Here is a 144,179-nt window from a genome sequence, read left to right as displayed (position 1 = left end):
GACAGTCCGGCTCCGACAAAGGGGTCGCCATACACCCCGAGCAGTCTGCAGACTCCGTATTCCCGGCACCGCCTGTAAGCCACGTGGAGAGATACTCCTCAGTCCGGTAGCACGCCGGCTGGGAGCACGTACACGCCGGCGTGTATCACACACGCATCCTAGCGCCTGCTGCGTAGTCCCTGTGCTGTAAACAGGGCTACGGATACATTATTTGTCGCACATCTCTTGTGCAGTTAACGGAGGTAGTGCGAATCCCTATTCCCGTTCCGGTGTGCAGTAACACGGAAGGGATTGTTATTTCTGTTGGTTGTTTTACCTTCTTACCCAGAAGGTGTTCGGCCGCAGTCCTCCAGGCTGCATCGCGGACCCCGGGTTCGGTTGCTTTCCATTATTTAATAAAGTTGTTTGCAACCGTCCCCCTAACAGTATCAAAGCGCCAGGGTCTTGCCGAACATGGCTGACAACCAGCAACTGCAATGCTATATACAGCAACTTGAGGCCAGACTTAGGACTCTGGAACAAACGGCCCCGGTGGCTGATATCACTGCAGTAGCTACCCAGGCAGCTTCTCAGGCGGCCAATCTGGTCAACACGGCTGCGGCAGCTGCAGTTGCCCCATTACCCCGTTTTGCTCTCCCGGAAAAAATTTCTGGTGACAGCAAATCCTGCGGAGGTTTTATTAATCTGTGCTCCATTCAGTTGGAGATGATGGAGGCACGGTTCCCCTCCAAAAGGGCCAAAGTGGGTTATGTCATCTCGTTACTCTCCCACAGGACTCTGGAGTGGGCTACTCCTCTGTGGGAGCGGAATGACCCGGTAGTGGCTAATGCGGGCCTCTTTCTTAGTGCCCTAAAGAGTGTTTTCCTAGGTCCTCAGGTCACGCATGATACGGCTCTTAAGCTTCTTGCGTTGGTCCAGGGTTCGGCCACCGCCAGCCACTATGCCATCCAGTTCAGAACCTTAGCGGCTGAACTGGATTGGTCTGAGCGGTCGCTAATCCCGGTGTTTTGGAGGAGGCTGGCTGGGCATATTAAAGATGCTATAGCTACCAGAGAGATTCCAACCTCTCTGGAAGAGTTAATCACTCTCGCTAACCGAATAGATCTGCGTCATGCAGAACGCAAGTTAGAGCTGGAGGTTTCCAGACCTCGGTTTCGGTTGGCACCTTCATTCTCTAGATCTATCTCCAAATCCGCGGCTCCCGACCCGGAGTCTGAGGCTATGGATATATCCCGGACTAAGTCTAAGTCCCCTCGTTTCCGACCTGCACATCCCTTGGAGTACCCCATCAATAAGGATTCCAAGCGGTCAGGAAACGAAGGTGTCTAACCACCGTTGGAGGGGGTGTGTTAGATTCAGGGGCTTCTTCCTCCAAATTATTGAATGAGGTGACGTTGTCCTTTGGAACAACCACGGTTACTGCCAGGGCGTGGGTGGATTCTGGTGCCGATGGCAATTTTTTGTCATCAACATTTGCCCAGAGGCATGTCATTCCTATGGAGTTACTGCCAAAACCACTGAACATTAGGGTGGTCAATGGTTCACTGCTGGACACGCAAATCACTCACCAGTTGGTCCCTCTCACCATGTCATTTCCTCAGGGTCACCGGGAGGTTATATCCTTCCTTATTATCCCCGGGGGATTAGATGAGGTACTATTGGGTCTTCCATGGCTACGTCGTCACACTCCACACATTGACAGGAATACGGGGAGAATTTCTTCCTGGGGTGAGAATTGTGTCTCTCAATGTATGGTTACAGCCGCCCGGAGGGTAGCCTCAGAGCCTTCTACCGACTTGTCCACTCTTCCTGTGCAATATCAGAGTTTTGCGGACGTCTTTTCCAAAAAGGCTGCAGAAACTTTACCTCCCCACCGACCGTATGACTGTCCTATTGATTTGGTCTCCGGCACGGAGCCTCCTCGCGGTAGGGTTTACCCCCTGTCTGTACCTGAGACCCAGGCCATGTCAGATTATATCAAAGAGAACCTGGCCCGGGGGTTTATCAGAAAATCGGTCTCTCCTGCTGGAGCGGGGTTTTTCTTCGTCCAGAAGAAAGAGGGTGATTTATGTCCCTGCATTGATTGCAGAGGACTAAATGCCATCACCATCAAAAATAAATACCCTCTGCCCCTTATTTCTGAACTATTTGACAGGTTGCGAGGGGCTAACATCTTCACTAAATTGGACCTGCGAGGGGCATATAATCTTGTGCGAATCCGTGAAGGTGACGAGTGGAAAACAGCCTTTAACCCTTGTGATGGTCATTACGAGTATCTCGTCATGCCTTTCGGGTTATGCAATGCCCCTGATGTTTTTCAAGATTTTGTCAATGATATCTTTCGGGATTTGCTGCTATCATCCGTGGTAGTCTATCTTGATGATATCCTTATTTTTTCCCCGGACCTCTCCACACACAGAGAGGATGTTCGCAGAGTTTTTGAACGATTGCGTGCAAATTCTCTGTATTGTAAACTGGAGAAATGTCAGTTAGAACGAGAATCCCTACCGTTCCTGGGCTACATCATATCCAGTAAGGGATTGGCCATGGACCCACAAAAGTTGGTGGCTGTACAGAACTGGCAGGAGCCCCATTCCCTTAAAGCGGTACAACGCTTCATGGGCTTTATCAACTACTACCGGCAGTTCATACCACATTTTTCCACACTGGTGGCTACTTTGGCCCAAGAATTGGTCTAAGGAGACATCCGAGGCGTTCCGGGAGATTAAATCCTATTTTTCTAGAACTCCCATTCTCCGTTGCCCGGATGTGGACAAGCCATTCTTCCTGGAGGTCGACACTTCCTCTGTCGGAGCAGGAGCGGTTCTCTCTCAAAAGAATGAACAGGGTCGGACAAGACCATGTTTTTCTTCTCCAAGACCTTCTCTCGAGCAGAGAAGAATTATACGATTGGTGACAAAGAATTACTTGCTATTAAGATGGCTTTTTTGGAATGGAGGTACCTCTTGGAGGGAGCTAAACATCCTTTCGTGGTATATTCTGATCATAAAAATCTTTCGTATCTACAGACAGCGCAGCGTCTTAACCCGAGGCAGGGCAGGTGGTCTCTTTTCTTTTCCTGATTCAATTTTTCCATTCACTTTTTAAAAGGGGAAAAGAACCCTCGGGCGGACGCTTTGTCCCGATCCATGGATACGGCTGAGGACGATGTCGAGCCCAAGCTTATTGTCCCTCCGGAGTTTATGCGGACGGTGGCTCCAGTGTCCCTAAACCAGGTTCCCCCCGGGAGGACGTTCGTTCCTCCTAATTTACAAAATTAGGTGCTCTCCTCGGCACATGCCTCTAAGATTGGAGGTCATTTTGGGGTCAAACGTACCATGGAGTTTCTCCAACGGTCGTATTGGTGGCCTCGGTTACCCCAGGACGTTAAGGAATATGTTCAAGCGTGTGTCTCCTGTGCGATAAATAAGTCGTCCCGTCAGAGGCCGGCTGGTCTTCTTCATCCGTTACCCGTGGCAGATAGACCTTGTGAGCTGATTGGGATGGATTTCATTGTCGAGTTGCCTAAATCCCGGGGAAACATGACAATATGGGTGGTTTCTGACCATTTTTCTAAGATGGTTCACCTGGTTCCTTTGCCTAGGGTACCTTCTTCCCGGGTTCTTGCATCACTGTTCATTCGCACGTTTTCCGTCTCCACGGAATGCCTGATAGGATTGTCTGTGACCGGGGTCCACAGTTTTCCTCCCGGTTCTGTAAATGTGTAATTTGCTTAGCATTGAACTGAATCTTTCTACTGCCTATCACCCGGAGACCAATAGTCTGGTGGAGCGCACTAACCAGACGCTTGTGACATACTTACGCCATTTCGTTTCGGCCAATCATAATGATTGGGCGATATTGCTTCCTTGGGCAGAATTTGCTCTAATCAACGCAGTGGCGGATTCCAAAGGTCAGACTCCGTTTCTTCTAAATAATGGCCAACATCCGCGAGTACCGGTTCCTATGCCTGTTTCCTCAGTGGATTGGGCTCTGGAGGCGCGGGGGGTTTGGGACCATACCCAGGATGCTATATTGGCCTCCAAGAATCGGATGAGAGAGTCGGCTGACACTCATCGCCGTCAATAAAGTTGTTTGCAACCGTCCCCCTAACAGCTACTTTCAATAAATGGCACTAGAGTTTAGGAAGTCTTCTTTCTCTGAAGAGGCAATTTGCATATTTCATTTACCATAGGACCATTGCATGGCCTATTAGTCTCCTTACACTGGCTTGTCAGGCATGCCACTCTCCACAAAGAGAGATGTGATAAGAATTCAGTCAATCAACGGGTGCTGATTGACTGCAGTGGTCACCAGACTCCACCAGCTGGAAAAAGAAGCCAGGAGACCAGCCCTCGACACCATGTAAAGACGGTCCAGTAGGAGAAGGTAGTTTTTCTTTTAAATTTTCCCATTACCCTGGGGACATTTAGATAGTGTTTTAAATTAGTAGGCAACCCCTTTATAATAGCTTTTATTAGTTTGACACCATGAAAATAAGCAAGTTTGCAATTTACTTGCTTTTTCTATCTACTGTCATTTTCCTGCTGTGAGAGCTTTAATCTTTCATAGTGTATAGCTGGTTTCTATGGAGCTCAGACACCAGAGCTTGCACTGACCCTGACCGGGAGTGCACAGTAGCTACATTACAGGAGTTGAGTTAACTCCTAACATACCAGTCAGTTCTTTCCAGCCCAGTGATTTCCATGCAGCCGTTATTTGATCACCTTCTTCTCCCTCTCAGCTCCTGACAAGATGCTGTTATAAACCTTGCAAAATCACCATCTTTCAATTTAGCTTTCCAAATCAGGGCTCTCACTGTGTGCTCCGGGGTGATTGCCCTACTGCTTAGTATACTGGGAGATCAGCTGTAATAACACCCCGGCACTTTGAGTGACAGCTCACTCTGCACACACACGCTGCAGGCAGGTGTCACTCAAAGTGTTGGAGCATGAATACAGCTGCACTCCCATTACACTGAGCAATGACGTAATCACATCCCTGTGGCTCGGAGACAGTCATACATGGAGATTACATCATGATTAAAACTTAATTTTCTCTGTGTAGCCGCACTTCAAGCCAGCCGGCTGCACGGTGCTTAAACGCTATTTACCCGCAGATTTACCCAATATTTGCAGTAAATATGGTTTCTGGTGATGACAGGTCCCTTTAAGTTAAGTGGAGATGAGGCCAGTAGTGGAGTTAGGAAAGGCTCAATGAAGGCAGAGGCTCAATAAATATTCTAAATATTCTGGTCAATGATCCTGTGTACATGACAGCATTTTGCTCTGATCAAGAAAAAAAGTCACCAAATATTTGTTGTTTTTGAACAGAAACAAGTGGTTACATTAGTATCAAGGATGAGCGTGGGCCAGAGCATGAGGAAAACACAGAAATATCTGCTGAGATTAGAAGAACAAGCACAAGATTAATATATAACTAAGATAACAGCGATCTCCTGCCAATATAACAGAACTGGGTGCACTGGTTTCATCGAAAAGAAGATGCCCAGGTTATACCGGCATGCTACAAATCACCATATACAAGTACATGTATAATTATATACATTAGATACCCAGGTTATACCAGCTGTACATATATAATTATATACAGGAGATACCCAGGTTATACCAGCTGTACATATATAATTATATACAGGAGATGCCCAGGTTATACCGGCTGTACATATATAATTATATACAGGAGATGCCCAGGTTATACCGGCTGTACATATATAATTATATACAGGAGATACTCAGGTTATACCGACTGTACATATATAATTATATACAGGAGATGCCCAGGTTATACCAGCTGTACATATATAATTATATACAGGAGATACCCAGGATATACCAGCTGTAAATATATAATTATATACAGGAGATACCCAGGTTATACCAGCTGTACATATATAATTATATACAGGAGATGCCCAGGTTATGCCAGCTGTACATATATAATTATATATAGAAGAAGCCCAGGTTATACCAGCATACCCAATTGCATCTAACAGGAAAATAAAGCAATTTAGAAGAAAACAAAAACTATAGTTTTGTGTATACAGCTCCTGTGCAGACCGATGTGTCCTAATGGTTCGAGTGTGTCATCTGATTCTGCCCTCACCGCTGTACAATCTAATAATGTCTGTATTGTAGAGGAACGTTGAACAGTCCTCCGGACTCCGCAGGGTTTACTTGTTGTCTTATACCCTGGATACCATTATCTGTGAAGAAACCTTGTAACATTGCTTCATTTTATAGAAAAATAATAAAAAACGTTGAAAAATTGAAGTTTGCAAAGTCCACTATTAAAACAATTCCTTACTTAATCTTAAATCAGAACTATGTCGGAAAGTTTCTGCCCAAGCCAGCTCCCTCCCAACTCGATATATAAACACTAGTGTTGAGCGAGCACTAAAATGCTCGGGTGCTCGAAGCTCGGGCCGAGCTCACTGTGATACTCGGGTGCTCGACCCGAGCAACGAGCCCAATGTTAGTCTATGGGAGACCCGAGCATTTTTGCGGCGGCACCCCCGGCGGTCTGTAGAAAGCCTAAAAAGTGCCCAAAACAATAGTGACAGTGCTCAAATGACATGGGGACAGCATGGGATCGCCCCTGGAAGCATTTCTGACCCCCAGGTCACTGCTGTCAACAACGTGGTCAGAGGTATTAAGCCACTTTTACAGGCTCACAATAAAACGTTCAAAAACGAAAGTGAAAGTGCTTTCCTGTGAAATATGTTAACCCCTTAACGACCATGGGTCTTTCTGTTTTTGTGTTTTCCTTTTTTGCTCCCCTTCTTCCCAGAGCCAGAACTTCTTTTAATTTTCGTTCAATATGGGCAAGTGACGGCTTATTTTTTGCGGGACGAGTTGTACTTTTAAACACCATCACTGGTTTTACCATATCGTTTGCTGGAAAATGGGAAAAAAATTCCAAGTGCAGTGAAACTGCAAAAAAAATGCAATTCCACAGTTGTTTTTTGGGTCCTTTTTTTACCACGTTCACAGATTGCTAAAACTGACCTGCCATCATTATTTTCCAGGTCGTTATGAGTTCATAGACACCAAACATGTATAGGTTCTTTTTAATTTAAGTGGTGAAAAAAAAATCCAAAGCTTGCTAAAAAAACAAAAAAAAATGACGCCATTTTCCGAGACCCTTAGCTTCTCCATTTTTCGGGATCTGGGGCCAGGTGAGGGCTTATTTTTTGCGTGCCGGGCTGACGTTTTTATTGATACCATTTTTGGGTAGATCCGATGTTTTAATCGCCCGTTATTGCATTTTATTGCAAAGTTGTAGCAACCAAAAAAACTTAATTTTGGCGTTTAAAATTTTTTTCTCGTTACGCCGTTTACTGATTGTATTAATTCTTCTTTTATATTGATAGATCGGGCGATTCTGAATGCAGCGATACCAAATATGTGTATGTGTTTTTTTTTTTATATATATATATTTTATTTTGAATGGGGCGAAAGGGGGGTGACTTAAACTTTTATATATTTTTTATTTTTTTAAAACTTTTTTTTTTACACTTTCTGCTTGCTTCTATAGTCTCCAGAGGAGACTAGAAGCAGCAGTTGTCTGATTGCTTCTACTGCATACAAGCGATGAGCAGATTGCTTGTATGCAGGAGAAATGCTCACTTGCTATGAGCGCTGACCACTAGGTGGCGCTCATAGCAATTGAGACATGACAACCACAGGCGTCTGCTGCAGACCCTGAGTTGTCATGCCCAGCCATTGGTGACCCACGATCACTGATGGGCAGGGCTTAGGACTCCCGGAAGCGCGAGTTAAATGCCACTGTCAGAGATTTAACATATTAACAGCCGCGGGTGGATTGCGATTCCAATAATCAGCTGACATGTGCTCGCTTCAGTGCGGGCTCACCGCCGGAGCCCCCGCTGAACCGGCCTTCCTGACCTGGTGCGTACTATTACTGACCAGGTCGGAAAGGGGTTAAGGAACATCCTTTCCAGGGTAAAGACTTGTGTATAAGGTAAAATAAATAACCAAAAACAAAAATACTCCTCCAAACCTTGGGCTATGTTCACAAGTAGCATTTTTTATGCTTTTTTGCACGTTTGTATTGCTTTCAACCCTGATAAATGCATTCACCGGGAAATGTAATTTTAACATTTTACAACCTTATGTGGCCATGTGCTGTGTGACACATGCATACAGTGCTAAAAAGACATGGGAACAGCATGGGGAAGACCCCTGGAAGCATCTCTGACCCCCAGGTCACTGCCTAAAAGTGTGCCCATCAGAAGTGATCCTTGCCGCATCAGAAGATGCAGACTTGCAACTATCCCCGTGCAAGTCCTTGTCCCAGGGCAGTGTTCAATTGTACCTCCCCCATAACTTGCAATACAAGCGCAAGTATGCAGCCTGCCACCCACCCACCCCCCAGGCTGCAATACCATACTGCTAGCTTGCTTGCATTTGAAATTGGGCCTTTTAGGCATGTGGAGGTGGAATCTGGCCACCACGTCATGGCTGCGTCGGTAGCCTGGTATTCATACTCAGTCCCCAGCCGCCCGGCGGCCGGGTGTCCACGCTTGGTCCCCAGCCGCCAGGGGGCAGCCGGGAGTCCATACTCAGCCCCCAGCCGCCCCGTGGCCGGGTGCCCACACACAGTCCCCAGCCGCGTGGGGGTGCCCAGGTGTCCATAAACGGTCCCCAGCCGCCCCTATTTGTCCCGATGCGCCTTATACACAAGCGCGCATACCAAAACATTACCTGTGCCCTCCCCAGTGCATTTAGTGGGAAGGACAGCCTAACCACAAACACGTGGACAAGTGAATGTGGCCAGGAATGGTCCATCTCACTGACGCCTTCACACTGGGTTAATATTGTGGAAGCCGGGACACAGTTGGACACTGGGATGCAACACGTCCTCCAGACATAGAGGATTGCGGGTCCTGGGTCAATCAGGCTTCAACACAAAGTTCAGAAGGTAGATAGCAGCAGTGGTCGGCCTCCTACACAACGAGTAAATTATTCATGATCATGAGGCCATCCACCTCCTTAGCTTTCTGTTCCTTGGAATGCAAGCGCATGTATGTAGTAGCAGCTAGGCCTGAGGTGGTCAGCGTTTTGGCACATATTCTACCTCCTTCGAGGATTGCTGGATGTTTTCCTGCTACTATCCCAGTTCTATGACTCCTGTTAAAACAAAGCTTCAGGTGATGAATGATGGATGAGGTGGTGGTAAAGGAGAAAGAGCAGGAGGAACAGGGACCATTCACATCAATATCAGGCCAGCCAACCACACATGTCTTGTAGGATATGTTTCCGTACCAAAAGGAGCGGTTCAGCAGCTACACAGTTATAAGGCATACAGTGAATGCAATGCCTACCAAAAATTTCGAGGCACTCCAATGCCCCTTGGAAGTGACATGGAGGTCAGAGGGCCTTAACTAAACCGTTTTTTCCATTTATAGCAACTGGGTCTCCTGTACACTGTTGGCCTAAGCAGGGAATGGAAGGCTTTCCAAAAATTATTAGGCACTGCAATGCCCCTTGAAACAGACGTGGATTACAGCGTATTAAAAACCTTCTACCCATTATTGGGGAGTGAGTCTCCCTTAGTGTTCGCCTATGCATTGAAAAGCAAAAGCTGACAAAAATTAGGAGGAAATGCAATGCCCGTTGCAAGAGTCGTGGAGGTTAGAGGTAATTAAAAACAACATGTCAATGCCCCTTGGAAGAGCTGTAGAGTTCAGAGTGGTTTAACAAGACGGTTTTAATGCCCCTTAGAAGAGACGTGGAGTTCAGAGTGGTTTAACAAGACAGTTTTAATGCCCCTTGGAAGAGATGTGGAGGTCACAGTAGCTTAACAAGATGGTTTTAATGCCCCTTGGAAGAGACGTGGAGTTCAGAGTGGTTTAACAAGACAGTTTTAATGCCCCTTGGAGGAGTGGTGGAGGTTACAGTGGAATAAAAAGACAATATCAATGCCCCGTGGAAGAGACGTGGAGGTCACAGTAGCTTAACAAGACGGTTTTAATGCCCCTTGGAAGAGTGGTGGAGGTCGCAGTGGAATAAAAAGACAATATCAATGCCCCTTGGAAGAGTGGTGGAGGTTACAGTGGAATAAAAAGACAATATCAACGCCCTGTGGAAGAGACGTGGAGGTCACAGTAGCTTAACAAGACGCTTTTAATGCCCCTTGGAAGAGTGGTGGAGGTTGCAGTGGAATAAAAAGACAATATTAACGACCCTTGGAAGAGACGTGGAGGTCACAGTAGCTTAACAAGACGATTTTAATGCCCCTTACAAGAGCCATGCAGTACAGCATATTAAAAACATTATTCCCATTATTGGGGAGTGGGTCTCCCATAGTCTTTGCCTATGCCTTCCAAGCAAAAGCTGCCAAAAATTAGGACAGAGGAACTTGCAATGCTGGCAACATGGACCACGGTCACCCTGGTGGTATAGTGGTCGTGGAGGCTGAGGATAAGGAGAAGAGCAAAAAACAGCCGAAATGAGGAAGCGTATACCCATGTGTGGGTGTGAAGCGATGCATGGGAATACACCTCCCGAAATAACACAGTGGATTTGAATTTATGTTACTCTGCTGTCATTTGGTGGTGATGAGAAGTCTGGCCCAATCCAGCCCTTGTTCATTTTGATAAGGGTCAGCTTGTCAGCATTGTCAGTTGACAGGCGAGTGCGCTTATCAGTTATAATTCCCCCAGCGGCACTAAAACACGCTCCGATAACACGCTAGCGGCAGGGCAGGGCAGGACCTCCAAGGCATACAGAGTGAGTTCATTCCAAGTGTCCAGCTTGGATACCCAATAATTAAAAGGCACAGAGGAATCACGGAGGACGCTGGTACTCCCTCACCATCTTTTGAAACTTTCCACTCCTTGTGAGAGTACCCTGCGCCTCAGGGCCTGTAAGCTGGGCAGGTCTCAGAAAACTGTCCCAGAACATTGACAGTGTTCCCCTGCCTCTGCTGGATTGGAGTTGCGTCTCTCTCGCCTGTATGCCTTAGTTGGGCAGCGAACTGTGACCTCTGTCGCTACCGTGTTCAGGTGGGAATTTTTTTAATAGTTCTGCAGCAAGGGCCTTCTGGTTCTGCCCCATTTTTGTAGACCTCTCCAACTCAGGAATAAGAGAGTGAAAGTTCTCCTTGTAGAGGGGGTCTAAAAGTGTCATCAACCAGTAATGACTGTCACCCAACATTTTGACAATGCGAGGGTCACGGTTAAGGCAGCGTAACATAAAGTCAGCCATGGGTGCCAGACTGGTAACGGGCAAGACTTCCGTGTCCTCACCAAGATGACGACTGATAGTGTTGAGCGATCACTAAAATGCTCGGGTGCTCGAAGCTCGGGCCGAGCTTACCGTGATACTCGGGTGCTCGACCCGAGCAACGAGCCCAATGTTAGTCTATGAGAGACCCGAGCATTTTTGCGGCAGCACCCCCGGCAGTCTGTAGAAAGACTAAAAAGTGCCCAAAACGATAGTGACAGTGCTCAAAAGACATGGGGGCAGCATGGGGATCGCCCCTGGAAGCATTTCTGACCCCCAGGTCACTGCTGTCAACAACGTGGTCAGAGGTATTAAGCCACTTTTGCGGGCTCACAATAAAATGTTCAAAAACGAAACTGAAACGGTTTTCCTGTGAAATATGTTAAGGAATTTCCTTTCCAGGGTAAAAACTTGTGTATAAGGTAAAATAAATAACCAAAAACAAAAATACTCCTCCACACCTTGGGCTATGTTCACAAGTAGCATTTTTCATGCGTTTTTGCACTTTTGTATTGCTTTCAACCGTGACAAATGCGTTCACCGGGAAATGTCATTTTAACATTTTACAACCTTATCTGGCCATGTGCAGTGTGACACATGCATACAGTGCTGAAAAGACAAGGGAACAGCATGGGGAAGACCCCTGGAAGCATCTCTGACTCCCAGGTCACTGTCTAAAAGTGTGCCCATCAGAAGTGATCCTTGCCGCATCAGAAGATGCAGACTTGCAACTATCCCCGTGCAAGTCCTTGTCCCAGGGCAGTGTTCAATTGTACCTCCCCCATTCCTTGCAATGCAAGCGAAAATATGCAGCCAACCACCCACCCACCCGCAGGCTGCAATACCATACTGCTAGCTTTCACTTGAAATGGGGCCTTTTAGTTTGGAGGAGGCCGAAGCTGGCCACTACCTCATGGCCGCTTCGGCAGCGAGGTATCCATACTCTGTCCCCAGCCGCCCGGCGGCCCGGTGTCCACGCTCGGTCCCCAGCCGCCAGGTGGCGGCTAGGTGTCCATACTCGGTCCCCAGCCGCCCTGATTTCTCCTGTCACCTTCCCCCACACTTTTCTTAGCCTGGCCTGCTTTAGGGCAGCATTGGACGAGCCCACCAGAGAACCGGACTCCTCCGGTGGGCCCTGGCTTCTCCATCAGGGGAGTTGAGAGTGCCTAGGTGAGGAGCATGATGATGATGATAGAAGTTAGCATCTGCTTTGTTTTCTTGGAATGCAAGCGCATGTATGTAGTAGCGGCTAGGCCTGAGGTGGTCCGCGTTTTGGCGCATATCCTACCTCCTCCGAGGATTGCTGGATGTTTTCCTGCTACTATCCCAGTTCTATGACTCCCGTTAAAACAAAGCTTCAGGTGATAAATGATGGATGAGGTGGTGGCAAAGGAGAAAGAGCAGGAGGAACAGGGACCATTCACATCAATATCAGGCCAGTCAACCAGATATGTCTTGTAGGATATGTTTCTGTAACAAAAGGAGCGGTTTGGCTACACAGTTATAGGGCATACAGTGAGTGCAATGCCTACCAAAAATTTCGAGCCACTCCAATGCCCCTTGGAAATGACATGGAGGTCAGAGGGCGTTAACTAAACCTTTTTTTCGATTTATAGCAACTGGGTCTCCCGTGCACTGTTGGCCTAAGCAGTGAATGGAAGGCTTTCCAAAAATTATGAGGAACTGCAATGCCCCTTACAAGAGCCATGTGTGGCACCCCAGGGGTCTGGTCACCACAGTAATAGAGATATTACGTCGGAGAGCAAGTGGGAGGTTTCCTGGTCAGGAACCCTTAAACATGCAACATCCTCCTGCCCCAGTCCTGGGAGGGGAGAATTCTGCCCTTATAAACTGGATCTGGGGCGGGGTTGAGTGAGTCAGAGAACAGTCAGAGTCAGAGTGAGAGCAAGGGAAAGTAACAGCAAGGAGCTCTGTAGGAGCTAGGATCTAAAGACCAGGGGCTGGAAGCTGAGCAGAGCTCGCCCTGGCAGAAGACAATAGGAACCGGACACAGGAGTCCGAAGCTGTGAGGACTTATATATCCAGCAGCAGAAACCAGCCGGCAGGGGATTTCAGGTCCTCTGGCCATAGAAGCCCGGAGGCTCAGTCACAAGCAACGGACCAGCACCGCCGTCGTGGAGCGGAGGCTAACAGAAGGCCCCAAGTCACCAGCCATACGGGTGAGCACTGCACGGTACACTCAGGGACGTGGGCTACTTCTACCCGCTTACAGCAAGGTAGCCAGGAAGAGTGCAGACAGACGGGGAGGCCTACAACTCCACCTGGCCAGGGGAACTCCTGCTTGCTCACAGACTGACCAGGTCCCTTATGCTAGCCAGTACTCCCGGGAGGGTCTGCCTTATAATCATCAGTAAAGACCCTGAACTGCACTGCAAAGACTCTGAGTCATTCCTGCTGCGCTCGTGCACCATCACCCCCATCATCCACACTCACTGCCCTGAGGCTATACTCCTCCCGAGGGGAGTTATCCCATTCTATGCTGCGCACACAACACCAGCCTCAGAGGTCTGCCTCGCAGCGGTGGTACTCCCTAACCGCAATCCACGGGTGGCGCAGTCGGACAATTAACCTCAAAACCTAAGAAAGACTGCCACTGGTTTGACCAGCCTGAGCCACGGGACCGGGTCACCGCCACGGAGACTACAGACCCCAGAGACCCGGCACCGGGTATCCCACACACGTGTACACACGGCCCAGGGGGCGCGTCACATGCAGTACAGCATATTACAAACATAAGTCCCATTATTGGGGAGTGGGTCTCCCATAGTATTTGCTTATGCTTTCCCAGCAAAAGCTGCCAAAAATTAGAACGGAGCAACTTGCAATGCCCCTTACAAGAGCCATGCAGTACAGCATATTACAAACATAAGTCCCATTATTGGGGAGTGGGTCTCCCATAGTATTTGCTTATGCTTTCCCAGCAAAAGTTGCCAAAAATTAGGACGGAGCAACTTGCAATGCCCCTTACAAGAGCCATGCAGTACAGCATATTACAAACATAAGTCCCATTATTGGGGAGTGGGTGTCCCATAGTATTTGCTTATGCTTTTCCAGCAAAAGCTGCCAAAAATTAGGACGGAGGAACTTGCAATGCTGGCACCCTGGTGGTATAGTGGTGGTGGAGGCTGAGGATAAGGAGAAGAAGATTAAACAGCCGAAACGAGGAAGCGTATACCCTTGTGTGGGTGTGAAGCGGTGCATGTGAATACACCTCCCGAAATAACACAGTGGATTTGACTTTATGTTACTCTGCTGTCATTTGGTGGTGATGAGAAGTCTGGCCCAATCCAGCCCTTGTTCATTTTGATAAGGGTCAGCTTGTCAGCATTGTCAGTTGACAGGCGAGTGCGCTTATCAGTTATAATTCCCCCAGCGGCACTAAAAACACGCTCCGATAGCACGCTAGCGGCAGGGCAGGCCAGGACCTGCAAGGCGTACAGAGCGAGTTCATTCCAAGTGTCCAGCTTGGATACCCAATAATTAAAAGGCACAGAGGAATCACGGAGGACGCTGGTACGATCGGCAAGGTACTCCCTCACCATCTTTTGAAACTTTCCACTCCTTGTGGGAGTACCCCGCGCCTCAGGGCCTGTAAGCTGGGCGGGTGTCAGAAAACTGTCCCAGAACGTTGACAGTGTTCCCCTGCCTCTGCTGGATTGGAGTTGCATCTCTCTCGCCTGTACGCCTTGGTTGGGCAACGAACTGTGACCTCTGCCGCTAGCGTGTTCAGATGGGAATTTTTTTAAGAGTTCTGCATCAAGGGCCTTCTGGTATTGCCCCATTTTTGTAGACCTCTCCACCTCAGGAATAAGAGAGTGAAAGTTCTCCTTGTAGCGGGGGTCTACAAGTGTCACCAACCAGTAATGACTGTCACCCAACATTTTGACAACGCGAGGGTCACGGTTAAGGCAGCGTAACATAAAGTCAGCCATGCGTGCCAGACTGGTAACGGGCAAGATTTCCGTGTCCTCACCAAGATGACGACTGACCATGCTCTCCTCCTCCTCCTCTTCCTCCTCCCCCCTGTCCTCAGGCCACCCACGCTGAACCGACGGTATGACACTTGTACAGGTACTACCGTCTACAACGCATGATAGCAGCTCCTGTTCTTCCTCCTCCTCCTTCTCCTCCTCCTCCTCTCCCTCATTGTCCCCCAATGCACGTTGGGATGAGATGAGGCTGGGCTGTGTGTAATCGCCCGCTACGGCTTCTTGATCCATCTCATCATACTCTGGCTGCAATGCCTCCTCTTTAATTCTCTGCAGAGAGCGTTGCAAAAGACAGACAAGTGGGATGCTGACACTAATGATGGTGTCATCGCCACTCACCATCTTGGTGGCCTCCTCAAAGTTTGTCAGGATGGTACATATGTCAGACATCCAGGTCCACTCCTGAGGTCTTATGTGTGGAGTCTGACCTGAATATCGACGGCCTTGTTGCAGCTGGTACTCCACAACTGCTCTCTTCTGCTCACAAATCCTTTGCAACATGTGGAGGGTAGAGTTCCAACGTGTGGGGACATCACACACCAGTCGGTGTGCCGGAAGCTGCAAACGCTGCTGCAACACAGCAAGGGCGGCGAAAGCTGTAGCCGACTTGCGAAAATGAGCTGACAGGCGGCGTACTTTCACGAGCAGATCTGGCAACTCGGGGTACGATTTAAGAAACCGCTGAACCACGAGGTTAAGCACATGAGCCAGGCATGGTACGTGTGTGATCTCACCTCGCCTCAGAGCCGCCACCAGGTTACGGCCATTGTCACACACGACCATGCCGGGATGTAGGTTCAGCGGTCTCAGCCACAGATCTGCCTGCTCTTTCACAGCTGTCCACAACTCACAAGCAGTGTGAGGTTTATCACCTAAGCTTATGAGTTTCAGCACAGCCTGTTGCCGCTTGGTGGAGGCAGTACTGCAATGCTTCCAGCTTGTAACTGATGTGGTGATATCTGAGATGGAGGCTGAACATGAGGAGGAGGAGGAGGAGGAGGATGCGCAGGAGCTGTACACTGTGGGGGCAACTCTGACTGACATAGGGCCCGCAATCCTCGGTGTGGGGAGGATGTGTTCCTTTTCCAAGGTCCGACTGGGTCCCGGCTTCCACTATGTTTACCCAGTGTGCCGTCAGAGAGATGTACCGTCCCAGGCCACAAGCACTTGTCCACGTGTCCGTTGTCAGGTGGACTCTCCCATTAACGGCGTTGTTGAGGGCACGGCAGATGCTTTGGGACACGTGCTTGTGTAGTGCGGGGATGGCACACCGGGCAAAATAGTGTCGGCTGGGGACCGAGTACCGAGGGACGGCCACCGCCATAAGATTGAGGAAGGATTCCGTCTCCACCAGCCTAAAAGGCAGCATTTCCAATGCAAGCAGTCGTGAAATGTGTGAATTTAGGACTGTGGCCTGTGGGGCGTTAGCTGCGAATTTCCGCTTTCGTTCAAAGGTCTGGGATATGGACAATTGAACGCTGCGGTTGGGACGTGGACGTGGACGTTGATGCTGTTTCTTGAGAAACTGCCATAACAAGTGAAGACTGAGAGGAGGGGGCATCTTTACATGCAGTATGGACAGGGGATTGCCTTGCACACACAACAGGGGGTTCTATTGCACGCACAACAGTGGAAGAAGCAGTGGTGACACCCGCTGACACTGGTCGTGGACCCTGGGTTTCGCCCCACAAAGTCGGGTGCTTTGCTGCCATGTGCCTGATCATGCTGGTGGTGGTCAGGCTGGTAGTTTTGTCACCCCTGCTGATGCTGGCATGGCAGGTGGAACATATGGCCTTTTTGGGGTTATCAGCAGAGTCTTTAAAAAAATTCCAGACTCTGGAAGACCTACCGCTTGTACTGGCAACGTCCCTCGTGTTGGTGTTACGGGGAACGGTTGCCTGCCTTCTGTCTGCGGCCACCACACTGCTTCTTCTTGCCTGTTGGGGTACTCTGCCTCCCTCCCCCTGTGTGCTGCTGGCCTCACTCTGCATGTCCTCCTTCCACGTTGGGTCAGTTACTAGATCATCCACCACCTCCTCCTCTTCCACTTGCACACCATGATCCTCCTCCTCACTTACTGGCAATTGTGTCTCGTCATCGTCCACCTCTTGTGACAGATTGCCAACGTCGACTTCCTGTGGCCGTGGTTGTTCAAATATTTGGGCATCGCAACATGGGATCTCCTCTTCCACCACTTCAAGCGTATCAGGCGAGGGGCCCAAATATGGAAATGGACCAGTGAACAGCTCTTCAGAGTGTCCAAGTGTGGGATCACTTGCTGTCTGACGACACTCGGCATGGTGGGAGGAAGGAGCATCAGGGTGAGGAGGAGTATGCGGTCGAGACTCACGGCCACTAAGAGTTGACCGTGTGGAAGACAGACCGGAGGTGGTGGTGCCCAGGTAACTGGAAGTATTGTCTGCTATCCAATTAATAACCTGTTCACACTGATCAGTTCTCAATACTGGTGTTGTTCTGTGCTTCCCTAGTAATTCGGTCAAGAAGTGGGAGCGAGAAGATGTGGCTGTTGGTTGTGGCACATTTTCACCTTGGCCATGGCCCCGTACTCTGCACGAACCATCACCAGAACATCCACTTCCACGTCCCTTGCCACGCGCCTTGCCCATTGTAAATGAAGTAAAATAGCTTACACTTGCACTATCAATGGAAAAAGGGTAATAAAGAGTAGATTAGAACCGTGGAAGAGGAAAACCACAGTTATTGTTTACTGGGGTATACCACACTTTTTTAAATAGAGATATTTGCGGCTGAACAGTGAGCGACACACTCAAACTGCTTTTTTTTTTAGATACCAAAGGCCCAAAACTGGATAGTACAGCGATTTGACCCGTGGAACTGCGAAACCACACTGGGATGTCGGGCCTACACAAGACTATTTTCAACAGATATATTTTTGTGTCACAACAGTCAGGAGACACTACTGTTTTTCTTTACGGAAAAAACTACCAAAACCTGAATAATAGAGATTTTTTACCGTGGAACAGCAAAACCACAGTTATAATTTACTGGTGTATACCAGGCTTTTTAAAATATATATATATTTGCGGCTGAACAGTGAGCGACACACTCAACAGTTTTTTTTAGATACAAATGGCCCAAAAGTGGATAATACAGAGGTTTGTACCGTGGAACTGCAAAACCACACTTGTATTTCTCGGGCCTACACCAGACTATTTTCAACAGATATATTTGTGTCTGAAAAATCAGGGAGACACTATTTTTTTTTTTTTTTTACAGCAAAAAATTCAAAAAGCAGGATAATAGAGATTTTTTTACCGTGGAACAGCAAAAGCACACTTCTGTCTCTCTGGCCTACACCAGACTATTTTCAACAGATATATTTGTGTCTGAAAAATCAGGGAGACACTATTTTTTTTTTTTTTACAGCAAAAAATGCAAAAAGCAGGATAATAGAGATTTTTTACCGTGGAACAGCAAAAGCACACTTCTGTCTCTCTGGCCTACACCAGACTATTTTCAACAGATATATTTGTGTCTGAAAAATCAGGGAGACACTATTATTATTTTTATACAGCAAAAAATGCCAAAAACAGGATAATAGAGATGTTTTACCGTGGAACATCAAAACCACAGTAATAATTTACTGGTGTATACCAGGCTTTTTAAAACATATATATATATTTGCGGCTGAACAGTGAGCGACACACTCAAACTGTTTTTTTTTAGATACAAATGGCCCAAAAGTGGATAATACAGAGGTTTGTACCGTGGAACTGCAAAACCACACTTGTATTTCTCGGGCCTACACCAGACTATTTTCAACAGATATATTTGTGTCTGAAGAATCAGGGAGACACAATTTTTTTTTTTTACAGCAAAAAATGCAAAAAGCAGGATAATAGAGATTTTTTACCGTGGAACAGTAAAAGCTCACTTCTGTCTCTCTGGCCTACACCAGACTATTTTCAACAGATATATTTGTGTCTGAAAAATCAGAGGCGCACTTTTTTTTTTTGGGGGGGGGGGGCACCAAAAGGTTAATAAGATGGGTATTTGTACATTGTGAAGGAGGAAAAAAAAAGAGGATTTAGATAAAAAAAAGGATTTTTCCTGGCCCCCGGGACCTGGAGCTAAGTCCAGCAATTTCAGCAACAGGAGCAGCACACAGGACTGTAATGCAGCGTTTGCTGGTATAACCACTGCGTCTCCTATACAGCCTGCCTGCCTGATATACCTGGGATGGATATTAGTCCTGAGAAGGACTGTTTGTTTGATCTGGTAGCCTTTACAGACCCTACACTAACTATTTTGCAGGATATATCTCTCCCTAAATCAGCAGCGCTGTCCCTACACTGTCTGATCCGGAGCGACTGTGTCCAAGATGGCGGCGCCTGGTTTTAAATACTCGAGGTGACGCTGTGCGGCCAGCCAATCACTGTAATGCCCACAAACAACATGGCTGCGGCATTACAGTGACTGGCTGGCAATCCCTGCATGTTCATTGGCTCTGTAAAGAGCGCCAAACATGCAGGGCGGAGACCCGAGCTCCCGCCCGAGTAACCCGGAAATGCTCGGTGCTCGCAGAACATCCCGAGTAGTGAGAAGCTCGGGCGAGTACCGAGCAGTGTCGAGCATGTTTGCTCAACACTAATAAACACATATAAAGAATCATCGAAGTCCCACCTCTTTAACATATATACCTGCTAAAAGGCAAAATACATGCCCCCTATGCAACATAGAACGTTTCCTCGTTTTATTTTAATGTTTTATTGCCAAGAAATAGAAAGAATAAAATGCTTTCAAGTTTTTTTTTTCTCCAAGTTAGTGTTTGTTTAAGAATAAACCTGTTCTTTGTTTTGGTGGATAAGGTTATTATGACATTCTATGTTGTCCCGCTCCTGTTAATGAATTCTTTCTGTCATTGAATTCTCATTCGTTTATCGCGGTTATATCAATAGCTCTTAGATAATGTTTAATTGTGGCGGACGGCCAAGCGGTAAATCTCAGCGTTGAACCTCGAGAAGGATCAGTATCAAATAATGTGAAATACGTGATAATTATATGTAACAAGTTACCCCACATTATTGCTTTGAACCTCTTGTCCTCGGCTGATTCTTTGTAGTCATTTCATTCTGTGGAGACTAATAACTCCAGGTTTTGGGAGGATACATAGGATTGTGTGGCTTCTATTTAGAGGAATTGGTGACCATGTAAATATAGTAGTGCCACATATAAACATAAGGTTTGCCATAGACCTTTAATGGAGCATCAGGGCGCCCCAATGGGTGACCAGTGACCACCGCTCCTTTAAAGTTCCCATAGCAATGGTCTTGGGGGAGAACAGTGGACCAAGGTCCCCCCATTCTGGCAATCGATGGTGGTTTCACTGGTCAGTCCCAACACCACTTTCAAGGAGTTACCCCATATGGTGTTTTCTCTTCTTGACCCATTTACAAAAAATTCTGTCATTGAGTACCCAATTATGATACAAAGTCGCTGTCTGCTTGCTGGACTTTTCTGAGCAGCCATGATTGCCTCCTGACATAACCAGCTCTACTAACTAATTAAGCTCTGCTACACTGCCACTGTCGCTCCTGACATACTCAGCTCATCACTGGTCTCTGCTACATTGCCATGTGACTCCTGACATATCTGGCTTTGATAAATTGTCTCCGTCTACTTTCGGGACTCTTTTCAATAGCCATGAGTGCTTCCTGACATACTCAGGTCTGCTACATCATTGGGCTCTGCTATATTGCCATATTGTGACTTACTCTGCTTCATCAGTCGATTTTACGTCATTGCTTAAGTGAACCTCCTTATTTTACTCGGCTCTACTCTCACAGTGGCCATCGTGTCTCTACAGTCTGTATAGTTCCAACCAGTCCACCTTGCTGTAGCGGGTCATCAGTCCGTCTTTAATTCCAACTGTGCTTTAGGACAAAGGGCTTCGAGGATTAAGACTTTACAGTGATGAGCTGGTAACCAGCTTCAAGCAATCATCTGTTATTGTCAGTGATCGAGGCCACCAACCTCATATTTCTGCTGCAGTGGCCACTACAGGAGAAGTGTGGTATTACATGACATCCATTCATATTGACCGGGGAGAGTCCTCCAGAGTGGGAGCTGCTTTCGGCTGATAGAAACATACTAGGAACCCCAATCTATGAGGTCTATGTGCCCAAATAATGCATAAGGGGAAAAGATGTCTAGATAGGACAATCCCTTTAAATTGTTTCCATTATATGAGAATATATACAATTATTCTTATTTATTCCAGAGAGGAATTTTCAGTTGTGTCCTAGTCTGATAATAAATCAGGAACTCTGAATTCAGGAAATCACTTTTCCACCATTGTTTCCATCAATACGATGTCCACCCTGCTCCGTGCTGCTGATAGCGGAAAGGCCGGAGGTGCGACATTTCCATATTTAGTAGCCGCAGTAGTGGCTGTCACAGTGAGAACATTAAAAGCCTCTCAGCGTTATCAATGTGTATCACCAACTAGTCATTACACAGCAGGGGGGCGCCGTCGCTTTATCCCACCTGGCTCCTATGTCTGCACTGCACTGACATTTCCTCCTCTATAAAAGCTTGTTGATTGATGTAGCAGGTCTAATAATTTATGCCACAGTTTGTCATTATGTTCCTTTATGTAATTCATCTATAATGAGTTATTTGGTAGGAGCATTGTATATACATTATACATGTAATACCATTCCCAACCACTCGAAGTGCTGTTAAAAAAGTAACATGTTCATCATGTGCAACATAAAAAAAACAATCTATTGTGTAGTAATATAATATTGGCTTCTAGTGATCAGAATAGATAGTCTAAAATGTTAAGGTCTTACAAAACACAAGAAAATATGTTTTCCCATAAATACTCAAAGTAATAATACAAAAAAAATAAATAAAAAATAACTAAAAATAATAATAATAATAATAATAATAATAAAAACTAGGGCCATTTTGCATTACAGAAATATTTATTATTACTATTTTTTTAATCTTCTGTTGTATCAGGTCTTATAAACACAAGAAAATATATTTTCTCATAAATACTTGAAGTAATAATGTAAAATAATAATAATTAAAAAAAGGGGTGTTTTGTATTACAGAAATATTAATTATTACTACTTCTTTTTAATCTTTTTTTTGTGTGATATTTTATAAAATACAAGAAAATATATTTTCTCATAAATACTCAAAGTAATAATATAAAATAATAATAATAATTGATAATATAATAATAAGAAAAACTAGGGCCATTTTGCATTACATAATTATTTTTTATGTTCTTTTATGTTTTAGCTTTTTTGTTTAAGGTCTTATAAAATACAAGAAAACATATTTTCCCATAAATACTCAAAGTAATAATAATAATAATAAAAAAAATAATAATAATAAAAAGAAAAAAAAACTAGGTGCATTTTGCATTACAGAAATATTTCTTATTACCATTTTTTTTAGCTTTTTTGTTGAAGGTTTTATAAAACACAAGAAAACATATTTTACCATAAATACTCAAAGTAATTATAAAAAAATAATAATAATAATAAAAAAAAAAAAAACTAGGGGCATTTTGCATTATAGAAATATTTATTATTACTATTTTGTTTTTAGCTTTTTTGCTTAAGGTCTTATAAAACACAAGAAAATATATTTTCCCATAAATACTCAAAGTAATAATATCAAATAATAATAAGAAAAAAAAAAAAAATAGGAGCATTTTGCATTCCAGAAATATTTATTATTACTAGATTTATTTTATTTTTTAAGTTTAAGGTCTTATAAAACACAAGAAAATATATTTTCCCATAAATACTAAAGTAACAATATAAAATAATAATAAAAATAAAATAGGGGCATTTTGTATTACAAAAATGTTTAAAATTACAATTTTTTTATATTTTTTATTTGTATAACCTTTTTGGTCCCGGTGGGCAAAGGAACAGCAACAACAGAATAAAATGTTCCAGGTCCACCAGATGATTTTCCAATAGGCTCAGACTGCCACAAGCTAAAATCCAGTAATAAATAATAAAGGGTGGGGAGGAGGGGACACAGAGGTAGCACCTTCGCCCTTGCACATGAGAAAATAATAGTAATTATTAAAATTCCTTCTAGGTGGTTACCCAATCCAGCACTGTTCATACTATTGCTGAGGACATAAATGGGGCTTCATTGTGAAATATAAAATGAGCCTCCCGAGATGCTCCTCTGTGTTATGTCGGGAGGGCTCCGCAATTATGTGTTCACATCCTTTGTAGAAGAGAAGTCTCTGATTGGTTCCAATGTGTACCAATGTTTAGAGATTGGACCTGACTGTTTTTAGCTCCGCCCCTGAGGAAGGGAAAAGTTTCCAACCTTAGTTGGACCAACACTTTTAGAGAGGACTTGTCATCTGGTCACAAGTGACCAATTTTTGCTCTTATTTTATTCCCGCTGCTTCCCTGAGAACTATGCTTTTTGTTGTTTTTTTTAAATCTGCCATATGGTTCGAGAGATATGGGCCATTTTATGTAGTACTAAATATCACTGTCTTTGCTAAGAGGGCATGGCTCACAGGATATTAAAGCAGAGCAGCCTAAAGACCCGCCCCAGAGGATCCTGTGAGTCACGCCCCCTTAGTAAAGAACATAAAAACCAGCACAAAATAAAAAGTCCCTTAACTGTGAAACCATATGGCGGATCTAAAAAAAAAATACAAAAAACAGAATGCAAAAAAAAATACAAACAACAGAATGCGATAATCAGGGGAGCAACGAGAATAAAATAAAAGCAAAAGCCGGACACTACTGACCTGGTGACAGGTCCTCTTTAAGAGAAAGTAAGAAATGAGTTTATCCTTCAGGATATTTTTGTAATTTAGGGCTGATTATTGTATAATGTGTACATTTCTGACTGATTACAAAGATTTACATCAAACTGTAATTAGAATTTCAATATTTACACTAAATAAATAAAAAAAACCTTCAAATTATCTTGAGCCATAAAATCTCCCTGATGCTCAATCATCCCGAGCGTCTCTGACAACAGCGAGATGTCGTAATATGAGGAGAAGTGAGGAGGAAACAGAGAACTTTATGATTCGTGATGGAAGCTAAATCTCCAGCAGACGGGTCCGAGGAGATGACGATATTTATACTGACGGGGAAAAGTAACGATGAATAAACGGCGACATTAATGTGTAAATATGAAAGAGGAGAAGCAGCCGAGAAGAAGTGTGTGTGCAGGTGGGAATATGAGCAAAAGGGGACTAGAATCTGGAGATATATCCAAGTCATTCTCCTGCACCCCAAGTGTCATTATCCTGTACCTCAAGTGTCATTATCCTATACCCCTAGTGTCAGTGTCATTATCCTGTAACCCTAGTGTCATTATCCTGTACCCCGAGTGTTAGTGTCATTATCCTGCACCCCAAGTGTCATTATCCTGTACCCCGAGTGTCAGTGTCATTATCCTGCACCCCGAGTGTCATTATCCTGTACCCCGAGTGTCAGTGTCATTATCCTGTACCTCGAGTGTTAGTGTCATTATCCTGTACCCCGAGTGTCAGTGTCATTATCCTGTACCCCGAGTGTCAGTGTCATTATCCTGCACCCCGAGTGTCATTATCCTGTACCCCGAGTGTCAGTGTCATTATCCTGTACCTCGAGTGTTAGTGTCATTATCCTGTACCCCGAGTGTCAGTGTCATTATCCTGTACCCCAAGTGTCAGTGGTTAATATTATGCTGCCCCTCACTTTTTCTATCATAGATTTAATAAACTAGATCAGCATATGGCCGGTTCTAAAGAATATTATACTAAGTGCAAATTGTGATCACTATATTCAATGTGTTCTCCAAGAAAAGTCTCCTAGCGTACATCTTAATGTTTTCATATTTCCTTTTGGTCGCCACCTAGCTGGTATTGAATGCTTCTCAGTCTCATAGTATGGGCGGTACATAAGGCAGTTGCCCTGGTCACCAAATTCTATGGGGGGTGGGTCAAACTGAAAAAACTGAAGATGTATAGTCAGTTGTGGAATTGCAGCATCTGTAATGTGAACAAGTCCAAAGAAGAGTTTGTTATGCTTACAGCAGATTAAGAGTAAATCAGAAAAGAAATGACTCTATATAATAGATCCCTGTGTGTGTAATGACTCTCTATAATAGATCACTCTGTGTGTAATGACTCTATATAATAGATCCCTCTGTGTGTAATGACTCTATATAATAGATCCCTCTGTGTGTAATGACTCTATATAATAGATCCCTCTGTGTGTGATGACTCTATAATAGATCCCTCTGTGTGTAATGACTCTATATAATAGATCCCTCTGTGTGTAATGACTCTATATAATAGATTCCTCTGTGTGTAATAACTCTATATAATAGATCACTCTGTGTGTAATGACTCTATATAATAGATCCCTCTGTGTGTAATGGCTCTATATAATAGATCACTCTGTGTGTAAAGACTCTATATAATAGATCACTCTGTGTGTAATGACTCTATATAATAGATCCCTCTGTGTGTAATGACTCTATATAATAGATCCCTCTGTGTGTAATGACTCTATATAATAGATACCTCTGTGTGTAATGACTCTATATAATAGATCCCTCTGTGTGTAATGACTCTATATAATAGATCCCTCTGTGTGTAATGACTCTATAGAATAGATCCCTCTGTGTGTAATGACTCTATAAAATAGATCCCTCTGTGTGTAATGACTCTATAGAATAGATCCCTCTGTGTGTAATGACTCTATAAAATAGATCCCTCTGTGTGTAATGACTCTATAGAATAGATCCCTCTGTGTGTAATGACTCTATAGAATAGATCCCTCTGTGTGTAATGACTCTATATAATAGATCCCTCTGTGTGTAATGACTCTATATAATAGATCCCTCTGTGTGTAATAACTCTATATAATAGATCCCTCTGCGTGTAATGGCTCTACATAATAGATCCCTCTGCGTGTAATGACTCTATATAATAGATCCCTCTGTGTGTAATGGCTCTACATAATAGATCCCTCTGCGTGTAATGACTCTATATAATAGATCCCTCTGTGTGTAATGACTCTATATAATAGATCCCTCTGCGTGTAATGACTCTATATAATAGATCCCTCTGCGTGTAATGACTCTATATAATAGATCCCTCTGCGTGTAATGACTCTATATAATAGATCCCTCTGTGTGTAATGACTCTATATAATAGACCCCTCTGCGTGTAATGACTCTATATAATAGATCCCTCTGTGTGTAATGACTCTATATAATAGATCCCTCTGCGTGTAATGACTCTATATAATAGATCACTCTGTGTGTAAAGACTCTATATAATAGACCTCTCTGCGTGTAATAACTCTATATAATAGATCCCTCTGTGTGTAATGACTCTATATAATAGATCACTCTGTGTGTAAAGACTCTATATAATAGACCCCTCTGCGTGTAATGACTCTATATAATAGATCCCTCTGTGTGTAATGACTCTATATAATAGATCCCTCTGTGTGTAATGACTCTATATAATAGATCCCTCTGTGTGTAATGACTCTATATAATAGATCCCTCTGTGTGTAATGACTCTATATAATAGATCACTCTGTGTGTAAAGACTCTATATAATAGACCCCTTTGCGTGTAATGACTCTATATAATAGATCCCTCTGTGTGTAATGACTCTATATAATAGATCCCTCTGTGTGTAATGACTCTATATAATAGACCCCTCTGCGTGTAATGACTCTACATAATAGATCCCTCTGTGTGTAATGACTCTATATAATAGATCCCTCTGTGTGTAATGACTCTATATAATAGATCACTCTGTGTGTAATGACTCTATATAATAGATCCCTCTGTGTGTAATGACTCTATATAATAGATCACTCTGTGTGTAAAGACTCTATATAATAGATCCCTCTGCATGTAATGACTCTATATAATAGATCCCTCTGTGTAATAACTCTATATAATAGATCCCTCTGCGTGTAATGACTCTATATAATAGACCCCTCTGCGTGTAATGACTCTATATAATAGATCCCTCTGTGTGTAATGACTCTATATAATAGATCCCTCTGTGTGTAATGACTCTATATAATAGATCCCTCTGTGTGCAATGACTCTATATAATAGATCCCTCTGTGTGTGATGACTATATAATAGATCCCTCTGTGTGTAATGACTCTATATAATAGATCCCTCTGTGTGTAATGACTCTCTATAATAGATCACTCTGTGTGTAATGACTCTATATAATAGATCCCTCTGTGTGTAATGACTCTATATAATAGATCCCTCTGTGTGTAATGACTCTATAAAATAGATCCCTCTGTGTGTAATGACACTATATAATAGATCCCTCTGTGTGTAATGACTCTATATAATAGATCCCTCTGTGTGTAATGACTCTATATAATAGATCCCTCTGTGTGTAATGACTCTATATAATAGATCACTCTGTGTGTAATGACTCTATATAATAGATCCCTCTGTGTGTAATGGCTCTATATAATAGATCACTTTATGTGTAAAGACTCTATATAATAGATCCCTCTGTGTGTAATGACTCTATATAATAGATCACTCTGTGTGTAATGACTCTATATAATAGATCCCTCTGTGTGTAATGACTCTATATAATAGATTGCTCTGTGTGTAATGACTCTATATAATAGATCCCTCTGTGTGTAATGACTCTATATAATAGATCCCTCTGTGTGTAATGACTCTATATAATAGATCCCTCTGTGTGTAATTACTCTATATAATAGATCCCTCTGTGTGTAATGACTCTATATAATAGATCCCTCTGTGTGTAATGGCTCTACATAATAGATCCCTCTGCGTGTAATGACTCTATATAATAGATCCCTCTGTGTGTAATGACTCTATATAATAGATCACTCTGTGTGTAATGACTCTATATAATAGATCACTCTGTGTGTAATGACTCTATATAATAGATCCCTCTGTGTGTAATGACTCTATATAATAGATCCCTCTGTGTAATGTCTCTATAGAATAGATCGCTCTGTGTGTAATGACTCTATATAATAGATCCCTCGGCGTGTAATGACTTTATATAATAGATCCCTCTGTGTGTAATGACTCTATATAATAGATTCCTCTGCGTGTAATGACTCTATATAATAGATCCCTCTGTGTGTAATGACTCTATATAATAGATCCCTCTGTGTGTAATGACTCTATATAATAGATCCCTCTGTGTGTAATGACTCTATATAATAGATCCCTCTGTGTGTAATGACTCTATATAATAGATCCCTCTGTGTAATGACTCTATAGAATAGATCGCTCTGTGTGTAATGACTCTATATAATAGATCCCTCTGCGTGTAATGACTCTATATAATAGATCCCTCTGTGTGTAATGACTCTATATAATAGATCCCTCTGCGTGTAATGACTCTATATAATAGATCCCTCTGTGTGTAATGACTCTATATAATAGATCCCTCTGTGTGTAATGACTCTATATAATAGATCCCTCTGTGTGTAATGGCTCTACATAATAGATCCCTCTGTGTGTAATGACTCTATATAATAGATCCCTCTGTGTGTAATGACTCTATATAATAGATCCCTCTGTGTGTAATGACTCTATATAATAGATCCCTCTGTATGTAATGGCTCTACATAATAGATCCCTCTGCGTGTAATGACTCTATATAATAGATCCCTCTGTGTGTAATGACTCTATATAATAGATCACTCTGTGTGTAATGACTCTATATAATAGATCCCTCTGTGTGTAATGACTCTATATAATAGATCCCTCTGTGTGTAATGACTCCATATAATAGATCCCTCTGTGTGTAATGACTCTATATAATAGATCCCTCTGTGTGTAATGACTCTATATAATAGATCCCTCTGTGTGTAATGACTCTATATAATAGATCCCTCTGTGTGTAATGACTCTATATAATAGATCCCTCTGTGTGTAATGACTCTATATAATAGATCCCTGTGTGTGTAATGACTCTCTATAATAGATCACTCTGTGTGTAATGACTCTATATAATAGATCCCTCTGTGTGTAATGACTCTCTATAATAGATCCCTCTGTGTGTAATGACTCTATATAATAGATCCCTCTGTGTGTGATGACTCTATAATAGATCCCTCTGTGTGTAATGACTCTATATAATAGATCCCTCTGTGTGTAATGACTCTATATAATAGATCCCTCTGTGTGTAATAACTCTATATAATAGATCACTCTGTGTGTAATGACTCTATATAATAGATCCCTCTGTGTGTAATGGCTCTATATAATAGATCACTCTGTGTGTAAAGACTCTATATAATAGATCACTCTGTGTGTAATGACTCTATATAATAGATCCCTCTGTGTGTAATGACTCTATATAATAGATCCCTCTGTGTGTAATGACTCTATATAATAGATACCTCTGTGTGTAATGACTCTATATAATAGATCCCTCTGTGTGTAATGACTCTATATAATAGATCCCTCTGTGTGTAATGACTCTATAGAATAGATCCCTCTGTGTGTAATGACTCTATATAATAGATCCCTCTGTGTGTAATGACTCTATAGAATAGATCCCTCTGTGTGTAATGACTCTATAGAATAGATCCCTCTGTGTGTAATGACTCTATATAAAAGATCCCTCTGTGTGTAGTAACTCTATATAATAGATCCCTCTGCGTGTAATGGCTCTACATAATAGATCCCTCTGCGTGTAATGACTCTATATAATAGATCCCTCTGTGTGTAATGGCTCTACATAATAGATCCCTCTGCGTGTAATGACTCTATATAATAGATCCCTCTGTGTGTAATGACTCTATATAATAGATCCCTCTGCGTGTAATGACTCTATATAATAGATCCCTCTGCGTGTAATGACTCTATATAATAGATCCCTCTGCGTGTAATGACTCTATATAATAGATCCCTCTGTGTGTAATGACTCTATATAATAGACCCCTCTGCGTGTAATGACTCTATATAATAGATCCCTCTGTGTGTAATGACTCTATATAATAGATCCCTCTGCGTGTAATGACTCTATATAATACATCACTCTGTGTGTAAAGACTCTATATAATAGACCTCTCTGCGTGTAATAACTCTATATAATAGATCCCTCTGTGTGTAAAGACTCTATATAATAGATCACTCTGTGTGTAAAGACTCTATATAATAGACCCCTCTGCGTGTAATGACTCTATATAATAGATCCCTCTGTGTGTAATGACTCTATATAATAGATCCCTCTGTGTGTAATGACTCTATATAATAGATCCCTCTGTGTGTAATGACTCTATATAATAGATCCCTCTGTGTGTAATGACTCTATATAATAGATCACTCTGTGTGTAAAGACTCTATATAATAGACCCCTCTGCGTGTAATGACTCTATATAATAGATCCCTCTGTGTGTAATGACTCTATATAATAGATCCCTCTGTGTGTAATGACTCTATATAATAGACCCCTCTGCGTGTAATGACTCTATATAATAGATCCCTCTGTGTGTAATGACTCTATATAATAGATCCCTCTGTGTGTAATGACTCTATATAATAGATCACTCTGTGTGTAATGACTCTATATAATAGATCCCTCTGTGTGTAATGACTCTATATAATAGATCACTCTGTGTGTAAAGACTCTATATAATAGATCCCTCTGCATGTAATGACTCTATATAATAGATCCCTCTGTGTAATAACTCTATATAATAGATCCCTCTGCGTGTAATGACTCTATATAATAGACCCCTCTGCGTGTAATGACTCTATATAATAGATCCCTCTGTGTGTAATGACTCTATATAATAGATCCCTCTGTGTGTAATTGTCAGGCAAAAGGTATTTTTGCCCGAGTTTTTAAAAATGAGAGATGTTTTAAAAAAGGAAAAAAAAACCCCACCCCCTATCTGTTTGTAAGTGAAGACACAGAACTCACTTTTGCTTTTCCCCAAACCAGGAATTTTTATGACCCGCCATAAAACCTCAGTCCAGGGCAAGCGCTAGTACAAACCGGAAAATCCCTCCAAAAAATCCCATTGTTTAATTGTACAAACGTTTTATGCCAATTTTAATCACGCACAGGTCTGACAGAAACATCGGAACCACGTTTTTTGAATGCTCACCTTTTTCCCATTACAATAGTATAACTTGCATAACTGAGGAATGACCGGGAACTGAGATAATGGATTCTGAGCTTCTGAGCGTCATAGAGGTTTCATATTTAATATCTATCTTCATGAATATTGGTGACGGTCAAGATGATGTCTCCCTCTTGGATGTGGGACCCCCCCACACCAAGATATGGAATCTGAAGGATCTGTTAGGTCTTCTGCAGCTGGGTGGGCTCGCAAAGCCGAGCCCCCCTTGTAAGGTAAATAAGGGGTGTTCCCCAGAGTTTTGGCTGCTTACTAAAAAGCAAATCGGCCATTTTCAGGTCATTCTTCTCAGGGACGTCGAACGCACGCACTTCACGCGGCGTAAGAAGAATCACCTCTAATTTCCGGGGAGCCGTCCCTCCCACAGAATCTGAGACCATCACCTTGTGAAGCAGGTTTTGCTATTACTTATCCCTTTTATTTTAATAACTGTTGATGCATACATGTAAATTGTCTCCTTTATAATATCTTGTATATATTTTGTAAACACTGCCCCCCTTTTGGGAGTAAATCATTATTATTTACCAGTTTCTTTCTTCTTGTCCTATGTCGAGCAAACACGTTCCTCACCCGCTAATTCACGTTACCTACCAGGTACCCGATCCACCTGTTAAGCGATCGGTGGTGGCAGTATACCAGTATTTATGTGATATTGTGGTTTGAGGGTGGCTGGTCGGAGGTATATATACGTTCCTGGAAGGAACTGGTGGTATATATACGTCCTGTCACATCACGTGCCGCAATAGTCGACATAAATGAGAGCAGCTGCACCCGTGCTTATCCTCTGTCAATACCGTGTTTGACCAGCAGGATAAGGGGGCGCCAGAGAGCTGCAAGGTCTGACCCAAGAGTGGGTGTTGTTTTCATGACAAATTGGTGGCAGCGGTGGGATCATAGGACATTAGTGATCTGGTTTGAGCAATCATTCCTCTCACTAAAAACTTGCACAAAAGTTTTGAAGATCGAACTCAGTGTTTATTAGATCTGAGACAATACTGTATGTGTAGCAGTCACCCCTACCCTTCTTCGCTTTTTCTTTTCTATTTTTATTTTGGTGATCATGGTCGTAGTTGGGGAGTCCTGGTATCACCAGCAGAAAAAGGACACTCTTACTGGAATATGTATAACCAAAGGCATTGACCCCCACGGCAAAAGCAAAGAACAAATGATTTCTGAACTGTTACAAGGTGCTGCAGAGCCCGTCCGACAGCAGAGCCCTGATGAGGGGGCGGCCAGCCAGGGCCCGGATGGTGCTGCTGCCGGGGTCCAACCGGTGATTGCCAGCCATACCCGCAACCAGGGTAGTGTGGACCCCCACCTGCAGATGGCCTTGGAGGAACTCGCCACAGACAATCATGATGGACGACTGGAGCTGATCCTGAAATTCCAGGAGCGGGCTGAGCGACAAGCTGACCGAGAGGCTGCTGAGCGACAAGCTGACCGACAACACCAGCTGGAGCTAGCCCGGATTCAGAAGGAGTCGCCCTCTACGCAGACCCGTGAGTCCAACAGTGCCAGCTGCTTTAAACCTCGTCCTGAGCACTTCCCTGTGATGGAAAAGGATGGGGACTTGGACACATTTCTGCGAGGCTTTGAAAAGGCCTGCAGGCAGTATCAGCTGCCCATGGACCAATGGGCAAGATATTTGACTCCAGGGCTCCGAGGAAAAGCTTTGGAGGTGTTTGCTTCCCTCCCTCGAGAGCAGGATGGAGACTATGAGGCCGTCAAGCAGGCCCTGATAAAAAAGTACCAGCTGACTCCGGAGGTTTACCGGAAAAAATTCAGAACCCTCCAGCGTGGACCACAGGACACCTACCGTGATGTGGTAGACGGGCTCAGAATCAACTTTGAGCAGTGGATCCAAGGACTGTCAGCGACCACCTTTGAGCAGCTAAAGGACCTGATGGTGAAAGACCAGTTCCTGCATCTGTGTCCGACTGAGGTACGGCAGTTCGTGATGGATCGGGAGCCACCTGATGCCAATAAAGCAGCGCAGATCGCAGACACCTACGAGGCCAACCGGAGACCAGAGGTGCGGAAGCCGGTCGTCGCCAGCTGGAAAGGGGGTAAGCCATCAACCACCATCCCTGCCCCTGCCAGCCGACCTTCCGGAGGCCTTTTTCCCGTTGCCAAGGCCCTGCCTGCATCCGATGCCCGCAGGTGTTATTCCTGCAACCAGACTGGTCATCTCAGCGCCACTTGCCCAGAGAAGCAGAGGAAGAACCCCCCATCCAAGGCCCCAGGGCCTAATGCTTCAGTTCTTTTGGTGGGTGGGCCGGTTGGGAGGGCCTGTGAAAACTTTCAGTCTGTCAGGGTGGGGGACACTCTCACTGTAGGCCTCAAGGACACTGGGGCCGAACGAACCCTCATCCGACCTGAACTGGTGTCCCCTGAAGCGCTTATTCCAGGAAAGACCCTGACTGTCACTGGGATTGGGGGCGTCCGATGCCCCTTGCCCATGGCCCGGGTTTTTATTGATTGGGGTGCGGGGAGTGGGGTGAAGGAAGTGGGAGTATCCAAAAACCTACCTGCAAATGTTTTGTTGGGAACTGATTTGGGGAGGATGTTTGCTTATTATGTCCCTGACACCCCTCCCCGATCTGATACGGTTGGTAAGGTTAATGCTAATAATGTGAATGTCAATGCTTTACATGATGATGGTGATGATGATGATGATGATGATGATGTTGTTGTATTGGAAGGTGCAGGAGAACTCAGCCATGTCACTCTGCGGGGTGATGTTGCTGAGGATCCCCTAGCAGGAGCAAATGTCAGTGCCAAGGGTAATGGGGAGAGGCACGAGGACCATGAAGCAGGTGGTGCTGTGCCAGTGACCAGTGTCACAACAGATGGAGACCTGGCTGATGGTAGCTGCCGCATACGTAGCACTGTGCCTGAGGTAATGGAGGATGATGGAGAAGTAGTTCTCATGGCCTCTCAGGCTAATGAGACGGTGTTATTCCCCGGGGAGACGGCCTATATAGCCGCTGTTACCCGCAGTCAGAGTGCCCAGAATGCAAGTAACGCCCTGCCTTCTGGACCCCCCTCGAACAGAGGAATAACTGAATCAGGTATGGACCCAGAGCCGGTCCCAGAGGGTCCCAGTGAGGACGTGGCCTTAACCTCACTTCTGGCTTCCTCCAGCCAGGAGTTTCAGGCAGCTCTGCACTCAGATGATAGTCTGGAGACGTTAAGGAGCCTCGCGGAGAAACCCACCTCCGAGTCGGATAAGGAGAGGGTATTCTGGGACCAAGGGAGGTTGTACCGGGAGACAGTTCCCTGTACACCCCAACAGGAGTGGCTGAGGGAAAGACAGCTGGTCGTCCCCTACCAATTCAGGGACGAGTTGTTGCGGATCGCCCATGAAATTCCACTCGCTGGACACTTGGGGGTTAGCAAAACCAAGGCCCGGCTGTCTCATCACTTTTATTGGCCCAAAATGAGGACAGATGTGGTGAACTACTGTCGCTCCTGTACCACGTGTCAAAGAGTGGGAAAGTCAGGGCCGGCCCCCAAAGCCCCCCTGATCTCTTTGCCAGTGATAGAGGAGCCTTTCCAGAGGATTGCTGTGGACATTGTGGGACCACTGGCCATACCCAGCAGCTCTGGAAAACGATTCATCCTTACCGTGGTAGACTATGCTACCCGGTATCCGGAGGCAGTAGCCCTGTCCTCAATTAGGGCGGATAAGGTGGCGGACGCCCTCTTGGCCATCTTTTCGCGAGTAGGATTTCCCAGGGAGATGCTTACCGACCAGGGGACTCAGTTCATGTCACGCTTAATGGAGGCCCTATGTAAGAAAATGCAGGTGCAGCATCTGGTATCGAGTGCGTATCACCCACAGACCAATGGTTTGTGTGAGCGATTCAACGGTACCCTCAAACAGATGTTAAAAATGCTGGTTGAGACCCAGGGTCGCGACTGGGAGCGTTACCTCCCACACCTGCTATTTGCTTACAGAGAGGTTCCACAGGCCTCGACGGGGTTCTCCCCCTTTGAGCTCCTGTATGGCAGGCGTGTCCGAGGACCCCTTGGGTTGATAAGGGAATTCTGGGAAGAAGAGCCGAGCTCCCCAGGAGTGTCCATCGTGGAGTATGTCATGCGCTTCCGTGACAAGATGCAGACCTTGACGCAGTTGGTGCATGACAACATGGCGCAAGCCCAGGCTGACCAGAAGCATTGGTACGACCAGAACGCCCGAGAACGGACCTACCAGGTGGGTCAGAAGGTGTGGGTGCTGGTCCCCGTACCAAAGGACAAGCTTCAGGCGGCCTGGGAAGGCCCGTACGTCATTCACCAACAGCTCAACCCGGTCACCTACGTGATCACACTTGACCACGAGCGGGGTAGGCGGAAGGCGTTTCACGTTAATATGATGAAGGCTCATCAAGAACGTGGAACCTGCGTCCTACCGGTCTGCAACCTGCCCGAGGATGGGGAGGATGACCCCCTCTTGGACATGCTCGCCCAAGCGAAGGCCAGCGGGTCCCTAGAGGATGTAGAGCTAAGCGACTTGCTATCCGCAGACCAGAGGTCTCGGATGCAGGACTGAAGTGGCGGTCCATGAAGTGGACACCGGGAATCATGCCCCACTCCGGCGGACAGCCTATCGAATCTCCGACGAGGTGCAGCATGTCATGCGCCAGGAGGTCGAGGAGATGCTGCAGTTGGGGGTGATTAAGCGGTCCAAGAGCGCGTGGGCCTCACCTGTAGTCCTGGTGCCTAAGAAGGACCGGACCACCCGGTTCAGTGTGGACTACAGGGGGCTCAACGCTATCACCGCCTCTGACGCACAACCAATGCCACGCATTGAGGAGCTGCTGGAGCGGTTAGCCAGCGCAAGCTATCTCTCCATTATGGATTTGAGTCGGGGATATTGGCAGATTCCCTTGAGCCCCGGGGCTCAGGAGAAGTCCGCCTTTATCACCCCCTTCGGATTGTATGAATCCACGGTCATGCCCTTCGGCATGAAAAATGCCCCTGCCACGTTCCAGCGAATGGTCAACCACCTGCTCCAGGGACTGGAGAGGTACGCAGTAGCGTACCTGGATGACATTGCCATCTTCAGTCCCACCTGGGAGGATCACCTCGAGCATCTGCAGCAGGTGCTCGGGCGCATTCACCAGGCGGGCTTGACCATCAAGCCGGGAAAGTGCCAGATGGGCATGAACGAGGTCCACTACCTGGGGCACCGGGTAGGTGGGGGTACTCTGAAGCCAGAGCCTGGGAAGGTGGACGCTATCGTGTCCTGGCCCACCCCCAGGACCAAGAAGCAGGTGCAGTCCTTCTTGGGCACCGCAGGGTACTATAGACGCTTTGTGCAGGACTATAGTAGCCTTGCGAAGCCCTTGACAGACCTCACCAGGAAGAGCCTACCCCATTCCGTCAAATGGACGGATGAATGCGAGGTGGCCTTTAGGGCTTTGAAGACTGCCCTGAGCAGCTCTCCTGTACTAAAGGCGGTCGACGGCACACGGCCACTCTTAGTACAGACCGACGCCAGTGAATTTGGCCTCGGTGCTGTACTCAGCCAGGTCGACTCGGGGAACCAAGAACACCCCGTGTTGTACCTAAGCCGGAAACTGCTGCCGAGGGAAGTGGCCTATTCCACCATAGAGAAGGAGTGCCTGGCCATTGTATGGGCCCTCAACCGCTTACAGCCTTACTTGTACGGGCGCCCCTTCACTGTCGTGACTGACCACAACCCCCTGAGTTGGCTGCACACCATGTCAGGTGCCAACGGAAGGTTGTTACGCTGGAGCCTCACCCTCCAGCAGTACGACTTTACTGTTCAACACCGCAAGGGCAGCGAGCATGGCAATGCCGATGGGTTGTCCCGGCGAGGGGAGCCTCCAGACATACGCTTGGAGGAGTACCAGAAGGTCCTACCTCCATAGCGCAGTCAAAAAGGGGGAGGTGTCAGGCAAAAGGTATTTTTGCCCGAGTTTTTAAAAATGAGAGATGTTTTAAAAAAAGAAAAAAAAACCCCACCCCCTATCTGTTTGTAAGTGAAGACACAGAACTCACTTTTGCTTTTCCCCAAACCAGGAATTTTTATGACCCGCCATAAAACCTCAGTCCAGGGCAAGCGCTAGTACAAACCGGAAAATCCCTCCAAAAAATCCCATTGTTTAATTGTACAAACGTTTTATGCCAATTTTAATCACGCACAGGTCTGACAGAAACATCGGAACCACGTTTTTTGAATGCTCACCTTTTTCCCATTACAATAGTATAACTTGCATAACTGAGGAATGACCGGGAACTGAGATAATGGATTCTGAGCTTCTGAGCGTCATAGAGGTTTCATATTTAATATCTATCTTCATGAATATTGGTGACGGTCAAGATGATGTCTCCCTCTTGGATGTGGGACCCCCCCACACCAAGATATGGAATCTGAAGGATCTGTTAGGTCTTCTGCAGCTGGGTGGGCTCGCAAAGCCGAGCCCCCCTTGTAAGGTAAATAAGGGGTGTTCCCCAGAGTTTTGGCTGCTTACTAAAAAGCAAATCGGCCATTTTCAGGTCATTCTTCTCAGGGACGTCGAACGCACGCACTTCACGCGGCGTAAGAAGAATCACCTCTAATTTCCGGGGAGCCGTCCCTCCCACAGAATCTGAGACCATCACCTTGTGAAGCAGGTTTTGCTATTACTTATCCCTTTTATTTTAATAACTGTTGATGCATACATGTAAATTGTCTCCTTTATAATATCTTGTATATATTTTGTAAACACTGCCCACCTTTTGGGAGTAAATCATTAATTATTTACCAGTTTCTTTCTTCTTGTCCTATGTCGAGCAAACACGTTCCTCACCCACTAATTCACGTTACCTACCAGGTACCCGATCCACCTGTTAAGCGATCGGTGGTGGCAGTATACCAGTATTTATGTGATATTGTGGTTTGAGGGTGGCTGGTCGGAGGTATATATACGTTCCTGGAAGGAACTGGTGGTATATATACGTCCTGTCACATCACGTGCCGCAATAGTCGACATAAATGAGAGCAGCTGCACCCGTGCTTATCCTCTGTCAATACCGTGTTTGACCAGCAGGATAAGGGGGCGCCAGAGAGCTGCAAGGTCTGACCCAAGAGTGGGTGTTGTTTTCATGACAGTAATGACTCTATATAATAGATCCCTCTGTGTGTAATGACTCTATATAATAGATCCCTCTGTGTGTGATGACTATATAATAGATCCCTCTGTGTGTAATGACTCTATATAATAGATCCCTCTGTGTGTAATGACTCTCTATAATAGATCACTCTGTGTGTAATGACTCTATATAATAGATCCCTCTGTGTGTAATGACTCTATATAATAGATCCCTCTGTGTGTAATGACTCTATAAAATAGATCCCTCTGTGTGTAATGACACTATATAATAGATCCCTCTGTGTGTAATGACTCTATATAATAGATCCCTCTGTGTGTAATGACTATATAATAGATCACTCTGTGTGTAATGACTCTATATAATAGATCCCTCTGTGTGTAATGGCTCTATATAATAGATCACTTTGTGTGTAAAGACTCTATATAATAGATCCCTCTGTGTGTAATGACTCTATATAATAGATCACTCTGTGTGTAATGACTCTATATAATAGATCCCTCTGTGTGTAATGACTCTATATAATAGATTGCTCTGTGTGTAATGACTCTATATAATAGATCCCTCTGTGTGTAATGACTCTATATAATAGATCCCTCTGTGTGTAATGACTCTATATAATAGATCCCTCTGTGTGTAATGACTCTATATAATAGATCCCTCTGTGTGTAATGACTCTATATAATAGATCCCTCTGTGTGTAATGGCTCTACATAATAGATCCCTCTGCGTGTAATGACTCTATATAATAGATCCCTCTGTGTGTAATGACTCTATATAATAGATCACTCTGTGTGTAATGACTCTATGTAATAGATCACTCTGTGTGTAATGACTCTATATAATAGATCCCTCTGTGTGTAATGACTCTATATAATAGATCCCTCTGTGTAATGTCTCTATAGAATAGATCGCTCTGTGTGTAATGACTCTATATAATAGATCCCTCGGCGTGTAATGACTTTATATAATAGATCCCTCTGTGTGTAATGACTCTATATAATAGATCCCTCTGCGTGTAATGACTCTATATAATAGATCCCTCTGTGTGTAATGACTCTATATAATAGATCCCTCTGTGTGTAATGACTCTATATAATAGATCCCTCTGTGTGTAATGACTCTATATAATAGATCCCTCTGTGTGTAATGACTCTATATAATAGATCCCTCTGTGTAATGACTCTATAGAATAGATCGCTCTGTGTGTAATGACTCTATATAATAGATCCCTCTGCGTGTAATGACTCTATATAATAGATCCCTCTGTGTGTAATGACTCTATATAATAGATCCCTCTGCGTGTAATGACTCTATATAATAGATCCCTCTGTGTGTAATGACTCTATATAATAGATCCCTCTGTGTGTAATGACTCTATATAATAGATCCCTCTGTGTGTAATGGCTCTACATAATAGATCCCTCTGTGTGTAATGACTCTATATAATAGATCCCTCTGTGTGTAATGACTCTATATAATAGATCCCTCTGTGTGTAATGACTCTATATAATAGATCCCTCTGTGTGTAATGACTCTATATAATAGATCCCTCTGTGTGTAATGACTCTATATAATAGATCCCTCTGTGTGTAATGACTCTATATAATAGACCCCTCTGCGTGTAATGACTCTATATAATAGACCACTCTGTGTGTAATGACTCTATATAATAGATCCCTCTGTGTGTAATGACTCTATATAATAGATCACTCTGTGTGTAAAGACTCTATATAATAGACCCCTCTGCGTGTAATGACTCTATATAATAGATCCCTCTGTGTGTAATGACTCTATATAATAGATCCCTCTGTGTGTAATGACTCTATATAATAGACCCCTCTGCGTGTAATGACTCTATATAATAGATCCCTCTGTGTGTAATGACTCTATATAATAGATCCCTCTGTGTGTAATGACTCTATATAATAGATCACTCTGTGTGTAATGACTCTATATAATAGATCCCTCTGTGTGTAATGACTCTATATAATAGATCACTCTGTGTGTAAAGACTCTATATAATCGATCCCTCTGCGTGTAATGACTCTATATAATAGATCCCTCTGTGTGTAATAACTCTATATAATAGATCCCTCTGCGTGTAATGACTCTATATAATAGACCCCTCTGCGTGTAATGACTCTATATAATAGATCCCTCTGTGTGTAATGACTCTATATAATAGATCCCTCTGTGTGTAATGACTCTATATAATAGATCCCTCTGTGTGTAATGACTCTATATAATAGATCCCTCTGTGTGTGATGACTATATAATAGATCCCTCTGTGTGTAATGACTCTATATAATAGATCCCTCTGTGTGTAATGACTCTATATAATAGATCACTCTGTGTGTAATGACTCTATATAATAGATCACTCTGTGTGTAATGACTCTATATAATAGATCCCTCTGTGTGTAATGACTCTATATAATAGATCCCTCTGTGTAATGTCTCTATAGAATAGATCGCTCTGTGTGTAATGACTCTATATAATAGATCCCTCTGTGTGTAATGACTCTATATAATAGATCCCTCTGTGTGTAATGGCTCTACATAATAGATCCCTCTGCGTGTAATGACTCTATATAATAGATCCCTCTGTGTGTAATGACTCTATATAATAGATCCCTCTGTGTGTAATGACTCTATATAATAGATCCCTCGGCGTGTAATGACTTTATATAATAGATCCCTCTGTGTGTAATGACTCTATATAATAGATCCCTCTGCGTGTAATGACTCTATATAATAGATCCCTCTGTGTGTAATGACTCTATATAATAGATCCCTCTGTGTGTATTGACTCTATATAATAGATCCCTCTGTGTGTAATGACTCTATATAATAGATCCCTCTGTGTGTAATGACTCTATATAATAGATCCCTCTGTGTGTAATGACTCTATATAATAGATCCCTCTGTGTGTAATGACTCTATATAATAGATCCCTCTGTGTGTAATGACTCTATATAATAGATCCCTCTGTGTGTAATGACTCTATATAATAGACCCCTCTGCGTGTAATGACTCTATATAATAGACCACTCTGTGTGTAATGACTCTATATAATAGATCCCTCTGTGTGTAATGACTCTATATAATAGATCACTCTGTGTGTAAAGACTCTATATAATAGACCCCTCTGCGTGTAATGACTCTATATAATAGATCCCTCTGTGTGTAATGACTCTATATAATAGATCCCTCTGTGTGTAATGACTCTATATAATAGACCCCTCTGCGTGTAATGACTCTATATAATAGATCCCTCTGTGTGTAATGACTCTATATAATAGATCCCTCTGTGTGTAATGACTCTATATAATAGATCACTCTGTGTGTAATGACTCTATATAATAGATCCCTCTGTGTGTAATGACTCTATATAATAGATCACTCTGTGTGTAAAGACTCTATATAATCGATCCCTCTGCGTGTAATGACTCTATATAATAGATCCCTCTGTGTGTAATAACTCTATATAATAGATCCCTCTGCGTGTAATGACTCTATATAATAGACCCCTCTGCGTGTAATGACTCTATATAATAGATCCCTCTGTGTGTAATGACTCTATATAATAGATCCCTCTGTGTGTAATGACTCTATATAATAGATCCCTCTGTGTGTAATGACTCTATATAATAGATCCCTCTGTGTGTGATGACTATATAATAGATCCCTCTGTGTGTAATGACTCTATATAATAGATCCCTCTGTGTGTAATGACTCTATATAATAGATCACTCTGTGTGTAATGACTCTATATAATAGATCACTCTGTGTGTAATGACTCTATATAATAGATCCCTCTGTGTGTAATGACTCTATATAATAGATCCCTCTGTGTAATGTCTCTATAGAATAGATCGCTCTGTGTGTAATGACTCTATATAATAGATCCCTCTGTGTGTAATGACTCTATATAATAGATCCCTCTGTGTGTAATGGCTCTACATAATAGATCCCTCTGCGTGTAATGACTCTATATAATAGATCCCTCTGTGTGTAATGACTCTATATAATAGATCCCTCTGTGTGTAATGACTCTATATAATAGATCCCTCGGCGTGTAATGACTTTATATAATAGATCCCTCTGTGTGTAATGACTCTATATAATAGATCCCTCTGCGTGTAATGACTCTATATAATAGATCCCTCTGTGTGTAATGACTCTATATAATAGATCCCTCTGTGTGTATTGACTCTATATAATAGATCCCTCTGTGTGTAATGACTCTATATAATAGATCCCTCTGTGTGTAATGACTCTATATAATAGATCCCTCTGTGTAATGACTCTATAGAATAGATCGCTCTGTGTGTAATGACTCTATATAATAGATCCCTCTGCGTGTAATGACTCTATATAATAGATCCCTCTGTGTGTAATGACTCTATATAATAGATCCCTCTGTGTGTAATGACTCTATTTAATAGATTGCTCTGTGTGTAATGACTCTATATAATAGATCCCTCTGTGTGTAATGACTCTATATAATAGATCCCTCTGTGTGTAATGACTCTATATAATAGATCCCTCTGTGTGTAATGACTCTATATAATAGATCCCTCTGTGTGTAATGACTCTATATAATAGATCCCTCTGTGTGTAATGGCTCTACATAATAGATCCCTCTGCGTGTAATGACTCTATATAATAGATCCCTCTGTGTGTAATGACTCTATATAATAGATCCCTCTGCGTGTAATGACTCTATATAATAGATCCCTCTGTGTGTAATGACTCTATATAATAGATCCCTCTGTGTGTAATGACTCTATATAATAGATCCCTCTGTGTGTAATGACTCTATATAATAGATCCCTCTGTGTGTAATGGCTCTACATAATAGATCCCTCTGCGTGTAATGACTCTATATAATAGATCCCTCTGTGTGTAATGACTCTATATAATAGATCACTCTGTGTGTAATGACTCTATATAATAGATCACTCTGTGTGTAGTGACTCTATATAATAGATCCCTCTGTGTGTAATGACTCTATATAATAGATCCCTCTGTGTAATGTCTCTATAGAATAGATCGCTCTGTGTGTAATGACTCTATATAATAGATCCCTCGGCGTGTAATGACTTTATATAATAGATCCCTCTGTGTGTAATGACTCTATATAATAGATCCCTCTGCGTGTAATGACTCTATATAATAGATCCCTCTGTGTGTAATGACTCTATATAATAGATCCCTCTGTGTGTAATGACTCTATATAATAGATCCCTCTGTGTGTAATGACTCTATATAATAGATTCCTCTGTGTGTAATGACTCTATATAATAGATCCCTCTGTGTAATGACTCTATAGAATAGATCGCTCTGTGTGTAATGACTCTATATAATAGATCCCTCTGCGTGTAATGACTCTATATAATAGATCCCTCTGTGTGTAATGACTCTATATAATAGATCCCTCTGCGTGTAATGACTCTATATAATAGATCCCTCTGTGTGTAATGACTCTATATAATAGATCCCTCTGTGTGTAATGACTCTATATAATAGATCCCTCTGTGTGTAATGGCTCTACATAATAGATCCCTCTGTGTGTAATGACTCTATATAATAGATCCCTCTGTGTGTAATGACTCTATATAATAGATCCCTCTGTGTGTAATGACTCTATATAATAGATCCCTCTGTGTGTAATGACTCTATATAATAGATCCCTCTGTGTGTAATGACTCTATATAATAGATCCCTCTGTGTGTAATGACTCTATATAATAGACCCCTCTGCGTGTAATGACTCTATATAATAGACCACTCTGTGTGTAATGACTCTATATAATAGATCCCTCTGTGTGTAATGACTCTATATAATAGATCACTCTGTGTGTAAAGACTCTATATAATAGACCCCTCTGCGTGTAATGACTCTATATAATAGATCCCTCTGTGTGTAATGACTCTATATAATAGATCCCTCTGTGTGTAATGACTCTATATAATAGACCCCTCTGTGTGTAATGACTCTATATAATAGATCCCTCTGTGTGTAATGACTCTATATAATAGATCCCTCTGTGTGTAATGACTCTATATAATAGATCACTCTGTGTGTAATGACTCTATATAATAGATCCCTCTGTGTGTAATGACTCTATATAATAGATCACTCTGTGTGTAAAGACTCTATATAATCGATCCCTCTGCGTGTAATGACTCTATATAATAGATCCCTCTGTGTGTAATAACTCTATATAATAGATCCCTCTGCGTGTAATGACTCTATATAATAGACCCCTCTGCGTGTAATGACTCTATATAATAGATCCTCTGTGTGTAATGACTCTATATAATAGATCCCTCTGTGTGTAATGACTCTATATAATAGATCCCTCTGTGTGTAATGACTCTATATAATAGATCCCTCTGTGTGTGATGACTATATAATAGATCCCTCTGTGTGTAATGACTCTATATAATAGATCCCTCTGTGTGTAATGACTCTATATAATAGATCACTCTGTGTGTAATGACTCTATATAATAGATCACTCTGTGTGTAATGACTCTATATAATAGATCCCTCTGTGTGTAATGACTCTATATAATAGATCCCTCTGTGTAATGTCTCTATAAAATAGATCGCTCTGTGTGTAATGACTCTATATAATAGATCCCTCTGTGTGTAATGACTCTATATAATAGATCCCTCTGCGTGTAATGGCTCTACATAATAGATCCCTCTGCGTGTAATGACTCTATATAATAGATCCCTCTGTGTGTAATGACTCTATATAATAGATCACTCTGTGTGTAATGACTCTATATAATAGATCCCTCTGTGTGTAATGACTCTATATAATAGATCCCTCTGTGTGTAATGACTCTATATAATAGATCCCTCTGTGTGTAATGACTCTATATAATAGATCCCTCTGTGTGTAATGGCTCTACATAATAGATCCCTCTGCGTGTAATGACTCTATATAATAGATCCCTCTGTGTGTAATGACTCTATATAATAGATCCCTCTGCGTGTAATGACTCTATATAATAGATCCCTCTGTGTGTAATGACTCTATATAATAGATCCCTCTGTGTGTAATGACTCTATATAATAGATCACTCTGTGTGTAATGACTCTATATAATAGATCCCTCTGTGTGTAATGACTCTATATAATAGATCACTCTGTGTGTAAAGACTCTATATAATCGATCCCTCTGCGTGTAATGACTCTATATAATAGATCCCTCTGTGTGTAATAACTCTATATAATAGATCCCTCTGTGTGTAATGACTCTATATAATAGATCCCTCTGTGTGTAATGACTCTATATAATAGATCCCTCTGTGTGTAATGACTCTATATAATAGATCCCTCTGTGTGTAATGGCTCTACATAATAGATCCCTCTGCGTGTAATGACTCTATATAATAGATCCCTCTGTGTGTAATGACTCTATATAATAGATCCCTCTGCGTGTAATGACTCTATATAATAGATCCCTCTGTGTGTAATGACTCTATATAATAGATCCCTCTGTGTGTAATGACTCTATATAATAGATCACTCTGTGTGTAATGACTCTATATAATAGATCCCTCTGTGTGTAATGACTCTATATAATAGATCACTCTGTGTGTAAAGACTCTATATAATCGATCCCTCTGCGTGTAATGACTCTATATAATAGATCCCTCTGTGTGTAATAACTCTATATAATAGATCCCTCTGCGTGTAATGACTCTATATAATAGACCCCTCTGCGTGTAATGACTCTATATAATAGATCCTCTGTGTGTAATGACTCTATATAATAGATCCCTCTGTGTGTAATGACTCTATATAATAGATCCCTCTGTGTGTAATGACTCTATATAATAGATCCCTCTGTGTGTGATGACTATATAATAGATCCCTCTGTGTGTAATGACTCTATATAATAGATCCCTCTGTGTGTAATGACTCTATATAATAGATCACTCTGTGTGTAATGACTCTATATAATAGATCACTCTGTGTGTAATGACTCTATATAATAGATCCCTCTGTGTGTAATGACTCTATATAATAGATCCCTCTGTGTAATGTCTCTATAAAATAGATCGCTCTGTGTGTAATGACTCTATATAATAGATCCCTCTGTGTGTAATGACTCTATATAATAGATCCCTCTGCGTGTAATGGCTCTACATAATAGATCCCTCTGCGTGTAATGACTCTATATAATAGATCCCTCTGTGTGTAATGACTCTATATAATAGATCACTCTGTGTGTAATGACTCTATATAATAGATCCCTCTGTGTGTAATGACTCTATATAATAGATCCCTCTGTGTGTAATGACTCTATATAATAGATCCCTCTGTGTGTAATGACTCTATATAATAGATCCCTCTGTGTGTAATGGCTCTACATAATAGATCCCTCTGCGTGTAATGACTCTATATAATAGATCCCTCTGTGTGTAATGACTCTATATAATAGATCCCTCTGCGTGTAATGACTCTATATAATAGATCCCTCTGTGTGTAATGACTCTATATAATAGATCCCTCTGTGTGTAATGACTCTATATAATAGATCCCTCTGTGTGTAATGACTCTATATAATAGATCCCTCTGTGTGTAATGGCTCTACATAATAGATCCCTCTGCGTGTAATGACTCTATATAATAGATCCCTCTGTGTGTAATGACTCTATATAATAGATCACTCTGTGTGTAATGACTCTATATAATAGATCACTCTGTGTGTAATGACTCTATATAATAGATCCCTCTGTGTGTAATGACTCTATATAATAGATCCCTCTGTGTAATGTCTCTATAGAATAGATCGCTCTGTGTGTAATGACTCTATATAATAGATCCCTCGGCGTGTAATGACTTTATATAATAGATCCCTCTGTGTGTAATGACTCTATATAATAGATCCCTCTGCGTGTAATGACTCTATATAATAGATCCCTCTGTGTGTAATGACTCTATATAATAGATCCCTCTGTGTGTAATGACTCTATATAATAGATCCCTCTGTGTGTAATGACTCTATATAATAGATTCCTCTGTGTGTAATGACTCTATATAATAGATCCCTCTGTGTAATGACTCTATAGAATAGATCGCTCTGTGTGTAATGACTCTATATAATAGATCCCTCTGCGTGTAATGACTCTATATAATAGATCCCTCTGTGTGTAATGACTCTATATAATAGATCCCTCTGCGTGTAATGACTCTATATAATAGATCCCTCTGTGTGTAATGACTCTATATAATAGATCCCTCTGTGTGTAATGACTCTATATAATAGATCCCTCTGTGTGTAATGGCTCTACATAATAGATCCCTCTGTGTGTAATAACTCTATATAATAGATCCCTCTGTGTGTAATGACTCTATATAATAGATCCCTCTGTGTGTAATGACTCTATATAATAGATCCCTCTGTGTGTAATGACTCTATATAATAGATCCCTCTGTGTGTAATGACTCTATATAATAGATCCCTCTGTGTGTAATGACTCTATATAATAGACCCCTCTGCGTGTAATGACTCTATATAATAGACCACTCTGTGTGTAATGACTCTATATAATAGATCCCTCTGTGTGTAATGACTCTATATAATAGATCACTCTGTGTGTAAAGACTCTATATAATAGACCCCTCTGCGTGTAATGACTCTATATAATAGATCCCTCTGTGTGTAATGACTCTATATAATAGATCCCTCTGTGTGTAATGACTCTATATAATAGACCCCTCTGTGTGTAATGACTCTATATAATAGATCCCTCTGTGTGTAATGACTCTATATAATAGATCCCTCTGTGTGTAATGACTCTATATAATAGATCACTCTGTGTGTAATGACTCTATATAATAGATCCCTCTGTGTGTAATGACTCTATATAATAGATCACTCTGTGTGTAAAGACTCTATATAATCGATCCCTCTGCGTGTAATGACTCTATATAATAGATCCCTCTGTGTGTAATAACTCTATATAATAGATCCCTCTGCGTGTAATGACTCTATATAATAGACCCCTCTGCGTGTAATGACTCTATATAATAGATCCTCTGTGTGTAATGACTCTATATAATAGATCCCTCTGTGTGTAATGACTCTATATAATAGATCCCTCTGTGTGTAATGACTCTATATAATAGATCCCTCTGTGTGTGATGACTATATAATAGATCCCTCTGTGTGTAATGACTCTATATAATAGATCCCTCTGTGTGTAATGACTCTATATAATAGATCACTCTGTGTGTAATGACTCTATATAATAGATCACTCTGTGTGTAATGACTCTATATAATAGATCCCTCTGTGTGTAATGACTCTATATAATAGATCCCTCTGTGTAATGTCTCTATAAAATAGATCGCTCTGTGTGTAATGACTCTATATAATAGATCCCTCTGTGTGTAATGACTCTATATAATAGATCCCTCTGCGTGTAATGGCTCTACATAATAGATCCCTCTGCGTGTAATGACTCTATATAATAGATCCCTCTGTGTGTAATGACTCTATATAATAGATCACTCTGTGTGTAATGACTCTATATAATAGATCCCTCGGCGTGTAATGACTTTATATAATAGATCCCTCTGTGTGTAATGACTCTATATAATAGATCCCTCTGCGTGTAATGACTCTATATAATAGATCGCTCTGTGTGTAATGACTCTATATAATAGATCCCTCTGTGTGTATTGACTCTATATAATAGATCCCTCTGTGTGTAATGACTCTATATAATAGATCCCTCTGTGTGTAATGACTCTATATAATAGATCCCTCTGTGTAATGACTCTATAGAATAGATCGCTCTGTGTGTAATAACTCTATATAATAGATCCCTCTGCGTGTAATGACTCTATATAATAGATCCCTCTGTGTGTAATGACTCTATATAATAGATCCCTCTGCGTGTAATGACTCTATATAATAGATCCCTCTGTGTGTAATGACTCTATATAATAGATCCCTCTGTGTGTAATGACTCTATATAATAGATCCCTCTGTGTGTAATGGCTCTACATAATAGATCCCTCTGTGTGTAATGACTCTATATAATAGATCCCTCTGTGTGTAATGACTCTATATAATAGATCCCTCTGTGTGTAATGACTCTATATAATAGATCCCTCTGTGTGTAATGACTCTATATAATACATCCCTCTGTGTGTAATGACTCTATATAATAGATCCCTCTGTGTGTAATGACTCTATATAATAGACCCCTCTGCGTGTAATGACTCTATATAATAGATCCCTCTGTGTGTAATGACTCTATATAATAGATCCCTCTGTGTGTAATGACTCTATATAATAGATCACTCTGTGTGTAATGACTCTATATAATAGATCACTCTGTGTGTAATGACTCTATATAATAGATCCCTCTGTGTGTAATGACTCTATATAATAGATCCCTCTGTGTAATGTCTCTATAGAATAGATCGCTCTGTGTGTAATGACTCTATATAATAGATCCCTCTGTGTGTAATGACTCTATATAATAGATCCCTCTGTGTGTAATGGCTCTACATAATAGATCCCTCTGCGTGTAATGACTCTATATAATAGATCCCTCTGTGTGTAATGACTCTATATAATAGATCACTCTGTGTGTAATGACTCTATATAATAGATCCCTCGGTGTGTAATGACTTTATATAATAGATCCCTCTGTGTGTAATGACTCTATATAATAGATCCCTCTGCGTGTAATGACTCTATATAATAGATCCCTCTGTGTGTAATGACTCTATATAATAGATCCCTCTGTGTGTATTGACTCTATATAATAGATCCCTCTGTGTGTAATGACTCTATATAATAGATCCCTCTGTGTGTAATGACTCTATATAATAGATCCCTCTGTGTAATGACTCTATAGAATAGATCGCTCTGTGTGTAATAACTCTATATAATAGATCCCTCTGCGTGTAATGACTCTATATAATAGATCCCTCTGTGTGTAATGACTCTATATAATAGATCCCTCTGCGTGTAATGACTCTATATAATAGATCCCTCTGTGTGTAATGACTCTATATAATAGATCCCTCTGTGTGTAATGACTCTATATAATAGATCCCTCTGTGTGTAATGGCTCTACATAATAGATCCCTCTGTGTGTAATGACTCTATATAATAGATCCCTCTGTGTGTAATGACTCTATATAATAGATCCCTCTGTGTGTAATGACTCTATATAATAGATCCCTCTGTGTGTAATGACTCTATATAATAGATCCCTCTGTGTGTAATGACTCTATATAATAGATCCCTCTGTGTGTAATGACTCTATATAATAGACCCCTCTGCGTGTAATGACTCTATATAATAGACCACTCTGTGTGTAATGACTCTATATAATAGATCCCTCTGTGTGTAATGACTCTATATAATAGATCACTCTGTGTGTAAAGACTCTATATAATAGACCCCTCTGCGTGTAATGACTCTATATAATAGATCCCTCTGTGTGTAATGACTCTATATAATAGATCCCTCTGTGTGTAATGACTCTATATAATAGACCCCTCTGCGTGTAATGACTCTATATAATAGATCCCTCTGTGTGTAATGACTCTATATAATAGATCCCTCTGTGTGTAATGACTCTATATAATAGATCACTCTGTGTGTAATGACTCTATATAATAGATCCCTCTGTGTGTAATGACTCTATATAATAGATCACTCTGTGTGTAAAGACTCTATATAATAGATCCCTCTGCGTGTAATGACTCTATATAATAGATCCCTCTGTGTGTAATAACTCTATATAATAGATCCCTCTGCGTGTAATGACTCTATATAATAGACCCCTCTGCGTGTAATGACTCTATATAATAGATCCCTCTGTGTGTAATGACTCTATATAATAGATCCCTCTGTGTGTAATGACTCTATATAATAGATCCCTCTGTGTGTAATGACTCTATATAATAGATCCCTCTGTGTGTGATGACTATATAATAGATCCCTCTGTGTGTAATGACTCTATATAATAGATCCCTCTGTGTGTAATGACTCTCTATAATAGATCACTCTGTGTGTAATGACTCTATATAATAGATCCCTCTGTGTGTAATAACTCTATATAATAGATCCCTCTGTGTGTAATGACACTATATAATAGATCCCTCTGTGTGTAATGACTCTATATAATAGATCCCTCTGTGTGTAATGACTCTATATAATAGATCCCTCTGTGTGTAATGACTCTATATAATAGATCACTCTGTGTGTAAAGACTCTATATAATAGACCCCTCTGCGTGTAATGACTCTATATAATAGATCCCTCTGTGTGTAATGACTCTATATAATAGATCCCTGTGTGTGTAATGACTCTATATAATAGATCCCTCTGTGTGTAATGACTCTATATAATAGATCCCTCTGTGTGTAATGACTCTATATAATAGATTGCTCTGTGTGTAATGACTCTATATAATAGATCCCTCTGCGTGTAATGACTCTATATAATAGATCCCTCTGTGTGTAATGACTCTATATAATAGATCCCTCTGTGTGTAATGACTCTATATAATAGATCCCTCTTTGTGTAATGACTCTATATAATAGATCCCTCTGTGTGTAATGGCTCTACATAATAGATCCCTCTGTGTGTAATGACTCTATATAATAGATCCCTCTGTGTGTAATGACTCTATATAATAGATCCCTCTGTGTGTAATGGCTCTACATAATAGATCCCTCTGTGTGTAATGACTCTATATAATAGATCCCTCTGTGTGTAATGACTCTATATAATAGATCCCTCTGTGTGTAATGACTCTATATAATAGATCCCTCTGTGTGTAATGACTCTATATAATAGATCCCTCTGTGTGTAATGACTCTATATAATAGATCCCTCTGTGTGTAATGACTCTATATAATAGACCCCTCTGTGTGTAATGACTCTATATAATAGATCACTCTGTGTGTAATGACTCTATATAATAGATCCCTCTGTGTGTAATGGCTCTATATAATAGATCACTCTGTGTTTAAAGACTCTATATAATAGACCCCTCTGCGTGTAATGACTCTATATAATAGATCCCTCTGTGTGTAATGACTCTATATAATAGATCCCTCTGCGTGTATTGACTCTATATAATAGATCCCTCTGTGTGTAATGACTCTATATAATAGATCCCTCTGCGTGTAATGACTCTATATAATAGATCCCTCTGTGTGTAATGACTCTATATAATAGATCCCTCTGTGTGTGATGACTATATAATTGATCCCCTCTGTGTGTAATGACTCTATATAATAGATCCCTCTGTGTGTAATGACTCTATATAATAGATCCCTCTGTGTGTAATGACTCTATATAATAGATCACTTTGCGTGTAATGACTCTATATAATAGATCCCTCTGTGTGTAATGACTATAATAGATCACTCTGTGTGTAATGACTCCATATAATAGATCCCTCTGTGTGTAATGACTCTATATAATAGATCCCTCTGCGTGTAATGACTCTATATAATAGATCCCTCTGTGTGTAATGACTCTATATAATAGATCCCTCTGTGTGTGATGACTATATAATAGATCCCTCTGTGTGTAATAACTCTCTATAATAGATCACTCTGTGTGTAATGACTCTATATAATAGATCCCTCTGTGTGTAATGACTCTATATAATAGATCCCTCTGTGTGAAATGACTCTATATAATAGATCCCTCTGTGTGTAATGACTCTATATAATAGATCACTCTGTGTGTAATGACTCTATATAATAGATCCCTCTGTGTGTAATGGCTCTATATAATAGATCACTCTGTGTGTAAAGACTCTATATAATAGACCCCTCTGCGTGTAATGACTCTATATAATAGATCCCTCTGTGTGTAATGACTCTATATAATAGATCCCTCTGCGTGTAATGACTCTATATAATAGATCCCTCTGTGTGTAATGACTCTTTATAATAGATCCCTCTGCGTGTAATGACTCTAATTAATAGATCCCTCTGTGTGTAATGACTCTATATAATAGATCCCTCTGTGTGTAATGACTCTATACAATAGATCCCTCTGTGTGTAATGACTCTATATAATAGATCACTCTGTGTGTAATGACTCTATATAATAGATCCCTCTGTGTGTAATGGCTCTATATAATAGATCACTCTGTGTGTAAAGACTCTATATAATAGATCCCTCTGTGTGTAATGACTCTATATAATAGATCCCTCTGTGTGTAATGACTCTATATAATAGATCCCTCTGTGTGTAATGACTCTATATAATAGATCCCTCTGTGTGTAATGACTCTATATAATAGATCCCTCTGTGTGTAATCACTCTATATAATAGATCCCTCTGTGTGTAATGACTCTATATAATAGATCACTCTGCGTGTAATGACTCTATATAATAGATCCCCTCTGTGTGTAATGACTCTATATAATAGATCCCTCTGTGTGTAATGACTCTATATAATAGATCCCTCTGTGTGTAATGACTCTATATAATAGATCCCTCTGTGTGTAATGACTCTATATAATAGATCACTCTGCGTGTAATGACTCTATATAATAGATCCCTCTGTGTGTAATGACTCTATATAATAGATCCCTCTGTGTGTAATGACTCTATATAATAGATCCCTCTGTGTGTAATGACTCTATATAATAGATCCCTCTGTGTGTAATGACTCTATATAATAGATCCCTCTGTGTGTAATGACTCTATATAATAGATCCCCTCTGTGTGTAATGACTCTATATAATAGATCCCTCTGTGTGTAATGACTCTATATAATAGATCCCTCTGTGTGTAATGACTCTATATAATAGATCCCTCTGTGTGTAATGACTCTATATAATAGATCACTCTGCGTGTAATGACTCTATATAATAGATCCCTCTGTGTGTAATGACTATAATAGATCACTCTGTGTGTAATGACTCCATATAATAGATCCCTCTGTGTGTAATGACTCTATATAATAGATCCCTCTGTGTGTAATGACTCTATATAATAGATCCCTGTGTGTGTAATGACTCTCTATAATAGATCACTCTGTGTGTAATGACTCTATATAATAGATCCCTCTGTGTGTAATGACTCTCTATAATAGATCCCTCTGTGTGTAATGACTCTATATAATAGATCCCTCTGTGTGTGATGACTCTATAATAGATCCCTCTGTGTGTAATGACTCTATATAATAGATCCCTCTGTGTGTAATGACTCTATATAATAGATCCCTCTGTGTGTAATGACTCTATATAATAGATCACTCTGTGTGTAATGACTCTATATAATAGATCCCTCTGTGTGTAATGGCTCTATATAATAGATCACTCTGTGTGTAATGACACTATATAATAGATCCCTCTGTGTGTGATGACTATATAATAGATCCCTCTGTGTGTAATGACTCTATATAATAGATCCCTCTGTGTGTAATGACTCTATATAATAGATCACTCTGTGTGTAAAGACTCTATATAATAGATCCCTCTGCGTGTAATGACTCTATATAATAGACCCCTCTGCGTGTAATGACTCTATATAATAGATCCCTCTGTGTGTAATGACTCTATATAATAGATCCCTCTGTGTGTAATGACTCTATATAATAGATCCCTCTGTGTGTAATGACTCTATATAATAGATCCCTCTGTGTGTAATGACTATAATAGATCACTCTGTGTTTAATGACTCCATATAATAGATCCCTCTGTGTGTAATGACTCTATATAATAGATCCCTCTGCGTGTAATGACTCTATATAATAGATCCCTCTGTGTGTAATGACTCTATATAATAGATCCCTCTGTGTGTGATGACTATATAATAGATCCCTCTGTGTGTAATGACTCTATATAATAGATCCCTCTGTGTGTAATGACTCTCTATAATAGATCACTCTGTGTGTAATGACTCTATATAATAGATCCCTCTGTGTGTAATGACTCTATATAATAGATCCCTCTGTGTGAAATGACTCTATATAATAGATCCCTCTGTGTGTAATGACTCTATATAATAGATCACTCTGTGTGTAATGACTCTATATAATAGATCCCTCTGTGTGTAATGGCTCTATATAATAGATCACTCTGTGTGTAAAGACTCTATATAATAGACCCCTCTGCGTGTAATGACTCTATATAATAGATCCCTCTGTGTGTAATGACTCTATATAATAGATCCCTCTGCGTGTAATGACTCTATATAATAGATCCCTCTGTGTGTAATGACTCTTTATAATAGATCCCTCTGCGTGTAATGACTCTATATAATAGATCCCTCTGTGTGTAATGACTCTATATAATAGATCCCTGTGTGTAATGACTCTATACAATAGATCCCTCTGTGTGTAATGACTCTATATAATAGATCACTCTGTGTGTAATGACTCTATATAATAGATCCCTCTGTGTGTAATGGCTCTATATAATAGATCACTCTGTGTGTAAAGACTCTATATAATAGATCCCTCTGTGTGTAATGACTCTATATAATAGATCCCTCTGTGTGTAATGACTCTATATAATAGATCCCTCTGTGTGTAATGACTCTATATAATAGATCCCTCTGTGTGTAATGATTCTATATAATAGATCCCTCTGTGTGTAATCACTCTATATAATAGATCCCTCTGTGTGTAATGACTCTATATAATAGATCACTCTGCGTGTAATGACTCTATATAATAGATCCCCTCTGTGTGTAATGACTCTATATAATAGATCCCTCTGTGTGTAATGACTCTATATAATAGATCCCTCTGTGTGTAATGACTCTATATAATAGATCCCTCTGTGTGTAATGACTCTATATAATAGATCACTCTGCGTGTAATGACTCTATATAATAGATCCCTCTGTGTGTAATGACTCTATATAATAGATCCCTCTGTGTGTAATGACTCTATATAATAGATCCCTCTGTGTGTAATGACTCTATATAATAGATCCCTCTGTGTGTAATGACTCTATATAATAGATCCCTCTGTGTGTAATGACTCTATATAATAGATCCCTGTGTGTGTAATGACTCTATATAATAGATCCCCTCTGTGTGTAATGACTCTATATAATAGATCCCTCTGTGTGTAATGACTCTATATAATAGATCCCTCTGTGTGTAATGACTCTATATAATAGATCCCTCTGTGTGTAATGACTCTATATAATAGATCACTCTGCGTGTAATGACTCTATATAATAGATCCCTCTGTGTGTAATGACTATAATAGATCACTCTGTGTGTAATGACTCCATATAATAGATCCCTCTGTGTGTAATGACTCTATATAATAGATCCCTCTGTGTGTAATGACTCTATATAATAGATCCCTCTGTGTGTAATGACTCTCTATAATAGATCCCTCTGTGTGTAATGACTCTATATAATAGATCCCTCTGTGTGTAATGACTCTCTATAATAGATCCCTCTGTGTGTAATGACTCTATATAATAGATCCCTCTGTGTGTGATGACTCTATAATAGATCCCTCTGTGTGTAATGACTCTATATAATAGATCCCTCTGTGTGTAATGACTCTATATAATAGATCCCTCTGTGTGTAATGACTCTATATAATAGATCCCCTCTGTGTGTAATGACTCTATATAATGGATCCCCTCTGTGTGTAATGACTCTATATAATAGATCCCTCTGTGTGTAATGACTCTATATAATAGATCCCTCTGTGTGTAATGACTCTATATAATAGATCACTCTGTGTGTAATGACTCTATATAATAGATCCCTCTGTGTGTAATGGCTCTATATAATAGATCACTCTGTGTGTAAAGACTCTATATAATAGATCCCTCTGTGTGTAATGACTCTATATAATAGATCCCTCTGTGTGTAATGACTCTATATAATAGATCCCTCTGTGTGTAATGACTCTATATAATAGATCCCTCTGTGTGTAATGACTCTATATAATAGATCCCTCTGTGTGTAATCACTCTATATAATAGATCCCTCTGTGTGTAATGACTCTATATAATAGATCACTCTGCGTGTAATGACTCTATATAATAGATCCCCTCTGTGTGTAATGACTCTATATAATAGATCCCTCTGTGTGTAATGACTCTATATAATAGATCCCTCTGTGTGTAATGACTCTATATAATAGATCCCTCTGTGTGTAATGACTCTATATAATAGATCACTCTGCGTGTAATGACTCTATATAATAGATCCCTCTGTGTGTAATGACACTATATAATAGATCCCTCTGTGTGTAATGACTCTATATAATAGATCCCTCTGTGTGTAATGACTCTATATAATAGATCCCTCTGTGTGTAATGACTCTATATAATAGATCCCTCTGTGTGTAATGACTCTATATAATAGATCCCTCTGTGTGTAATGACTCTATATAATAGATCCCCTCTGTGTGTAATGACTCTATATAATAGATCCCTCTGTGTGTAATGACTCTATATAATAGATCCCTCTGTGTGTAATGACTCTATATAATAGATCCCTCTGTGTGTAATGACTCTATATAATAGATCACTCTGTGTGTAAAGACTCTATATAATAGACCCCTCTGCGTGTAATGACTCTATATAATAGATCCCTCTGTGTGTAATGACTCTATATAATAGATCCCTCTGTGTGTAATGACTCCATATAATAGATCCCTCTGTGTGTAATGACTCTATATAATAGATCCCTCTGTGTGTAATGACTCTATATAATAGATCCCTGTGTGTGTAATGACTCTCTATAATAGATCACTCTGTGTGTAATGACTCTATATAATAGATCCCTCTGTGTGTAATGACTCTCTATAATAGATCCCTCTGTGTGTAATGACTCTATATAATAGATCCCTCTGTGTGTGATGACTCTATAATAGATCCCTCTGTGTGTAATGACTCTATATAATAGATCCCTCTGTGTGTAATGACTCTATATAATAGATCCCTCTGTGTGTAATGACTCTATATAATAGATCACTCTGTGTGTAATGACTCTATATAATAGATCCCTCTGTGTGTAATGGCTTTATATAATAGATCACTCTGTGTGTAAAGACTCTATATAATAGATCACTCTGTGTGTAATGACTCTATATAATAGATCCCTCTGTGTGTAATGACTCTATATAATAGATCCCTCTGTGTGTAATGACTCTATATAATAGATCCCTCTGTGTGTAATGACTCTATATAATAGATCCCTCTGTGTGTAATGACTCTATATAATAGATCCCTCTGTGTGTAATGACTCTATATAATAGATCCCTCTGTGTGTAATGACTCTATAGAATAGATCCCTCTGTGTGTAATGACTCCATATAATAGATCCCTCTGTGTGTAATGACTCTATATAATAGATCCCTCTTTGTGTAATGACTCTATAGAATAGATCCCTCTGTGTGTAATGACTCTATATAATAGATCCCTCTGTGTGTAATGACTCTATATAATAGATCCCTCTGTGTGTAATGGCTCTACATAATAGATCCCTCTGCGTGTAATGACTCTATATAATAGATCCCTCTGTGTGTAATGGCTCTACATAATAGATCCCTCTGCGTGTAATGACTCTATATAATACATCCCTCTGTGTGTAATGACTCTATATAATAGATCCCTCTGCGTGTAATGACTCTATATAATAGATCCCTCTGTGTGTAATGACTCTATATAATAGATCCCTCTGCGTGTAATGACTCTATATAATAGATCCCTCTGTTTGTAATGACTCTATATAATAGACCCCTCTGCGTGTAATGACTCTATATAATAGATCCCTCTGTGTGTAATGACTCTATATAATAGATCCCTCTGCGTGTAATGACTCTATATAATAGATCACTCTGTCTGTAAAGACTCTATATAATAGACCCCTCTGCGTGTAATGACTCTATATAATAGATCCCTCTGTGTGTAATGACTCTATATAATAGATCACTCTGTGTGTAATGACTCTATATAATAGACCCCTCTGCGTGTAATGACTCTATATAATAGATCCCTCTGTGTGTAATGACTCTATATAATAGATCCCTCTGTGTGTAATGACTCTATATAATAGATCCCTCTGTGTGTAATGACTCTATATAATAGATCACTCTGTGTGTAAAGACTCTATATAATAGACCCCTCTGCGTGTAATGACTCTATATAATAGATCTCTCTGTGTGTAATGACTCTATATAATAGATCCCTCTGTGTGTAATGACTCTATATAATAGACCCCTCTGCGTGTAATGACTCTATATAATAGATCCCTCTGTGTGTAATGACTCTATATAATAGATCCCTCTGTGTGTAATGACTCTATTTAATAGATCACTCTGTGTGTAATGACTCTATATAATAGATCCCTCTGTGTGTAATGACTCTATATAATAGATCTCTCTGTGTGTAATGACTCTATAGAATAGATCCCTCTGTGTGTAATGACTCCATATAATAGATCCCTCTGTGTGTAATGACTCTATATAATAGATCCCTCTGTGTGTAATGACTCTATAGAATAGATCCCTCTGTGTGTAATGACTCTATATAATAGATCCCTCTGTGTGTAATGACTCTATATAATAGATCCCTCTGTGTGTAATGGCTCTACATAATAGATCCCTCTGCGTGTAATGACTCTATATAATACATCCCTCTGTGTGTAATGACTCGATATAATAGATCCCTCTGCGTGTAATGACTCTATATAATAGATCCCTCTGTGTGTAATGACTCTATATAATAGATCCCTCTGCGTGTAATGACTCTATATAATAGATCCCTCTGTTTGTAATGACTCTATATAATAGACCCCTCTGCGTGTAATGACTCTATATAATAGATCCCTCTGTGTGTAATGACTCTATATAATAGATCCCTCTGCGTGTAATGACTCTATATAATAGATCACTCTGTCTGTAAAGACTCTATATAATAGACCCCTCTGCGTGTAATGACTCTATATAATAGATCCCTCTGTGTGTAATGACTCTATATAATAGATCACTCTGTGTGTAATGACTCTATATAATAGACCCCTCTGCGTGTAATGACTCTATATAATAGATCCCTCTGTGTGTAATGACTCTATATAATAGATCCCTCTGTGTGTAATGACTCTATATAATAGATCCCTCTGTGTGTAATGACTCTATATAATAGATCCCTCTGTGTGTAATGACTCTATATAATAGATCACTCTGTGTGTAAAGACTCTATATAATAGACCCCTCTGCGTGTAATGACTCTATATAATAGATCTCTCTGTGTGTAATGACTCTATATAATAGATCCCTCTGTGTGTAATGACTCTATATAATAGACCCCTCTGCGTGTAATGACTCTATATAATAGATCCCTCTGTGTGTAATGACTCTATATAATAGATCCCTCTGTGTGTAATGACTCTATTTAATAGATCACTCTGTGTGTAATGACTCTATATAATAGATCCCTCTGTGTGTAATGACTCTATATAATAGATCACTCTGTGTGTAAAGACTCTATATAATAGATCCCTCTGCGTGTAATGACTCTATATAATAGATCCCTCTGCGTGTAATGACTCTATATAATAGATCCCTCTGCGTGTAATGACTCTATATAATAGACCCCTCTGCGTGTAATGACTCTATATAATAGATCCCTCTGTGTGTAATGACTCTATATAATAGATCCCTCTGTGTGTAATGACTCTATATAATAGATCCCTCTGTGTGTAATGACTCTATATAATAGATCCCTCTGTGTGTAATGACTCTATATAATAGATCCCTCTGTGTGTGATGACTATATAATAGATCCCTCTGTGTGTAATGACTCTATAGAATAGATCCCTCTGTGTGTATTGACTCTCTATAATAGATCACTCTGTGTGTAATGACTCTATATAATAGATCCCTCTGTGTGTAATGGCTCTATATAATAGATCACTCTGTGTGTAAAGACTCTATATAATAGATCCCTCTGTGTGTAATGACTCTATATAATAGATCACTCTGTGTGTAATGACTATATATAACAGATCCCTCTGTGTGTAATGACTCTATATAATAGATTGCTCTGTGTGTAATGACTCTATATAATAGATCCCTCTGTGTGTAATGACTCTATATAATAGATCACTCTGTGTGTAAAGACTCTATATAATAGATCCCTCTGCGTGTAATGACTCTATATAATAGATCCCTCTGTGTGTAATGACTCTATATAATAGATCCCTCTGCGTGTAATGACTCTATATAATAGAAGCCTCTGCGTGTAATGACTCTATATAATAGATCCCTCTGTGTGTAATGACTCTATATAATAGATCCCTCTGTGTGTAATGACTCTATATAATAGATCCCTCTGTGTGTAATGACTTTATATAATAAATCCCTCTGTGTGTAATGACTCTATATGATAGATCCCTCTGTGTGTGATGACTATATAATAGATCACTCTGTGTGTAATGACTCTATAGAATAGATCCCTCTGTGTGTATTGACTCTCTATAATAGATCACTCTGTGTGTAATGACTCTATATAATAGATCCCTCTGTGTGTAATGGCTCTATATAATAGATCACTCTGTGTGTAAAGACTCTATATAATAGATCCCTCTGTGTGTAATGACTCTATATAATAGATCACTCTGTGTGTAATGACTCTATATAACAGATCCCTCTGTGTGTAATGTCTCTATATAATAGATTGCTCTGTGTGTAATGACTCTATATAATAGATCCCTCTGCGTGTAATGACTCTATATAATAGATCCCTCTGTGTGTAATGACTCTATATAATAGATCCCTCTGTGTGTAATGACTCTATATAATAGATCCCTCTTTGTGTAATGACTCTATATAATAGATCCCTCTGTGTGTAATGGCTCTACATAATAGATCCCTCTGCGTCTAATGACTCTATATAATAGATCCCTCTGTGTGTAATGACTCTATATAATAGATCCCTCTGTGTGTAATGGCTCTACATAATAGATCCCTCTGTGTGTAATGACTCTATATAATAGATCCCTCTGTGTGTAATGACTCTATATAATAGATCCCTCTGTGTGTAATAACTCTATATAATAGATCCCTCTGTGTGTAATGACTCTATATAATAGATCCCTCTGTGTATAATGACTCTATATAATAGATCCCTCTGTGTGTAATGACTCTATATAATAGACCCCTCTGTGTGTAATGACTCTATATAATAGATCACTCTGTGTGTAATGACTCTATATAATAGATCCCTCTGTGTGTAATGGCTCTATATAATAGATCACTCTGTGTTTAAAGACTCTATATAATAGACCCCTCTGCGTGTAATGACTCTATATAATAGATCCCTCTGTGTGTAATGACTCTATATAATAGATCCCTCTGCGTGTATTGACTCTATATAATAGATCCCTCTGTGTGTAATGACTCTATATAATAGATCCCTCTGCGTGTAATGACTCTATATAATAGATCCCTCTGTGTGTAATGACTCTATATAATAGATCCCTCTGTGTGTGATGACTATATAATAGATCCCTCTGTGTGTAATGACTCTATATAATAGATCCCTCTGTGTGTAATGACTCTCTATAATAGATCACTCTGTGTGTAATGACTCTATATAATAGATCCCTCTGCGTGTAATGACTCTATATAATAGACCCCTCTGCGTGTAATGACTCTATATAATAGATCCCTCTGTGTGTAATGACTCTATATAATAGATCCCTCTGCGTGTAATGACTCTATATAATAGATCACTCTGTCTGTAAAGACTCTATATAATAGACCCCTCTGCGTGTAATGACTCTATATAATAGATCCCTCTGTGTGTAATGACTCTATATAATAGATCACTCTGTGTGTAATGACTCTATATAATAGACCCCTCTGCGTGTAATGACTCTATATAATAGATCTCTCTGTGTGTAATGACTCTATATAATAGATCCCTCTGTGTGTAATGACTCTATATAATAGATCCCTCTGTGTGTAATGACTCTATATAATAGATCCCTCTGTGTGTAATGACTCTATATAATAGATCACTCTGTGTGTAAAGACTCTATATAATAGACCCCTCTGCGTGTAATGACTCTATATAATAGATCTCTCTGTGTGTAATGACTCTATATAATAGATCCCTCTGTGTGTAATGACTCTATATAATAGACCCCTCTGCGTGTAATGACTCTATATAATAGATCCCTCTGTGTGTAATGACTCTATATAATAGATCCCTCTGTGTGTAATGACTCTATTTAATAGATCACTCTGTGTGTAATGACTCTATATAATAGATCCCTCTGTGTGTAATGACTCTATATAATAGATCACTCTGTGTGTAAAGACTCTATATAATAGATCCCTCTGCGTGTAATGACTCTATATAATAGATCCCTCTGCGTGTAATGACTCTATATAATAGATCCCTCTGCGTGTAATGACTCTATATAATAGACCCCTCTGCGTGTAATGACTCTATATAATAGATCCCTCTGTGTGTAATGACTCTATATAATAGATCCCTCTGTGTGTAATGACTCTATATAATAGATCCCTCTGTGTGTAATGACTCTATATAATAGATCCCTCTGTGTGTAATGACTCTATATAATAGATCCCTCTGTGTGTGATGACTATATAATAGATCCCTCTGTGTGTAATGACTCTATAGAATAGATCCCTCTGTGTGTATTGACTCTCTATAATAGATCACTCTGTGTGTAATGACTCTATATAATAGATCCCTCTGTGTGTAATGGCTCTATATAATAGATCACTCTGTGTGTAAAGACTCTATATAATAGATCCCTCTGTGTGTAATGACTCTATATAATAGATCACTCTGTGTGTAATGACTATATATAACAGATCCCTCTGTGTGTAATGACTCTATATAATAGATTGCTCTGTGTGTAATGACTCTATATAATAGATCCCTCTGTGTGTAATGACTCTATATAATAGATCACTCTGTGTGTAAAGACTCTATATAATAGATCCCTCTGCGTGTAATGACTCTATATAATAGATCCCTCTGTGTGTAATGACTCTATATAATAGATCCCTCTGCGTGTAATGACTCTATATAATAGAAGCCTCTGCGTGTAATGACTCTATATAATAGATCCCTCTGTGTGTAATGACTCTATATAATAGATCCCTCTGTGTGTAATGACTCTATATAATAGATCCCTCTGTGTGTAATGACTTTATATAATAAATCCCTCTGTGTGTAATGACTCTATATGATAGATCCCTCTGTGTGTGATGACTATATAATAGATCACTCTGTGTGTAATGACTCTATAGAATAGATCCCTCTGTGTGTATTGACTCTCTATAATAGATCACTCTGTGTGTAATGACTCTATATAATAGATCCCTCTGTGTGTAATGGATCTATATAATAGATCACTCTGTGTGTAAAGACTCTATATAATAGATCCCTCTGTGTGTAATGACTCTATATAATAGATCACTCTGTGTGTAATGACTCTATATAACAGATCCCTCTGTGTGTAATGTCTCTATATAATAGATTGCTCTGTGTGTAATGACTCTATATAATAGATCCCTCTGCGTGTAATGACTCTATATAATAGATCCCTCTGTGTGTAATGACTCTATATAATAGATCCCTCTGTGTGTAATGACTCTATATAATAGATCCCTCTTTGTGTAATGACTCTATATAATAGATCCCTCTGTGTGTAATGGCTCTACATAATAGATCCCTCTGCGTGTAATGACTCTATATAATAGATCCCTCTGTGTGTAATGACTCTATATAATAGATCCCTCTGTGTGTAATGGCTCTACATAATAGATCCCTCTGTGTGTAATGACTCTATATAATAGATCCCTCTGTGTGTAATGACTCTATATAATAGATCCCTCTGTGTGTAATAACTCTATATAATAGATCCCTCTGTGTGTAATGACTCTATATAATAGATCCCTCTGTGTATAATGACTCTATATAATAGATCCCTCTGTGTGTAATGACTCTATATAATAGACCCCTCTGTGTGTAATGACTCTATATAATAGATCACTCTGTGTGTAATGACTCTATATAATAGATCCCTCTGTGTGTAATGGCTCTATATAATAGATCACTCTGTGTTTAAAGACTCTATATAATAGACCCCTCTGCGTGTAATGACTCTATATAATAGATCCCTCTGTGTGTAATGACTCTATATAATAGATCCCTCTGCGTGTATTGACTCTATATAATAGATCCCTCTGTGTGTAATGACTCTATATAATAGATCCCTCTGCATGTAATGACTCTATATAATAGATCCCTCTGTGTGTAATGACTCTATATAATAGATCCCTCTGTGTGTGATGACTATATAATAGATCCCTATGTGTGTAATGACTCTATATAATAGATCCCTCTGTGTGTAATGACTCTCTATAATAGATCACTCTGTGTGTAATGACTCTATATAATAGATCCCTCTGTGTGTAATGACTCTATATAATAGATCCCTTTGTGTGTAATGACTCTATATAATAGATCACTCTGTGTGTAATGACTCTATATAATAGATCCCTCTGTGTGTAATGGCTCTATATAATAGATCACTCTGTGTGTAAAGACTCTGTATAATAGACCCCTCTGCGTGTAATGACTCTATATAATAGATCCCTCTGTGTGTAATGACTCTATATAATAGATCCCTCTGCGTGTAATGACTCTATATAATAGATCCCTCTGTGTGTAATGACTCTTTATAATAGATCCCTCTGCGTGTAATGACTCTATATAATAGATCCCTCTGTGTGTAATGACTCTACATAATAGATCCCTCTGTGTGTGATAACTATATAATATATCCCTCTGTGTGTAATGACTCTATATAATAGATCCCTCTGTGTGTAATGACTCTCTATAGTAGATCACTCTGTGTGTAATGACTCTATATAATAGATCCCTCTGTGTGTAATGACTCTATATAATAGATCCCTCTGTGTGTAATGACTTTATATAATAAACCCCTCTGTGTGTAATGACTCTATATAATAGATCCCTCTGTATGTGATGACTATATAATAGATCACTCTGTGTGTAATGACTCTATAGAATAGATCCCTCTGTGTGTATTGACTCTCTATAATAGATCACTCTGTGTGTAATGACTCTATATAATAGATCCCTCTGTGTGTAATGGCTCTATATAATAGATCACTCTGTGTGTAAAGACTCTATATAATAGATCCCTCTGTGTGTAATGACTCTATATAATAGATCACTCTGTGTGTAATGACTCTATATAACAGATCCCTCTGTGTGTAATGTCTCTATATAATAGATTGCTCTGTGTGTAATGACTCTATATAATAGATCCCTCTGCGTGTAATGACTCTATATAATAGATCCCTCTGTGTGTAATGACTCTATATAATAGATCCCTCTGTGTGTAATGACTCTATATAATAGATCCCTCTTTGTGTAATGACTCTATATAATAGATCCCTCTGTGTGTAATGGCTCTACATAATAGATCCCTCTGCGTGTAATGACTCTATATAATAGATCCCTCTGTGTGTAATGACTCTATATAATAGATCCCTCTGTGTGTAATGGCTCTACATAATAGATCCCTCTGTGTGTAATGACTCTATATAATAGATCCCTCTGTGTGTAATGACTCTATATAATAGATCCCTCTGTGTGTAATAACTCTATATAATAGATCCCTCTGTGTGTAATGACTCTATATAATAGATCCCTCTGTGTATAATGACTCTATATAATAGATCCCTCTGTGTGTAATGACTCTATATAATAGACCCCTCTGTGTGTAATGACTCTATATAATAGATCACTCTGTGTGTAATGACTCTATATAATAGATCCCTCTGTGTGTAATGGCTCTATATAATAGATCACTCTGTGTTTAAAGACTCTATATAATAGACCCCTCTGCGTGTAATGACTCTATATAATAGATCCCTCTGTGTTTAATGACTCTATATAATAGATCCCTCTGCGTGTATTGACTCTATATAATAGATCCCTCTGTGTGTAATGACTCTATATAATAGATCCCTCTGCGTGTAATGACTCTATATAATAGAAGCCTCTGCGTGTAATGACTCTATATAATAGATCCCTCTGTGTGTAATGACTCTATATAATAGATCCATCTGTGTGTAATGACTCTCTATAATAGATCACTCTGTGTGTAATGACTCTATATAATAGATCCCTCTGTGTGTAATGACTCTATATAATAGATCCCTCTGTGTGTAATGACTCTATATAATAGATCACTCTGTGTGTAATGACTCTATATAATAGATCCCTCTGTGTGTAATGGCTCTATATAATAGATCACTCTGTGTGTAAAGACTCTGTATAATAGACCCCTCTGCGTGTAATGACTCTATATAATAGATCCCTCTGTGTGTAATGACTCTATATAATAGATCCCTCTGCGTGTAATGACTCTATATAATAGATCCCTCTGTGTGTAATGACTCTTTATAATAGATCCCTCTGCGTGTAATGACTCTATATAATAGATCCCTCTGTGTGTAATGACTCTACATAATAGATCCCTCTGTGTGTGATGACTATATAATATATCCCTCTGTGTGTAATGACTCTATATAATAGATCCCTCTGTGTGTAATGACTCTCTATAGTAGATCACTCTGTGTGTAATGACTCTATATAATAGATCCCTCTGTGTGTAATGACTCTATATAATAGATCCCTCTGTGTGTAATGACTCTATATAAAAGATCCCTCTGTGTGTAATGACACTATATAATAGATCCCTCTGTGTGTAATGACTCTATATAATAGATCCCTCTGTGTGTAATGACTCTATACAATAGATCCCTCTGTGTGTAATGACTCTATATAATAGATCACTCTGTGTGTAATGACTCTATATAATAGATCCCTCTGTGTGTAATGGCTCTATATAATAGATCAGTCTGTGTGTAAAGACTGTATATAATAGATCCCTCTGTGTGTAATGACTCTATATAATAGATCCCTCTGTGTGTAATGACTCTATATAATAGATCCCTCTGTGTGTAATGACTCTATATAATAGATCCCTCTGTGTGTAATGACTCTATATAATAGATCCCTCTGTGTGTAATGACTCTATATAATAGATCCCTCTGTGTGTAATGACTCTATATAATAGATCCCTCTTTGTGTAATGACTCTATATAATAGATCCCTCTGTGTGTAATGGCTCTACATAATAGATCCCTCTGCGTGTAATGACTCTATATAATAGATCCCTCTGTGTGTAATGACTCTATATAATAGATCCCTCTGTGTGTAATGGCTCTACATAATAGATCCCTCTGTGTGTAATGACTCTATATAATAGATCCCTCTGTGTGTAATGACTCTATATAATAGATCCCTCTGTGTGTAATAACTCTATATAATAGATCCCTCTGTGTATAATGACTCTATATAATAGATCCCTCTGTGTATAATGACTCTATATAATAGATCCCTCTGTGTGTAATGACTCTATATAATAGACCCCTCTGTGTGTAATGACTCTATATAATAGATCACTCTGTGTGTAATGACTCTATATAATAGATCCCTCTGTGTGTAATGGCTCTATATAATAGATCACTCTGTGTTTAAAGACTCTATATAATAGACCCCTCTGCGTGTAATGACTCTATATAATAGATCCCTCTGTGTTTAATGACTCTATATAATAGATCCCTCTGCGTGTATTGACTCTATATAATAGATCCCTCTGTGTGTAATGACTCTATATAATAGATCCCTCTGCGTGTAATGACTCTATATAATAGATCCCTCTGTGTGTAATGACTCTATATAATAGATCCCTCTGTGTGTGATGACTATATAATAGATCCCTCTGTGTGTAATGACTCTATATAATAGATCCCTCTGTGTGTAATGACTCTCTATAATAGATCACTCTGTGTGTAATGACTCTATATAATAGATCCCTCTGTGTGTAATGACTCTATATAATAGATCCCTCTGTGTGTAATGACTCTATATAATAGATCCCTCTGTGTGTAATGACTCTATATAATAGATCACTCTGTGTGTAATGACTCTATATAATAGATCCCTCTGTGTGTAATGGCTCTATATAATAGATCACTCTGTGTGTAAAGACTCTGTATAATAGACCCCTCTGTGTGTAATGACTCTATATAATAGATCCCTCTGTGTGTAATGACTCTATATAATAGATCCCTCTGCGTGTAATGACTCTATATAATAGATCCCTCTGTGTGTAATGACTCTTTATAATAGATCCCTCTGCGTGTAATGACTCTATATAATAGATCCCTCTGTGTGTAATGACTCTATATAATAGATCCCTCTGTGTGTGATGACTATATAATATATCCCTCTGTGTGTAATGACTCTATATAATAGATCCCTCTGTGTGTAATGACTCTCTATAGTAGATCACTCTATGTGTAATGACTCTATATAATAGATCCCTCTGTGTGTAATGACTCTATATAATAGATCCCTCTGTGTGTAATGACTCTATATAAAAGATCCCTCTGTGTGTAATGACACTATATAATAGATCCCTCTGTGTGTAATGACTCTATATAATAGATCCCTCTGTGTGTAATAACTCTATATAATAGATCCCTCTGTGTGTAATGACTCTATATAATAGATCACTCTGTGTGTAATGACTCTATATAATAGATCCCTCTGTGTGTAATGACTCTATATAATAGATCCCTCTGTGTGTAATGACTCTATATAATAGATCACTCTGCGTGTAATGACTCTATATAATAGATCCCTCTGTGTGTAATGACTCTATATAATAGATCCCTCTGTGTGTAATGACTCTATATAATAGATCCCTCTGTGTGTAATGACTCTATATAATAGATCACTCTGTGTGTAATGACTCTATATAATAGATCCCTCTGTGTGTAATGACTCTATATAATAGATCCCCTCTGTGTGTAATGACTCTATATAATAGATCCCTCTGTGTGTAATGACTCTATATAATAGATCCTTCTGTGTGTAATGACTCTATATAATAGATCCCTCTGTGTGTAATGACTCTATATAATAGATCACTCTGCGTGTAATGACTCTATATAATAGATCCCTCTGTGTGTAATGACTCTATATAATAGATCGCTCTGTGTGTAATGACTCCAGATAATAGATCCCTCTGTGTGTAATGACTCTATATAATAGATCCCTCTGTGTGTAATGACTCTATATAATAGATCCCTGTGTGTGTAATGACTCTCTATAATAGATCACTCTGTGTGTAATGACTCTATATAATAGATCCCTCTGTGTGTAATGACTCTCTATAATAGATCCCTCTGTGTGTAATGACTCTATATAATAGATCCCTCTGTGTGTGATGACTCTATAATAGATCCCTCTGTGTGTAATGACTCTATATAATAGATCCCTCTGTGTGTAATGACTCTATATAATAGATCCCTCTGTGTGTAATGACTCTATATAATAGATCACTCTGTGTGTAATGACTCCATATAATAGATCCCTCTGTGTGTAATGGCTCTATATAATAGATCACTCTGTGTGTAAAGACTCTATATAATAGATCACTCTGTGTGTAATGACTCTATATAATAGATCCCTCTGTGTGTAATGACTCTATATAATAGATCCCTCTGTGTGTAATGACTCTATATAATAGATCCCTCTGTGTGTAATGACTCTATATAATAGATCCCTCTGTGTGTAATGACTCCATTGAATAGATCCCTCTGTGTGTAATGACTCCATATAATAGATCCCTCTGTGTGTAATGACTCTATATAATAGATCCCTCTTTGTGTAATGACTCTATAGAATAGATCCCTCTGTGTGTAATGACTCTATATAATAGATCCCTCTGTGTGTAATGACTCTATATAATAGATCCCTCTGTGTGTAATGGCTCTATATAATAGATCCCTCTGCGTGTAATAACTCTATATAATAGATCCCTCTGTGTGTAATGGCTCTACATAATAGATCCCTCTGCGTGTAATGACTCTATATAATAGATCCCTCTGTGTGTAATGACTCTATATAATAGATCCCTCTGCGTGTAATGACTCTATATAATAGATCCCTCTGTGTGTAATGACTCTATATAATAGATCCCTCTGCGTGTAATGACTCTATATAATAGATCCCTCTGTTTGTAATGACTCTATATAATAGACCCCTCTGCGTGTAATGACTCTATATAATAGATCCCTCTGTGTGTAATGACTCTATATAATAGATCCCTCTGCGTGTAATGACTCTATATAATAGATCACTCTGTGTGTAAAGACTCTATATAATAGACCCCTCTGAGTGTAATGACTCTATATAATAGATCCCTCTGTGTGTAATGACTCTATATATTAGATCACTCTGTGTGTAATGACTCTATATAATAGACCCCTCTGCGTGTAATGACTCTATATAATAGATCCCTCTGTGTGTAATGACTCTATATAATAGATCCCTCTGTGTGTAATGACTCTATATAATAGATCCCTCTGTGTGTAATGACTCTATATAATAGATCCCTCTGTGTGTAATGACTCTATATAATAGATCACTCTGTGTGTAAAGACTCTATATAATAGACCCCTCTGCGTGTAATGACTCTATATAATAGATCTCTCTGTGTGTAATGACTCTATATAATAGATCCCTCTGTGTGTAATGACTCTATATAATAGACCCCTCTGCGTGTAATGACTCTATATAATAGATCCCTCTGTGTGTAATGACTCTATATAATAGATCCCTCTGTGTGTAATGACTCTATATAATAGATCCCTCTGTGTGTAATGACTCTATTTAATAGATCACTCTGTGTGTAATGACTCTATGTAATAGATCACTCTGTGTGTAAAGACTCTATATAATAGATCCCTCTGCGTGTAATGACTCTATATAATAGATCCCTCTGTGTGTAATGACTCTATATAATAGATCCCTCTGCGTGTAATGACTCTATATAATAGACCCCTCTGCGTGTAATGACTCTATATAATAGATCCCTCTGTGTGTAATGACTCTATATAATAGATCCCTCTGTGTGTAATGACTCTATATAATAGATCCCTCTGTGTGTAATGACTCTATATAATAGATCCCTCTGTGTGTAATGACTCGATATAATAGATCCCTCTGTGTGTGATGACTATATAATAGATCCCTCTGTGTGTAATGACTCTATAGAATAGATCCCTCTGTGTGTATTGACTCTCTATAATAGATCACTCTGTGTGTAATGACTCTATATAATAGATCCCTCTGTGTGTAATGGCTCTATATAATAGATCACTCTGTGTGTAAAGACTCTATATAATAGATCCCTCTGTGTGTAATGACTCTATATAATAGATCACTCTGTGTGTAATGACTCTATATAATAGATCCCTCTGTGTGTAATGACTCTATATAATAGATTGCTCTGTGTGTAATGACTCTATAATAGATCCCTCTGCGTGTAATGACTCTATATAATAGATCCCTCTGTGTGTAATGACTCTATATAATAGATCCCTCTGTGTGTAATGACTCTATATAATAGATCCCTCTTTGTGTAATGACTCTATATAATAGATCCCTCTGTGTGTAATGGCTCTACATAATAGATCCCTCTGTGTGTAATGACTCTATATAATAGATCCCTCTGTGTGTAATGACTCTATATAATAGATCCCTCTGTGTGTAATGGCTCTACATAATAGATCCCTCTGTGTGTAATGACTCTATATAATAGATCCCTCTGTGTGTAATGACTCTATATAATAGATCCCTCTGTGTGTAATAACTCTATATAATAGATCCCTCTGTGTGTAATGACTCTATATAATAGATCCCTCTGTGTGTAATGACTCTATATAATAGATCCCTCTGTGTGTAATGACTCTATATAATAGACCCCTCTGTGTGTAATGACTCTATATAATAGATCACTCTGTGTGTAATGACTCTATATAATAGATCCCTCTGTGTGTAATGGCTCTATATAATAGATCACTCTGTGTTTAAAGACTCTATATAATAGACCCCTCTGCGTGTAATGACTCTATATAATAGATCCCTCTGTGTGTAATGACTCTATATAATAGATCCCTCTGCGTGTAATGACTCTATATAATAGATCCCTCTGTGTGTAATGACTCTATATAATAGATCCCTCTGCGTGTAATGACTCTTTATAATAGATCCCTCTGTGTGTAATGACTCTATATAATAGATCCCTCTGTGTGTGATGACTATATAATAGATCCCTCTGTGTGTAATGACTCTATATAATAGATCACTCTGTGTGTAATGACTCTCTATAATAGATCACTCTGTGTGTAATGACTCTATATAATAGATCCCTCTGTGTGTAATGACTCTATATAATAGATCCCTCTGTGTGTAATGACTCTATATAATAGATCCCTCTGTGTGTAATGACTCTATATAATAGATCACTCTGTGTGTAATGACTCTATATAATAGATCCCTCTGTGTGTAATGGCTCTATATAATAGATCACTCTGTGTGTAAAGACTCTATATAATAGACCCCTCTGCGTGTAATGACTCTATATAATAGATCCCTCTGTGTGTAATGACTCTATATAATAGATCCCTCTGCGTGTAATGACTCTATATAATAGATCCCTCTGTGTGTAATGACTCTTTATAATAGATCCCTCTGCGTGTAATGACTCTATATAATAGATCCCTCTGTGTGTAATGACTCTATATAATAGATCCCTCTGTGTGTGATGACTATATAATAGATCCCTCTGTGTGTAATGACTCTATATAATAGATCCCTCTGTGTGTAATGACTCTCTATAGTGGATCACTCTGTGTGTAATGACTCTATATAATAGATCCCTCTGTGTGTAATGACTCTATATAATAGATCCCTCTGTGTGTAATGACTCTATATAAAAGATCCCTCTGTGTGTAATGACACTATATAATAGATCCCTCTGTGTGTAATGACTCTATATAATAGATCCCTCTGTGTGTAATGACTCTATACAATAGATCCCTCTGTGTGTAATGACTCTATATAATAGATCACTCTGTGTGTAATGACTCTATATAATAGATCCCTCTGTGTGTAATGGCTCTATATAATAGATCACTCTGTGTGTAATGACTCTATATAATAGATCCCTCTGTGTGTAATGACTCTATACAATAGATCCCTCTGTGTGTAATGACTCTATATAATAGATCACTCTGTGTGTAATGACTCTATATAATAGATCCCTCTGTGTGTAATGGCTCTATATAATAGATCACTCTGTGTGTAAAGACTCTATATAATAGATCCCTCTGTGTGTAATGACTCTATATAATAGATCCCTCTGTGTGTAATGACTCTATATAATAGATCCCTCTGTGTGTAATGACTCTATATAATAGATCCCTCTGTGTGTAATGACTCTATATAATAGATCCCTCTGTGTGTAATGACTCTATATAATAGATCCCTCTGTGTGTAATGACTCTATATAATAGATCACTCTGCGTGTAATGACTCTATATAATAGATCCCCTCTGTGTGTAATGACTCTATATAATAGATCCCTCTGTGTGTAATGACTCTATATAATAGATCCCTCTGCGTGTAATGACTCTTTATAATAGATCCCTCTGTGTGTAATGACTCTAAATAATAGATCCCTCTGTGTGTGATGACTATATAATAGATCCCTCTGTGTGTAATGACTCTATATAATAGATCCCTCTGTGTGTAATGACTCTCTATAATAGATCACTCTGTGTGTAATGACTCTATATAATAGATCCCTCTGTGTGTAATGACTCTATATAATAGATCCCTCTGTGTGTAATGACTCTATATAATAGATCCCTCTGTGTGTAATGACTCTATATAATAGATCACTCTGTGTGTAATGACTCTATATAATAGATCCCTCTGTGTGTAATGACTCTATATAATAGATCACTCTGTGTGTAAAGACTCTATATAATAGACCCCTCTGCGTGTAATGACTCTATATAATAGATCCCTCTGTGTGTAATGACTCTATATAATAGATCCCTCTGCGTGTAATGACTCTATATAATAGATCCCTCTGTGTGTAATGACTCTTTATAATAGATCCCTCTGCGTGTAATGACTCTATATAATAGATCCCTCTGTGTGTAATGACTCTATATAATAGATCCCTCTGTGTGTGATGACTATATAATAGATCCCTCTGTGTGTAATGACTCTATATAATAGATCCCTCTGTGTGTAATGACTCTCTATAGTAGATCACTCTGCGTGTAATGACTCTATATAATAGATCCCTCTGTGTGTAATGACTCTATATAATAGATCCCTCTGTGTGTAATGACTCTATATAATAGATCCGTCTGTGTGTAATGACTCTATATAATAGATCCCTCTGTGTGTAATGACTCTATATAATAGATCACTCTGTGTGTAATGACTCTATATAATAGATCCCTCTGTGTGTAATGACTCTATATAATAGATCACTCTGTGTGTAATGACTCTATATAATAGATCCCTCTGTGTGTAATGACTCTATATAATAGATCCCTCTGTGTGTAATGACTCTACAGAATTTAGGAGTGTCACTTTTTGTATTGAAGAACTGAAATAAATTAACTTTTTGATGATATTCTAATTAAGTGAGATCCACCTGTATGATGCTGTATACTTTTTTTTTTAATGGCGCCGTATAGTGGTCAGATGTCACAGCATCATCATCATCCATGCCGACTGAGCACAAATACCTCCTGAGTCCATGTGCCTGACATTAGGTGCAATGCAGTGTGCACTTAGCCCTATTTTTGTGCATTAACCCTGCTGATTACAGCATCTGTTTTCGAGGAGTTACACGGCATGGGCACCTTGGCAATAATTGCGTTATCTGCAAAACATGGATGTTAATAATTTCCTTCTGTTTGCTATTAGTCCAGTAAACAGAGCAAAGGTAAGCTAAAGTAAAAGTGATTTATAATATTCAAGGTTCATGTGCAAAAGATACATGGTGGATCCGGGTAAATGAAGGGACTGACCAGTGTAGCTCTCTTTTTGTAGGACATCACTTGGGCCATCAAAATTATTCATTGGCAATTCTTTTACCGATGCTTTCCTAGAGGTTGCATGGTGTCTGGTTCCTTAATCCCCTCCTTACGGGGCGATTTTCCGTTTTATTTTCTCGTTTTTTCCTCCCTTTCTTCCAAGAGTCATAACGTTTTTATTTTTCTGTCCACATAACCATATGAGGGCTTGTTTTGTGCGGGACGGGACGTATAGTTTTTTTTCATTTAAGTGGTGAAAAAATTCAGAAATTTGTAAAAAAAAAAAAAAAAAAATTTTGTCTTTTCAATTTTCCAGATATGGGGTCGTGTGATGGAATATATTTTGCGTGCCGAGCTGACGTTTTTATTGATACCATTTTGGAGAAGATACGATGTTTTGATCGATTATTGCATTTATTGCAATGTTGCGGTGGCCGATTTTTTTCTCTCGTTACGCCGTTTACCAATCAGATTAATTTATTTTATATTTTGATAGATTGGACTTTTATGAAATTTGTGTATTTTTATATTTTTTATATTTTTTGAATTGTTTTATTTTTAATGAGGCAAAAGGGGGGTGATTTGAACTTTTGTATTTTTGTATTTTTTCATATTGTTAAAAACATTTTTCTCAGTTTTTTTCTATATTTAATAGTCCCCTTGGGGACTTAAAGCTGCGATTGTCAGAACTTTACTATATAAATGTGAAAGTTAATATTCGCATCTATTTTACATTCTAGGACGAATCACAAATAATATTTATTTTGAACGAAAAATGTAAAATAAAAATATACAAATCATTTTGCAATTCATATATTAAAAAGTATAATAATTACTATTATTATAACCAAAATAATATAGTACACAGAAAGCAATAATACTAAACTGCCGGCGGCGGATGTCACACCAGGAATAATTAGTAACGTCCTCGATCGGAGCTGATGTTTCCTTGTTGTCATTTCCATAAGGCTAAACTCGCGATGAGAAATTGGCGCCTAAACAGCGACGGCTCACTGAACGTGACACGGTTTATACTTGACTCTCTAATTAGCTGTGTATCTCGGGGCAGAAGACGAGGTTGTTATCCAGTGGTTTGCGGCACAGTCCGTAAATAATACCCGACCGACATTAATTATACACACAAGCTCCGGAATATTACATTAATTACAAGTCATGTATTATCCAGTAATGTTCTTATATATTAGGCTGGAATCTTAAAGGGTATGTGCACTTTTGCAACCAATAAAAAAAAAAAATATAGATATATATCTATATATATATAGATATATATATATATATATTTTTTCTTCTTTCATTTTTTCTGTTCACTTTATTTATATATATATGTAATGAAAAGAAAAGAAATTAAAGAAAAATAATGAAAAATAAAAAGATGAATGGGGGTGCAAAGCTTCCCAGGCTTGCTGGCCCAATCTGAATAGTGAATGCAAAAAATAGGGGCGGCCAAGGAGCTGTAGTTTTTATCATTACCTCTTTGAGGTCCATATCTAGAAGTTTTTTATTCCATTTTTGCATAGGCAAAATGACCCAAAAATAGAAGGAAGGTAAAAGAGTGCAGACTGACTTGAATAGTCGATTGGTACTCATGGATGGGTTTAATAGGCTCTTCAAAATTGGCCTTAACCCCTTTCCGACCCAAGGCGTACTAATGCGTATCTGTGCCCTGGGACTTATGGATCAGATACGTATTAGTACGCCCCATCTTTAAAGCGGCATCGCGACCGAAGTCGCGGTGATAAAATTAAAATTCCGGTGCCATCTTACCTCAGGGTAGATGGCGCCGGCATCTCGGGGGGTGGCGCCCCCCCCCGCACCCACGATCGCTGTGATTGGCTGTTCGATTCTGAACAGCCAATCACAGCATTTCTCACTGTTTCCGGCAATCAGATTGCCGGAAACAGTGCTGTGCAGCCTAGGATCGGTGCTCCTAAGAGCACCGATCCTAGGCTGTTGCCTAGTAACCCCAGCCCTCTCCCCAAACTGCTAGGATCGGTGCGATCGCCGATCAAATCGATCGCACCGATCACAGCGGGACCGCGCGGTAACAGGGCGGTCACGGGGCAGTGACCGGCTTGTGACCTGCCTGTCACCTACCCATGACCCCCTGTGAAGTCATACAAGCCCCCAGCCAGCTCTGATTGGAGCGATCGATGATGACATCGATCGCTCCAATCAGAGTACATGAACACAGGTAACACGGCGGTCACAGGGCGGTGACCGGCTTGTGACCTGCCTGTCACCTCCCTGTAACCCCCTGTGGTGCGTGCCCAGGCCCCAGCCATCTCTGATTGGTGCGATCGATGTCATCATCAATCACACCAATCAGAGTACCTGACCGGGTGGTGACCGGCCTGTGACCTGCCTGTCACCACCCTGTCACCCCCCTGTGACCGCCCTGCAGATCCTCACACTTGGTGAGGATTTCTACAGAGCGGTCACGTCTGATCACTCTGTGCTGGGCCTTGAAGTTCCACAACCTTTTGTGACACTACAAGACCTCTCTCCTACCTGCTCCAGTCGCTGCTTCTGCTCCGGCATCCCTCTGCGCTCTCCAGGGTCCTGGATCTCTTGCTCCGGCATCCTGCTGAGCTCTTCAGGCTGCTGGCTGAGCTTCGGCGTCTGGCTGCTGTCCAGGGTCCTGGATCTCCTGCTCCTGTCTCCTGGGTCGTCGGTCTCCAGCTCCTTATCCTGCGGATCCTGCTCCTGAGCCTGCTGAAAGAAGAACAGAGAAGACTTTGGTAAGTGCATCTCTGTTCTCCCCTCATCCACCCCTCTCCCCCCCACCTCCTCTCCCCCCCCCCCTCCTTTTTACCAATTTTTTTTTTTCGTGTGTCCTGCAGCGGACGAGCGCTGAGCAGTGTCTACGTCACTGATCAACGTCCGCGCTCGCTGCTTTTCATGACTTTTCTTTTTTTATTTTCACGACTTTTCTTTTTTTCTTTTCCGTGTTCGCTGTTTTCACAACTTTTCTTTTTTTCTTTTCCGTGTTCGCTGTTTTCACGACTTTTCTTTCTTTCTTTTCCGTGTTCGCTGTTTTCACAACTTTTCTTTTTTTCTTTTCTGTGTTTGCTGTTTTCACAACTTTTCTTTTTTTCTTTTCTGTGTTCGCTGTTTTCACGACTTTTCTTTTTTTCTTTTCTGTGTTCGCTGTTTTCACGACTTTTCTTTTTTTCTTTTCTGTGTTCGCTGTTTTCACGACTTTTCTTTTTTTCTTTTCTGTGTTCGCTGTTTTCACGACTTTTCTTTTTTTCTTTTTTTTCTCTTTCTCTTCTTTCTCTTCTTTTTCTTGTCCCTGTCAATTCCCCCCCCCCCACCTTTGCACCACATCCGCGCACACACCCAGCAGCTGCCGAGAGTTGATTGGTGACATAGTTCACCGATCCGCACTCGTGCTCGCTGTTTGAACCACCCACGGTAGTTCTTTTTTTTCTCTTTTTTTTTTCAGGAAAAAAAAGTTCACACCAAGCACACTGACACACACACACTCTAAATAGATTACTGACACACACGCACCACATACACGGAAAAAAAAAAAAGGCCGGCTCATCCCAAACTCGCTATTCAGCGGAGGAGGCATACTCTTTTGTTGCCTCCGACACTGAGACCGACAGCTAGGGCGAGGATCCCACATTTCTTTGCTTTTCTGACGCCACATCGTCCTCCTCTTCCTACTCTTCTTCCTCCTCTTCTTCCTCAGGTTCTCCTGGACCGCCCCGCAGTCGTCGCAGGAGAGAAGATGTTCCAGCGCCCCCCAATACTGACCCCATATGGACCTCGCCCCCCGAAAATTTTGAGCCATTGATTCCTGATTTCGTGGCGGAATCAGGAATCAAGTTTGACACCACCGGCCTCACAGAAATAGACTTTTTCAAAGTCTTTTTCTCTGAGGATTTTATAAACCTCATGGTGGGCCAAACTAATGTGTACGCTCATCAATTTTTGGAACAAAACCCCTCTTCATCATTTTCTGACTGGTCTCCTGTAGACGCAGAAGAAATGATGAAGTTTTGGGGCCTGGTCCTTCATATGGGGATCCTGAAAAAAACAGAGATTCGGCAATACTGGAGTGTTGACGTTTTGTATAACACTCCAGTGTTCCGAATGGTGATGATCCAGAAACGTTTTGAGGCCATCCACAAGTTCTTGCATTACAACGATAATGCAAGGTGTCCTGCACGCGATGACCTGAACTTTGATCGTCTTTTCAAAGTTCGGCCGGTCATCGAGCACTTCCACAACAAGTTTGGTGAAGTGTACTTGCCCCAAAGGGACATCTGCGTGGATGAGTCCTTAATTGCTTTCAAGGGGCGGCTTGGATTCCGGCAGTACATGCCCAGTAAAAGGTCCTGGTACGGGATCAAGCTGTATAAACTTTGTGAGAGTACCTCAGGGTACACTCACCAGTTTAGAGTTTATGAAGGGAAGGACTCCCGGATTGAACCCCCTGAATGCCCCCCTGTTCTGGGAGTGAGTGGGAAAATTGTGTGGGACTTGGTGCACCCACTGCTGGATAAAGGTTATCACCTGTACGTGGATAACTTTTATACAAGTATCCCACTCTTCAAGTCCCTCTCTGCGCGTCATACCGCAGCTTGCGGTACTGTCCGCAAAAATCAGAAAGTCCTCCCAAAGATGCTAATTGGGCAGCTGCTCAGAAGGGGTGAGAGCAGAGCCCAATGTAGCGACCACTTGTTGGTGGTCAAGTACAAGGACAAGAGGGATGTCCTTCTCTTGACCACCATACATGGTGATGGCAGCACCCTCAGCACTGTAAGAGGTTACACTACACAGGTCGCCAAACCAGACTGTGTAGTGAGGTACAACAAGTACATGTGGGGAGTTGATCTCTCCGATCAAGTCCTCCAGCCGTACAGTGCTTTGAGAAAGGCCAAGGTATGGTATACGAAGCTGGCCGTGCACATTGTTCAGATGGCAATGCACAACGCTTTCCTTCTGTCTCAATGTGCAGGCCAGACTTCTGCGTTGTATCTTCACTTTCAGGAGACAGTTATCAAGGCCCTGATATTTGGCAGTGGTGGCGGAGCGGGTCCCACTACTTCTGGAACTGAAGGACCTCGAATTGTACCGGGCCAGCATTTCCCGGGGCAGATCCCTCACAGTGGAAAAAAGGGTACGTCACAAAAGAAGTGCTGAGTGTGCTACCGAAGAGGAATACGCAAGGACACCATTTACCAATGTGACACCTGCCCCGACAAACCTGGCCTCTGCATGAAAGACTGCTTCAGAAAATACCATACCTCCATGGACTATTGAATTAATTTCTGACGTATGAGAACCCGACGAACACTACACAGCTGACGTAGTATTCGTCAGGTTGTCATACTTCAGTTGTGTATATAATGCTTGTCAGGTTGTAATACACAACTGGCATATAACACTACATAATAAAATTGACAAATCAGGAATCCGTTCCAAAAAGGGGGCACTTGTGGGGGAGCTCCAATGTTTAGGCACACAGGGAACCCCCAGGTACTTCACAAATTAATCCGTAAAAATGAAAAAGTGTGTTTTTTTCCACTTTTTCATTTTTACGAATCAATTTGTGAAGCACCTGTGGGTTCCAAGTGCTCACTATGCATCTAGATAGGTGCCTTGGGGGGTCTAGTTTCCAAAATGGGGTCACTTGTGGGGGAGTTCCAATGTTTGGGCACACAGGGACTCTCCAAATGCAACATGGTTACCGCTAACAAATTGAATGGAAAATCGGCTCAAATTGTTAGCGGACACCATGTTGCGTTTGGAGAGCCCCAGGTTCACTTGTAGGGGAGCTCCAATATTTGGGCACACAGGAGCTCTCCAAACGCAACATGGCGTCCGCTAATTATTCAAGCAAATTTTACAATAAAAAAGTCAAATGGCGCTCCTTCCCTTCCGAGCCCTGCCATGCGCCCAAACAGTGGTTTTCCCCACATATGGGGTATCTGCGTGCCCAGGGGAAATTGCATAACAAATTTTGGTGTCCATTTTTTCTTGTTACCCCTGTGAAAATAAAAAAAATTGGGTCTAAAGTAAAATTTTTGTGAAAAAAGTTAAATGTTCATTTTTTTCTTCCACATTCCAAAAATTCCTGTGTAGCACCTGAAGGGTTAATAAAGTTCTTGAATGTGCTTTTGAGAACCTTGAGGGGTGCAGTTTTTAGAATGGTGTCACTTTTGGGTATTTTCTGTCATAAAGACCTCTCAAAGTGACTTCAAATGTGATGTGGTCCCTAAAAAAATGGTTTTGTAAATTTTGTTGGAAAAATGAGAAATCGCTGGTCAACTTTTAACCCTTTTAGCTCCCTAACAAAAAAAAATTTTGGTTCCAAAATTGTGCTGATGTAAAGTAGACATGTGGGAAATGTTATTTATTAAGTATTTTGTGTGACATATCTCTCTGATTTAAGGGCATAAAAATTCAAATTTTGAAAATTGCAAAATTTTCAAAATTTTCGCCAAATTTCCATTTTTTTCACAAATAAACGCAAGTGATATCAAAGAAATTTTTCCACAATCATGAAGTGCAATATGTCACGAAAAAACAATCTCAGAATCAGGGGGATCCGTTGAAGCATTCCAGAGTAATTACCTCATAAAGTGACAGTGGTCAGAATTGTAAAAATTGGCCTGGTCATTAACGTGCAAACACCCTCGGGGGTAAAGGGGTTAAAGAGGTTGTCCACCTTTGGGCAAATTTTTCTTTTTTCAATCTAAATTATTTGGGGCTAAAAATCATTTTTGCAATTATGTTAATTAAAATTTTCACACCTCCTGTAGTACATGTGTTACATTGTGCATTGCTGGCCGCAGAATGAGTTAACTGAGGATCCATCAGTGAGCTTGTTCTGACAGTCTAACAAGAAAGTTTGTAACTCTTTTATCTGCCTTTTTCTGACCTGCTCCAAGCTGATTTATGACTACAAGCAACATCAAAGTTAAATGTGCAAGGAAACAAAGAGATTGTAAAAGCAAAATGATGAATTTTTTTTTACTGAAACTGAATAGCAAAAATGATTTTTAGCCCTGAATGCATGCATTTGAATCAATAAATAAATTCAAAAAAGTCCCCAGAGGTGGACAACCCATTTAATTGTGTGCACAATTTTTCCAAAATGAATATTAATTATTGTTTAGACCTCATTTGAGCACTGTATTATATGATGTATTATATGAGCACTCTATGGCGGTGTTTCTTCAGATGCTTATTGACAGAATATTTGGAAAGAAATATTTCGCAAAAAATTGTGAAAAGTACATTTCATGGGAAGACGATGGCTCTTACCTACTAGAAACAAGAAACATTTATGTTGAGGGGTAATGAGGGACCTTTAACATGTGGCGTTCATGACGAACATGTGGCATCACATTCATCCAAAAATTGGTGTAAGTGCTCTAAGAAACTTGGGCATATGCAGTCTTAGTGCCCTGAACCCTCAACCTGGGGCCTAGAGATTTGTTCCCATAGACAGATTTCTGCTCATAATTATTGTCTATATAAATTCATTATTTTCACTCAATAAAGAGTCATCGTCATTTTAATTTGTATTTCATAAATCAATAGTACACATGAAAATAAGAAACTTTGTAATATGTCTTATAAGAGAAATCTGCTCCTTTCTCCTCCTGGACTGATCTTTCATGCTCAATTCATGGGTAAAATCTGTAGACTGAGATAGGAGATGACAGTTGAAGCTTTTAAAATTTTATGGAGGGAGGAGCTAGTGGAACACAGGGAAATTCTAAGGAGGTGCTAGTGGAACACACAGACATTCTAAGGAGGGGCTAGTGGAACACATAGACATTGTAGGGAGGGGCTAGTGGAACACACAGACATTGTAAGGAGAGGCTAGTGGAACACACAGACATTCTAGGGAGGAGCTAGTAGAACACACAGACATTCTAGGGAGGAGCTAGAGGAACACACAGACATTCTAGGGAGGAGCTAGAGGAACACACAGACATTCTAGGGAGGAGCTAGAGGAACACACAGACATTCTAGGGAGGAGCTAGAGGAATACACAGACATTCTAGGTAAGAGATAGACGAGCACACAGACATTCTACAGAGGAGCTAGAGGAACACACAGACATTCTAGGGAGGAGCTAGAGGAACACACAGACATTCTAGGGAGGAGCTAGAGGAACACAGACATTCTATGGAGATACTAGAGGAACACACAGACATTCTAGGGAGGAGCTAGAGGAACACAGACATTCTATGGAGATACTAGAGGAACACACAGACATTCTAGGGAGGAGCTAGTGGAACACACAGACATTCTAGGGAGGAGCTAGAGGAACACACAGACATTCTAAGGAGAGGGTAGTGGAACACCCAGACATTCTAAGGAGGAGCTAGTGGAACACACAGACATTCTAGGGAGGAGCTAGAGGAACACACAGAAATTATAGGGAGGAGCTAGAGGAGCACACAGACATTCTATGGAGGAGCTAGAGGAACACACAGACATTCTAGGGAGGAGCTAGAGGAACACACAGACATTCTAGGTAAGAGCTAGAGGAACACACAGACATTCTATGGAGGAGCTAGAGGAACACACAGACATTCTAGGGAGGAGCTAGAGGAACACACAGACATTCTAGGGAGGAGCTAGAGGAACACACAGACATTCTAGGGAGGAGCTAGAGGAACACAGACATTCTAGGGAGGAGCTAGAGGAACACACAGACATTCTAGGGAGGAGCTAGAGGAACACATAGACATTCTAAGGAGGAGCTAGTGGAACACACAGACATTCTAGGGAGGAGCTAGAGGAACACACAGACATTCTAAGGAGAGGGTAGTGGAACACACAGACATTCTAGGGAGGAGCTAGAGGAACACACAGACAATCTAGGGAGGAGCTAGAGGAACACACAGACATTCTAGGTAAGAGCTAGAGGAACACACAGACATTCTAGGGAGGAGCTAGAGGAACACAGAGACATTCTAGGGAGGAGCTAGAGGAACACACAGACATTCTATGGAGATACTAGAGGAACACACAGACATTCTAGGGAGGAGCTAGAGGAACACACAGACATTCTAGGGAGGAGCTAGAGGAACACACAGACATTTTATGGAGATACTAGAGGAACACACAGACATTCTAGGGAGGAGCTAGTGGTACACACAGACATTCTAGGGAGGAGCTAGAGGAAAACACAGACATTCTAGGTAAGAGCTAGAGGAACACACACACATTCTATGGAGATACTAGAGGAACACACAGACATTCTAGGGAGGAGCTAGAGGAACACACAGACATTCTAGGGAGGAGCTAGAGGAACACAGATATTCTATGGAGAGACTAGAGGAACACACAGACATTCTAGGGAGGAGCTAGTGGAACACACAGACATTCTAGGGAGGAGCTAGAGGAACACACAGACATTCTAAGGAGAGGGTAGTGGAACACACAGACATTCTAAGGAGGAGCTAGTGGAACACACAGACATTCTAGGGAGGAGCTAGAGGAACACACAGAAATTATAGGGAGGAGCTAGAGGAGCACACAGACATTCTATGGAGGAGCTAGAGGAACACACAGACATTCTAGGGAGGAGCTGGAGGAAAACACAGACATTCTAGGTAAGAGCTAGAGGAACACACAGACATTCTAGGGAGGAGCTAGAGGAACACACAGACATTCAAGGGAGGAGCTAGAGGAACACACAGACATTCTAAGGAGGGGCTAGTGGAACACACAGACATTCTAGAGAGGAGCTAGAGGAACACACAGACATTCTAAGGAGAGGGTAGTGGAACACACAGACATTCTAGGGAGGAGCTAGAGGAACACACAGACAATCTAGGGAGGAGCTAGAGAAACACACAGACATTCTAGGTAAGAGCTAGAGGAACACACAGACATTCTAGGGAGGAGCTAGAGCAACACACAGACATTCTAAGGAGAGGCTAGTTGAACACACAGACATTCTACAGAGGAGCTAGAGGAACACACAGACATTGTAGGGAGGAGCTAGAGCAACACACAGACATTGTAGGGAGGAGCTAGAGGAACACACAGACATTCTAGGGAGGAGCTAGAGGAACACACAGACATTCTAGGTACAAGCTAGACAAACACACAGACATTCTAGGGAGGAGCTACAGGAACACACAGACATTATCCAAGGAGCTAGAGGAACACACAGACATTCTAGGGAGGAGCTAGAGGAACACACAGACATTCTAGGGAGGAGCTAGAGGAACACACAGACATTCTAGGGAGGAGCTAGAGGAGCACACACAGTCTAGAGAGGAGCTAGAGGAACACAGACATTCTACAGAGGAGCTAGAGGAACACACAGACATTGCAGAGAGGAGCTAGAGGAACACACAGACATTCTACAGAGGAGCTAGAGGAACACACAGACATTCTCCAGAGGAGCTAGAGGAACACACAGACATTCTAGGGAGGAGCTAGAGGAACACACAGACATTCTCCAGAGGAGCTAGAGGAACACAGACATTGTAGGGAGGAGCTAGAGGAACACACAGACATTGTGGGGAGGAGCTAGAGGACCACACAGACATTCTAGTGAGGAGTTAGATGAACAAACAGACATTCTAGGGAGGAGCTCGAGGAACACACAGACATTCTAGGGAGAAGCTAGAGGAACACACAGACATTCTAGGGAGGAGCTAGAGGAAAACACAGACATTCTAGGTAAGAGCTAGAGGAACACAGACATTCTAGGGAGGAGCTAGAGGAACACACAGGTATTCTAGGGAGGAGCTAGAGGAACACATAGACATTATAGGGAGGAGCTAGAGGAACACACACACATTCTAGGTAAGAGCTAGAGGAACACACAGACATTCAAGGGAGGAGCTAGAGCAACACAGACATTCTAGGGAGGAGCTAGTGAAACAGACATTCTAGGTAGTAGCTAGAGGAACACACACACATTCTAGGTAAGAGCTAGAGGAACACACAGACATTCTAGGTAAGAGCTAGAGGAACACAGACATTCTAGGGAAGAGCTAGTGAAACAGACATTCTAGGTAGTAGCTAGAGGAACACACAGACATTCTAGGGAGGAGCTTGAGGAACACACAGACATTCTAGGGTGGAGCTAGAGGAACACACAGACATTCTAGGTAAGAGCTAGAGGAACACAGACATTCAAGGGAGGAGCTAGAGGAACACACAGACATTCTAGGTAAGAGCTAGAGGAACACAGACATTCTAGGGAGGAGCTAGAGGAACACAGACATTCTAGGGAGGAGCTAGAGGAACACACAGACATTCTAGGTAAGAGCTAGAGGAACACACAGACATTCTAGGTAAGAGCTAGAGGAACACAGACATTCTAGGGAGGAGCTAGAGGAACACACAGGTATTCTAGGGAGGAGCTAGAGGAACACACAGACATTCTATGGAGGAGATAGAGGAACACACAGACATTCTAGGTAAGAGCTAGAGGAACACACAGACAATCTAGGGAGGAGCTAGAGGAACACGGAGACATTCTAGGTAGGAGCTAGAGGAACACAGATATTCTAGGGAGGAGCTAGAGGAGCCCAGATATTCTAGACATTCTAGGTAGGAGCTAGAGGAACACACAGACATTCTAGGGAGAAGCTAGAGGAACACACAGACATTCTAGGGAGGAGATAGAGGAACACACAGACATTCTAGGGATGAGATAGAGGAACACACAGACATTCTAGGGAGGAGCTAGAGGAACACACAGACATTCTAGGGAGGAGATAGAGGAACACACAGACATTCTAGGGATGAGATAGAGGAACACACAGACATTCTGCTGACAGTTCTCCTGAAATGACAGTTACAGTTCTACATAGAACTTTAAGAGCACCAACTGTCATCTTCTATTTCAGTAATGGGAAAGTCTGTATTCACTGAAGACAGATTTTACCTATGATCTTGGAATGACTGATCAGTCCAGATGAAGAAAGAAGCAGATTTCTCTAATAAGACATACTGCAAAGGTTCCTATTCATGTGTACTATTGAGTTATGGGAAATAAATAAAATAAATTAACGATGGATACCCTTTAAGTTGATTGGCCAGAGTTTAACCCCTTTACTAACATATGATGTAACTGTATTTCATATGCTTGCTTCCAGACTTTGATGGTAGCTTGCACACTAAGCCCGCATCCTTTCTGGCAGATGATTGCTGATTTATTTAGCCATCATTTGCCTCTAACTGTCGCAGGTGACAACCTGTTAACCCCCTCTGACAGCGGCATTTAACACACACTGGTAGGGGGGCACGTCATTCTATTCGCCCATTGGCGCACCCGTGACACAATCATGAGACGTCGATGGGCTGCCATGACGGCCGGGGGTCTCCTGAAGACCCCTGTGACTGTCATGACTTCAATCCTGTGAAAGTCAGCGTTTAGCTAGTGTTCATAGTAGACCATGATTTTCTCTATACACAGCAGTACTGTGGTATTGCTATGTATAGCACAAGTGATCAGATGATTGCAGCTTCAGATCCCTAAGGCTATGTGCCCACGATCAGGCTATAGCAGCGTATTTTTGCTGTGTCCAAAGTGCTGCGTCCGATCACGCAGGTAAATCCGAATGTATTCATTGAACAATTTCTGTTGCGGAGACCAGCGGCTCCAAAACGGAAATTAACATGCTGCGGCTCGTAAAGCCGTGCCACCGGAGTTTACACAGCGTCAAATAGAAGCACAGTGGGCATGGGATTTCTATTGTGATGAGCTGCGTCCAAAACGCTGCTATTACGGATCATGGGCACACAGCCTTAACGAGACTAACAAATACAGTAAAAAATGATTATTTTTTTTTTAATATGAAAAAAATATAAAAATTCAAATCACCACCCCTTTTCCCTTTTTAAAAATAAATAATAAAAAAATACACATACAGTAGATGTGTGTGTCAATGTTACATCCGTAATCTATCAAAATATAAAATTAACTAACCCAATAGGTAAACAGTGTAATGAGAAAAAAATCGAAACACCAGAATGACACTTTTTTTGGCTTCTGAAACATTGCAATAAAATTCAATTAGAGCAATTACACAAGCAGCATTTTCTTTTCTTTTACAAATTTTTTCTTCATCAAAGTTTCATTAAATAAAAAGAACCTATACATGTATCTGCGTACTCGTAATTTTTATTTATTTATTTTACTCACATATATAGCGCCATTAATTCCACAGCGCCTCACATACAATATTGGCACTGTCCCCATTGGGGCTCACAATCTACATTCCCTATCAGTATGTCTTTGGAGTGTGGGAGGAAACTGGAGACCCTGGAGGAAACCGACGCAAACACGGGGAGAACATACAAACTCCTTGCAGATGTTGTCCTTGCCAGGTCAGTTTTACCATATAGTGAACATGGTACATAAAAAAAAAAAAAAAAAAACAATTGTGGAATTGCCCTTTTTTTGCAGTTTCACCGCACTTGGAATTTTTTTCTTGCTTGATACATGATAAAATGAAGGATGCCATTCAAAAGTACAATTTGTTGTGCAAAAAACAAGCCCTCTTAAGGCTATGGGGATGAAAAAATATAAAAGTTATGGCTCTTGGAAGAAGGGGAGGAAAAAACGGAAATTAGGATGATTGGCTATAGTTTAATGGGAACCAATCACCAGGTTTTCCTTATATAAACCAAAGCAACCACCTTTATATGCTCTATTATTGCAGCCATCCCCTACATATGCCAAAAAATCAATTTTGTACTTCTGTCATGTATCGTGGTCCGGTTTGATGGGCGTCTTTTCTCATTTCTTGGTGCCTCCTCAATCCCGGCATCTTCCATCCTGCCGCCTTGATTGATGTGGACGATGCATCCTACATCATCCAGAGATCGCTCTAAATCATGCGCCCGTGCAACCAAAGCGCAGCCATACTTTACTTCACCCTACTAAAGGCAGAGCAAATCCTGCAATACGTTTGTGCCGGCGCCAACTTCACTTCCGGTTAATAGGTGCCGGCACATTACAGGACTTTCCTCTGCCCTTAGTAGGGTCGAGCATGGTGCGCCTGCACTTTAATTGTGGGGGGTGTCCCGATTGGTGTTGGAGACCTCCTTTAGAGTATATGGCCTCTGATATTCATCTTCACCACTGAATAAACTTACTATGTTGCCCGAACAGACCTAATTTTTGATTATTTATTACTGACACATGAGCGGTTTGGCTCTGAGCCGCCGGCTCCGGAGGCTCATTGTAAGGTTATGATGTAAGGAAGATTTTTCTCCCGTTGGTCTCAGTGTAAGGCAAAGCTTCTCACACTTTAGATATGAAAATCTTCCCTTTCTGCTCAGTGGAAAAAGGAAATATACGAGCGCGTGATCGTCGTCCCATGAATATCAATTCCGGCTTTTGTCTGCTTCACAACTCATTATGCATTCTCCCCGGTTCTGCTATTCAGGAAATTTTCTGTGTGTCCCCTCATGAATTTTGATTTGTTACTTTCTAAAAAAAAAAAGAAGAAAACCCAAATTGATGCCCAGATGACACCGTCTACTCCATCTGAAGCGCTTCATCATCTCGCCCTGCGCAGGTCGACCTTGAGTTTTCTTTTGCTTTTGGGCAAAGTAGCCAAAAGTTACAACAGACAAAAGGGAACAAGAAAAGTCAGAGTGCTTATAAAAATAATAAAAATAACAACCGAGCCATCAATAATGTTATTAATATTGTCCAAAAGGAAGAGCACAAGAAGAAGTATTACCAACAGTAGCTCTTGTAATCATGTAAGACCTGACTTATAATAGACAATAGTACTGAACACATTGTTTCTCACCTGTCCTGGCTCCAGCTGCAGCCTTCTTCCCTGGCAGCAGGTTCCCTCTGCAACTCATGTGTCAGGTTACTTTTGATAACCCAGCATGCACCTTTCGTGTCACATCCTTAGGCCTTTTTGAGGCTGGCTCAGGTGGTGCCATGCTGCCGGAGTATTCAGGTACTTCAGCGTCCTCGCCGATATCACTTTTTTTTTGGACTCTGCTAAGTTAAACCTGGCTCTGCTGTATAAGTCCCAAAGCCAGTACCCTAACAAACTCCTCTCTGATCTACCACACTATCAACTCTTCTGAACCAAGATGCCTGTCCGCATTTTCGGCTCTGCTTATCCAAAGTGCCTGACTGCATACTAAGTACGGCTGTTCCAAGGTGCCGTCTTGCATAGTTGGCTCTGCAATACCATGATCACAATGCCATCTAACATATCCAGCTCTGCCGTTCCACGGCCATGGTGCCATCCAGCATGCTGAACTATGACTTTCCACGACTAAGGGGCCAGCTAGCAAACTGAGCTTTGCTATTTCTCACCCAAGGTGCCATATACCATATTCAGCTCTGCTATTCCATGCAGCGCCATGTGCCATTCAGCTCAGATAACCTATGCTGCACTATGTTGACCTGGGCCCCCACCAGCATGTTGATCAGATGTACGGGCCCCTGTAGTGTTCTAGATCCGATAAAGAGGTATATGTTCACCTGCGACCCCATTAAAAAAAAATACTACAGTTAAAATATATAAATCTCAATGAAAACAATATGATCATTTTCTAAACAATTCTAATACTTCCCCTTCTTCTACACTGCACCAGATGAAGAAGAAAAGTGCAATAGTACCGCCATTGCCCCCATACAATATTAATACATATGTCCCCTTCTGTGGCCCCTGTGCAGTAGTAAAATTCCTCTTTATGCCCAATGCAGTAGAAATGTCCCTCTTAATGCTCAAATACAACAGTAATGTACATTTCTGCCCCCATATAGTAATAGCGTGCACTTTTTATGACTCGATATAGTTAGAACATCCCATATTGAGGCTCCATAAATCAATAATAATGTATGGACAACAATGAGGAACATTTTTAATGTTCCCCATTGTGGAGTAATCTTGTAATTACTGTATATCTCCCACTTGCTATCATAAACTAATAATGTATGATCCTCAATCTGGTCCCCATACAGCAATTAGGTCACCCATCCTGTATTAATGTCCCCCCCAGTCCTGTAATAATGTCCACAGTCCTTAAATAATGCCCCCCCATCCTGTAATAATGTCCCCCCAGTTCTGTAATAATGTCCCCCCCATCCTGTATTAATGTCCCCCCAGTTCTGTAATAATGTCCGCCCTCCTTAAATAATGCCCCCCGTCCTGTAATAATGCCCCCCCCAGTTCTGTAATAATGTCACCCCATCCTGTATTAATGTCCCCCCCAGTCCTGTAATAATGTCCACCCTCCTGAAATAATGCCCCCCTGTCCTGTAGTAATGTCCCCCCAGTCCTGTAATAATGCTCCCTGTCCTGTAATAATGTCCCCCCAGTCCTGTAATAATGTCCCCCCCATCCTGTACTAATGCCCCCCCGGTCCTGTAATAATGTCCACCCTCCTGAAATAATACCCTTCCCCTCTCCGGTAATAATGTCCCCCCCAGTCCTGTAATAATGACCCCCTCCTTAAATAATACCCTTCCCCTGTCCTGTAATAATGTCCTCCCATCCTGTACTAATGTCCCCTCCCCAGTCCTGTAATAATGTCCACCCTCCTGAAATAATACACTCCCCCATCCTGTAATAATGCCCCCCATCCTGTATTAATGTCCCCCAGTCCAGTAATAATGTCCACCCTCCTGAAATAATGCCCCCCTGTCCTGTAATAATGTCCCCCCAGTCCTGTAATAATGTCCACCCTCCTGAAATAATGCCCCCATCCTATAATAATGTCCCCCCGGTCCTGTAATAATGTCCCCCCCATCCTGTACTAATGTCCCCCCCCAGTCCTGTAATAATGTCCACCCTCCTGAAATAATGCCCCCCTGTCCTGTAATAATGCCCCCCTGTCCTGTAATAATGTCCCCCCAGTCCTGTAATAATGTCCACCCTCCTGAAATAATGCCCCCCTGTCCTGTAATAATGTCTCCCCAGTCCTTTAATAATGTCCACCCTCCTGAAATAATGCCCCCCTGTCCTGTAATAATGTCCCCCCAGTCCTGTAATAATGTCCACCCTCCTGAAATAATGCCCCCATCCTATAATAATGTCCCCCCGGTCCTGTAATAATGTCCCCCCCATCCTGTACTAATGTCCCCCCCAGTCCTGTAATAATGTCCACCCTCCTGAAATAATGCCCCCCTGTCCTGTAATAATGCCCCCCTGTCCTGTAATAATGTCCCCCCAGTCCTGTAATAATGTCCACCCTCCTGAAATAATGCCCCCCTGTCCTGTAATAATGTCTCCCCAGTCCTTTAATAATGTCCACCCTCCTGAAATAATGACCCCATCCTATAATAATGTCCCCCCAGTCCTGTAATAATGTCCCCCCCATCCCGTACTAATGTCCCCCCCAGTCCTGTAATAATGTCCACGCTCCTGAAATAATGCCCCCCTGTCCTGTAATAATGTCCCCCCATCCTGTACTAATGTCCCCCCCAGTCCTTTAATAATGTCCACCCTCCTGAAATAATACCCTCCCCCGTCCTGTAATAATGTCCCCCCATCCTGTACTAATGCCCCCCTCCCCAGTCCTGTAATAATGTCCTCCCTCCTGGAAAAAAACAAATTGGCACAGGTAAAAGCAACAAGGTGTTACTGAACCTGACATCCAGAGGATGAAATTAAAGTAAATCTATTTCTAAAGATTCTTTTGACCTGAAATACTCACCAGATGTCAGTAACAACCATCCAATCCACACATGCAAATAAATCACCATAGATCCATAAATTATGTGTAATAAATAATGAGAAATGACACAGGGAGAAAGTATTGAACACGCTTACTGAATTGTACTTAATACTTGGTAAAAAGCCTTTGTTGGAGATGAAGCTTCAAGAAGCCTCCTGTATGGAGAAACTAGTTGCTGGCATTGCTCAGGTGGGATTTTGGCCCATTCTTCCACACAAACACTCGTCACATCCTGAAGATCCCGTGGGCTCCTTCTATGAACTTTGAGCTTTAGTTCCTTCCATATATTTTCTATTGGATTCAGGTCCGGTGATCGGCTCGGCCGTTCTAGCAGCTTTATTTTCTTTCTCTGAAACCAATTGAGAGTTTCCTTGGCTGTGTGTTTGGGATCTTTGTCTTGCTGAAATGTCCACTCTTGTTTCATCTTCATCATCCTGGTAGATAGCAGCAGATTTCTATCTAGAATGTCTCTGTACATTTGTCCATTCATCCTTCCTTCAATTATATGAAGTTTGCAGTGCTGTATGCTGAAAAACAGCCCCACATCATGTTATTCCCACCTCCAAACTGTAGTGTCGGTATGGTGTTTTTGGGGTGATATGCAGTTGCCCTTTGGCCTCCAAACATGGTGTACTATGGCAACCAAAGAGTTCAATTTTGGCCTCATCTGACCAGACTATGTTCTCCCAGTATTTCACAGGCTTGTCTAAATGTTGTTAAGCAAATTGTAAACTCGCTTGAAAATGCTTTTTGTTCAACAATGGAGTCTAGCGTGGTGAGCATGCATACAAGGCCATGTGTCATTATTCCTCCTATCAGTGTGTCTGGATGCAGTGAATGACAGTTCTACCGTCCAATCTAGGACAGAGGCATGCTGAGGTGTCAGTATGATGATTGACTGCTCAGTCGTCCAATCGGATGCTGGGCCGTGTTAAGCTGTCAGTGTCTTGAGTGACAGTTTAGCCATCCAATCAGGACCAGGGTGTGTCAGGGCTTCATCAATGTGTGTCCTGTTCAGAGGAATTACCTGGCTATTTAGCCAGCTCTCTGTCTTAGATTGCTGCCAATTGAAGCTTTGCTCAAGTGGTGTCTGTGTGCTCTGTGCTCCTACTCTTGTATTCTGACCTTTGCTGCTCGACCTTAGATTTGCCTTGACCATCCATTTGCCTAGCCCTTTTGTAGTGATCTGCTACCTTCTTGGAATTCTGACCTGGACTGTGACCTGACAAGGCCTTTGTCTCACCCCTCTATGACGTACCCTGCTGGCTTTTGACTTTGGACCTCTTGACTATCCAGCCTCACAGCTTGTCCATGAGTAGTGACTAGCATCACAACATGGAGGTTGAGTGCATTACTTATTGTTTTATTTGAAACAATTGTACCAGCTGATTCCAGGTCTTTCTGTAGCTCTCCACAGGTGGTCCTTGGCTCTTAGACAACTCTTCTGATCATTCTTTTCACTCTTCGGTTGGAAATCTTGCTGGGAGCACCTGCTCATGGCCGATTTATGGTGAAATAATGTTCTTTCCATTTCCAGATTATGGCCCCAACAGTGCTCAATGGAACCTTCATTAGTTTAGAAATTCTTCTGTAACCAATGCCATCAATATGCTTTGCAACAATAAGGTTGTGAAGGTCTTGAGACAACTCACTGGTTTTACCCATCATGAGATGTCTCCTGTGTGGCACCTTGGTAATGAGACACCTTTTTATTGGCCAACAGTTGAACCAGCTGATATTATTTCTCACTAAGTGCAGGATTGCATTCAAATTACTGATAGATCCAGCTAGATACTGATAGACTTTCCAGGGCTTTTTTGATCTATCTTTCTTCATGTGTTCAATACTTTTTCCGTCTATCATTTCTCATTATTACACATAACTTAATTTATGGATATTTATGGCTTGATTTCTCTGCCTGTGTGGATTGGATGGGTTGTTATCGACATCTGGTGAGAATTTTATGTTAATAGCACCTTGGTGACGTGTTCAATATTTATTTCATCGCCTGTAAATACTATGTGAGCAGAAGAGAGAAAGCTGCATGGAATAAATACACACGTGGTCAAAATTGTTGGTTCCCCTCGTTTAATGAAAGAAAAACCCACAATGGTCACAGAAATAACTTGAATCTGACAAAAGTAATAATAAATTAAAAATCTATAAAAATGAACAAATGAAAGTCAGACATTCCACAGAATTAAAAAAAAAATTAACCTCATGAAATCGGCCTGGACAGAAATGATGGTTCTTCTTAACTTAATATTTTGTTGAACCTTTTGAGGCAATCACTGCAATCAGACGATTCCTGTAACTGTTAATGAGACTTCTGCACCTCTCGACAGGTATTTCGGCCACTCCTCATGAGCAAACTGCTCCAGTTGTCTCGTGGTTGAAGGCTGCCTTTTCCAGACGGCATGTTTCAGCTCTTTCCAAAGGTGCTCAATAGGATTGAGGTCAGGGCTCATAGAAGCCACTTCAGAATAGTCCAATGTTTTCCTCTTAGCCATTCTTGGGTGTTTTTAGCTGTGTGTTTTGGTCATTATCCTGTTGCAAGACCCATGACCTGCGACTGAGACCAAGCTTACTGACACTGGGCAGCAGATTTCTCTCTAGAATCCCTTGATAGTCTTGAGATTTCATTGTACCCTGCACAGATTCAAGACATCCTGTGCCAGATGCAGCAAAGGAGCCCCAGAACATAACAGAGCCTCCACCATGTTTCACAGTAGGGACAGTGTTCTTTTATTGATATGCTTTATTTTTCCGTCTGTGAACATAGAGCTGATGTGCCTTGCCAAAAACTTCCATTTTTGTCTCATCTGTCCATAGGACATTCTCCCAGAAGCTTTGTGGCTTGTCAACATGTAGTTTGGCAAATTCCAGTCTGGCTTTTTTATGATTTTTTTTTCAACAATGGTGTTCTCCTTGGTCGTCTCCCATGAAGTCCACTTTGGGTCAAGCAACGACGAATGGTGCGATCTGACACTGATGTTCCTTGAGCTTGAAGTTCACCTTTAATCTCTTTAGAAGTTATCCTGGGCTCTTTTGTTACCATTCGCATTATCTATCTCTTTGATTTGTCATCAATTTTCCTCCTGCGGCCACGTCCAGGGAGGTTGGCTACAGTCCCATGGATCTTAAATATCTGAATAATATGTGCTACTGTAGTCACAGGAACATCAAGCTGCTTGGAGATGGTCTTATAGCCTTTACCTTTAACATGCTTGTCTATAATTTTCTTTCTAATCTCCTGAGAAAACTCTTTCCTTTGCTTCCTCTGGTCCATGTTGAGTGTGGTACACACCATGTCACCAAACAGCACAGTGAGTATCTGTAGCCCTATATACAGGCCCACTGACTGATTACAAGATTGTAGACACCTGTGATGATAATTAGTGGACACAACTTTATTTAACATGTCCCTGTTGTCACATTATTTTCAGGGGAACCATCATTTCTCTCCAGGCCTATTTCATGAGTTTAATTTTTTTAAAAAATTCTGTGGAAGCAGAAAAGCAATGTCTGACTTTCATTTGTTCATTTTCATAGATTTTTAATTTATTATTACTTTTGTCAGAGTCAAGTTATTTCTGTGACCATTGTGGGTTTTTCTTTCATTAAACGAGGGGAACCAACAATTTTGACCACATGTGTAGTGCATACCCATTGTTAGAAATATGTAGATTCATTGGAAAAGATTTGCACGACAGCAAAGACAAACACTTAAAAGCAATTAAATTGAAAAACAACAACACAATGGGTGGATTCAATAATCCAAAATATCACCCCATTATCAGACAACTGTAAGTGCAATTATAGGTTCACCCTGGTTGGGCCATATTCAGTTTAGACACAAAAGATATCCTCCCCTATAGTCGACGCACAGCAGTGACGTCATGCATCGTGTTACATATCCACTGATACACATCAAGCTGAAATAGTCATCGGCGGACCCCCTTCCTACAAGGGCCCGGTTGCAGTTGCACCCTCTGAGACCGCGATTATTATGCCCCTGATTGTCGCTACAACAGCAGTCACCTGAGCAGCGGTGTGATATTAGGGATGGGGGCAGTGATGGCCATCTCCCACATAAAAAGACACCAGAATTATAAGTTGTACATGGTAGATGTCGGCTACTGTTAGTTTTTACTGTAGGGTCCGGGTCCATCCTGTTATTCCTCATTGTCTTCATCATCTTTTAGGGGAATAAGTTTTGAATATTTGCCTAAATTTGGAACATCTCAGAACTAATGCACTACCAGGATGCAGCAAACCCATATAATAAAGATGGCGGCAACACAAGTGCAAAATACTGATGAGACACAACCACTCACAACCTACCATTTCATGGAGGGGGTGATTGCTTAGTATTTAAATTGCACACAAAAAGGCTTGTATAGGGAGCTGTTCACATATGGGTAGTGCACAGCATCTGGCTTACAGCCTATTAGTTACACCCATACTATTAGGTTAGGCAGGCTGCCAGGTACTATCTAAGTGCTCCCCATGAGAACAGACACCCTAGTTGACAATGCCAGCAAGGATGGGCCTGGCTGCACCCGGGAATAAAAAAGTGCAAAAATACATATATATAATATATGAGGTATTAGTAAAATCACTCCTGTCAGTATACATTGCTGCTGTAGGAGTAAGGTCACTGGGGTTCATCAGCTGAAGATCAGCTGATCAGTCCCGGTGAACTCACCACCACGACTGGTGGGAACATTCTTGAGAATGTTCCCACGGTGAGGTCCCGTGAGCTCTCAGCTGATCTCAGCACAGTACACTGCTGGGAGAGAGCGCGCCGGCTGCCGGGAGGACGACATCGCTGGGGGACATCACTGGACAGGTGAGAATAAGGTTTTTTATTTTATTTTTTACTTTTTTTACATTTTTTTACTGCTAGTGGTTCCTGGCTTGGCTGAGGACAGTACTACTCCCTACCAGCTGCGCTACTCTCATTGTTATCAGTGGGAGTGGCGGTCGGATGAGGGGAGTAATACTCCTCCTCTGTTGACCCAGGTACCACCCGCAGTGTTTCACCGCCCATTGACTTTAATTGAAACGCAGCAAATCCGGAGGTATTTTCACATCATGTGCATAGCATATTAGGATTACCATTGCTATAGCTGGTAGACCGATAAGCAAGCATTTTCGCTGCATTTCCGCAGCGAAAAACTGCCGCGAAAACGCATCAAAAACGCCACGTGTGCACATAGCCTTATTCTTTTTCCTTACCTCACCTTCTCTCCTCTTAGTATCACTTCCTCTTCTTCTTGTTCTCTTCTTCTTCTTTCCTTATTAGCCCTCCTCTTCCTACTGTTCTCTCATTTCCTCTTTCCTTCCTATCTCTTCTCTCCTGTCTTTCCTCCTCATTAATTCTCCTGTTATCCTTTCCTCTCCTCCCCTTTCCCCATCCTATATTATCCTCCTTCCCCCCTTCCTCCTTTCCGTTCCTCTTCTCTCCTATTGTCTTAGTTTCCTCTGTCTCCCCAGTCTTTACAGAGATCAGAGCAGAGCAGTCATATCATTGCGGTGTCTCCATTCATCTACTCACCACTAGATGAAGTGACCTGACAGCTCCACTCTGATCACAGTGACAGAAGGAAATTGTAACAACTGATCCGGCCACATTATAGGAAATAGGGTCAGATGCCAACCGCAGTCTCCTATGCCCTGGCGCTGCCGTATTTGCTCTGTGTGTCGTAGTAGAAAATAAGAATGGCAATACACAGCGGCTGAGCAAAAAAAGTAATGAAAAAAATATAATATACCAGTTAATTTTATACACTTTTAAATAAACTTTTTAACATAAATTCCAAACATAAAATATATATATATATATATATATATATATACATATATATATATCTATATCTATCTATCTATCTATCTATCTATCTATCTATATATATATATATATATATATATATATATATATTTTTTTTGTGAGACATTCCCTTTAATAAGATGTTTATATATACAGAACTGTGTAAAAGTTTTAGGCAGGTGTAGAAAAAAATGCTACAAAGTAAGAATGGTTTCAAACATAGAAGTGTTAATAGTTTTAATTAATATTGTTTTTTTTATTAATTGTTAAAATGCAAAGTGAACGAGCAACAGGGATATCGAGATCAGATAAGTATTTGGGGCGACCGCTAGAGATGATCGAAGCTTTTGAAATTTGAGAGAAAGAGAGAGAAAGAGATGCGACAAATGTTCGTCAACCCTTGTGCCTTTTTCTGTCCCTTTATAGACTGAGCTGTGCGCTCTGACCTCTATCCCAATGTTGTAAAAGTAGAAGATGCCATCGTCTGTGCTCCAAATGAGTACGATCTGATATCAGTGCAGCTGAAGGCAACAAATAGCCGGAGGAGAAACCGAGGTTTGGAAACTGCTTAAATGCGATTTTTATTTCTTTGCGTTTCTGTGCATTTTCTATTATTCTATGTTTGTGTGTTTTTTGTAAGCTTGTGTGCTGTAAGTTTTGAGCATTTTTTATGTATCTGGGTGTTTCTGTGCGTTTTTAGTGCGTTTCTGTGGTTGTGTGCGTTTTTTATGCGTTTGTGCGTTTTCTTTGCATTTTTGTGCAGTTTCAGTGCGGTTGTGTGTTTATGACTGTTTGTGTGTTTCTGTGTGTTGTAAGAGTCCACTATGTGTTTTCTATGTCTTTGGGTGTTTTTGTGCGCTTCTTATGCCTTTTCGATGCAATTTTTTTCTTTGCATTAATTTGTTTATATTATGTCATGTCATAGATGTTATATCTTTTAGTGATTTAGGATTTTTCATATCGAATTCAGATGCTATAAATTGATAGGGTTAATTCAGGATGTTGACGCACCCTGGATGAAGCCGATCAGGCGAAACTTGAGTTGGGCAAGTGTGCAATACACGCACTGTTTGGATTAAGTGCTGGACTCTGCTTCTTACTGTCTTTACTCATTGGAGTTTTGCGAGTTTAATAAAAGTTTTGGGGCGCTGTGCCTCGTTATTAGTGATCTTTCACAGTCTTCTTTGTCTTTTCCTACTCCATTAGATCAGTGGAGCAGATCGGACAACCTCAATTTCTGCAATTCCTACGGCACATTTCCGTTCCTGTATACCCACAGCCGACTTCAGCATGGCATAATAAACATCATATTTGATTTTATTCACGGTTCCTGCTGCCTGACCGCTCGTATAATGGGAGACATATTGAGGGAAATTAAACTACCAGCAAATCCTAATTAGAACAGATCTGCCTCGGCTTGTAGCTGTCATTCACCGAAACTGCAAAAAACCTTATCCCGTCATCATCTTTGTTCTGGCAAACTTGGCCTAATGATGTGTCAGACCGGGAGAGGACGGCGCGGCCTTTCATCTGACGCCGTGTAGTGCTGCTCATACTCCCGGAGATATTAGAATAAATCATGTAAAAATATAGGGCAGACAGTACGCCTCCGGATAGAAGTCAGTGAGTGCCGCGCAACTTTCGGAGAAATTTTATAGCGAATGTATCATTTTGATTAAAGAGTGCTGTGCCGTGTATAAGAGCGGGCGAGACATCCTGGCCCTAGAAAGAAAGAAGCAGCACAGAAGAACTTTAAATAGGTCCCCACACCTTCAGACATGAAATGCATATGGTCTCCCAGTGCTCTCCCTTTCTGTTCCAGACTTTCCCATTCTTGCTTTCCACCACCTAATCCCATCATTAACGGCACCTCACCTTACTTGCAGGACCCCATCGCAGCTGCTACCAACTATTCTCCGAACTTTACCAGTCATACCTAGTCATACAGTCATATATAAAAAGTAAAAACAAATCCTACCAAGAAGAATCATTTCAGAGCCTTTTCAACCTTTAATGTCGACCATAATCTGTGCAAATCCATTGAGAAACAAACTGAAATAATTTCGGGTGTAAAAATAAAAATAAAGAACTAATATAATTAGGTTGCATAATTCTGCACACCCTTAAACTAATACTTAATTGAAGTCCCCTTCAAATTTCTGGTAGAACTCAGTCTCTTTTGGGTCGAAGTCTATCACATGGCACATATAGAATTGACGATCTTTACCCCCTCTTTCTTGCAGTAGCTCCACATCTGTTTGCAGGGGCATCTCCTGTGTACATCGCCCTCTTCCGGTCTCACTTGTCTATTGGATTCAGATCTGGGATCTGGCTGATCCATTCCAAAACACTGATCTTCCAGTTGTGCCATTATTCGCTGATTTGGAGGTGACTAAGGTGAAAGGTGAAATTCTTCAGCTTTTCAGCAGACGCCTGAAGGATTTGTTGTAGAATTGACTGATATTTAGAACTGATCATAATTCCCTCCACATGGACTAAAGACCCAGTTCCAGCTGCTGAAAAAACAGCCTGAAACCACAATGTTGCCTCCATCATGCCTCACTGTGGGGATGGTGTTCTGATGATGTGCACTGTTGGCTTTGTACCTTTTGGAATTATGACCCAAAAGTTCAACCTTGGGCTCATCAGACAGAACATGTTTTCCCACATGCTTTTGGCAGACATCATGTAGGTATTGGTAAAACATAGCTGGGCTTGGATGTTTTTAATTGTAAGACAAGGCTTCTGAAGGAGTAAAAAATAGTAAAAGATTATGCCTACCTAACCTAGGCCATCGTCACACCACAATTCCAGCTCCTCATCCATCTACTTCGGGATGGATCTTCTTAAGGGTGAACCTCAGGTAACACACACTTGACCCTTACATAATGTTGCACAAACACGTATGCCTTTAAGAAATATTGGTGTTTTTATGCACCATTCTATTTTGTTTTGCGCCTTTGTTTTTGCCCCACAGAGTTGGGGTACCTGTCTTGAACATCGGTTAGGTGGTGCCGAATTGCTACACTTGATTATGTCCGCATCTTCTGCTTGAGTAGATGCAATTAGGAATGAGGTTCCTAAATGCATCCCGCAGGAGGAGGAGGTATCAGCCTACTGGGAGCCTATCGAGGTCCTAAGTGCACTGCTCTGACCGTGGAGCGATTGGGTGCATGACTATGAGAGGTTTGCACTGAGAGTGTAATGAGAGTAGACCTCAGTTCAGCCACTAAGTAACAGGCAAGTACTCCAAAGCCTGGGAACGCTCAGATCTTGTGTAGCTCCAAAGTGACATGGTTCAAGTTACCATTCCCTTGGGATCAGTAGAACCTGGTTGCCTAAGGAGTGTAAGTCATAAGTAGTGTTGAGCCACCCCCGTAGTGTTCGAGTTCGGTTCGGTTCGTCGAACACCCGTGTGTTTGCCAAACTGTTCGTCGAACTGTTCGTCGAACACCTTCGAACACCGTTAAAACCTATGGCAGGCAAACAAAAACACATAGAAACACATAGAAAACACCTTCAAAGGTGTCCAAAAGCTGACAAACTGCTCAGAAGACACAACTAACACATGGAAAAGTGACAAGTACATATAGTCATGCGAAAAGAAAAGAGGTGGAGGAGTAAAAGGAGGGGGAGACACAGATATAGGCATGTCATGCCCTTCTAAAATCCAAAAAGTGAGTGTTATGTTCTGCTACCAAAGCTAAGGAAAGAGAGGAGATCTGTCCCTACTATAGGACTCAGCTGAATCCCTACGATGTAACAGGGAACCTGATCCTGCGATCAGACCTGCTAAAGTCCTAATCTAGTCTGTACGGAGACCTATAGATGTGGGGAGGGAATCCCTACAAGTACTAAGGACTGGGAGGAATATGGGACACCTCCTAACAGAAATAGTAGCAGACAGACGAACAAACAAAATAGATAGAACATAGAGGTCCGTAGACCAAGCAAACTAACAGAGTTAGATACAGAGCACAGGCTAGCTAGAAAGTAGATATACAATGAAGTCCAGCAAAGCCAGAAGGGCGGAGCAGGACTAAATAGGCCAACAAGGTCATGTGACCAGCAAAGGAAAAAAAAACCTAACAGCAAGGTTCTAACAGTACCCCCCCTTCTAAGAGGATCCTCCGGATCCCCTAGGACCAGGCTTATCAGGAAATCTCCTGTGAAACGCTCTGATAAGTCTGGACGCGGAAACATCATCTGACCTCACCCAAGAGTTATCCTCGGGTCCGAAACCTTTCCAGGCCACAAGATACTGCAAACTACCTCTATACCGTCTAGAGTCAAGGATGCGAGAAATTTCATATTCCCCGTCCTCCACCACCGGAGGAACAGAGGCAGAGGCGTCACCATCCGAGACAACAGCTTTTTTTAACAGAGAGACATGAAAGACCGGATTAATTCTCCAGGAGGTAGGAACCTCCAACCTAACAGCAGATTGGTTGACAACCTGAAGCACCTTAAAGGGCCCTACAAACTTGGGACCCAATTTCTTAGAAGGAATCCTCAACCGCAGATTCCTAGAGGACAACCAAACCATGTCACCAACAGCGAACAAAACCTCCTGTCGTTTCCTATCAAAGTAGTCTTTAGATTTTCTGTTGGCCTCCTGAAGATTACCACGCACATCCGTCCAAACTCTTTCCAAATCACCGGAAAAATTCTCCTCCTCAGGCACGGCAGATCCCAACTTGGAGAACGACCCAAACGACGGATGTCTCCCAGAACAACAAAAAAAAGGCGAACAACTAGCAGAAGAAGATGTATGATTGTTCAGAGCAAATTCGGCAAGTGGCAGAAACTCAGACCACCCCTCTTGATTGTCTGCCACAAAACAACGCAAGAACTGCTCAACATCCTGGTTTTTCCTTTCTGTCTGGCCATTAGATTCAGGATGATATCCGGACGAAAACGACAAATGAATTCCCAACCTGTCACAAAAGGCACGCCAAAAACGAGCCACGAACTGAGGACCCCTATCAGAAACAATGTCAGTAGGAACGCCATGAAGTCTGACAATTTCCTTGACAAAGGCCTTAGCGAGTTTTAGCGCAGGGCAGTTTGACGAAGGGAACCAAGTGACACATCTTGCTAAAACGGTCCACGACCACCCAGATGACAGTAAAACCCTCAGAGGGGGGAAGGTCAGTTATAAAGTCCATAGCCAAATGTGTCCAAGGAGCACTGGGGACCTCCAAAGGACAAAGCAACCCCGCAGCAGGAGTATGTGAGGACTTAGATCTAGCACATATAGTACATTGGCGCACCCACTTAATGACTTCCTTCTGCCATCCAGGCCACCAAAAACTGCGACCCACCAGTCTCTTGGTCTCAGAGATTCCGGGATGACCTGCCAACCGAGATTCGTGACACTCAACAAACAAATCTCTCCTAAAGGTCCCAGGCACAAACAACCTCCCATGAGGAGTGTTAGATGGGGCATTCTCCTGAGCTTTAAGAATCTCATCTTCCAAAACGGAGTCTAAAGCAGCTATCACAACACCTTCTTGTAAAATGTTCTCCTCTTTCTCACCACCGGCTATGGGAGAAAAACTGCGAGACAAGGCATCCGCCTTAACATTCTTAGTACCAGGGATGTAAGTAACGGAGAAATTAAACCGCGAGAAAAACAGTGCCCACCTAGCCTGACGGGCATTCAGGCGCTTGGCAGCATCAAGATATATCAGATTTTTATGATCCGTAAGAACCTGAACGGGAAATTCCGCACCTTCCAAGAAGTGGCGCCAGTGTTCAAATGCGAGTTTAATAGCCAATAATTCCCGATTACCAATATCGTAATTCAGTTCAGTCTCCGAAATTTTTTTTGAAAAAAAGGCACAGGGATGTAATCCATCCCCGTTATCCTGAGACAATACTGCGCCAACCCCCACAGAGGAAGCATCAACCTCAACCAAAAACGGCCTAGTAACATCAGGCTGCATAAGGATGGGAGCAGAGGTGAACCTCTCCTTGAGATACACAAAAGCTTCAATGGCCTCAGAAGACCACTGAACCGCATCAGCACCTTTCCTGGTGAGATCAGTCAGAGGTTTGACAATACTAGAAATATTTTTTATGAATTTTCTATAGTAATTGGCGAAACCCAAAAACCTCTGTATCGATTTCAAACCAATAGGCCTAGGCCATTCCTGCACAGCCTGAACCTTAACCGGATCCATCTCAAAACCTTTGCTGGAGATAATGTAGCCCAAAAAACTAATTCTCTGTACAGCGAACTCACATTTCTCCAGTTTAGCAAAAAGCGAATTGTCCATTAATAACTGTAATACCTCACGCACGCTCTGCCAATGAGACTCCAGATCTGGCGAATAAATCAAAATGTCATCCAAATACACAACCACATTTTTACCGATCAAAGGTCTAAGGAAGTCATTAATCAGATTCTGAAAAAATGCAGGAGCATTAGTAAGACCAAAAGGCATAACCAGATTCTCAAAATGACCCACAGGAGTGTTAAAAGCAGTCTTCCATTCATCACCCTCCTTCATGCGCAACAGATTGTATGCCCCCTTAAGGTCAATTTTAGAGAACCACTTGGCCCCCAATAACTGGTTAAACAGATCAGGAATCAATGGCAGTGGGTAAGGATTGCGTACCGTAATTTTGTTAATCTCACGAAAATCCAGACAAGGACGTAAACCGCCGTCCTTTTTTTTTACAAAAAAAAATCCAACCGCCACAGGAGACTTAGAGGGCCTAATGTGACCGGCGGCCAAGCTTGTCTGTATGTATTCCTCCAAAGCCTTCCTCTCAGGAATAGTAAGGTTAAATAAACGACTCTTAGGAAGAGTCGCTCCAGGGACAAATTCAATAGAACAATCATAGTCTCTATGGGGAGGCAAAACCTGCGATTCTTTCTCAGAAAAAACTCTCCAAAAATCCTGAATAGGAACAGGCAATTCTCCCCTATCCAAAGCTGCAATACGCCCGTTACAACACTTGTCATAACATTTATGGCTCCAGGATTTAATTTCACTGGTAGACCAATCCAGTACAGGATTGTGAAATTTTAACCAGGGCAAACCCAATATTACTGGAGAAGGCAAGTTATTCAACACTACCAAATCCAATTTCTCATGGTGAACACCATTAATAGTGAGAGGAAATTCACTGACCTTGAGAGTAATATTCTTCAAAGGGGAGCCATCCACAGAAACCACAGCAATGGGGGATGATAAAGGTTCAGGTTTTAAATTGAGTTTTTCCACGAATCCCCCATCAATTACATTCAGTGTAGACCCGCAATCAACAAACACCCGAAATTCCATCAATTTTTCCTGAGCAATCGTGGAAGCAGCTAAAAATATACCCTTGGAATTTAAACAGGCAATACGGGCGTGACTGACCATTTTTTTTTCTTTCTTCATACGAAGCTCACAGCCTTTAATCAAATGACCAGATTTTCCGCAATAGAAACACAAGCCTTCCGAAAAACTATGGTCTTTTTCTTGAGAGCGAGGTGCCACCGATCCAATCTCCATCGGTTCACCACTGTTAATACACACATTATCATAACCAGAAACTGACATAGCAGAGGATTTGCTCTCATTAACCCTAGCACGCAGTCTTCTATCCACCCGTATAGCTAATTGCATAGCCTGTTGCAAATCCTCAGGTGTAGGATAAGCAATTAGCAGGTCTTTAACCCTTTCACTGAGCCCAGCAAGAAATAGACTTTTCAGAGCAGAATCGTTCCACCCTGTTTGAGTGGACCAACGACGAAAATGTGTACAATATTTTTCCACATTACCCGATCCTTGTTTTAAACGTCTCAACTCAGTCTCAGCTGATGCGACACGGTCAGGATCATCATATAATAGTCCCAAAGCAGAAAAAAAACTATCCACTGATCTGAAGCATGAATCACTAGGTTGCAAAGAAAAGGCCCACTCCTGAGGCTCTTTGCGCAAAAGTGACATTATGAACCCTACGCGCTGGGATTCATCCCCAGAGGACTTAGGTCTCAAACGAAAATACAATAAGCAAGCATTTTTAAATGAAAAAAATTCTCGGTGTTCACCAAAAAATAAATCCGGCAAACATACCTTAGGCTCCAAGAAATGTGCTCCAGGACAGTTACTCACGTGCTGACGGAGCTCGGCCACCTCCAGAGAGAGTCCCTGCAGGCGATGAGCCAAATCCTGAACCGACACCATGATGGAACAGAAAAATCTTTCCTTAGAGAATTTGCTGGCTGGACTTACTGTTATGTTCTGCTACCAAAGCTAAGGAAAGAGAGGAGATCTGTCCCTACTATAGGACTCAGCTGAATCCCTACGATGTAACAGGGAACCTGATCCTGCGATCAGACCTGCTAAAGTCCTAATCTAGTCTGTACGGAGACCTATAGATGTGGGGAGGGAATCCCTACAAGTACTAAGGACTGGGAGGAATATGGGACACCTCCTAACAGAAATAGTAGCAGACAGACGAACAAACAAAATAGATAGAACATAGAGGTCCGTAGACCAAGCAAACTAACAGAGTTAGATACAGAGCACAGGCTAGCTAGAAAGTAGATATACAATGAAGTCCAGCAAAGCCAGAAGGGTGGAGCAGGACTAAATAGGCCAACAAGGTCATGTGACCAGCAAAGGAAAAAAAAAACCTAACAGCAAGGTTCTAACAGTGAGAAGCCGACACGTTCAGTCCGCTCCTGCCCGTGCCACCTCCGTGTCGCCGGGTTTGTGCCAGAGCCGCGGTGAACCCTGACGGCCAGCCCCCCTCTCCCAATACTGGTGCCTGTCCGCTGGTGGGTCGAGCGAGCCCCCCTGTGGTGGAGGCAGCTCTAAGCTTTTTAATTTAAATTATCTCTCTAATTTGAATGAATACACTTTAAATCCATTTACAAGGATCTATTGGAGGGCAAGTCTCATGCCAGCAGCCGCGTAATTCCAGCTCCAGTAGCGTCCACTAAAGCTGCTGCAGTTAAAAAGCTTTTATAAGGATCGAGCTCGGCTGTCCACCGCAAGGCATCCTACTGCCAGTCCCAGCCCCTATGCCTTGGGGTGCCTCCTGATGCTCTTCACTGAGTATCCCGTGGTCCCGAAGCATTTCCTTTGAAAAAATTAAGTGTCCAAACTACAGGTGGTGTAGCTTGCTTAACAGCCGGGATAATCCGCTGACTAGCAGACACTGCTACTAGGCACAAAGTATTTCCTGGGCTAGATGCAGTTAAAAATTTGTAATTAGATACTCTCGTTGGATGCTGAGAAAGCATTCCATAGAGTCTCCTGGCACGCCATATATGATTCTCTTAAAAAGCTTGGGGTAGGGGTCTAGGGGACCCTTTTATAGCCAAAATCACGGCCCTGTATCACAATACGTCACCTAGGCTGAAGATAAATGGAACTGTAGCACCCTGAGGGCTCGGTTGCTACAGAGGTATTGCACCTCACCCAGAGGTGTGATATCTCACTCTCAGGTAAGGATGTAGTGTGGATCAGGACCCGACACCTGCATGCATTACACCACATTGCCGTGGGGCAGGGCGACCAATATGCCCCTGAGATGGGCACGACAGTCCCTGTCCCTGGCTGGAGTGGGGGGAGGGAACACTGAGGAAGGGGAACCCTGTAGTGCAGGAGCAGGGAGGAAGCAGTTCCTGGGTGCATTGAGAAGGGAGTATAAAAGGTGGGCACCATCTTAGTTCAGTGCAGAGAAGTCTGAGCAGAAGTGGCAGGGAGCAGGGGCTCTGCATGAGCTCTGCTCCGGAGGCGGGCCTAGTAACAGAGGCCCAGGCCTGGAAGAGGGAGAAGGAAGGAAGAGGAGCGGAGAAGGCTCCAGGAACGAGGAATGAAGGGATCCCAGGGGTGCGGACGGGCGAGTCGCCACCGCACGCCCGAATCCACCTGCGTGGAGGGGTCAGGCCAAAGGGGGAGACCGGTCCCCGAAACTAGTGGAGGCAGGAAACGACCCTCAGCTAGAAACCGGAGGCTGTGACATTTTATGTGGCGCAGCCCCTCGCTACACCCGCTAGGAAGGCACCACATAGGGTCAGGGAAACTGGCGCCAAGTTTACCAAGAGGAGGCCCGAGGCAGCCGGACAGAAGGGTTGGTAAGAAAGGCCAGACAAAGGACACACAAAGGGGGTCCTGTGAAGCGCTCCAAAGTTATCTGGGAGTTGTCTGAGCCCCTCACCTGGTGAGCACAGTACGACGTGGGCAGCCGTTACCTGCAGACGTGGTCTGGATAATAAGAACTGTGAGTAAAGGCCCTGGACTGCATCACTGACTCCGTGTCGTTACTGCTGCTGCCCTGCACCATCACCCCCATCCTCCGCATACACTGCCCTGAGGCTATACTCCTCCCGTGGGGAGTTATGCTACGCTCTGCTGCACCCACAACACCAGCCTCAGCGGTCTGCCCTGCAGCGGCGGTTCACTCTGACCGCAATCCACGGGTGGCGTAGTCGGACATTTAAACATCAAAACCACATAAATAGTTCCGCCACTGGTTTGACCGCCCTGAGCCACGGAACCGGGTCGCCGCCACGAAGACTACAACCACCAGCATCCACCAAAAAGGGTCCGGCTCCGGGTGTCCCAATGCCCAGGGGGTGCATCAGAACATTTTCATCACCTTTCACAATCACCAATGGGACAAGGCAGGGATGTCCTCTGTCCCCTCTCTTATACATCCTAGTTACGGAGCACCTGCTCTCATCAATTCGCCATAACCCCAATATTAGGTGGATTGAGGTGGGAGGCACCGAGTACAAGTGCTCTCTATTTGCTGATGATGTCCTAGTATATATCACTCAATCACATATATCCATCCATGCTGTAATGGCTGAAATAGATCACTTTGTTACATGGTCAAATTTTAAAATCAATGCAGCGAAGTCTGAGGCCCTCAATGTCTCCCTCCCCAAATCCATATAGGATTCCATCCAGTCCAACTTTCCCTTTGCCTGGCACTCACAGGGTATCAAATACTTAGGAATTCCTATTCATAGAGACCTCTCCCATCTATGTTATCTTAATTTTGGGCCCTTTATTGAACAACTCCATACAGACCACGGTTGGCAAGTTAGAACTGTAAGATTCACTACGTGAACCACTGGTGTTTTGTGGAAAAGCACATGTACACTGTGTTCCAAATTATTATGCAAAAAGTGTTTAGGAGTGATAAGGGAAGAATTTGTTTGTTTGTCAGTTAAACTCATTGATAGTGATGTGTGTCAGGGCTCTTTATATCACTGTAAGCAATTGCAGACACCTGTGCTAATTAGTTTGGCAGGTGTGTCCAATGAAAGGCAAGACTACTTAAGAAGGCTCTCTCACATTATTAAGCAGCCTACATTTTCTGCCAAAATGGGAAAGAAAAAGGATGTGTCGGCTGCTGAGAAGCAACAAATTGTGGAGTGTTTAGGTCAAGGCATGACTACAATCAACATTGTGCGATGATCAGGATGAAGTGTCTTGGCAATCAAGAAGTATGTAGCTGATTCACAGTACACACGTGTGCGTGCTGATAAGGGCAAATTGAGGACTCTTTCCTACAGGCAATTACGTCAGGTTAAAAGAGCAGCGGCAAAAAAGCCTTGTCATAGCTGCAGACAAGTTTTTGAAGCTGCTGGTGCCTCCAACATCCCCCGAACAACAAGATGCAGGGTCCTTCAGAGGTTTGCAGCTGTGCATACGCCATCCTGTCAACCGCCTCTATCCACTTCACACAAGCAGAAGCGGCTCCAGTGGGCTAAACATTACATGAAGACTGATTTCAAAACTGTTTTGTTCACGGATGAGTGCAGTGCAGCGCTCGATGGTCCAGATGGATGGAGTGGAGGATGGCTGGTTGATGGACACCCCACGCAAACACGGCTACAGCGCCAACAAGGAGGAGGTGGAGTAATGTTTTGGGCTGGAATCATGGGGAGAGAGATTGTCGGCCCCTTTAGGATCCCTGAAGGCGCTAAAGATGAACTCCATAATGTATGTGGATTTTCTCAAACAGCACTTCCTGCCATGGTTCAAGAAGAAGAACCGTGTATTTCACAGCAAGATCATTTTTTGCATGATAATGCACCATCTCATGCTGCACATAAAACATCTGCATCTCTGGCTGATATGGGCATAAAAGGGGACAAACTTATGGGTGACCCCCATGCTCCCCTGACCTCTACCCCATTCAGAACCTCTGGAGCATCATCAAAAGGAGTGTCTATGATGGCGGGAGGCAGTTCACATCTAAGCAACAGCTCTGGGAGGGTATTCTGTCCTCATGCAAAACAATTGAAGCAGAAACCATCCAAAACCTGACAAATTCAATGGACGAGAGAGTTCAGAAGCTCCTTTCGAACAAGGGGTCCTATGTGAAAATGTAACATCACCTAGAATAAAGTTTTGAGTTGAAAACTGTTTGATTTCCGTTTCTAATAACCTGCTAATGCTTATAATTTCAAAAATGACAATTTTTTTGGTCTTTATTAAAATGAAAAGGTTGATTGAAAAGTTTGGGGGATCTAAGAGTGTGGCAACCCAGTAGTCATGATAATTTCGAATTCTGACAATATGAGGGTCATGTTGCAGGTAGTGCAGCAAGAAGGCACTTATGTGTCTTGCGCATCTCGGAGCCCCAAAATTATTTTCCGGGCTAGATGCAGCTAAAAATTATTATTAATTTTAAATCTGGTGGAGCTTAGTATAGATGGCCTAATAGGATCAGTGCTGCACACTGCTACAAAGCCCAAATTATTTTCCAGCCAAGATACAGATAAACATGATTAGTAATTTTAAATCTGGTGGAGCTTATTATAGATGGCCTAATAGAATCAGTGCTGCACACTGCTACAAAGCCCAAATTATTTTCCAGCCAAGATACAGATAAACATGATTAGTAATTTGAAAGCTTAAAACGGTTGGTAGGGTGATTTTAACCAATCATCAAGCTTTTACTCTCCCCAGGATGACACAGGGGTAGAAAAGTCGTTTCGGATCCATGATTTGTTCATCTTTATGAACGTGAGTCTGTCTACATTATCAGTGGAGAGCCGCGTGCGCTTATCTGTCAGCACACCACCAGCAGCGCTGAACACACGTTCAGACAGAACGCTGGCTGCGGGGCATGACAAGATCTCCAAGGCGTAAGTGGCTAGCTCCGACCATTTATCCAGATTGGAAGCCCAAAAAGAGCAAGGGTCCAGTGACACAGTCATGGCTTCAATGTTTACTTGGAGATACTCCTGTACCATCGTCTCTAGGCGTTGACTATGTGTCAGACTTCTTGTCTCCTGTGGCCTTGCAAAGGATGGGCTAAAAAGGTGGTGAAATGATTCCGCAAAATTGATGTTACCAGCAGATACTGTGGTTCTGTTACGGTTTGAGTGCTGAACACTTGACGGTCCCACGGTTGGCAAGTTGGAACTGTGAGATTCACTACGTGCACCACTGGTGTTTTGTGGAAAAGCACATGTAAGATTCTGCAACAGTCTCTGCTGATACTCCTGCATGCGTGCATCCCTTTCTATGGCAGGAATAATTTCGGCAAATTTACTTTTGTACCGGGGATCTAACAGTGTGGCAACCCAGTAGTCAGGATTATTTCTAATTCTCACAATTCGAGGGTCATGTTGCAGGTAGTGCAGCAAGAAGGCACTCATGTGTGTTGCGCATCCAGGAGCACCAAGTCCCTGTTGTGTTGGTGGCGAGGTAACAATCATGCTTCCTTCCTCTGCCCTCTGCCCCCAACCTCACACAACAGAAATGTGATCAAGGTCTCCCTCATCTGATGAGTCTTCCATCAGTTCGTCCTCCACTTCTTCCTGGGCTCCTACACCTTCCTCACTAGTTTGGCTGCTACCATGCGCCCTGGTAAAACCATCTCCCCCACCCTCACATGCCTGCCGCCTTGGTGCTGCCGACCGTCTGGACCTTGCAGATGTTAGCCCTTCCGCATACAACTCCTCCTCCTCTACTTCCTCCACCTCCTCTTGTGCCACCACCTGACTCCGAATTCTGTTTAACATGTGCTCCAGCATGTAAATCACCGGAATAGTCATGCTGATAATGGCATCGTCAGCACTAAACATCTTCGTCGCCATTTCAAAACTGTGCAGAAGGGTGCATAGGTCCCTGATCTGAGACCACTCCTCCAGCGTGATTTGCCCCACCTCTGGATCTCGTTGGCCCAGGCTATACGTCAGAACGTATTGCACCAGGGCTTGTCGGTGCTGCCACAGTCGCTGCAACATGTGCAGAGTTGAATTCCACCGGGTAGGCACATCGCATTTTAGCCGGTGAAGTGGCAGGCCCAACGACTTCTGTAGAGATGTAAGTCGCTGAGCTGCGGGTTGCGAACGGCGGAAGTGAGCACACAGCGACCGTGCCCTCTGCAGAAGGCCATCTAGTCTGGGATAGTGGGCTAAAAATTGCTGGACAACCAGGTTCAACACGTGAGCCATACAAGGCACGTGTGTGACATTGCCCCCGCGAAGGGCCGCACCCAGGTTTGCAGCATTGTCGCACACGGCCTTCCCTGGTTTCAGGTCCAGTGGAGACAACCATTCATGAAACTGGTTCTCCAGAGCTGACCACAACTCCTCAGCTGTGTGACTCACATTTCCCAGACATTTCAAAGTAAAAACCGCCTGATGACGTTGAGCCCTACTGCCAGCATAGTAAGGAGGTGTGCAGGATCCCTTCTGCGCAGTTAGAAAGCTTGTGGCATGACCAGACAGGCTTTGGGTGCAGGTGGAAGACCGAGAGGAGGTTGAGGAGGCAGAAGCAGTGGAGGAACTTTGACATAAAGAGGATTGACGCACAACTCGTGGGGACGGCAAGACTTGGACAGCAGCCCCTTGTCCTGCTGTCACCATAGTTACCCAGTGCCCAGTCAGCGATATGTAACGCCCCTGTCCATGCCTACTCGTCCAAGTGTCTGTGGTGAAATGCACCCTGCCACACACAGAGTTTCTCAAAGAAGCGGTGATGTTGTGTGCGACATGCTGGTGGAGCGCAGGCACAGCTTTCTTTGAGAAGTAGTGCCGACTGGGCATCTGGTACTGGGGCACTGCGACGGACATAAGGTCTCGAAAATCCTCTGTGTTCACCAGGCGGAAAGGCAGCATTTCTGTAGCCAAGAGCTCGCAGATGGTGAAATTCAACCTCTTAGCTTTCTCATGGCTAGGAGGAAATGGTCTTTTACTTGTCCACATCTGAGGGACCGAGGGCTGGCTGTTGTGCTTAGACGGGGTTGATAAGGGTGTCCCCGGCAAACTGCCGGTCTGTGAGGAAGATGCAGGCGGACATGTTAGGTTGCCTTGATCCAAAGGTGGTGCTATCGATGTCGGACAGCGCTCAACACCAGCTGGTGTTACCACCTCCAAAGAAAATGATGACCTGCCAATCACGCTGGCTGTTGCGGGTAAAGAGGTGGCAGGTCTGCGCCCCAAAACAGGTGTGACTGCTGTCTCCCCAGTCACAGAGGATGAAGAGGCCGCGGATGCACAAGATATGGCAGACGGTGGTTGGCCCGGCCGGCTAGGCCGCATTGTAGCACACTGAGCTTCCCACTGCAACTTATGCTTCATGTCCATGTGCCGGTTCATGCATGAAGTACTCAAACTATGTATTTTTTGGCCTCTACTTAGCTTTTGCTGACAAATGTTACAGATAACACGAGTTGGGTCATCTTTATCGATCTGAAAAAATGCCCAGGCTATGCAAGGCTTAGCACCCATGCGACCTGAAGAGCCACCACGACTTGTGGTGAGAGGCAGAGTTGTGTTTGAGGATGCAGTTGTTGACGTGCTTCCAGTACTACGTCTCTGTCCAGGAAGGCGCAACCTGACCTCGTCGTCACTAGCATCTTCCTCCACCTCCTCTGCTGACCTCATCTCTTGGCTGACTGTGGGTTGACAGTAAGTGGGATCTCCAACCTCATCATCATCACCCTGTGCGTTATCACACCCGTCGTCCTCAGAGCCAACCTGTTCCTGCCCTGGCAAAAAACTAAAGTTGTCGCTCCAATCAGGTATTTGAGTCTCATCATCGTCTTCCTCATTGTCTCCACCAACAGGAGTTACAGTTTGGGAATGAGGGTCTACATTATGGTCAGAACCTTCTGCGTCTGGTCCTGGATCCGACTCATAAAGATTCTGGGCATCAGTGCAGATCATTTCCTCGTCTGGATTCACAGAAGCGCTGGAGTCGACCTCTGATTCCCAGGCTATAGTATGAGTAAACAGCTCTGCAGACTCAACCATCTGTTCTACCTCATACTCAGACGGGCAGCTGGAGATTTGGGAGCTGTGAGGAAGCAAGTGCGATTGGGGTGACACCTTTGAGGACTGGAGTATTTGTGATGTTGAAGTTGATGTGGAGGAGAGCCCACTTAAAGGAGCACTTGATATCCATTGAAGCACCTGCTGTTTTTGTGCCTCATCTGGAATTTGTAGCGATTGGCGTGGCCGTAAGAAAGGGATCTTATCACATTGTCCGCTAAAAGAAGTAGACATTTTAGTTTGGCTGGAAGATGGTCTTTCTTCTGCAGATGTTACTGTTGCTTTAACACCTACCCCACGGACACAACCTTTTTTCCCCTTCCCAACACGCCTATTCCCCTTTCCACCAGCAGCAGGCCTTTTTCCACTCATTTTGGTGGTTAACTAATTCACAACTCTGGAGTTGTTTGCACAAAAAAACAATGGATGGGAACCGAGCAGAGCTGAGTGGCCAAACTGTGGTATTAGGCCAAAACTATTGGCTGGGTTAGATGCAGAAAAAAATTATATTCGATTTGCAACCTGATGGAGGTCAGTATAGATGGACTAATAGAACAAGTCCCACACACAGCTAGAAGCCCAAATATTTTTTCAGAGGTAGATGCAGAAAAAAATTATATTCAGTTTGCAACCTGATGGAGGTCAGTATAGATGGACTAATAGAACAAGTCCCACACACAGCTAGAAGCCCAAATATTTTTTCAGAGGTAGATGCAGATAAAAATTATTTTTAATTTGCAACCTGATGGAGGTCAGTATAGATGGACTAATAGAGAAAGTCCCACACACTGCTAGAAGGCCAAATATTTTTTCAGAGCTATATGCAGAAAAAAATTATATTCAGTTTGCAACCTGATGGAGGTCAGTATAGATGGACTAATAGAACAAGTCCCACACACAGCTAGAAGCCCAAATATTTTTTCAGAGGTAGATGCAGATAAAAATTATTTTTAATTTGCAACCTGATGGAGGTCAGTATAGATGGACTAATAGAGAAAGTCCCACACACTGCTAGAAGGCCAAATATTTTTTCAGAGCTAGATGCAGATAAAAATTATTTTTAATTTGCAACCTGATGGAGGTCAGTATAGATGGACTAATAGAGAAAGTCCCACACACTGCTAGAAGGCCAAATATTTTTTCAGAGCTAGATGCAGAAAAAAATTATATTCAGTTTGCAACCTGATGGAGGTCAGTATAGATGGACTAATAGAACAAGTCCCACGCACAGCTAGAAGCCCAAATATTTTTTCAGAGGTAGATGCAGATAAAAATTATTTTTAATTTGCAACCTGATGGAGGTCAGTATAGATGGACTAATAGAGAAAGTCCCACACACTGCTAGAAGGCCAAATATTTTTTCAGAGCTAGATGCAGATAAAAATTATTTTTAATTTGCAACCTGATGGAGGTCAGTATAGATGGACTAATAGAGAAAGTCCCACACACTGCTAGAAGGCCAAATATTTTTTCAGAGCTAGATGCAGAAAAAAATGATATTCAGTTTGCAACCTGATGGAGGTCTGTATAGATGGATTAATAGAACAAGTCCCACACACAGCTAGAAGCCCAATATTTTTTCAGAGGTAGATGCAGAAAAAAAATATATTCAGTTTGCAACCTGATGGAGGTCTGTATAGATGGATTAATAGAACAAGTCCCACACACAGCTAGAAGCCCAATATTTTTTCAGAGGTAGATGCAGAAAAAATATATATTCAGTTTGCAACCTGATGGAGGTCAGTATAGATGGACTAATAGAGAAAGTCCCACACACTGCTAGAAGGCCAAATATTTTTTCAGAGGTAGATGCAGAAAAAAAATTATTTTTAATTTGCAACCTGATGGAGGTCAGTATAGATGGAGTAATAGAACAAGTCCCACACACAGCTAGAAGGCCAAATATTTTTTCAGAGCTAGATGCAGAAAAAAATTATATTCAGTTTGCAACCTGATGGAGGTCAGTATAGATGGACTAATAGAACAAGTCCCACACACAGCTAGAAGCCCAAATATTTTTTCAGAGGTAGATGCAGATAAAAATTATTTTTAATTTGCAACCTGATGGAGGTCAGTATAGATGGACTAATAGAGAAAGTCCCACACACTGCTAGAAGGCCAAATATTTTTTCAGAGCTAGATACAGAAAAAAATTATATTCAGTTTGCAACCTGGTGGAGGTCAGTATAGATGGACTAATAGAACAAGTCCCACACACAGCTAGAAGCCCAAATATTTTTTCAGAGGTAGATGCAGATAAAAATTATTTTTAATTTGCAACCTGATGGAGGTCAGTATAGATGGACTAATAGAGAAAGTCCCACACACAGCTAGAAGGCCAAATATTTTTTCAGAGCTAGATGCAGAAAAAAATTATATTCAGTTTGCAACCTGATGGAGGTCAGTATAGATGGACTAATAGAACAAGTCCCACGCACAGCTAGAAGCCCAAATATTTTTTCAGAGGTAGATGCAGATAAAAATTATTTTTAATTTGCAGCCTGATGGAGGTCAGTATAGATGGACTAATAGAGAAAGTCCCACACACTGCTAGAAGGCCAAATATTTTTTCAGAGCTAGATGCAGATAAAAATTATGTTTAATTTGCAACCTGATGGAGGTCAGTATAGATGGACTAATAGAGAAAGTCCCACACACTGCTAGAAGGCCAAATATTTTTTCAGAGCTAGATGCAGAAAAAAATGATATTCAGTTTGCAACCTGATGGAGGTCTGTATAGATGGATTAATAGAACAAGTCCCACACACAGCTAGAAGCCCAATATTTTTTCAGAGGTAGATGCAGAAAAAAAATATATTCAGTTTGCAACCTGATGGAGGTCTGTATAGATGGATTAATAGAACAAGTCCCACACACAGCTAGAAGCCCAATATTTTTTCAGAGGTAGATGCAGAAAAAAAATATATTCAGTTTGCAACCTGATGGAGGTCAGTATAGATGGACTAATAGAGAAAGTCCCACACACTGCTAGAAGGCCAAATATTTTTTCAGAGGTAGATGCAGAAAAAAAATTATTTTTAATTTGCAACCTGATGGAGGTCAGTATAGATGGAGTAATAGAACAAGTCCCACACACAGCTAGAAGGCCAAATATTTTTTCAGAGCTAGATGCAGAAAAAAATTATATTCAGTTTGCAACCTGATGGAGGTCAGTATAGATGGACTAATAGAACAAGTCCCACACACAGCTAGAAGCCCAAATATTTTTTCAGAGGTAGATGCAGATAAAAATTAATTTTAATTTGCAACCTGATGGAGGTCAGTATAGATGGACTAATAGAGAAAGTCCCACACACTGCTAGAAGGCCAAATATTTTTTCAGAGCTAGATGCAGAAAAAAATTATATTCAGTTTGCAACCTGGTGGAGGTCAGTATAGATGGACTAATAGAACAAGTCCCACACACAGCTAGAAGCCCAAATATTTTTTCAGAGGTAGATGCAGATAAAAATTATTTTTAATTTGCAACCTGATGGAGGTCAGTATAGATGGACTAATAGAGAAAGTCCCACACACTGCTAGAAGGCCAAATATTTTTTCAGAGCTAGATGCAGATAAAAATTATTTTTAATTTGCAACCTGATGGAGGTCAGTATAGATGGACTAATAGAGAAAGTCCCACACACAGCTAGAAGGCCAAATATTTTTTCAGAGCTAGATGCAGAAAAAAATTATATTCAGTTTGCAACCTGATGGAGGTCAGTATAGATGGACTAATAGAACAAGTCCCACGCACAGCTAGAAGCCCAAATATTTTTTCAGAGGTAGATGCAGATAAAAATTATTTTTAATTTGCAGCCTGATGGAGGTCAGTATAGATGGACTAATAGAGAAAGTCCCACACACTGCTAGAAGGCCAAATATTTTTTCAGAGCTAGATGCAGATAAAAATTATGTTTAATTTGCAACCTGATGGAGGTCAGTATAGATGGACTAATAGAGAAAGTCCCACACACTGCTAGAAGGCCAAATATTTTTTCAGAGCTAGATGCAGAAAAAAATGATATTCAGTTTGCAACCTGATGGAGGTCTGTATAGATGGATTAATAGAACAAGTCCCACACACAGCTAGAAGCCCAATATTTTTTCAGAGGTAGATGCAGAAAAAAAATATATTCAGTTTGCAACCTGATGGAGGTCTGTATAGATGGATTAATAGAACAAGTCCCACACACAGCTAGAAGCCCAATATTTTTTCAGAGGTAGATGCAGAAAAAAAATATATTCAGTTTGCAACCTGATGGAGGTCAGTATAGATGGACTAATAGAGAAAGTCCCACACACTGCTAGAAGGCCAAATATTTTTTCAGAGGTAGATGCAGAAAAAAAATTATTTTTAATTTGCAACCTGATGGAGGTCAGTATAGATGGAGTAATAGAACAAGTCCCACACACAGCTAGAAGGCCAAATATTTTTTCAGAGCTAGATGCAGAAAAAAATTATATTCAGTTTGCAACCTGATGGAGGTCAGTATAGATGGACTAATAGAACAAGTCCCACACACAGCTAGAAGCCCAAATATTTTTTCAGAGGTAGATGCAGATAAAAATTAATTTTAATTTGCAACCTGATGGAGGTCAGTATAGATGGACTAATAGAGAAAGTCCCACACACTGCTAGAAGGCCAAATATTTTTTCAGAGCTAGATGCAGATAAAAATTATTTTTAATTTGCAACCTGATGGAGGTCAGTATAGATGGACTAATAGAGAAAGTCCCACACACTGCTAGAAGGCCAAATATTTTTTCAGAGCTAGATGCAGAAAAAAATTATATTCAGTTTGCAACCTGATGGAGGTCAGTATAGATGGACTAATAGAACAAGTCCCACACACAGCTAGAAGCCCAATATTTTTTCAGAGGTAGATGCAGAAAAAAAATATATTCAGTTTGCAACCTGATGGAGGTCAGTATAGATGGACTAATAGAGAAAGTCCCACACACAGATAGAAGGCCAAATATTTTTTCAGAGCTAGATGCAGAAAAAAATTATATTCAGTTTGCAACCTGATGGAGGTCAGTATACATGGACTAATAGAGAAAGTCCCACACACTGCTAGAAGGCCAAATATTTTTTCAGAGGTAGATGCAGATAAAAATTATTTTTAATTTGCAACCTGATGGAGGTCAGTATAGATGGACTAATAGAACAAGTCCCACACACAGCTAGAAGCCCAAATATTTTTTCAGAGGTAGATGCAGATAAAAATTATTTTTAATTTGCAACCTGATGGAGGTCAGTATAGATGGACTAATAGAGAAAGTCCCACACACTGCTAGAAGGCCAAATATTTTTTCAGAGCTAGATGCAGATAAAAATTATTTTTAATTTGCAACCTGATGGAGGTCAGTATAGATGGACTAATAGAGAAAGTCCCACACACTGCTAGAAGGCCAAATATTTTTTCAGAGCTAGATGCAGAAAAAAATTATATTCAGTTTGCAACCTGATGGAGGTCAGTATAGATGGACTAATAGAACAAGTCCCACACACAGCTAGAAGCCCAAATATTTTTTCAGAGGTAGATGCAGAAAAAAATTATATTCAGTTTGCAACCTGATGGAGGTCTGTTTAGATGGATTAATAGAACAAGTCCCACACACAGCTAGAAGCCCAATATTTTTTCAGAGGTAGATGCAGAAAAAAAATTATTTTTAATTTGCAACCTGATGGAGGTCAGTATAGATGGAGTAATAGAACAAGTCCCACACACAGCTAGAAGGCCAAATATTTTTTCAGAGCTAGATGCAGAAAAAAATTATATTCAGTTTGCAACCTGATGGAGGTCAGTATAGATGGACTAATAGAACAAGTCCCACACACAGCTAGAAGCCCAAATATTTTTTCAGAGGTAGATGCAGATAAAAATTATTTTTAATTTGCAACCTGATGGAGGTCAATATAGATGGACTAATAGAGAAAGTCCCACACACTGCTAGAAGGCCAAATATTTTTTCAGAGCTAGATGCAGAAAAAAATTATATTCAGTTTGCAACCTGGTGGAGGTCAGTATAGATGGACTAATAGAACAAGTCCCACACACAGCTAGAAGCCCAAATATTTTTTCAGAGGTAGATGCAGATAAAAATTATTTTTAATTTGCAACCTGATGGAGGTCAGTATAGATGGACTAATAGAGAAAGTCCCACACACTGCTAGAAGGCCAAATATTTTTTCAGAGCTAGATGCAGATAAAAATTATTTTTAATTTGCAACCTGATGGAGGTCAGTATAGATGGACTAATAGAGAAAGTCCCACACACTGCTAGAAGGCCAAATATTTTTTCAGAGCTAGATGCAGAAAAAAATGATATTCAGTTTGCAACCTGATGGAGGTCAGTATAGATGGACTAATAGAACAAGTCCCACACACAGCTAGAAGCCCAATATTTTTTCAGAGGTAGATGCAGAAAAAAAATATATTCAGTTTGCAACCTGATGGAGGTCAGTATAGATGGACTAATAGAGAAAGTCCCACACACAGCTAGAAGGCCAAATATTTTTTCAGAGCTAGATGCAGAAAAAAATTATATTCAGTTTGCAACCTGATGGAGGTCAGTATACATGGACTAATAGAGAAAGTCCCACACACTGCTAGAAGGCCAAATATTTTTTCAGAGGTAGATCCAGATAAAAATTATTTTTAATTTGCAATCTGATGGAGGTCAGTATAGATGGACTAATAGAACAAGTCCTACACACAGCTAGAAGCCCAAATATTTTTTCAGAGGTAGATGCAGATAAAAATTATTTTTAATTTGCAACCTGATGGAGGTCAGTATAGATGGACTAATAGAGAAAGTCCCACACACTGCTAGAAGGCCAAATATTTTTCAAGAGCTAGATGCAGATAAAAATTATTTTTAATTTGCAACCTGATGGAGGTCAGTATAGATGGACTAATAGAGAAAGTCCCACACACTGCTAGAAGGCCAAATATTTTTTCAGAGCTAGATGCAGAAAAAAATTATATTCAGTTTGCAACCTGATGGAGGTCAGTATAGATGGACTAATAGAACAAGTCCCACACACAGCTAGAAGCCCAAATATTTTTTCAGAGGTAGATGCAGAAAAAAATTATATTCAGTTTGCAACCTGATGGAGGTCTGTTTAGATGGATTAATAGAACAAGTCCCAAACACAGCTAGAAGCCCAATATTTTTTCAGAGGTAGATGCAGAAAAAAAATTATTTTTAATTTGCAACCTGATGGAGTTCAGTATAGATGGACTAATAGAGAAAGTCCCACACACTGCTAGAAGGCCAAATATTTTTTCAGAGCTAGATGCAGAAAAAAATTATATTCAGTTTGCAACCTGGTGGAGGTCAGTATAGATGGACTAATAGAACAAGTCCCACACACAGCTAGAAGCCCAAATATTTTTTCAGAGGTAGATGCAGATAAAAATTATTTTTAATTTGCAACCTGATGGAGGTCAGTATAGATGGACTAATAGAGAAAGTCCCACACACTGCTAGAAGGCCAAATATTTTTTCAGAGCTAGATGCAGATAAAAATTATTTTTAATTTGCAACCTGATGGAGGTCAGTATAGATGGACTAATAGAGAAAGTCCCACACACTGCTAGAAGGCCAAATATTTTTTCAGAGCTAGATGCAGAAAAAAATTATATTCAGTTTGCAACCTGATGGAGGTCAGTATAGATGAACTAATAGAATGATGCTATGCCCAAAAGATTTTACTTCACTAGGTGCAGTAAAAAAATTGGTATTCTATACACAGGTGGTATAACTTGCAACACAGATAGGCTACTCCACTGACTAACACACTCTGCAATAGGCCAAAAAGGATTAGCTTTGCTAGATTCAGCCAAATGCTGTGAAAAAAACTTGCACAGCACTGGCACAGACCTGCCTGGCAAAAACTGATAGGAACTGATGTAACCTAGTCCTGAAAAGGACTCCAATTACAATTAGTCTTTACTCCCACAATCTATCTATTTAAGAGCACAGACCTGCCTGATAAAAGTCGTAGGAAATGCTGTAACCTAGTCCTTAAAAGGACTGCAATCACAACTATTCCCTACTCCCAAGCTATCTGTAGATTTGTGCGAAAATTGGCTTGAAATTAACAAGGTATAGCGCACACAGCAACAGCGGTGCCGTCTAACACGCAGCTGCAGCAGTGAGAAAATGGTGGCGACGGGGAAAATGGCTTGGTCTTATAGGGCAAGGACATGTGACATACACTGCCAATGACACATGCCCTTGCTTGTGTGAAAAACAGCAGTTCGCTCCGTGTGTGCGCTGCTGATAGGCTGACAGATTGCACCTCCCCACTGCAAATGCGGGAAAGAGAAAAAAAAATGGAGATCTTCATTGTTCCTGCAGAGATCCATCCCCTGCCCCTCCCCCCGCCCCGCTGTACACTCAAACTGCGTATTAACATTAATTTTCATCATTACTGAGAAAAAATCCAGTTATGATTTTGGTGCACGAACAGTTATCGAACATAACCTCGAACAGCCGAATTTTTCTCAAATTGTTCGTGTTCGCCGAACAGCTCGAACACCGCCCAAAACAGCTCGAATTTGAGATTGGCGAACAGTTCGAGTAGAACAACGCTCATCTCTAGTCATAAGAGGAGTGAGGGAGCCATAGGGCTAGTAAGTTCGAGAAGAATTATGTTAATACATTAGACAAGTGGCTTTGCATTGTGGTTGGAGTATTGTTCTATCAGTCTGAGATAAGTTCAGTGCTTATTGAGGACTAGTTGCCCTCGGGCCTGGTCATTGGAGCATAGAAGCAGCAGGACTGAGTGTCGGTGCTATACAGTGGAACTATAGATGCGTCTACGTTGCCTGAATGGAAGTTTGGGCCTGTAGTGAACCTTTGGTCAGTAAAAATGGTGTGATCAGAATGACCATACCAGTAGTGAAGCAGTTCTGTGTCTCTAATAAGGCCACATAATGGTCAGAGATTGCAATCTATTTGCATATATATTGGACTGTGTACACATTTGTAGCCTTAGGTGGTAGTGGTGTAGATGTAGTGGTAGTGAGAACCCACAAAGGTGTTGGGTCTGCATAAACAAGTGTCTGATGATAATCCTTGAATAACATCTAGGTGGGGTAGGCTATGGCAGTTGGTGGCCTCTCGGAGCAGCACAGTTAGTTAAGGGAAGAGCCATTGGATAACTATGACTTGGGAGCATCCCAACCTCCTGGGGGACTAGTGGTCCTCTGCGATGCCAATAAGAGACCACCAGAGAAAAAGCTGACTTCCTCCATCATTCAAGCGTAACATGCAACCTCTAAGAGTTGCTTTGTTAGGCTCACCTGGTGAGATGGATTTACTAAGCTGTAGGTCACAGTACAGACCAGGGGCGATGATGAAGCAGAGCTAGACTTGAAGGATGCCAAATTGGTAAGCAAAGCTGGAAGCAGTAAAAGCAGCTGAAGGGCAGTTACACACAGGAACAGCAGAGAAGTATAAGCAATCAGGTATGTTGCAGAAGATATACAGTTAACCACAGGAGCAGCAGAGTTGAAGTGTACCATGGCACCAAGAAAGCAGTAACAAGTAATAAAACAGGTATCTTGACAGCAGAAATGAGTTTATAACTTGTAGCCTGACTCAGCAAAGCTTATTATCAGCAAGATGTGTTAGACTGAGCGAGGAAGTAGATGCTGGAAAACAGGCAGGAGTTGCAGGCAGGATAATTTGCCACCTAACTGTTGTAAAAGCATGTGGTAGCAAGGTGCTATAACTCCCGATTCAAAGAAGTCCCCAACTTACGTACGACTCATAGATATGAATGCAAGATGTAAAAAAAAGAATAATACTTACTTAAAGGGGTATTCCCATCTCTAAGATCCTATCCAAATATGTAGTAGGTGTAATAATAATAATATTTGCAAATACCTCCAATTAGAAATGTAGTATAGCATTTTTGATTCTCTATGTCTCTTTCCTCATGTGCAGGCAATACAGGACCTTAGGTATCCACCACTAGCAACTAGCTAACTGTCACTTTATCAGTGGACATAACCATGGATACCTAAGGTCCTGCAATGCCTGCACATGAGGAAAGAGACATGGAGAATCAAAAATATTATACTACATTTCTAATTGTAAGTATTTGCTAATATTATTATTATCACACCTACTACATATTGGGATAGGATCTTGGAGATAGGAATAACCCTTTAAGCACTCACTTTTCCGGTTGCCCCGCTTCTCGCTGCCTGCTGTCCAGTCCATGTTGTTTTTACACCATATTTCTGCGGTAATAATCACCTGATAACATAAAATTCTCCAGATCAGGACAAATGTTGCCAAGCCTAAATCTACAGAGATTTTCTTTAACTTCACTACTTTTGAAATTTTTAATAAAACATTTTGATTTGCGTCGTCATTGACCCGTAACTTTTTTTTATTTTTCAGTCGATGGAGCTGTGTGAGGGCCGGTGTTCTGCAGGGCGAGCTGACTTTTTTATTGGTACCATTTTGGAGGACATCTGACTTTTTGACAGCTTTTTATTGCATTTTGTTCGCAATGTAAGGAAAAAAAGAAAATTTCAGGCTTTTACAGAAGCAGCAATACAAATATGCTTCTTATTTATTTTTTTCTTCATTTTTTTTTCCAATTTCTGATCTGAACTTTTATATATTTTTTTATTTTATACTTTTTTAAAAACTTTTTTCTATTTTACTTTTTAGTTCCTTGAACCTATGATCATTCGATTGCTTATACTATATTCTACTGTGTACAATAAAATCACAATCTCCTATGGAGCCCTGCCTGTGCCTGAACTTCACAGGAGAACTATGATGACAGCAAGCCTTCAGCAGGCCCCTAACTCACATGGTAACCCATCAAGTCCCCGCGATCGTGTTGCGGAGGAGCTGATGGAAGATGGTGCATGAGCACACCGGCAAATCATGCCATTTAAATGCCATTGTCATTTATTTACAGCGACATCTAAACAGTTAACAACAGCAGTGTATGGAGCAAACCCGAGACAGGGGTCCACTGGGGGTTTCTCCAGCTTCCCGAGCCTGACTGAAGGGGTTCAAGAGCCAATATTACAGATATACCAGGATAGTTGGAGGCCCTAGAATGAATTTTGGATCAGAGCCCAGAAGCGTCACGTCGCACCTCTGCTCACACTCTCTATATATGTCTCCCAGCTTTAGTGTCATGAATTATGAGAATAAGACGAGTGATATATAATTACTTAAAGCTGTTCTGCGCCTCCAAGAAGGAAGAATATATGAAATTTTAATCTGCTCCTCCTCAAAACGTTTGGCTGCAGCTGCTATATTAATGGAAACCAGCTGTACAATCCGAAAAAATGCTGCGAAAGAGCCAAAAGGATCAGAAACTGAAATGCAAAGAAAAGTACGAGGATTCTTCCTGCAGAAACAGGGGTCATTCTTTATGTCGAGATCACCCCAACTTCTGATGATGATGTAACGAACTCTACCGGTCTGTATGATGGTACAAAGGTCCAGATCAAGTGGCCTTCAAGTGTGGATGAGCTGCGGAAAGTCCATAAATCAGCAAGATCATTAAGAAAAGTATGGAAGGGTTGCTAAGACTCTGCGCCTTGGTTAGTCAGCACCATGTGCAGTATCCAGACATTGTAACACTGCTTTTTTGGGGACATCTTTTTAGTAGCTCAGAAAATTGGGTGGTGAAGGTCCTGAGCCATCCTCCATAAATTCAGTTTAAGACAAAATTCATTTAATTCCATAGAAAAATTTAAGGAAAATCCAAGATGTTGGATAGATCCAAAAGATTCTCATTCATCTTTATCACTTTTTTTTTGCTATCTCGCATGATTGTAGCTAATAAATGACTAGGAAATGGTTTGGTGGAGGCACCTGAATGGTGGAGGTCCTGAAGATATCCTTTTTGCCCTACGGCGCCACTCTAAGATTTTAGCAACTTTTGATCTCTTTGTTGAAAATTGCTATAAAATTGGTTACAATTTTGAAGTGAAAGGTTGAAGTGAAGTCCAAGACTTAGAAAGGAACCTACGGTAATTCATGGACCTCAGAGCAAGTGTAATTGTATATGTACTAAGTTGCTGGTGAGCTGGTTGGGTCAAAGGGTGCCATGGGTTCAGTGCCTAGAGCAATCATTCAGCCTTAGTAGAGTGCTGGAACTCATAAAAGGTTCCTATTAGAGATGAGCGAACCTGAAAACTCGGGGTTCGTACTGGACACTCAGCGTTAGGGGCTAAACTCCGAACAAACACTTCTCCGGAAGTCCGTTTTAATGTTCGGAGTTCCAGGGGAAGTCCGGGAGGAAAGAGAGAGAGAATTTTCCAGTTACAAAGTTCATGTTCTCATTGTTTTCAATGGAGTTCGGGTTTAAAGTTTTTGTAAAGTTCTGGTACCCAAACCGAACTTTGAACTAAAGTTCCAGTTCGCTACCAGAACCCGAACTTCCACGGGTCCGCTCATCCCTAGTTCCTATTTTCCGCCAATAGAGGTCAGGTACATGCAGATGGAGCAGACGGGCAAAAGGAGGAGAAACATTGCAAACCAACGTGTCTGCATTATAGCTAGCTAGCAAGTAGGGGTGAGTATGGTGCAGAACCCCAGGGCTACAGGGAAGTAGAGGAGACCAGCCCACCTAAAAAAGATTCAAGTCCAAGACTTAGGATGAAACCTAATGGATGTTCTATTTTAAATTACTTTGAAGAAGAGAGATGGTGGTAGAGGCACCTAAATGGTGTCTTAGAACAGTTTCAACTTTCCCTACTTTTGTTGAACACTGTGACAAAAATTGCTACAAAGTTGGAAAGTTCAAGACCTCGGATGGAAACCGAAGGAACTGTCTGATCTCTTTCAAGTCATCTCACGTTAAACAAATTCCCTGATATAAATCTGAATGGATGGAAATTTGATGGCAATGGATACAAAATTGAAATTCAGCTAAGAGACGATTATCCTCGGTCGTTCATTTCACTCAGTGTCAGAATTAAACAAAAAATGCGGTGCGGAAAAAATGGAAGACATAACCTGGTGATGGATTATATGTTCTTTATGTTTCTTTCTATAGAGCCTTCTAAATGAAGAAGATAATTATGTATAAACGTCTACTACACGAGGAAAGAAAGGGAGAGTGACTTAACCCCTTCTCGCTCTGCACTGGGGGGGCAGTCCTGGGGCGCTTAATGAGTAAAGAATATTTTTTCTTAAATTATATTTAGCATCTATCCATATTATAGGTTATAGATGTACGATATGTCGGGGGTCTATTTGCTGGGACCCCCACCGATCAATAGAATGTCCATGGGGTGGTAGTGTATATAACCATCCTGACATTCACGTCTATGCGAGCGGTTGAACACAAGCACATTACCACCATATTCACACAGGGGACCTCTGCTTTGGGGATGGGTGATTAGACCCCCAGTGATCATTTAATTTCCTGTAGATGACCACTGGATGATGTTTTATTGCTTCCTAAATGCAAAGTGAAGCAACTTTCTAAATTTTAAATGTCTGCTTTATCTCTGCTCCTTCTTTCAGTGCTAGATACCAGCAGAAAGGAGAAGTGGGTCATACACAGCAAATCAGCATGTAGAGAGGAGGGAAAGCATCTAGAGTCTCAGAACATGCAGATCACAGGGTCTGTAGAAAGGGAGGAGAGCATCTAAGGTGGAAAAATTAAGCTGTGCTCATACATGAGAGCTTGAAATAGTAGCAGCATCCAGGACTCAAAGACCTCCCATTTAGCAGGTATTACTGGGAAAGATGCCCCCATAAAAGTAAAGAAATCAAAACTACAAGATGTTAACAAACTACATATTGGATGTATGATATGGATCTGAAAATGAATTATCGAGTATTAGTGCAAATTTTATTTACAGTAGCCACTAACATGTAAAAATATTTTTTTCCAATTTTAAAGGTGTCCAAAGATTTAAGCATTGGGTCATTACAGGTTTTCAAGTTTTTGGCGTAACCAAGAACATTCCCATTAATTTGTAAATAGTGAAAAGCAGAAAAATAAAGTGAAATGGAAAGTTGGAGAACTTTAGTGTTCAGTGTTAAGAGTTTAAAGATATAGCAATTTGCAATATATTTTCTTATTTCGTGCCACAAGAACTCTGCTTGCTGTCATTGAATTACAACCTTTATCGATCCTGATCATGTGATGGATACACTCGTTACAGTGGATTTATCAGTGTCTTGTAGTGAGACGAGCACCTGTGCGCAGATTTATATCCTCTGAATGCAGACAATGACATTTCCTGCTGAATGACAGCAAGCAGAGATCTTGAAATCACAAATGAATTGCTACAGAAAATATATTGGAACCTGGTATAACTTTTCATCGGATGACCCTTATCTTGGGGATCTGTAATATCCCTTTAAGGCGAGTCGCATTTTACGACCTGGACTGACTGGGTAAACCAGGTATTTTCTGTGTAACCGGCTTTGTGGTCTCGGATGACAGCAGCGAGGATGAAAATGATTAAGAAGGAATTAAGGTAATGGGATTTTTATAAAGAACCCGGATTGTGGCATTTAATGACAGCGCTGACAGAAGGGAATAAGAACTTCCGTAAGGACCGAGAAACTCCTACCACTGAATCTCGCAGTTGGCAGCGGACGGCGCCCTTTATTGCTGGCCACTTGATAGTTAGGGGATTAATTGAATTAAAAGAAATGTTTTTCTTTTACTTACAAGGATCTTGTTTTCATCTACTTTCCCAGGAATATAATGACGGTGAACATAATGGACTGGCATAATGAACTAGACGGAGCTTAAGGCTTAGGAATGTAAATCATGGTGGATATGAAAGTAATAGGTGGTAATGCATAACCCATGGGAAAAGAAGAAATATGCAATTCACTCAAGACTCCTCTAGATGGCGCCACTCTGCTCAGATACAACAATATGTATTAAGTACTAAACAATCTAAACTGGGTAAATGTTATGAATGTAACACATAATCACGTTAATGGAAAAAGGAAGGACCTACTACAGGGAGATGTTACACACACACCCAACTGGTCCCTGTACAGACTAGAAATGCCACACAACTAAAAACACCACCCATGACCTGGCTTCCTAAAAGGCCATCAAGGGTTTTCTCGTACTCCCTGAGGAACCCGAGGGGAGGCCGAAACACACTGCCAACAAGAGGAGAGGATAGTGTGCAGGAAGATATGAAATCTCAAGGTGAGAAAATTAAAACATGTTCATAAAGAGGAGTAGAGAGCAAAAGTTAAGGGCGGCCAAAAGTAAACAGAACAAGTATAACCTCCCAGGAACCTAAAGAGGTTAAATGAAGAGGAACTGCAAAAAAAACAAAAAAAAACCAGACTCACTGCAGGAACTCAACTGCTGTTTACCATGCAACGTAAATTCCTTACCTGAAGGTCTGGAACTCCTAAACCCAAGTCCATCTAGAGGTATAACCAGCAAGGAAGTGCAGTGAAGGGTGAACATACAAAACCCTACCCCGAATGTGATAGGGAAAAACAAAACAGGAAAATAGAAAACACCTGGAGAGGAACAAGCCAGGAAGAGGGAACAAAGACAATTGGAACCATCAGGAAAGAAAAGGTAATAGCTCAGCAGACAGAGGAATCACGCAGCAACAAGTCAGGGGATCGAATCCCCGAACTGAGCCATGACAAAGGATAGCACAAAGACTGAATATACGCAGGTATGAAGTCTGGGAGGTGCAACTTCAGCCAATAGCTGCAGAGCAGGAAGCGATGGTTTTGTCCGCTTCCCCTCCGCAGCTCAGAAACCATTTTGTTATTTCCTGTGGTGGTGCTCCTTGAAACTGGACTTTTCATTTTAGTTTTTGTTTTTTGAGGAATCTTGTAAATAAAGTCCATTATTTTATTGCAGCAACATCAAAGATCCAATGATTCTTTAATCCTGCGTCCTTATCCCATGGACCGTTCCTAGAAACTGAGAACAATATTTCTCTTATCTGTTACATCTGCAACTGATTCGATAACCAGGAAGACCGGAGGCTCAGAGACGTCAGAGCTTTGATGTGCAGGACTCTTGTTTTCAAAAGAAATTCCTTCTAAAGTCGGATTCAAGAGCTGAGTCATTCACACGGGGCGTTCCTGCTCGGTGCGGGGCCGAGGCATTTTAGGCTTATAGAAGGAAATGATTCTGAAAGTGAACGTCCGCATTTAAATGCAATTGTGATTTTTGTAATGTTATTGGGTTCAAATGTTTACACTGGTAGTAATTTTACTAAAATAATTCTCAATGCTTTGCTCCTGCTGACCGCTTCCCATAGCTCTGCGGACTGTTTCCCACAACTCAGCTCCTACTTACTAATTTCCATAGCTCAGCTTCTGCTGACCGCTTCCCATATCTCAGCTTCTGCTGACTGCTTCCCATATCTCAGCTTCTGCTGACTGCTTCCCATATCTCAGCTTCTGCTGACTGCTTCCTATAGCTCAGCTTCTGCTGACTGCTTCCTATAGCTCAGCTTCTGCGGACTGCTTCCTATAGCTCAGCTTCTGCTGACTGCTTCCCATAGCTCAGCTTCTGCTGACTGCTTTCTATAGCTAAGCTTCTGCTGACTGCTTCCCATATCTCAGCTTCTGCTGACTGCTTCCCATATCTCAGCTTCTGCTGACTGCTTCCTATAGCTCAGCTTCTGCTGACTGCTTCCTATAGCTCAGCTTCTGCTGACTGCTTCCCATATCTCAGCTTCTGCTGACTGCTTCCCATATCTCAGCTTCTGCTGACTGCTTCCCATATCTCAGCTTCTGCTGACTGCTTCCTATAGCTCAGCTTCTGCTGACCGCTTCCCACAGCTCCGCTGACTGTTTCCCACGACTCAGCTCCTACTTACTACTTTCCATAGCTCAGATTCTGCTGACTGCTTCCCATAGCTCAGCTTCTGCTGACTGCTTCCCATTTCTCAGCTTCTGCTGACTGCTTCCCATAGCTCAGCTTCTGCTAACTGCTTCCCATAGCTCAGCTTCTGCTGACTGTTTCCTATAGCTCAGCTTCTACTGACTGCTTCCGATGTCTCAGCTTCTGCTGACTGCTTCCCAGAGCTCAGCTTCTGCTGACTGCTTTCCATGTCTCAGCTTCTGCTGACTGCTTCCCATAGCTCAGCTTCTGCTGACTGCTTTCTATAGCTCAGATTCTGCTGACTGCTTCCTATAGCTCAGATTCTGCTGACTGCTTCCCATAGCTCAGCTTCTGCTGACTGCTTCCCATAGCTCAGCTTCTGCTGACTGCTTCCTATAGCTCAGCTTCTGCTGACTGCTTCCCATATCTCAGCTTCTGCTGACTGCTTCCCATAGCTTAGCTTCTGCTGACTGCTTCCCATAGCTCAGCTTCTACTGACTGCTTCCCATAGCTCAGCTTCTGCTGACTGCTTACCATAGCTCAGCTTCTGCTGACTGCTTCCCATAGCTCAGCTTCTGCTGACTGCTTTCTATAGCTCAGCTTCTGCTGACTGTTTCCTATAGCTCAGCTTCTACTGACTGCTTCCCATGTCTCAGCTTCTGCTGACTGCTTCCCATAGCTCAGCTTCTGCTGACTGCTTTCTATAGCTCAGCTTCTGCTGACTGCTTCCTATAGCTCACCTTCTGCTGACTGCTTTCTATAGCTCAGCTTCTGCTGACTGCTTCCTATAGCTCAGCTTCTGCTGACTGCTTCCCATAGCTCAGCTTCTGCTGACTGCTTTCTATAGCTCAGCTTCTGCAGACTGCTTCCTATAGCTCACCTTCTGCTGACTGCTTTCTATAGCTCAGCTTCTGCTGACTGCTTCCCATAGCTTACCTTCTGCTGACTGCTTTCTATAGCTCAGCTTCTGCTGACTGCTTCCTATAGCTCTGATTCTGCTGACTGCTTCCCATAGCTCAGCTTCTGCTGACTGCTTCCCATAGCTCAGCTTCTGCTGACTGCTTCCTATAGCTCAGCTTCTGCTGACTGCTTCCCATAGCTAAGCTTCTGCTGACTGCTTTCTATAGGTCAGCTTCTGCTGACTGTTTACTATAGCTCAGCTTCTACTGACTGCTTCCCATAGCTCAGCTTCTGCTGACTGCTTCCCATAGCTAAGCTTCTGCTGACTGCTTTCTATAGCTCAGCTTCTGCTGACTGTTTCTTATAGCTCAGCTTCTACTGACTGCTTCCCATGTCTCAGCTTCTGCTGACTGCTTCCCATAGCTCAGCTTCTGCTGACTGCTTCCCATAGCTCAGCTTCTGCTGTTTCCTATAGCTCAGCTTCTACTGACTGTTTCCTATAGCTCAGCTTCTACTGACTGCTTCCCATGTCTCAGCTTCTGCTGACTGCTTCCCATAGCTCAGCTTCTGCTGACTGCTTCCCATAGCTCAGCTTCTGCTGTTTCCTATAGCTCAGCTTCTACTGACTGTTTCCTATAGCTCAGCTTCTACTGACTGCTTCCCATGTCTCAGCTTCTGCTGACTGCTTCCCATAGCTCAGCTTCTGCTGACTGCTTCCCATAGCTCAGCTTCTGCTGACTGCTTTCTATAGCTCAGCTTCTGCTGACTGCTTCCTATAGCTCACATTCTGCTGACTGGTTTCTATAGCTCAGCTTCTGCTGACTGCTTCCTATAGCTCAGCTTCTGCTGACTGCTTCCCATAGCTCAGCTTCTGCTGAATGCTTTCTATAGCTCAGCTTCTGCTGACTGCTTCCTATAGCTCACCTTCTGCTGACTGGTTTCTATAGCTCAGCTTCTGCTGACTGCTTCCTATAGCTCAGCTTCTGCTGACTGCTTCCCATAGCTCAGCTTCTGCTGAATGCTTTCTATAGCTCAGCTTCTGCTGACTGCTTCCTATAGCTCACCTTCTGCTGACTGCTTTCTATAGCTCAGCTTCTGCTGACTGCTTCCCATAGCTTACCTTCTGCTGACTGCTTTCTATAGCTCAGCTTCTGCTGACTGCTTCCTATAGCTCAGATTCTGCTGACTGCTTCCCATAGCTCAGCTTCTCCTGACTGCTTCCCATAGCTCAGCTTTTGCTGACTGCTTCCTATAGCTCAGCTTCTGCTGACTGCTTCCCATAGCTAAGCTTCTGCTGACTGCTTTCTATAGCTCAGCTTCTGCTGACTGTTTACTATAGCTCAGCTTCTACTGACTGCTTCCCATAGTTCAGCTTCTGCTGACTGCTTCCCATAGCTAGGCTTCTGCTGACTGCTTCCCATAGCTAAGCTTCTGCTGACTGCTTTCTATAGCTCAGCTTCTGCTGACTGTTTCTTATAGCTCAGCTTCTACTGACTGCTTCCCATGTCTCAGCTTCTGCTGACTGCTTCCCATAGCTCAGCTTCTGCTTATTGCTTCCCATAGCTCAGCTTCTGCTGTTTCCTATAGCTCAGCTTCTACTGACTGCTTCCCATGACTCAGCTTCTGCTGACTGCTTCCCATAGCTCAGCTTCTGCTAACTGATTTCAAGAGCTCAGCTTCTGCTGACTGCTTCCTATAGCTCAGCTTCTACTGACTGCTTCCCATTGCTCAGCTTCTGCTGACTGCTTCCTATAGCTCAGCTTCTGCTGACAGCTTCCCATAGCTCAGCTTCTGCTGACTGCTTTCTATAGCTCAGCTTATGCTGACTGCTTCCCATAGCTCAGCTTCTGCTTACTGCTTCCTATAGCTCAGCTTCTGCTGACTGCCTCCCATAGCTCAGCTTCTGCTGACTGCTTCCTATAGCTCAGCTTCTGCTGACTGCTTCCCATAGCTCAGCTTCTGCTGACTGCTTCCCATAGCTCAGCTTCTGCTGACTGCTTCCTATAGCTCAGCTTCTGATGACTGCTTCCTATAGCTCAGCTTCTGATGACTGATTCCCATAGCTCAGCTTCTGCTCTCTGTTTCCCATAGCTCAGCTTCTGATGACTGCTTCCCATAGCTCAGCTTCGGCTGACTGCTTCCTATAGCTCAGCTTCTGATGACTGCTTCCCATAACTCAGCTTCTGCTGACTGCTTCGATAGCTCAGCTTCTGCTGACTGCTTCCCATAGCTGAGCTTCTGCTGACTGCTTTCCATAGCTCAGATTCTGCTGACTGCTTCCTATAGCTCAGCTTCTCCTGACTGCTTTCCATAGCTCAGATTCTGCCGACTGCTTCCCATAGCTCAGCTTCAGCTGACTGCTTCCCATATCTCAGCTTCTGCTGACTGCTTCCAATAGCTCAGCATCTGCTGACTGCTTTCCATAGCTCAGATGCTGCTGACTGCTTCCTATAGCTCAGCTTCTCCTGATTGCTTTCCATAGCTCAGATTCTGCTGACTGCTTCCCATAGCTCAGCTTCTGCTGACTGCTTCCCTTATCTCCGCTTCTTCTGACTGCTTTCCTTAGCTCAGATTCTGCTGACTGCTTCCTATAGCTCGGGTTCTGGAGACTGCTTCCCATAGCTCAGCTTCTGCTGACTGCTTCCTAAAGCTCAGCTTCTGCTGACTGCTTCCCATAGCTCAGCTTCTGCTGACTGCTTCCCATAGCTCAGCTTCTGCTGACTGCTTTCTATAGCTCAGCTTCTGCTGACTGCTTCCTATAGCTCAGATTCTACTGACTGCTTCCCATAGCTCAGCTTCTGCTAACTGCTTCCTATAGCTCAGCTTCTGCTGACTGCTTCTCATAGCTCAGCTTCTAGTGACTGCTTACTATAGCTCAGCTTCTGCTGACTGCTTCCCATAGCTCAGCTTCTGCTGACTGCTTCCCATAGTTCAGCTTCTGCTGACTGCTTCCTATAGCTCACCTTCTGCTGACTGCTTTCTATAGCTCAGCTTCTGCTGACTGCTTCCTATAGCTCAGATTCTGCTGACTGCTTCCCATAGCTCAGCTTCTGCTGACTGCTTCCCATAGCTCAGCTTCTGCTGACTGCTTCCTATAGCTCAGCTTCTGCTGACTGCTTCCCATAGCTAAGCTTCTGCTGACTGCTTTCTATAGCTCAGCTTCTGCTGACTGTTTACTATAGCTCAGCTTCTACTGACTGCTTCCCATAGCTCAGCTTCTGCTGACTGCTTCCCATAGCTAGGCTTCTGCTGACTGCTTCCCATAGCTAAGCTTCTGCTGACTGCTTTCTATAGCTCAGCTTCTGCTGACTGTTTCCTATAGCTCAGCTTCTACTGACTGCTTCCCATGTCTCAGCTTCTGCTGACTGCTTCCCATAGCTCAGCTTCTGCTGACTGCTTCCCATAGCTCAGCTTCTGCTGTTTCCTATAGCTCACCTTCTACTGACTGCTTCCCATGTCTCAGCTTCTGCTGACTGCTTCCCATAGCTCAGCTTCTGCTGACTGCTTTCAAGAGCTCAGCTTCTGCTGACTGCTTCCTATAGCTCAGCTTCTGCTGACTGCTTCCCATTGCTCAGTTCTGCTAACTGCTTCCTATAGCTCAACTTCTGCTGACAGCTTCCCATAGCTCAGCTTCTGCTGACTGCTTTCCATAGCTCAGCTTCTACTGACTGCTTCCCATAGCTCAGCTTCTGCTGACTGCTTCCCATAGCTCAGCTTCTGCTGACTGCCTCCCATAGCTAAGCTTCTGCTGACTGCTTCCTATAGCTCAGCTTCTGCTGACTGCTTCCCATAGCTCAGCTTCTGCTGACTGCTTCCCATAGCTCAGCTTCTGCTGACTGCTAACTATAGCTCAGCTTCTGATGACTGATTCCCATAGCTCAGCTTCTGCTCTCTGTTTCCCATAGCTCAGCTTCTGATGACTTCTTCCCATAGCTGAGCTTCGGTTGACTGCTTGCTATAGCTCAGCTTCTGATGACTGCTTCCCATAACTCAGCGATTGCTGACTGCTTCGATAGCTCAGCTTCTGCTGACTGCTTCCCATAGCTCAGCTTCTGCTGACTGCTTTCCATAGCTCAGATTCTGCTGACTGCTTCCTATAACTCAGTTTCTCCTGAATGCTTTCCATAGCTCAGATTCTGCTGACTGCTTCCCATAGCTCAGCTTCAGCTGACTGCTTCCCATATCTCAGCTTCTGCTGACTGCTTACTATAGCTCAGCATCTGCTGACTGCTTTCCATAGCTCAGATGCTGCTGACTGCTTCCTATAGCTCAGCTTCTCCTGATTGCTTTCCATAGCTCAGATTCTGCTGACTGCTTTCCATAGCTCAGCTTCTGCTGACTGCTTCTCTTATCTCCGCTTCTGCTGACTGCTTTCCTTAGCTCAGATTCTGCTGACTGCTTCCTATAGCTCGGGTTCTGGAGACTGCTTCCCATAGCTCAGCTTCTGCTGACTGCTTCCTAAAGCTCAGCTTCTGCTGACTGCTTCCCATAGCTCAGCTTCTGCTGACTGCTTCCCAAAGCTCAGCTTCTGCTGACTGCTTTCTATAGCTCAGCTTCTGCTGACTGCTTCCTATAGCTCAGCTTCTGCTGACTGCTTCCCATAGCTCAGCTTCTGCTGACTGCTTCCTATAGCTCAGCTTCTGCTGACTGCTTCCCATAGCTCAGCTTCCAGTGACTGCTTCCTATAGCTCAGCTTCTGCTGACTGCTTCCCATAGCTCAGCTTCTGCTGACTGCTTCCCATAGCTCAGCTTCTGCTGACTGCTTCCTATAGCTCAGCTTCTGATGACTGCTTCCCATAGCTCAGCTTCTGATGACTGATTCCCATAGCTCAGCTTCTGCTCTCTGTTTCCCATAGCTCAGCTTCTGCTGACTGCTTCCCATAGCTCAGCTTCGGCTGACTGCTTCCTATAGCTCAGCTTCTGATGGCTGCTTCCCATAACTCAGCTTCTGCTGACTGCTTCGATAGCTCAGCTTCTGCTGACTGATTCCCATAGCTCAGCTTCTGCTGACTGCTTTCCATAGCTCAGATTCTGCTGACTGCTTCCTATAGCTCAGCTTCTCCTGACTGCTTTTCATAGCTCAGATTCTGCTGACTGCTTCCCATAGCTCAGCTTCTGCTGACTGCTTCCTATAGCTCAGCTTCTGCTGACTGCTTCCCATATCTCAGCTTCTGCTGACAGCTTCCCATAGCTTAGCTTCTGCTGACTGCTTCCCATAGCTCAGCTTCTACTGACTGCTTCCCATAGCTCAGCTTCTGCTGACTGCTTACCATAGCTCAGCTTCTGCTGACTGCTTCCCATAGCTCAGCTTCTGCTGGCTGCTTTCTATAGCTCAGCTTCTGCTGACTGTTTCCTATAGCTCAGCTTCTACTGACTGCTTCCCATGTCTCAGCTTCTGCTGACTGCTTCCCATAGCTCAGCTTCTGCTGACTGCTTCTCATAGCTCAGCTTCTGCTGACTGCTTTCTATAGCTCAGCTTCTGCTGACTGCTTCCTATAGCTCACCTTCTGCTGACTGCTTTCTATAGCTCAGCTTCTGCTGACTGCTTCCTATAGCTCAGCTTCTGCTGACTGCTTCCCATAGCTCAGCTTCTGCTGACTGCTTTCTATAGCTCAGCTTCTGCTGACTGATTCCTATAGCTCACCTTCTGCTGACTGCTTTCTATAGCTCAGCTTCTGCTGACTGCTTCCCATAGCTTACCTTCTGCTGACTGCTTTCTATAGCTCAGCTTCTGCTGACTGCTTCCTATAGCTCAGATTCTGCTGACTGCTTCCCATAGCTCAGCTTCTGCTGACTGCTTCCCATAGCTCAGCTTCTGCTGACTGCTTCCTATAGCTCAGCTTCTGCTGACTGCTTCCCATAGCTAAGCTTCTGCTGACTGCTTTCTATAGCTCAGCTTTGGCTGACTGTTTACTATAGCGCAGCTTCTACTGACTGCTTCCCATAGCTCAGCTTCTGCTGACTGCTTCCCATAGCTAGGCTTCTGCTGACTGCTTCCCATAGCTAAGCTTCTGCTGACTGCTTTCTATAGCTCAGCTTCTGCTGACTGTTTCTTATAGCTCAGCTTCGACTGACTGCTTCCCATGTCTCAGCTTCTGCTGACTGCTTCCCATAGCTCAGCTTCTGCTGACTGCTTCCCATAGCTCAGCTTCTGCTGTTTCCTATAGCTCAGCTTCTACTGACTGCTTCCCATGACTCAGCTTCTGCTGACTGCTTCTCATAGCTCAGCTTCTTCTGACTGATTTCAAGAGCTCAGCTTCTGCTGACTGCTTCCTATAGCTCAGCTTCTGCTGACTGCTTCCCATAGCTTAGCTTCTGCTGACTGCTTCCCATAGCTCAGCTTCTACTGACTGCTTCCCATAGCTCAGCTTCTGCTGACTGCTTACCATAGCTCAGCTTCTGCTGACTGCTTACCATAGCTCAGCTTCTGCTGACTGCTTTCTAGAGCTCAGCTTCTGCTGACTGTTTCCTATAGCTCAGCTTCTACTGACTGCTTCCCATGTCACAGCTTCTGCTGACTGCTTCCCATAGCTCAGCTTCTGCTGACTGCTTCCCATATCTCAGCTTCTGCTGACTGCTTTCTATAGCTCAGCTTCTGCTGACTGCTTCCTATAGCTCACCTTCTGCTGACTGCTTTCTATAGCTCAGCTTCTGCTGACTGCTTCCTATAGCTCAGCTTCTGCTGACTGCTTCCCATAGCTCAGCTTCTGCTGACTGCTTTCTATAGCTCAGCTTCTGCTGACTGCTTCCTATACCTCACCTTCTGCTGACTGCTTTCTATAGCTCAACTTCTGCTGACTGCTTCCCATAGCTTACCTTCTGGTGACTGCTTTCTATAGCTCAGCTTCTGCTGACTGCTTCCTATAGCTCAGATTCTGCTGACTGCTTCCCATAGCTCAGCTTTTGCTGACTGCTTCCTATAGCTCAGCTTCTGCTGACTGCTTCCCATAGCTAAGCTTCTGCTGACTGCTTTCTATAGCTCAGCTTCTTCTGACTGTTTACTATAGCTCAGCTTCTACTGACTGCTTCCCATAGCTCAGCTTCTGCTGACTGCTTCCCATAGCTAAGCTTCTGCTGACTGCTTCCCATAGCTAAGCTTCTGCTGACTGCTTTCTATAGCTCAGCTTCTGCTGACTGTTTCTTATAGCTCAGCTTCTACTGACTGCTTCCCATGTCTCAGCTTCTGCTGACTGCTTCCCATAGCTCAGCTTCTGCTGTTTCCTATAGCTCAGCTTCTACTGACTGCTTCCCATGACTCAGCTTCTGCTGACTGCTTCCCATAGCTCAGCTTCTGCTGACTGATTTCAAGAGCTCAGCTTCTGCTGACTGCTTCCTATAGCTCAGCTTCTGCTGACTGCTTCCCATTGCTCAGCTTCTGCTGACTGCTTCCTATAGCTCAGCTTCTGCTGACAGCTTCCCATAGTTCAGCTTCTGCTGACTGCTTCCTATAGCTCAGCTTCTGCTGACAGCTTCCCATAGCTCAGCTTCTGCTGACTGCTTCCTATAGCTCAGCTTCTGTTGACTGCCTCCCATAGCTCAGATTCTGCTGACTGCTTCCTATAGCTCAGCTTCTGCTGACTGCTTCCCATAGCTCAGCTTCTGCTGACTGCTTCCCATAGCTCAGCTTCTGCTGACTGCTTCCTATAGCTCAGCTTCTGATGACTGCTTCCTATAGCTCAGCTTCTGATGACTGATTCCCATAGCTCAGCTTCTGTTGACTGCTTCCCATAGCTCAGCTTCTGCTGACTGCTTCCTATAGCTCAGCTTCTGATGACTGCTTCCTATAGCTCAGCTTCTGATGACTGCTTCCCATAACTCAGCTTCTGCTGACTGCTTCGATAGCTCAGCTTCTGCTGACTGCTTCCCATAGCTCAGCTTCTGCTGACTGCTTTCCATAGCTCAGATTCTGCTGACTGCTTCCTATAGCTCAGCTTCTCCTGACTGCTTTCCATAGCTCAGATTCTGCTGACTGCTTCCCATAGCTCAGCTTCAGCTGACTGCTTCCCATATCTCAGCTTCTGCTGACTGCTTCCTATAGCTCAGCATCTGCTGACTGCTTTCCATTGCTCAGATGCTGCTGACTGCTTCCTATAGCTCAGCTTCTCCTGATTGCTTTCCATAGCTCAGATTCTGCTGACTGCTTCCCATAGCTCAGCTTCTGCTGACTGCTTCCCTTATCTCCGCTTCTGCTGACTGCTTTCCTTAGCTCAGATTGTGCTGACTGCTTCCTATAGCTCGGGTTCTGGAGACTGCTTCCCATAGCTCAGCTTCTGTTGACTGCTTCCTAAAGCTCAGCTTCTGCTGACTGCTTCCCATAGCTCAGCTTCTGCTGACTGCTTCCCATAGCTCAGCTTCTGCTGACTGCTTTCTATAGCTCAGCTTCTGCTGACTGCTTCCTATAGCTCAGCTTCTGCTGACTGCTTCCCATAGCTCAGCTTCTGCTGACTGTTTCCTATAGCTCAGCTTCTGCTGACTGCTTCCCATAGCTCAGATTCTAGTGACTGCTTCCTATAGCTCAGCTTCTGCTGACTGCTTCCCATAGCTCAGCTTCTGCTGACTGCTTCCCATAGCTCAGCTTCTGCTGACTGCTTCCTATAGCTCACCGTCTGCTGACTGCTTTCTATAGCTCAGCTTCTGCTGACTGCTTCCTATAGCTCAGATTCTGCTGACCGCTTCCCATAGCTCAGCTTCTGCTGACTGCTTCCCATAGCTCAGTTTCTGCTGACTGCTTCCTATAGCTCAGCTTCTGCTGACTGCTTCCCATAGCTAAGCTTCTGCTGACTGCTTTCTACAGCTCAGCTTCTGCTGACTGTTTACTATAGCTCAGCTTCTACTGACTGCTTCCCATAGCTCAGCTTCTGCTCACTGCTTCCCATAGCTAGGCGTCTGCTGACTGCTTCCCATAGCTAAGCTTCTGCTGACTGCTTTCTATAGCTCAGCTTCTGCTGACTGTTTCCTATAGCTCAGCTTCTACTGACTGCTTCCCATGTCTCAGCTTCTGCTGACTGCTTCCCATAACTCAGCTTCTGCTGACTGCTTCCCATAGCTCAGCTTCTGCTGTTTCCTATAGCTCAGCATCTACTGACTGCTTCCCTTGTCTCAGCTTCTGCTGACTGCTTCCCATAGCTCAGCTTCTGCTGACTGCTTTCAAGAGCTCAGCTTCTGCTGACTGCTTCCTATAGCTCAGCTTCTGCTGACTGCTTCCCATTGCTCAGCTTCTGCTGACTGCTTTCTATAGCTCAGCTTATGCTGACTGCTTCCCATAGCTCAGCTTCTGCTTACTGCTTCCTAGAGCTCAGCTTCTGCTGACTGCCTCCCATAGCTCAGCTTCTGCTGACTGCTTCCTATAGCTCAGCTTCTGCTGACTGCTTCCCATAGCTCAGCTTCTGCTGACTGCTTCCCATAGCTCAGCTTCTGCTGACTGCTTCCTATAGCTCAGCTTCTGATGACTGCTTCCTATAGCTCAGCTTCTGATGACTGATTCCCATAGCTCAGCTTCTGCTCTATGTTTCCCATAGCTTAGCTTCTGATGAATGCTTCCCATAGCTCAGCTTCGGCTGACTGCTTCCTATAGCTCAGCTTCTGATGACTGCTTCCCATAACTCAGCTTCTGCTGACTGCTTCGATAGCTCAGCTTCTGCTCACTGCTTCCCATAGCTCAGCTTCTGCTGACTGCTTTCCATAGCTCAGATTCTGCTGACTGCTTACTATAGCTCAGCTTCTCCTGACTGCTTTCCATAGCTCAGATTCTGCTGACTGCTTCCCATAGCTCAGCTTCAGCTGACTGCTTCCCATATCTCAGCTTCTGCTGACTGCTTCCTATAGCTCAGCATCTGCTGACTGCTTTCCATAGCTCAGATGCTGCTGACTGCTTCCTATAGCTCAGCTTCTCCTGATTGCTTTCCATAGCTCAGATTCTGGTGACTGCTTCCCATAGCTCAGCTTCTGCTGACTGCTTCCCTTATCTCCGCTTCTGCTGACTGCTTTCCTTAGCTCAGATTCTGCTGACTGCTTCCTATAGCTCG

The 144,179-nt window shown here is 42.0% G+C and overlaps 1 long non-coding RNA gene across 1 annotated transcript; it reads left to right on the top strand.

The window, feature by feature from the left end:
* Positions 1 to 37,981: 37,981 nt before the first annotated feature.
* On the top strand, positions 37,982 to 132,065 carry LOC141249391 (uncharacterized). Its single transcript, XR_012312170.1, has 3 exons — positions 37,982 to 38,094; positions 100,583 to 100,711; positions 131,130 to 132,065. It is a non-coding gene; the product is annotated as an uncharacterized lncRNA (long non-coding RNA).
* The last annotated feature ends 12,114 nt before the right edge of the window (positions 132,066 to 144,179 follow it).

Source organism: Phyllobates terribilis, unplaced genomic scaffold (genome assembly GCF_046119375.1).
Source record: "Phyllobates terribilis strain yellow unplaced genomic scaffold, ASM4611937v1 Scaffold_2__4_contigs__length_985480577, whole genome shotgun sequence".
Classification (NCBI taxonomy): domain Eukaryota; kingdom Metazoa; phylum Chordata; class Amphibia; order Anura; family Dendrobatidae; genus Phyllobates; species Phyllobates terribilis.
This window is presented reverse-complemented; position numbering and strand designations above follow the sequence as displayed.